The 142241-nt window shown below is 44.1% G+C and overlaps 10 protein-coding genes across 22 annotated transcripts; 4 read left to right on the top strand and 6 right to left on the bottom strand.

Annotated features, from left to right (window-relative positions):
- Nucleotides 1-15110: 15110 nt before the first annotated feature.
- On the top strand, nucleotides 15111-17681 carry CPR16 (cuticular protein RR-1 family member 16). The gene is given in 2 exon segments (NM_001167839.1): nucleotides 15111-15213; nucleotides 15960-17681. Coding segments are annotated over 2 exon segments (396 nt in total). The 5' UTR covers nucleotides 15111-15198; the 3' UTR covers nucleotides 16341-17681.
- On the bottom strand, nucleotides 17572-39518 carry LOC100115303 (sodium- and chloride-dependent GABA transporter ine). 8 transcript variants are annotated; one of them, XM_032602332.1, is made up of 15 exons: nucleotides 38375-39518; nucleotides 32490-32953; nucleotides 31564-32008; nucleotides 30230-30462; nucleotides 26314-26504; nucleotides 23262-23396; nucleotides 22889-23114; nucleotides 22452-22719; nucleotides 21487-21715; nucleotides 20998-21110; nucleotides 20778-20918; nucleotides 20499-20699; nucleotides 19509-19691; nucleotides 18812-18946; nucleotides 17572-18721 (listed from the first exon to the last, which is right to left on the bottom strand). In XM_032602332.1, the coding sequence occupies exons 2-15, from the start codon at nucleotides 32927-32929 to the stop codon at nucleotides 18683-18685; spliced, it is 2979 nt and encodes a 992-aa protein (XP_032458223.1). In that variant the 5' UTR covers nucleotides 32930-32953; nucleotides 38375-39518; the 3' UTR covers nucleotides 17572-18682. The 8 variants fall into 8 exon arrangements, with proteins under 8 accessions (XP_032458223.1, XP_008208842.1, XP_032458222.1 ...); XM_008210620.4 differs by having other exon boundaries at nucleotides 38367-39518; XM_032602331.1 differs by having other exon boundaries at nucleotides 32490-32958; nucleotides 38367-39518.
- A 3459-nt stretch (nucleotides 39519-42977) lies between these two features.
- LOC100115268 (methyl farnesoate epoxidase) lies at nucleotides 42978-47036 on the bottom strand. Its single transcript, XM_001599989.6, has 8 exons — nucleotides 46523-47036; nucleotides 45603-45900; nucleotides 45334-45528; nucleotides 44968-45154; nucleotides 44759-44870; nucleotides 44506-44686; nucleotides 44022-44281; nucleotides 42978-43670 (listed from the first exon to the last, which is right to left on the bottom strand). Exons 1-8 carry the CDS (start codon nucleotides 46611-46613, stop codon nucleotides 43477-43479), a joined length of 1518 nt encoding a protein of 505 aa, XP_001600039.1. The 5' UTR covers nucleotides 46614-47036; the 3' UTR covers nucleotides 42978-43476.
- Nucleotides 47037-52340: 5304 nt separating this feature from the next.
- On the top strand, nucleotides 52341-64241 carry LOC100679692 (eukaryotic translation initiation factor 4 gamma). 2 transcript variants are annotated; one of them, XM_016981326.3, is made up of 7 exons: nucleotides 52342-53038; nucleotides 57005-57570; nucleotides 58073-59894; nucleotides 60234-60557; nucleotides 60890-61069; nucleotides 61290-61754; nucleotides 62429-64241. In XM_016981326.3, the coding sequence occupies exons 1-7, from the start codon at nucleotides 53024-53026 to the stop codon at nucleotides 62483-62485; spliced, it is 3429 nt and encodes a 1142-aa protein (XP_016836815.1). In that variant the 5' UTR covers nucleotides 52342-53023; the 3' UTR covers nucleotides 62486-64241. The 2 variants fall into 2 exon arrangements, with proteins under 2 accessions (XP_016836817.1, XP_016836815.1); XM_016981328.3 differs by lacking the exon at nucleotides 60890-61069 and having other exon boundaries at nucleotides 52341-53038.
- Nucleotides 64242-65423: 1182 nt separating this feature from the next.
- Nucleotides 65424-70353, bottom strand: LOC100115191. 4 transcript variants are annotated; one of them, XM_016981329.3, is made up of 10 exons: nucleotides 70004-70353; nucleotides 69237-69407; nucleotides 68196-68466; nucleotides 67812-67975; nucleotides 67587-67716; nucleotides 67280-67510; nucleotides 66957-67209; nucleotides 66247-66638; nucleotides 65735-65926; nucleotides 65424-65630 (listed from the first exon to the last, which is right to left on the bottom strand). In XM_016981329.3, exons 2-10 carry the CDS (start codon nucleotides 69309-69311, stop codon nucleotides 65443-65445), a joined length of 1896 nt encoding a protein of 631 aa, XP_016836818.1. In that variant the 5' UTR covers nucleotides 69312-69407; nucleotides 70004-70353; the 3' UTR covers nucleotides 65424-65442. The 4 variants fall into 4 exon arrangements, with proteins under 4 accessions (XP_016836818.1, XP_008208838.1, XP_032458225.1 ...); XM_008210616.4 differs by lacking the exon at nucleotides 69237-69407 and having other exon boundaries at nucleotides 70004-70302; XM_032602334.1 differs by having other exon boundaries at nucleotides 69237-70302.
- A 1224-nt stretch (nucleotides 70354-71577) lies between these two features.
- Nucleotides 71578-78783, top strand: LOC100115155 (monocarboxylate transporter 14). The gene is made up of 10 exons (XM_001599913.6): nucleotides 71578-72800; nucleotides 73157-73395; nucleotides 73998-74124; nucleotides 75278-75492; nucleotides 75569-75659; nucleotides 76014-76279; nucleotides 76356-76660; nucleotides 76740-77038; nucleotides 77574-77768; nucleotides 77928-78783. Exons 2-10 carry the CDS (start codon nucleotides 73165-73167, stop codon nucleotides 78050-78052), a joined length of 1854 nt encoding a protein of 617 aa, XP_001599963.1. The 5' UTR covers nucleotides 71578-72800; nucleotides 73157-73164; the 3' UTR covers nucleotides 78053-78783.
- Nucleotides 78577-82780, bottom strand: CYP4G44 (cytochrome P450 4G44). The gene is made up of 10 exons (NM_001172522.1): nucleotides 82690-82780; nucleotides 82202-82394; nucleotides 81832-82042; nucleotides 81431-81727; nucleotides 80655-80956; nucleotides 80450-80559; nucleotides 80303-80371; nucleotides 79468-79636; nucleotides 79215-79389; nucleotides 78577-79133 (listed from the first exon to the last, which is right to left on the bottom strand). Exons 2-10 carry the CDS (start codon nucleotides 82338-82340, stop codon nucleotides 78947-78949), a joined length of 1659 nt encoding a protein of 552 aa, NP_001165993.1. The 5' UTR covers nucleotides 82341-82394; nucleotides 82690-82780; the 3' UTR covers nucleotides 78577-78946.
- On the top strand, nucleotides 79521-80551 carry LOC100115121 (cytochrome c, testis-specific-like). 2 transcript variants are annotated; one of them, XM_031923256.2, is made up of 2 exons: nucleotides 79521-80033; nucleotides 80113-80455. In XM_031923256.2, the coding sequence occupies exons 1-2, from the start codon at nucleotides 79898-79900 to the stop codon at nucleotides 80295-80297; spliced, it is 321 nt and encodes a 106-aa protein (XP_031779116.1). In that variant the 5' UTR covers nucleotides 79521-79897; the 3' UTR covers nucleotides 80298-80455. The 2 variants fall into 2 exon arrangements, with proteins under 2 accessions (XP_031779116.1, XP_001599932.1); XM_001599882.5 differs by having other exon boundaries at nucleotides 79527-80024; nucleotides 80113-80551.
- A 4480-nt stretch (nucleotides 82781-87260) lies between the features above and the next one.
- LOC100115092 (nuclear transcription factor Y subunit alpha-like) lies at nucleotides 87261-97646 on the bottom strand. The gene is made up of 4 exons (XM_016981602.3): nucleotides 95934-97646; nucleotides 94742-95193; nucleotides 93844-94514; nucleotides 87261-88796 (listed from the first exon to the last, which is right to left on the bottom strand). The coding sequence occupies exons 1-3, from the start codon at nucleotides 96309-96311 to the stop codon at nucleotides 93875-93877; spliced, it is 1470 nt and encodes a 489-aa protein (XP_016837091.1). The 5' UTR covers nucleotides 96312-97646; the 3' UTR covers nucleotides 87261-88796; nucleotides 93844-93874.
- A 27320-nt stretch (nucleotides 97647-124966) lies between these two features.
- LOC100115057 (achaete-scute complex protein T5-like) lies at nucleotides 124967-128534 on the bottom strand. The gene is made up of 2 exons (XM_003426950.3): nucleotides 127183-128534; nucleotides 124967-125738 (listed from the first exon to the last, which is right to left on the bottom strand). Exon 1 carries the CDS (start codon nucleotides 128251-128253, stop codon nucleotides 127252-127254), a length of 1002 nt encoding a protein of 333 aa, XP_003426998.1. The 5' UTR covers nucleotides 128254-128534; the 3' UTR covers nucleotides 124967-125738; nucleotides 127183-127251.
- Between the last annotated feature and the right edge of the window lie 13707 nt (nucleotides 128535-142241).

Below are 142241 nucleotides of genomic sequence, written 5' to 3' on the forward strand. Positions count from 1 at the left end.
AAATAATAATAAAATTTTTGTTAACCTGGAAACACCTTCGATTTTGATCACAAATCGAGGGAATGTCCAGATTTAACGGATTCGGAAGTATTATCAAATGTTATTTCATCAAAACCTGCAGGTATTTTTGTGAAACCATGAAACTCGTGTCAAATTTAATTTTACTAGTATCTATCAATCTACGTACCCCTCTCACGATCGAACAGATATGTAAACTACGAAACCAAGGCTCCGCGTTAACCTGGAAACACCTTCGATTTTGATCACAAATCGAGGGAATGTCCAGATTTAACGGATTCGGAAGTATTATCAAATGTTATTTCATCAAAACCTGCAGGTATTTTTGTGAAACCATGAAACTCGTGTCAAATTTAATTTTACTAGTATCTATCAATCTACGTACCCCTCTCACGATCGAACAGATATGTAAACTACGAAACCAAGGCTCCGCGTTAACCTGGAAACACCTTCGATTTTGATCACAAATCGAGGGAATGTCCAGATTTAACGGATTCGGAAGTATTATCAAATGTTATTTCATCAAAACCTGCGGGTATTTTTGTGAAACCATGAAACTCGTGTCAAATTTAATTTTGCTAGTATCTATCAATCTACGTACCCCTCTCACGATCGAACAGGTGGATAAACTACGACACCAAGGCTCCGCGTGAACCTGGAAACACCTTCGATTTTGATCACAAATCGAGGGAATGTCCAGATTTAACGGATTCGGAAGTATTATCAAATGTTATTTCATCAAAACCTGCAAGTATTTTTGTGAAACCATGAAACTCGTGTCAAATTTAATTTTACTAGTATCTATCAATCTACGTACCCCTCATCGGGACAAAAAAAAATATTTTATTTTTTAATAAAAAAGAAAGAAAGAAAGAAAGGAAAAAAAAGAGGGGGGAAAAAAAGGAGGAGTCGTATATTTAATTTTAATGTATTAAATAAAATATAATATTATTAATATATTTAATTAAATTATAAATAAAGATTTAATTAATAGGATAGCCCCCCTTCAACAATGAGAATAATAAATTAAATAAATAAAATTATAAATTAAAAATTTTTATTGATATTATTTAATCAAATTGTGCTAAATTGATAAATTAATAAATCTAGTTTTCTAATTTGTCGTTACTAGTATATATATAAATATATTAATATAAAATATTTAAATAATTAAGTGTAAATATATAATCATATATATACAGGGTGTTTCATTTTAATCCGACCACGACAAAAAACCATGGAAAAACTAATTTTAACGAAAAATGACCTTAATAAAAGTTGAAGGGGATAAAGGGGGCCATCGAATGACACAAACACCTATGACCTTGAACTCGATTTTCAAGGTCATTTGAGGGTAATTGTGAATTTTTAAATAGGAACCTCTATTTTAGACCTTGGAATCGGATAGAGCGGAAAAAATTACGTCGCAAAGGATATTTTAAGTTTGCTTTGGTGACCTTGAGAAGGTCAATTCAAGGTCAAATAACAAAAAATCTGCTAAACAGCTGTTTGTCTGGTTTTATTTTACTGATGTCGAAAGATGACCTTGACAAAAGTTGAAGGGAGCAAAAGGGGCCATCTAATGACACCAACACCTTTGACCTCGAACTCGATTTTCAAGGTCATTTGAAGGTCATTGTATTTTTTTAACGGGAACCCCTATTTTTGACCTCGGAATACGGAGCAGCGGAAAAAATTACGTCGGAAATGACATTTCAAGGTTGCCTTAGTGACCTTGAGAAGGTCAATTCAAGGTCAAATAAGAAGTATCAGCCTAAGATTGTTTTCCTTTCCATTTTTTCGTAGAATTATCATTTTGTTATTGTAATAAACATTAAGAGAATAATTGACTTAAAATGTGATTATGCTTTGCTGACTTTAAAGCCATTTTGTAAGGACAAAAGTGCAAAAATGCAATATCAAATGTTATGTGAAGTCCATATTTATATCCTAACTTTAGCGTTACCCAGGAACAACGACGTGGACGTAATAGGATTGTGTTCCCTTTGGGGTGCTTGATTAGAGTGAGTCCCCTTGCCTCTCACTTTTCGGGGTGCTTGATTAAAGTGAGTCCCCTTGCCTCTCACTTTTCGGGGTGCTTAATTAGAGTGAGTCCCCTTGCCTCTCACTTTTGCTCAAAATTCAACGCAGGTGCTCAAAGACACCACCATTTTGTTGGATACACAATTCAATTTGTTGCTGAAAATGTTCTACTGTTCTGAGTAATACAGCTCTTGGGATGTTTTCACAAGCGGTTTGAATTCTGTGTATCATATCTTCCCTTGTTGTAGTTTCATGTTCATAAACAACATCTTTCAAATACCCCCACAAATAGAAATCGGGTGATGTCATATCTGGAGATCTCGGTGGCTATTGAACACCCAAATCTCCACGTCCAGTGCGTCCAATCCACCTGTCACGGTAATTTTGATTAAAATATTGTCTAACTATTCGAGCATAGTGCGCAGGAGCTCCATCTAATTGAATCCACATTCTTGCTCTTGTGTATAAATCTACTTCTTCAAGAAGTACTGGAAGACGTTCTCTCAGGAACTGTAAAAAATTATGGCCATTTACATTTTCATCGAAAAAGTATGGGCCTACAAGGTATCCGTTAACAATTCCACACCAAACATCAAGACTCCAACGATTTTGGTTATCTATCTGCCTGTACCAATGCGGATTAACATTCGACCAATAATGACAGTTGTGTCGGTTAAGCTCTCCATTGCTTTTGAATTTTGCTTCATCAGAAAACATTACGTATTGAAAAAAGTGACGATCATATCAATCAGTTGTCGTGCCTATTGGCAAAACTGTAGCCTTAACCTCATATCAGCAGGTGTGAGATCCTGAGTCAAAGTAATATGATATGGATGATAACGTTGACTTCTCAGTATTCTCCAAGCAGTAGCCATAGGTATACCACTTTGCCTTTGAATTTCACGGGTACTAACGTGGGGATTCAAATGAACCATTGCTAAAACGACCATTACACGAAGATCATCTTCGTTGTAATTACGACGTTCTCTAACCCGTGCTAGTTGCCCTTGTTGAGCTCTACGGTAAATCTCACGAATGGTTGTATGACTTGGATGTCTTCTATCGGGATATCGAATTCGATACAAGGCTGCAGCTTGTCCATAATTACGTCTAGATTCACCAAGAATCAATAAAATATCAACCCTTTCAGCGGCTGGATAATCAGCCATTGTTAAAAATTTATAACAAGTTCAATAAAAAATTTTGTTTTTACCAAACTGAACAAATTAGATAGCTTTCGATGAGTAATACATTTTAATAGAAAAAATAAAGGTCAATGAATGAAAAAGAGAAAATGTTAAACAAATGATATTTGATTAATTTGGCTAATCAATAACTATTCAATAACTAGTAAACTATTGAATACTAAGTGTAAGTAACAACGAGTAGAGGATAAATTCATATGAAAAGAGATCTCTTATTAGAAAAATTGTCTATTTCAACAATGAAAAATCATATTTACAAGATAAATTATTTATTTCAACAATAAATTCAGGCAAAATTCGATGAGGAAAATTAGTAGCCAATTGTGTCCACGTCGTTCCTGAGTAACGCTAAAGATAGGATAAAAATTCGCTTACGAAAACATCCCAAAAACTGAATAGAATCCAAAAAAATGGTGGTGTCTTTGGGCACCTACATTCAAATCTGTACATAATAAAAGTGAGAGGCAAGGAGACTCACTCTAATCAAGCACCCCAAAGGGAACACAATCCTATTACGTCCACGTCGTTGTTCCTGGGCAACACTAAAGTTAGGATATAAATATGGACTCCACATAACATTTGATATTGCATTTTTGCACTTTTGACCTTACAAAATGGCTTTGAAGTCAGCAAAGCATAATCACATTTTAAGTCAATTATTCTCTTAATGTTTATTACAATAACAAAATGATAATTCTACGAAAAAATGGAAAGGAAAACAATCTTAGGCTGATACTTCTTATTTGACCTTGAATTGACCTTCTCAAGGTCACTAAGGCAACCTTGAAATGTCATTTCCGACGTAATTTTTTCCGCTGCTCCGTATTCCGAGGTCAAAAATAGGGGTTCTCGTTAAAAAAATACAATGACCTTCAAATGACCTTGAAAATCGAGTTCAAGGTCAAAGGTGTTGGTGTTATTAGATGGCCCCTTTTGCTCCCTTCAACTTTGTCAAGGTCAGTTTTCGACATCAGTAAAATACATCAGTAACCAGACAAACAGCTGTTTAGCAGATTTTTTGTTATTTGACCTTGAATTGACCTTCTCAAGGTCACCAAAGCAAACTTAAAATATCCTTTGCGACGTAATTTTTTCCGCTCTATCCGATTCCAAGGTCTAAAATAGAGGTTCCTATTTAAAAATTCACAATTACCCTCAAATGACCTTGAAAATCGAGTTCAAGGTCATAGGTGTTTGTGTCATTCGATGGCCCCCTTTATCCCCTTCAACTTTTATTAAGGTCATTTTTCGTTAAAATTAGTTTTTCCATGGTTTTTTGTCGTGGTCGGATTAAAATGAAACACCCTGTATATATATGATTATATATTTACACTTAATTATTTAAATATTTTATATTAATATATTTATATATATACTAGTAACGACAAATTAGAAAACTAGATTTATTAATTTATCAATTTAGCACAATTTGATTAAATAATATCAATAAAAATTTTTAATTTATAATTTTATTTATTTAATTTATTATTCTCATTGTTGAAGGGGGGCTATCCTATTAATTAAATCTTTATTTATAATTTAATTAAATATATTAATAATATTATATTTTATTTAATACATTAAAATATAAATATATATATATGGGGAATTCTTTGTCAAAAAAGCCACCCCCCCTGCCCATTTCAATTTTGGGGAAACAAATTTTTTGAGCATATGAAAAAATTTGTCAAGAAGTGTAGTTTTTTATGCCATTAGGTGTTTTTTGAAAAAAATTAATTTAACCTCAAAAAAACTGTCTAAAGTGAGGCATCTCGCAAAAAAGTGCCATTTTTTAGTCAAAAATAATCGAAAAAAATATAATTCCTCAATAATTTTGACCAAATTACTCATTAAAAGTATTTTGGGAGTCGCTGAACAAGAATCCGATGTCAAATTTCAAATTCAAAATGGCGGATCCAAGATGGCGGACATTTTTTTTCTTACTGTTGACCCATTTCTACTATATTCTGTATGTTGGGGTTTTTGGGATCGCTGATTAAGATTCCGAATTCGAATTTCAAATTCAAGATATTTGATCCAAGATAGAGGATCTTAATTTCGAATTGCTGAATGCAGATCCAAAATGACGGACAGATAATTTCTTATTATTGGCTGTATTCTACAAAATTTTGTAAACGGAAGTTTTTTAGGTTTCTGATAACGAATTTGAGCTCAGGTTTCAAATTCAAGGTGGCGGATTCAAGATGGCGGACATTCCTTATTTATCATCGAATAATATATTCAAAATTCGATATTAAAAAATATTGATGGTCAAAAAATATTAATGTTCACTTAATACAAAACTGAGGTTAGGTTAACAAAATTCAAAATAATTTTTTACTTCTTTGATTATTGTGGTGACCAGTGATTTGCATTTGTTTCCGTATCATTAGAAAATTTTTTAATCAAAACAATTCCATTGTTTCGTACTATAAAACCGTGGTTTTTCGAAATCTCAGGAACACTCACAATTAAGATATCTTTGATTCAATTTTCGCCTCACCTTGTCATGTAATACTTTATCAAAGTAGAAAATAGATATGTTATCACAATGTTTTTTTGCCCAATTGAATAGGGCTTGGGGAGTTAATATTGCTTCAGATGGTTTTGCCGTAAGGCTTGCCTTGTAGGCTGTCCTTTTGAAAGTAGCGCGCACCTATTCCATCATACATACTTTTTCCATGTGCAGTTGCTGTGTAATGCCATTCTGCTTGAATATTAAAATCTTTTTTATGATTAATCAAGTTGTTTATTTGAAATTTATTTTTAAAATGTTGCCTAGCGCCATCAGTCGAATAATAAATTTTTTGAACTCTTTTAACTTTTTTTTAATTTCTGGTATCAATAGCGTTTGAATAGCATATACAGCGGCAGTGTCATGTTTCAGACTATCAGACAAAAAAACCATACTCTGATGGATAACGTCATTATTTTCTTTGTAATAGAAAATCACAGGTACCACTGTACATTGATTATTGTTGAAATGGAAAGCTTGGGAAGCATCCTGACACACGTAAGCATAATTCTCTGAGAAATCAAACATTACAAGTACTTCATGAGGGCTAAGATTTTCTTTTTTTTTCATTTATAAACTGAGTCTGCTGCTTAGCAATGTAAGAATGAACTTTCAGAGTATTTAGCTTATTGTCTAGATCCAATAAATAATCTTCAACACTCGATGTCTGTTCGGTTAATGTTGCTCTATCAGTGTCAGTCCACGATGAATATTTTATATCAGAAATACAGGAATCTTCTAATTGTTTACTTATTACAGATATAATTTTTTCAGTTCCTGGACATTTATTACACTTGTTGATGTAACAATCGGAAGTTGGATTAGAACAAATCATTTTTTCTATGCAATCTTTATAATTAGAAAGAGGAGTACTTGTATTTTCAGTCAATTGCTTCAGGTTTATTGCATCTAACATTAGTTTCATATTTTGATGGATAGTGCATACTGATACCGAATGCGTTCCAGATGCTCCGGGAAGAATACAGTATTTTGGTCTTAGAAATGCAAATTTACTAAAAGAAATTTCGATTTTCGGATGAGTTTCTTTAAAACAAGAATAGAGTTCTTTCATATTCAATAATAATAAACGTTTACGTTTTTCTTCTCTTGCGCCATCTTTATTTTTTACAGAAACAACGTCTTTCTTTGATGGCATGATTCGACTGTACATATCGTTATTGTAAAATTCTTCAATATTTTTCACAGTTTCCTGGGACAAACTACGACCCACTTTCGCAACAGTTTCACTTAAAACCCCATTCATACTCTTCAGCCTTTTAGACTTTTGAACCAAATATCTTGAAGCATTAAACTCATTAGCAATCTTTCTCGTGCTCCATGAACTTGGAGCAATAGTAGGAGGTATAGCAATACTGGAGCTCTAGATCAATTTCTCTTTGGGATCGAACTTCTGGTTCCGGTGACACTCTAGAATCAAGGTTTTCTTCATCCTTGGACATACGAGATATATATATATATATATATATATATATATATATATATATATAATTTTCTCGTTGAAAAACCTTAGAGTTTTATTTATATTTAAATTATATCGAGATAGCCATCTCCAGTGCAGCTAACTCCACAAACAAACATCAAGATGAATGGCTTTATTATTGAGCATGGCTATCGTCATACGATCAAACAACATCGCTGCTGCACTGGAAACACGGAAACATCGGAGGCGCAATAGTACTATATGACTAATAAGATGAAATTACGTATTAATCACACCATATTTGTTTATTCAAAAAAATATAAAGCTATACCGATAAAAATTTGCATTGAAACAAATCTATCATAATCCATGTCAGCAAAGAATAAACGATGAAAGAAATTATAAGCGTAACATTCCATGGAACTGTAACATAAAAAAAAGAGTCAAACATGGAAGTAATATGTGCGAACACGCAGAACAAGCCTGAGTAGCCATGAAACAAGGCAGTTTTGACTATTCCTCACCACTTGATTTTTCTGACTTTCTTTAGTTCCTGACTAGCAAAGATAGATGGGGCATGAGTACTATTATTTTGCGCTTGCAGTACAAATAAAGCACCCATGCTGTAACGACGAAAATTTTCCCTCGTCCATTATTTCATACGGTGGGATTTACAAAAAACTTAAGATACCTGAATCGCTCATTTCCAAGAAAAATGTCGTTATGTAAATCATCGCTAATTAAGTGTTATACGTATGCGATGAACGTCTGAAGTAGCACTTGAGGACGAGAAGCTTGACGCCTGAGCAAGCGCTACGCAACAACCATCGTTGTCTGACTGGTTGCTACGTGAACAGGGGCGAATCTTGTATGCTGCGCTAAATTAGGAAATTTATGTATTTTGGGTCAATTATTTTACAATCATGTATTTTTTGTCTTTGGTCGTTGAGTTGTAGTAGTCACATATTTTTGCTGCATAACAGACGTAATGATAGTCATTATTAAAATTTGCACACACGCACACATCTAATCGTTTTGCAATTATGTGTTGTTTTCAAAAAACAGGTTTGAAAAAACCTATATGTAACGTTTGACAGTGCCGATGACTCGATATTGATGACGTGCATTGCTATACTACAAAATATCCATAATTGCAGTTATTTTTCCGTCATGTGTATAGTTGTTGACATTTTGAAATTTTACGCCGTGCCTCTGAGTATCAATCAAATATGAGATTGTATTTGTTTAACGTACCATTGCAAAAGTGGGGAAATCATTTCGCGAAATAGCGAAATGAAAATTTTGCACATACTTTAGTTATGTCATAACATACTCATATGATCTAATATAGATGATCCATCATTTTAAATTATTGCTGCTATTTTTGAACAGTAGCAGTAGATTATAAATATTTTTCAGCTTCCAAGTAATTGAATGATTTTAATTCATCCCGACACTGATATGCACGTGAATCATGGCTTAACTGGCGGAAGTCAAAATTCAATTACGCTGCCGTTAAAAAGAGGTCTCATTAAATTGATCAACGTACTTTACGATCCTAAACAATTCGGAACAACGGTTATAGCATGTTGGTCTCAATGCATCTTCGACATCAAAAGCGTCGGCATTTGATACATCCATCGATCATTTCCTGCTGTGACGAAAAAACATTCTAATTCCACTCTCGATGCAGCGCAATTTTCCTAATTCATCCAGCTCATCTACGCTCCACAACTCGAGTCTGATGCGCAATCTTCGAATTCAGGCGTAAATGATGAAAGGGCGCGAAAAGTTATTTACACGACCATAGCTCACTGCGGTCTAACGAACATAATAACCGGCTGCCTACTTTCTACGATAATTCATGTCCGAGATGCACCCGATTATGTATACCGAGAAAGCGCGCGATGATAAAATTTTTTTTTCGGCGGCGTTGTCGTTGTCGTCCTATAGAAGTGATGCAATAGTAACGAAGAGCGCGCGCGAGGTCGATTAATTTTCGCGCGTGCGTGGATTATTATGCATTAATACGAGGAAGCACTTGTATTAGTGTCAGCAGGCGTATAGGTGGAATGGATCGTCGGTGTGAAAGGCGATGCCTACATTGAGGATTTTTGTTGGATAATATCGTTAAAGACATAGTTGTTGCTTACGCTATTTTTTTTCACTGGCCTCGAGATTTTTAATTATTGGCCTTTGTTGCTTTGACGGTTTTTTCTCAGGAAATGCATTTTTATATATGGCCTATATATTAACAACGTCGACATTTTATTTATTCGTAGTTTCAAGAAATGCATGATGAATAGATGTTTCTATTAGTTCGTAGATGGAAAGTTATTACGCTATACGGCGAGCCGAAGAGCGATTATAAATGACAAAATAAATATATGTATGAAAAATCGTAGACCCAAAGTTTCAAAATCGTTTACATTGTAACTTGTACAGCCGCTTATCACGCTGCACGTAACATTTGTAAACAAATTTTATTGTAGAAAGTTGAATCTTTCGAATTCGTACACAAACATGTAACACGTCTCCCGTTGCAATACCAAGTTTATTTTTCAGGCTGCTAAAGGAAAAAAAAATATATTCCCAAATACGTCGACATTCCACTAACATTCACAGCCTTCTGCAACGGTGCCGCGCCGAATAAAATTCCAGATAAGTCTGCATAGGCGTATAATAGAATATCGAAAACGTGCGAAAATTTTGGGATACACCGGAGAGTGCTCGATGTATCTCGACACGAGAATCTCGAACGTGTCAGTCAGCCGAGTTTACGCGTGGAATCCATCCATTCCTCTTGCATCTGGGGGAAAAAGCGGAGGCGAGTTCGTAGCGGCGAAGATCAGAGGCAGCGGAGACTGTTACATGGGCGGTCGGCGACTGACATTTTTCATAGCAGTCTAGTGAATAATAGCCGAGCGTTGCGTTAACGAGGAAAGCTCAAGGGGTTCGGTGTCGTTTCTTCCCTCCTTGTTCTTCAGCGCGCGCAAGTGTATACGCTATAATGTAGACAGGAGGCGTAATGGCACGTGGGCAAGGACTTCTCGCGATTTTATTCTAATGGAGCTAGTAATTGATTTTATCTCTGCAATAAGTGTGCTTTACTTTCAGTAACGAAATTTCGTCAACTTATAGCATCGAAAAGAGTGTTCGGCGAGTTACTTAATCCTCGCTAGCATTGTATTGTAACATTTTGACTCTACACACACGCTAAGATCGCGAAGTTATGTAAGATTTTATTAGTGCCCGGACAATCAAAAGTGAATGTAGCGCCGTAAACATGCGCGCGAGCATCGTCGGAAAGCCCGTAATCCAGGTAAAATCTGCGATAAGTAGTCGCGTACGGCGTCTCATTGATATTAATACTCGTGTCACTTCGGCAGCCTTAATTAATATCTTCTCGTATGTGGCGTAGCGCCATCGGACCGACCACACAGCTACAGTCGTATACACTGATCTGCGAACGATAATCCAACATATTTACAATCTAGCATCTACCATCAATTACCCTCTTAATGTCCCGAGCAGACAGACAAAGAGACGCAAAAAATCATCTCCGCACGCAGCTGACTCGCGAGCGTTCACTCAATTATTTAACCCAGCATATCGATATATGCCCGTCGAATACCGCGCATACGTGTGCGATATGCGGTATGAGTATACATCATGTGTGTACAGGCGACTGCAGGGGGAACGGAGGCACGGCCTGCTCGATTATTCCTATTCACGAGTGCGAGAGATAGTTTCGAATGGGCGCGCGGCATCGGCATCTTGTAAACTGTCACGCGTGCAGAGCCTCTTTTTTACGTTCTCGGGTATACCTATATCGCGGTGCTTCTATAGGCTCAGCTTATATGCGAGCTCTTTCGTTCGGAAAGCTACCTTCACCCGCTCTAGAGAGAGCTGATGGCTTGCGCGCACGGCTTCCCTATATACTCGTGAAAGATACAAAGTGTAGGATTACACTTTGGGTGGGTTGGCTTGCGTATGGCGAATTTATGCTGTGCATCATGAAAATTAAATTTCTTTTGATTGTTAAAACGTTTCCCTTTGTCGTCAATTTTGTAACATCAAATTTTCAACGAAACAGCAATGACAAGCAATGATTTTGAAAAATGTCTGCTCTAACAAACTAGTTAGTTAGTTTGGCGAACAATTAGAGACTCGACGTGCGTCTTCGAATTCTTGTACGAGCAACCCAATCACTAATTTCTTAATTAGTTCAGCCATGACATGAACCAAATTACATTTCGATCGTGAGAAACGCTGTTTCAAAATAACGAAGACAACAATATCGTCATCCTCAACTAGCTAAATTATTTCCCTTCTCCTTAATCTACTACAGCAAATCGAACGTATAACCCGCCAAACCTGCAAACAACGCCCAGCTCCACTTCTCGAATCAGCCAGAATAAAATCGAGGCAGCCACACAACAACAACAACAGCCTCCCACTAATTGTCGCTTCTAGATCTGAAACATGACCGTAGTATATGTACAGAGAACCGCTGGAATTCGCGGGCGCGAGAAGAATTGCCTGCCCCGCTACCGATTGCCGCAACGACTCGATGCCGAACCCCTCGCTCCTACAGTGTACACAATGGGACGTGCAGTGCCTTGTTGCATTAAGGACGTTCTGATGTTCGCTCGGTGTATACGTGTGCATGGTATCATTTTTACTTTTTCGCCCGTTTGTTGTTGTGCTCTCCTCTAAGTCGGTCACGAGGTTGCTGTATAATACACTATTACGTATTTGCTCGGCTCTATATCCTCTTCTTGTGAGAGTACACACATTATGAGTATTTGAAAATCAAGTGGCCTTGGAAATGAAGTTCACGATTTAACACACTGGCGCTAATGGGGAACAGAGGATTAACTCGAAGGGTGCACGTGCGCACTCTTGAAATATATTATGTTTACTCAGTAGCTCGACCATCGCTCTTTCGGATATTTCGAGGATGCGCGCAGCATCGTCGACTCTCTTTTGTGTCAAGGTTGCATCTTCCTCGCGCATCGAGGGTCAGAAATTAACGAGCATTTGTTTTTATTGTAAATTAGCTGACTTGTTATCGTCGCTCGGTCTATCTACGCGAGAATGTGGCATTTAATTGCGAGTGATGATAATCAAAGTTCCACGCAATTTTGGCGAATCATGCGAAGCTAATTTTCTCGTCGCAGCTCGATTTTAATGAAGTTCCTACAGCCAAAGCTATCCGCCGAGGTGTTTCAATTATTTCGAGCTCGAGGATTGAGAAGATGTTTGTTTAGAAGAATCGTGTATAATGGCAAGTGGAAATTCTTGAATCTCCAATTGAGTGAATCAGAGGATGGAGAAGAGCGGAGATAATCTTCGAGAAGGCGCATGTTTTCCAGAGCTTCAAGAGGTCGACTCTGCATGCAAGAGTCTGTTTCAGATAAACTGTGTATTTGAATCAGGTTAATTAGCTAGCTAGCATCGCGCGACAAAGGCACACGCGAATCGGTATAAGAGAAAAGGAAAATTGGGCGTTTTACTTTCTCACGATCGTAAAACGACGGGTCTTTCAAAACTCCGAAATTTCAAATTACACTTCGAAAGCTAATCCCCGCGAGTGACTATTCTCGCCCATATATACAATTACGGTTTTCGTAAAAATTGTTTTCACAATGAAAGCCCCGAGCTCACGTATATTCCTCTCCCGATATAGAGACGTAATTTGAACAAGCATAAATTTTGCTTTTCCCCATAAAAGTCAGCTTTTATTAACAGTCTCGCCTCCACTCTACGGCATTCGGAGTACGTATTCATAACTCAGCACGCAGTCAATGTGTTGTAACGACGATCCTTCTCGCTAATACACGCGTATACTGCGATGTAAGACTCCCGATATGACAAACTTTAATTTTTCGAAAATATAAATAAACGAAGTGTCGTATAGAATTGGGCAACCCGCCGTCGCGTCAAAACTTTCCTTCGCAAGGCACTTAATCCCGACGATGTATATAATGATAGGGTTCCTAAAACGAAAATACACGTAGTCACATCGCTTCTGGGCATATACACAATATATAGAAGCACACGCGCATATTACGCAAACAATGACAAAAAGAAATACCCTAAACGATCTCCGACATCGAGGCGTCGAGAAAACAGAGGAAACCACTTAAATCAGAATCACGGATCCTGGCAAGGCCGCGCGGAAATGTCGAATTATTATATCGGCGAGATTATCGATTGTCATTGCGCGCGAGCGCGCGGCAAAACACATTCATCTGCATGTGATGCACGCGATAATTTCGCATTGCGTAAGCGCGGAAAAAGATGCGCGCACTGCAGCCGATAGCTTCTCCGACGATGCACATTGCGCAATCGTACATACGACGCCGACGACTATCAGGCGAATTCGAGGCGAGGCGCGACTTGAGTAACTAGAGAATCGAGCCGACTCGGCTCCGAGGAGTGTTAATTAATTAGGATTGATGAGGGGGATAAAGTTATGGTTTTGCGAGCTGGTTGAATGAATGGAGAGAGAGGCGCTTTTCGATTTGCTCGATCGCGGATGTTACCTTGCAAGGTAACTGCCCTGGGCTATGTGTCAGTATTTCTTTGTTTTTGCTTTGCGCAAGAGTTCGTTGAGAAGTTAATTTAATAATAAATAAAAAAGACAAACTCACCGCACCGTATTATCTATTGCTGCATCTATTGTCTTTCCCGCGCGATGAACATTATAATTTCCAAGAGCGATCTCCTTATAATCACAATAGCAGTGAATCACAAAGACGCAGCTCCATTTCCCTGATTGCGGTGCAGCGCATCCCTCTGTCGCCTGGTAATCGTCGCAGAGCTGAGAAAAAGGCTAATAACCGATCGGAGACATCCTCTCACGGCAGCGTCATCCGAGCTATAAATTCTTCGCTATAGGCAACAATATAGCCTCTCCCCTCGTGTGCATCGCGCACACAGGGAAAAATTCATCCCAGAACGAGACACGCGAGGAAAATATATATATATATCTCGCTGATCCGTAGCGCGCGTTACTTCGCTTGCGCGCATACAGGCGACGTATACGCTCACGAGCGCGTCCCTATCCCAGTGGAGTATCGCGAGACAACGCCTGCCACGGAGGTATGTGCAGTAGGTGCGCTTCGCTCGCTTTTTACCTTTGCTCTCTGCATAGGTATATACGTGAGCACCGAATGTTATCGAGTGCGCTGAGGTGATTGTCATAATTCACCCGAACTCGACGCGCCTACATGCGGCAGCTCTTATCCTGTGTTAAAGGTTGCTTATATATGTGTAACAGAACGTGGGCTGCACGTAAGCTTTTTGCTCCTCTTTTTTCAGTCCTGAAGGATACATCATCGATGCGAGCGGATTATTTATTCGACTGGCTGTTTTCGCCGCAAATTCCCTCGATTTTCCACCAGAGAATGTACAAACGGGGTTTACACGTAGTCTGGTTCCAAGTCTGCAGAGTTCGAGGTTTGGCTCGAGAGATAATAAACTCCCTTCTGGAATGCGACGATAAGGGTCCGCAGTACATAGCGAGTATACGTAGCTATACATGCGAAACAAAAAGCTATGTTTGACGACGACTTGGTTGGAAATTAAGTAATTTACATAACGAGCGGCCCGTGCGCTGTGCTCCTTTGTACAGCAGCCACGAAGTGCACATATCGGCGCTTCATGCGACGCCGCGGCGATAGGCTCCTGATCTTCTCTCCCCCGCTATAGAAGAAGCGATAGAAAAAGAGATAGAGAGAGAAGGAGCAGGGGAGAGAGAGAGAGAGACGAGAGATGCACCTCAGGGGGGAAGGAGGCAGGACCAGCGGGGCCGCTGCGCCGGCGGGTATATATAAGGCAGCACACGGCTGCTGGGCTTCGATTGTGAGCAAAACATCTATTGACTTTGCGCCGTCGCCGGGCCTTCTTTTACTTTTCGTGTCAGAGTGCAGATAGACAGACAGACCATCTCGCGCAGCAGCAGCAGGATGAACGCAGCACTGGTAAGCGACGCGTCGCTTTCTTCTTGTTTTTATAACATTTTGAGTTTTCCTGTGACGTATCTCAGTGCGCGCTTCTTCATTCGAGAGTGCTTTTTTCGTAAATGGTGTTGAGTATAAGAGCTTGAAAGATCGTAGAGTGAATTTTAGTGGTTTCGAATGTACACTTTGTAGATTTGAGGCTTTTTCGATTGAAAAATTCGATTTTCATTTACTTTTGCCCCTTTTTTTATTAGCTTTTTACAATTTCATTTAAATATCCGAAAATCCGTACCGTCTGCCAGAGTACATTCCACCTGTTGCTAAGCGTGTTTCGCAAGATTAACGGATTCACATCGAATGGGAGATTTATTTCCTTTTAAGCTATGGGAAGGTTGAGAAATACCCTGTCAAAGTTCACGAATAGATAGTGTGGTTATAATGTATCTGTGCATTTGCAAGCAGATTCATTACGTACCTAGTAAAACACTATTTTAACATATTCCGTATGTTTCTATTGACACATGAATACGTATAAAGCGCCTTATGTCGTGAATTTTGATTGATTAAACCTATTCCGCAATTTTCATACCATCGAAGGCAGTCGGATTTTTATTCCAACATTTAAGTTTTTGCGTTCAAGCTTTAGAGCTTTATTCGAGAAAATTAAATCTATCGCTTTTGTCATTTGGATTTCAATGCTATTCGTGAATAATTTTTTTTCGATTACTGTACAGTTACTGATTACATGCTTCATTATTATTTTCCAGTTATCCCTGATCCTCTTCGTAGCCTGCGCCGCAGCAGCGCCAGCGGATCCGCAGGTGATTCCGATCGTGAGCCAAACGCAGGAGGGACCTAATCCCGACGGCTCGTACAAGTGGGCCTACGAATCGGGCAACGGCATCAAGGCTAACGAAGAGGGCCAGGTGAAAAACGCTGGCTCGGAGAACGAGGCTATGCAGGCCCAGGGCGCCTTTAGCTACAAGGGTGACGACGGCGTCGACATCGCCATGACTTACATCGCCGACGAGAACGGCTTCCAGCCCCAGGGCGCTCATCTGCCGACGCCACCACCCATTCCTGAGGCCATCCAAAGGGCGCTCGAATGGAACGCCGCACATCCCGAGCAGGACGGCGAGAAGGCGTAAGCTCGATCCTCGATCTGCTTAATGGATCGTCGTGAATGTCGAGAGACGCGATCTTCGCTGGATTGGATTGGTCGATCGCGCGCGGAAATTCGGTTACACGAGTATCATTGACGTACTCGATAACCCGATCTCACAGTCATCTATATACACTAATTGCTGCTTCTTCTTACTTTTATTTTATTCCTGTTGGACGTTGCGTTCGAAATTTTCCGGAGAGTGATTTTTTTTAAGTGTCGTCGAGACCTGGTCCGGTACAAATTCAGTGAGGTTGGAAAATGGGCCATGTGAAGTTGGATTACTATATGTGCGTCGCGGGAAGACAGTGCAAAGAAGCGCGGATACGAATGTCGGATAGACTCTTGTATACGGTGGTTCATATACCAGTGATTGAGAATCAATTATTCTAAATAAATATATGTGAACATTTGCATGGTCGATTTTCTACAAATTATCCACCTGATAAATCTATTCTACTATTTAGACACAATCAACTCTTAAAGCATTCTTTTTTTACGAAGTGATTTCTATACGCATAGTGTTAGTATCTAACACTATAAAATGAGCATGTGTGGCGGGTACATAATATTCTCAGAAAATTCTTTAAGCAGCCATTATGAAAGCACTTAGCCTGCGTAATCACTCAAAAAAGTAAACAAAAAAAAAAGCTAAAAGCAAAAGTTCTATTAGCTCGTTTATTTATTCATCCTCACTTTCTAATTATAACTTCCCGAAGAATTTTGTAAACTTTGTAGTTACTGCATGAAGATTGACTAACACTTTTCTCACTTTTTTTTTCTTTACGCGCACCAATAATAACACGGGACGGAAAAAATGGAAATCAATTATTGATCAAGCTTTTAACTTCACTGGCCAACGTCAACGGACTTGCGTCAAAACTCACTTTATCTACATACTTATTACTTATACTCCCGCTTGTCTATTCAAAACTTTGTACATACTACTTTATACATTATATTTTATTACCGAAACTATAAAAATGTACTTATAATTAATATATATTGCAGATGTATATTACTCTATTTTTGTATCGTATATTTTACTCTACGCATATATGTATCACTGTGCATTACTCGATAAAAATATCAACGTATAATATAACATATAGTACATATACGCGCACTCTATGAGTATATATGACATAGATGAGCGTGAATATTATTGCGAAGCATTCGCTCAATACGAGCGCGAAAAGCAGAAAAAAATACAGGCGTATAACGAGCGGTAGCTTTATCTACACTTTCTTTTATACAGATATATAACCTATGACACAGCGCATGGTACTGTAATTGTATATTCATATGAAATAAAACAAGTTGCATCCCAAGTTGGTTGACGCCGCTGATTTATCGCCCGATTGGGACCCGATGACGACGACGACTCGTTTTGTATGTCGCCGCCTGTGCAAGTTCTTCTCGTTTTCCTTCGCCGTTCAGCTACTTGAGCTCGCAGCATTAGGTACACGATGAGTTATGCAAATCCTGGGAGATTTGTTTGTTTGACTTTCCATTTACCGCGCTATTCTCGCACCTATTGACGATGAACTTTTGACACTCTTGATTATCTAATTAATTTTCTTGGAGGATGTAATTTGCTCGGTTTAGTAAGAGCCTATAAAATTGGCCATTGGCGCCGTCGTTTGATAATCAAATTCTTTAGTACTTTTTTTATTGAAAAAATAAAGTTTTTTTAATGATTTTTTCTTCAATTATATAATGAACACTTGATTCCAATGATATGTCTGTATCTCGCTAATCTTCATTTACAAGGTACAGAGTATCTCGAGATTTATAATAACAATAATTGCAGCAGTAAATTCATTCAGACAAAAACTGTATTTTGTTCACAAGAAGAAAACACTTGGTATTTCGTTCTTCGATCTCTCGCGTATCCACGCATATCATCACCATCATCGTCAACATAGTCGTTCAACAAACCTAAGTAATTAAATTATCTCATCGATCTATAGCGCGTGAGTCGCTTCGTTTACTCTTAAAATCGCGTACGGGCGACGTTAAAGCTGACAATCGGAATGTCTAAGGAATAAAGAAGTAAAATTTATGTAACTGAAATAATCAGCTCGTCGTCGCCGATCTCCTCGTGAGTAAACGAGGAAATCTACGTTTATTTTCATTAATCTTGCTAGGCTCTCGGAGCTCATCGGGTGCCGCGTGAAGGCAATTCCTCGCAGATCTTTTGTGGAAAGTAGTTGCGAGAATCCAGCGACGGGATGCTTCAGCTCGGCTCCGATCTTCGCAAAGAGAGTGATAGAGAGAGTAAGAGAGAGAGGAAAGGTCCTTCTATAGCCGAGCTTTCGTCTCGACTCAGGGCTGTACTTTCGGCGGTTGGTACGTCTGCACCACCTGTAATCAATTCGATGAATGAATTTTCTGTGCCGATACGTACCAAATAGGTTTATCTACGTTTCTAATTTAATTAGTTGTAGATTTCACCTTAATGACGTTGTTCATCTCGTGGAGCGGCTCCTTGAGAACGTCGTCCTCATTACTATGCGACGGCTCGGTACAGTACTCCTGGCCGCAGATCTCGCACGCCTCGAAGTCCGGCTTTATTGAGTTTCGCAGTTTCTGCGGGAAGAGAAAAACAAATCATTTTAAGACGGCGTTATACAATGCAGAGAATTTTTGAAGTATAAGGTGTGGGCAGAGTGCCGTAATTGAGTGGCCGGTCGAGTCGAGGCGACTGCGATTGTAATGAGGAACGGGACTCGGTCGTTATGCGGCGACACGAGAGGCTTTTGTTGATGAATATTTTGGCGAAGAGGATGGCTAAAGTGCTGTTATGAGGTTAGTTGGTACAGTCAGCAGGCAAATTTTTTCTGGTTTTTTTTTTTTTTTTTTTTTTTTTTGATAAGTTGTACGTTGTAACAATCCACTCGATGAATCAATCCACCATGTGGACTTATCCGTCTCGGAATCATCCACTTGAAGTAGCTTGGCAAAAGATGATAATTAATTAAACGTTCGAGCCATAGTACTGAACGTCGAACAAATTACAAAAGCACTCATTGTTTGTACTGTAATCTATCATTTTGATGAAACTCTTGGATCCTTCACACAGTAAATCAAACGGTTCTTTGCCCAGCGTGTCCTTTGCCCTACGATAATTACACCAAGCACGCATACTCACTTCGGTAAAAGTGGTCCCTTCCGCTTGTACGAAAACGTAGATGGCGAAGGCGGGAATGCAGACTAGTGAAAGCGAGGCGATACCCCAGCCGATGGCCTCCGCCCACCAAGGGTACGTGTATTTGCCGTCCGATCTCGTGTAGTGAGGTGGCTCGTAATCGATGAGGCTGAACACCCACACCGCCTGCGAATAATCAAAGTCGTTAGCCTGGTCCTTTGTCTCTGAGTTTTTGGAATCTATGACGAGATCAGGATTCGAACGAGGTGAAAGACCCGTTGGTATGAAAAGAAAATAAATGTTTACAACATTCTCTGTATAAAACACAGATACGCAGGTCAATCAAACGGCCGTCGCATTCATCAATAACCGATCATTATGCGCATTGCGTGTAGACAGCATACACAGTTTCGCGTGTCCATATGTATACAGGCGGCCAGGAACTAAAATGCGTACATGCATTGTGCGGTAAAAGAGATTGTAATTGCATGTCCTGGATGCCGTTACGTCACGCACGTGCGCGTTTAACACGTCGCTGCGACGACGACACGCTTAATTAGCACCCACCATTGTGGAACACAACGAGCATTCGAGAGTATAGAGCCACGCAATGCTTTATCGTAAATCAGAAATTAATTATAGGGCGGCCGCCGATCGTTATATTGCTCTACTCGTTATCTCAAGTTTTTAGGGCGTAATTTGCCCTGTTGGAATATACGTTTTCACACGTATTTAAACTGCGATGCTTCAAAACTTTCACGTCGCACGTATAATAACTCTTGATTTCAATGGAAACAAAAATATATAGCTTAGCTGAAAACGATAATCACGCTTACGCAGCAACGAGTCGTCAGAGGAAAACTTGCCGAGAAAAGTGATGCATAATAAAACATTCACGACTGATAAGTAGTGTGAGTCTTGTATGGTAAGACGTGGAGCTGGTAAGATTCCGCTGATCGTGCGACATTCTATCGTCGCGGCGGAATTACGTACCATTATCAGGAGAGGAGACGCTACGAGCCAGCAGAAGCGAAAATATATCGACGGCACGCGGCCAGTCATCTCCTTCACGTTGCTGCACAATCGACGCACGCCGTAGAACCACGAGATGGCGATGACTTCGAAGAACGCCAGGAACATTATGGATATCGAGGCGGCGTAGTGGTCTATCAGCTGGAAGAAGTAGATGCCACCCTGAAAATTAACGTGGAATTTGAAATTAGCAAAAAAATTTATTGTTAATAACGTATTAATTTCAGAGCTTCGACTTACCTGTGTTATGTTCGGCAAACCGAACAAGAAGGAAACTATACACACTAGCAGAACTAACATCTCGTGACACAGGAGGTGTTTCTTCACCCATTTAGGAAAGCCGTCCTGTATGGACGTGACCACTACCTCGACTATCGCGAACTGAAACATTAAACAGAGCCGAGGTTACGACATCGCATTGCCAAGGTCTACGTAAAATAAAAGATACTCGAACACAAACCTGGCTGTTAAGTGACAAGCAGACCAGCATAAAGAAGAAGAGCATTGCCCACATCTGTGGCCATGGCATTTTGGCCAAAGCCTGTGGATAAACCACGAATACCAGACCGGGTCCTTAAACGGAAGTTATACGTTATCTTTAAAGCATCGGGAGAAGCAGATCTGTGGATAACATCGATAAAACTCGATGAGTATCGCTGTCGCCAAGACACACGCTCGTTAAATTCGCGGCCGACTTTATCTTTGCATTAATTCTCTCTCGATACCTCGTGTACATACGTGTACGTCTCTTAGTAAACGTCAATGCTCCCGCGACTCACGTGTATGCGAGTATGATTCCGGAACCGCATCATGCAAATACTTTGTCACCAAGATTATCCAATCCGCCGTAATCTACGTGCCGCTGCGCGCGTGATAATACATAAACAACAAAGCCTGCAGCGCGTGTCATGATATTGTATACACTGTACTGCTAGAGGAGCAAACGTACCATCGCTGAGGACTTCCGGTACGGTCATGTTCTGTTCGACGGCGATGTTGCCGATCGTGGCGAAGGCGAATATGCCGACGAGCAGACAGCTGCAGGCGTTGATCAGCGACACAGCCACTGTGTCTATGAGGATGTTGTTGTGGAACTTGTTGTAGCTCGCGAAGCAGATCATCGACCCGAAGGCTATGCCCACGGAATTGAAGATCTGCGCGGCTGCGTTAACCCAGACCTGCAAAAATTGAGGCTCTTTTAGACATGACATAAGTATACGTATTAGATCGGAAGTCGATATACGCACGAGCCGCACTCGTATTTTCGTTGCGCAACGCGAAAACCTCGTGCGTCATATTTCGATAGTTTGGCAAATTTGCGCGTTTGATTTCGACTAAAATGCAAAAAAAAAGTCCAAGGTTATTTCCTTCCTTGAATTTCTTTTGTTATCAAGAGAGTACAATAACCGGTAGCCCGCTGCGCTCGTGCGCAAATTATATAAGGACGAGAACTGCATAGAGGGGAGAAAGAGAGATGGAAAAACACAAGAGTAGAGGCATATCAGACAACGCCAGCAAATTGCACGCTTTCGGCTGCTGGTTGGATCGATTGAATTGGAAAACGACTAATTACGCGCGCAATTCGTATGGTTTCAGCACATAATATACATTTATATAGAGCGCATGTGCGTCGCGAAACGACAGGCTGCATTTCACAGCACGACCTCCATTCGGGCGCAGTTTGAGATCAGGAATATCGTGCAGAGTTTAACGAGATAATGGGCCGTCGCAAATCAGCGACATCGTGCTTTCCGCGTGCGATGAGCTGCTGCTGCTGCGCGATCATGCACACGCTGCACACATTGTATGCGAAACGCGTGCAGTGCAGTGTATGCATTTGTAGGATCTTTTGCATAGAAGAACGGGAGAGAGATAGAGAGAGAGAGAGAGAGATTTATAGACGATGATATTTACCTTGGCGTCTTTGAGCAGTTGCCAGTCCGGCCGAAAGAAGAACTGGAGGCCCTTGTCAGCACCTTCGAGGGTGAGGGACCGGGTGAGAAAGATGAATATTAATAGGAATGGGAGTGTTGCCGTGAGGTACCTGACGCGCGCCGACGACTTTATCGACTTCCATATGGAGAAGTACACGATCACCCAAGCGCTTATCAGGCAGGCCGCAAGCTCCCACCTCAACATCCCGGGCTCCTCGATCCCCGAGCTTATCTGCAGCACTTTGTTGCTAATGGACCACCACGAGACGGTACAAGCAACCACGAGAACAGAACAGACAGAGAGACCTTTTATAAATCTCGCGAATTCAAGTGGTGACCGTTAAGAGAGATGGGGATGACTGCGTGTATGTGTGAAAGAGAGAAAGAGACAAGGTGGAGATTAGCTTTGATCTTTACTCAAAAAACTCAGCCGAGGGTATTTTCGGGTGCTTCGGCCGAGTGTTGTTGTTGTTGGTCATGACGTCGGCCGACCAGCAGTCCGGCGAGTTCCACTTGTTCCGGCACCTCGACCACGGCTGTATGGGCTTGCAGCCCGTGAAGAAGTAGTAGATCGCGTAGGCAATTATGACGTTGTGGTAAGTTGACATCAGGAACGATATGACGACCGACGACAGGCCCGCTCCTAAGCAGGTGAACATGACGATTAATTGACGTCTATAATTGCCTTGCAGCATGGCAATGCTCGCTTTGAACTTCGCTCAGTCCAATTCTTTCAATGACGAGCGACTAATGCATGCGACTACTGAAGCTATACGCAGCTGTGCCGTACCTTTGAACAGAGGACAGATCTGTCCGAGGGCGCCGATGGGTCCGCGGCGCGTGAACTGCCCGATGCTCAGCTCCATGTAGAGCAAGGGCACGCCGCACACGATGAGTATTAAAAAGTAAGGTATTAGGAATACGCCTGCAAGAAGAAAAAGAAAACAAAACAATAAGCCATAGCCGCAACCTCCAGCTCTCGTTATTGTCATGCGCGCGAAAACAAAGGTGACGAAAGCTGACGAGTCGCACAAAGACCCTGTACACGATGCCTCAGATAAGGTCTCAAATATTTGGTCTCACGTCAGAGACGCCTGATCTTTCATGGCGGTATAACCGCCTAGCGATAAGAGCCTGCTCTCCGTGTTTACTCTCGTCATCTGGCGCTATGCTCTCGGCTGTCATCGCTGCATCGAATTTATTGCGATCATCCAGACTTTCCTGCTGCTGCTGCTACGTCACCTTTGTTTATAGCGCGCCGGCCTTAGTTTGCGATAAATTTTCTCTGGGTGTACGTCTTAACGTCAGGTACGCGAGTGATCAGCTGCTGCCGCGATGTATTTGTTTATAATACGTCTTTATAGTTGAGCTATGATGCATGTTCGCGAGGTAAACAAACGCTATAAGCTATTGCTGCAATGCTAAGACTATTAGGCGATTACACACGAGTCCATCGATGAAATTTATCTATCTGTGTCATAGATATTACCAGACCTTGATACAGGCCCATATCGCGTTACAACGACGTCGCGAACTTTCTCAGCCGAGGGCTATGTCACACAGCAGAATCGCGAAATCTGACTTTCAAATTCGAGAAACCGGTACCCCCGACGCGCCCAAATCAATTGTAAAAACTTCGAAAAAGAACAGTAACGACGAGTCCTCCACACACATACCCAGGCAACGATTCCCCCTTCCTTTCATTCAGCAGCGCGAGGAAGGCCAATCGCTGATAAGCAGAAGGACCGCCCCGGTTAATTATCGGCTGCAAGGGCAGCCTCGTCGGAAGTGCTTCTCTCCTACTCCCATTAAAATCTCGTTACGCACACGCGAAATCCAGCAGCTACTCGAGTTACCCCCGCCGCTGATGCACTTGGAACTTGATGCATGACCCTGGCGGCTATATGCACGGCCTTCCGCGGATAAACGGCGCGGCAGCGCAGCTAATCCGGATTCCGGCTCTCGAGGATGAAAAATTGGCGCCGATTAGCCAACGCTTGGATTTCCGTACGGACGCGCGCGTCTGAGAAGTGTTGGGTGTCGGGGAATATAGTCGAGATTTCATATAATACGTAACGCGCGTCAGCTACGGGCAGATTAATTAAACGCGTACGCGAGGATTTTTTCTCTCGCTGTCTTCTAACAAGAGGCAGGATGTCGAGGATTTGAGACACGGACTTTTCGGGGTTGCGCAATCGATTTCGGGATATTGGATTATGTCCTCACAGCGACTTTTTTCATGCTCAATTAGGAGACAAGTGTACGTGATTCGCGGTTGTTTACTCGATTGCGTTTCCACGCGCCGTTTTATTAGAGCCGCGCGAGCGCGCGCGGTAATGCGATCGAGGCTCTGCGGTCGATTCCGAAAAAATGCCTCGCGGTTTGGCGTAACGACAGGAAGACGATTCTGTGTTTTCCAGTTTTTTCACAACGACCATGCGATAATTCGATCTCGTTTCTGATATTTTTCAGTCTACACGACTCTCGTGAAATAAATCCGATTCGCGCAAGCAATCCGTTTAACAGCATCAGCAAACGCGGTTACAATAGGCCTACGATGACAATGGCATCTTCTGAGCGCAGCGTTTCTGCAGAGCCGATTTACGTATACGCGAAAGATCCGAGCCATTAGAGCTTGCGCAATAATGGCGCGCGGGTAACTTGTCTGATCGAATTACTCCGCCGGTCGGCCGCTGCTGCACCAGTGTATATAGCGACTCGAGCGAAGCTCGAGGGAACTGTATCGTTGTATAATCCCGCGCCGGAAATTTGAATTTATCAATTATTCCTCCTGTCCAGACGAGTAATGAAATCTGCCGCGCCGTCGTTAAAGCACATCCATGCTCTCTCGGCTCTAGTCCGAGTAGTCTGCGAGAGCAATTGTTCTCGCGAGCGAGCGCGATAATGCACTCTAACGTCGTTCCGGACGCTCTGTAAACAAAGCCGGCGATTTGCCATTGCCAGCACTTAAGTCGAGCTTTAAACTTTGTTTGACGGCTGTTTGTTGATTTTGATGATTATGCTTCTTTTTACGTAAGAGAGTACAGTATCAATTTTTAATTGGATTATGAAGTACGACTTAAATGTTTGGCCCGTATAAGAGCAGCGATAAAAGCCCCAGGTGCTGTTGAAAAAACCAGATCGCGCTGGAAAAAGCACACTATGCAAGTGCGAAAGCCATTAAGCCGTGCAGTCGTCACCTGTCCCCAGTCGGGGACAAATTGAACGATCCTTCGCGCGAGACACATTAAACTGGCGCCCTTGACTCTCGATGACATCCTCGAATTTGCGTAATGTCGTCGTCGTCCTCCTCTTTCGCGGTGATATAGGGCGAATTCTAGAGAGATCATTTTTGAGATCTACAGCCTGTAATAATCTATTTTTGATGCGCCAGAGTAAATCGAATTTTGATGTTTCATGGACAAAGTGATGAGAAGTTAACGATGAATACCTCGTTTTCATATGATATCGGATGAAAATAGAAGAAAACGACGTGTTCGCTTTGATAATCCATTTGCATAATCAAAGTAAATTACATTTGCAAAGTTAACGTGTAATATTTTTTTGCCCGGACTGACGCAAGCGGAGCCTCCGCCAAAGTCATCGAACAAAATAGTTCGGCTTTGACGTAGGTCTTTATCTTCTTTTTACGATTTCGCATTGCAACGACCCGCGCGAGTGTCCGGGGATACTTTAACACCTAACCATTTGCATCGATTCCCACAACTATATATTAAACGAGCCGCGTAAAACGATCGAAATTCTCCGCGCGCCATACTCGCGCGTCATCTTCGCGCGAATTGAATGACAAGAATAATAAAATAAAAAATGCAGCCTCTCACCTCCTCCGCTCTTGTAACACAGATAAGGAAACCTCCAAACATTGCCGAGTCCAACCGAGTATCCGATGCAGGCGAGGACGAACTGTACCTTGTTCTCCCAGTGTGGTCGCCTTGGCTGTCGATACTCGCCCGGGTCCTCGGCGTCGCCGTCGTCGAAGCTCGTGCACGTCGACATGTCGTCCTCCACCGGACTGCTCTCATACAAACAATGTTTCCCTCATATTAATAGCAGTTTTTTCTCCTCGATCTAAATACTATATGCGGAAGATTTGGGATGCAACAGTTAGCGGATATGGATGAACTTTTTATGAGCCGACTATAATTGCAGGTTATCGCGATACAGGAATTATGTATGATTTGTAGGCCGAGCAGCTTGCATGAATTATCGATTAATCCGATGATTCTAGGCTGCTCCTGCCGCATATGAAATCGACACTGCTCTCAGTGTCGTTGGATGTTCGGGCATACGACAGAGAAGCTGCGCATTTGAAAAGCCGCTTGAATGGGCGAACTCGCAACAAAAGCGGCGACCCAGAAAGCCAGCTCGAAAATTCGCGGCTACAGAGGCGTCTCGGACGCGGCGAGAAACGACTCCATCCGCTGCGTACGAATCGCGTGTCGCGCAATTGCGCAAACCGTGTCGGCTTCTATAAGACACTCGTCGTCGCGCGATACGCCACTGTATTATACTTACGTTGTGACGCTGGAGCGCTGAATCCGCGGGGCGCGAATAAGGAAGCGCGTGCCAAGGACTTTGGACTTCATCTTATGTGTATGAGAAAGAGCCAGATAAATTAGTCCGGGAATTCCACAGTTGACTTTTCGATGGATCTAATCGATTCGCAGAAATCTGCGAATCGAAGGATATCTTTTGTGTTGGTTTAGGAGAACACTTTTTGATTCTTCGACGAGGATGAACGTGTTGTCGAGGGAGACGCCACGATTTCAGAGGATACACTGCTCGGTCATTTTTTTGAACGTTCTTGAGACGAGTTTTGCGGTTGAAATCTTTGTTTTTACTCTGTTGAGAGTTTTTGGAAATGCACGAAATTTTTTATTTTTCTTAACGTGATCGCCGAATGACTTCGAGTCTAAACCATATTATCATGCAGATGGTTGAGAAAACTTATAATAGTATTCAAAATTTTAGAATACAGTATTTTTCTGCTCATGTTTACGCAACGACGCACAAGAAGTGTTGAAGAAAAAAAATCACTTCGCTACACCAGTTCTCCGGAGAACACCGAACGACCGAGTGCAGCTGCTCTTGGGCATCCCGAGCTTTAATATGAGGTTTCTACTATACCCACGATGACAAAGCTTTATAAAGATGAAACTCGAAGAAAACAGCTAGTATACGCCCACCAGCAGCGAAAAATACCCCCATATTAACGAAATAAATTGCCACGGACAGCAGTGCGGGGAAATACGCGAGAACTACGTCACACGGCACACAAAATTCTCGACTAAACCGGTGCCCGTTCGTGTATGATTGCACTTAGCGCGGGATAAAAAAAGACGGGATTTACTCGGCGATGCAGTCCTAAACAATAGCACGCGCGCCTCGCAATTTGCTCGAGAAATTACCGTTAATAATCGCCGGTCGAACGTGTGTAGCGAGATGAGTTTCGAAACTATTGTAAATATTTTTCAACCGAGATATTTTTGCAGTTCTGGTAAATAAATTCGTCGCGTGGATTAAAGTGGCTGTGTGAACGTTACGAGGAAATTCGAAAAGAAACACTCGCCGTCTATTTATAAAACAAGATGATAATATAAATAAATGTGGAATAACATTATGGCGGCTCGCGTGATAAACGTAAATCATTTTTCATTCAGATTAACGAGAGAGTAAAACACGCAAAACAAAATAAACTGGCTTCATGGTACGACCGTACAAATATTGGCTTTGGAAAAATGAAAATAGAAAAGAAACTTTTGTATCAACAGAATCATTGTCGGTCGGCACTGAAACTTTCCACAAATGGAGGAGGTGCACGATTAGCTGGTGCGATACAAAAAAGCAGGTGTTGGAAAAAGAATCCAAAGTCTTGACAGGTGGATCATCGCTTTATGTTAGGTCGTGATTTATAAGACGAATGTCCGTGAAGTTTGTCGTTGCTACGTACACAGAGGAAGATAGATAGAGAGAGAGAGAGAGAGAGAGAGAGAGAGAGAGAGAGAGAGTGAGAGAGAGAGAGAGAGAGAGAGCCGAACAGCTGTTACTCAGAATTTTCGTTTATACAAGAGCTCGTGGCGCCAAAAGACAAAGGATGTCGAAATCTGCTCAGCTGCTTTTCAAAATGAGCGCGTGCGCCAAAACTGAGACGCCTAATTCCGTGTAGCCTTTGTGCAATTCTTTTATTTTTAACGGTGTTTGCTTTGGAGGACACGTTGCGCTCTTCTGTGTATTCGCTTATATATAGCCGGATTTCTTTCATTTTTCAAGCAAAAAGTATAGAGGTCTAATTCGATCCATCAGCGTTTGCGTGGATTTCAATCAAAACATTGGTCGTCAGCCAGACGGATATTTATACGCGGAAGAAGACAATATTTACTCGATAACGGGTATAATTCCCGATAAAGTCGCGTGAAATTATTCAACGTTTTGGGCAACCTTATATGCTGCCGCGATTTTTATAGGCGGTTTCTACGTCCAAGACCAATACAGACGGATCGAGAAATTTTCCATTCCTCTATTTCCGACACTTCGGATTACTTTTTAACGTTACGCCGTAGACTAAATAATACGATAGTCCAACTTTCTAAAATGAGCCACAACGATAACCTTGTCACTCGACGATTGGACGAAAAAATTTGCAGCTACAACCTTCGCCAATCTCTCTATATGCAAATATCACATCTTTGCTTGTCATCAATCAGCGTGCACGTGATGGGCGTCCGATTCGCCCACTCCCACGAGGCAATTTACATCTGTGCGATCGATCCGATATCTGATCGAAACCACGTTTCAATAATAAATGGAAAAAAAGAGATCGTGTCTTCAAGGTCACGCGGAAGCGACAAAGTTCCTTCACCTTTCCTCGCGTTGGAAAAAGAGGATGAGGCGAACAACGTGGCTTTATAAGCATCGCTACCGGACACTGACCCGCGATGTGTACCACTCGCTCGTCACTTCGAGTCCGGTGGAATCACGTAAGATCTAGAGCACACACGCGCGTCTACGATATATATTACACTCTCGTCGAGTGTATGTTGGGCGAAGAGTGAGCGAGAGGCTGTTGGTACCGAGTATAGAAGAGAGGAGAAAAAAGCATTGTGGAAATTGCGAGAGAGAGAGAGAGAGAGAGTGTGTGATGAGTACACGGAGAAGCACGTGGCGCTTGATTCCTGTTTGTTCGAGAGTCGACAGCCTGCACGGTATTTCAAGAAAAACGAATTTTTCACAGATTTTTTCTTTTTAACTGATTAACAAAGTTTACGCAATCCGTCACGTAAGCTGCTATATTTTGGCTGAAAAATCTCCGAGAGGATACAAGCGCGCGCGTCACCGAGCGTTTGTATTTTTAAAACGCCCGTTGCACGTCACGTAAACTATCGTAGTACACAGCGTCGTCGCGATAATCGAATTTTACGCGCGCAATTTGGCGTCTCTCGTTACGAAACCTCGATTTTCTTCTCGATGCAGCCGCTCGAGCACATTTTCGTTTGGCGTTTTCGTCATTAGCGGAGCAAAGCGTAAGAAGAAATCATCAAAGATCGCCGAGCGAGGAGTGAACAAAAATACTTCTTCGAGCACACAGGCGCCTAGGAAAGCTCACGCAACATTTTTACACTGCCATTAGACGCGGAGTCTATAATCAGGTGCGAAAACGAGGAAGAAGCGGAGAAAAAAGTCGCACATCCTCGAGCGGCGCGACTTAGGTAACGCTGTGTTTAGTCAAGATAAACTCACGTAGGTGGATGGACCATGTTGAGGAGCTCGGAGGGCGAGGTTGGTACCCTCCGGATGGTGAGCTTTCTGCCGTCAGACGAGCCCATCCCGATCGATGCCAGAGAGCGTATCGACACGGAATCCGGCGGGTAAACTCGTGCCGCCATGTTCACGCTGCCGTTTTCCGGGAACAGGATCGAGCCCCAGCTGTTGCACGCGTTCACCGGGTACAGCTGCTGAGCCTGCTGCTGGTGCTGCTCCGGAAAGAATCAAGTGAGTTCAATAGTTTCCGAACGATTTACGCAGCTGTGACTATCCTCGCGAACAAGTGAAAAGTGGCTCATTTTGTGAGTCGTGCGCGCACGAGATATGGGTAATAAAGAATATGCTTTACGTTCTCTATACTTATCACAGAATTCGAGCAGTAAGAGTTATTTTCGAAATTCACATCGCGAGCGCTGTATTTCTGAAACTCGAGCTTTGGAAATATAGTTGACGAACTTTTCATTCGATGAAGCGTGTAAAGTGTTTCGATCGCGAAATTATCGCCCTTATCGAATTTATGCGCGAGAAGTGCCAAGTCCCGCCGACGTAGTCAAAACCGTAGTGATGGATGCGCGTGCGTCTTCGCGGCTGTCCGTCAAAAGCAAAAAAAAAAATGATAGACACACCGAGAGGCGCCAAATTCAAATCACCACACGCGAGCGATTTCGCGAAGCTCGTCGAACTATTGCAATCTTCACTCTCGAATCGAAGTATTTCCAGCGACGACTACTTTTATCTTATTAAAAATACACCGATAAGAAGCGGTAGATAGTCTAAGATCCCGTGTACAGCGCACTTTGGACGGCCTGACGATAGAACGCGAAAAGCTCGAGGATATAATTCAAAGAGAAAACAAGCGTTGCGCACTACGAACGACTGCTCTGCTCACCGGTCTACAATTCACGCAGCACACGGGGCTCGGAGAACAGCAGCATGACCGACGTCTATCCTATCGCGCTATCGGGCTGCAACAGCGACCGCGGGCACACACATAGCCCAAGCTAGCTCTAACGCACGAGAGAGAGAGAGAGAGAGAGAGAGAGAGAGAGAGAGAGAGAGAGCCCAAGCTAGCTCTAACGCACGAGAGAGAGAGAGAGAGAGCCCAAGCTAGCTCTAACGCACGAGAGAGAGAGAGAGAGAGAGAGAGAGAGAGAGAGAGAGAGAGAGAGAGAGAGACGAGCGACACTACAGGCAGCTGCGCGTCGCGTACACTAACCAACGAACCAACCAACCAACCGGCCGCAGTCAGTCGTCACTCTATACTCTACTGCTCTGTTCTATCGCAATACGAGAGCGTCGTCATCATTTACCGGGTGGCAGTAGTGCTGCTGCTGCATTAGCTGGATCGAGTGCTGATGCTCGTCGCTGGCCGAGCTGGACTTGAGCGAGCGCATGCTGGGATGTCGGCTGCAGTGCCTCGAGGAGACGGGCTCGGCCGGGGTAGTCCCACGTCGGTGGCTCGTGTACCATTCGAGAGGCCGGAGCTCGCGGTGGTGGCCGTTCGCCGTGGCTGTGGGAGGTCGGCGCAGCGGGGACTTCTCGTGGAAGCTGTCCGCGCTGTCGTGGAGGCTGCTGCAGGCCGAGCGCTTGTTCACCGTCGGACTGTTGCGCCGACTGCTGCCTCGACTTGACAGCTGGTGGGTCGTCCTCGTGGTCGGCGAGGTCGAGGCCGAGTCTGCCGAAAGGAGACGACCGCGCTCCTCGTACGTCGAGTCCGAGTCGTTGTCCGCGTGGCTGCTTGCTACGCTGCGGGCGCTGTTTTGGGTCAACGTCGAAATTCTCAGGTGAATGACTCGTTTCGGATCATGCGAAAATGCCATAGCACTCGAGAGTCATTGAAGTCACTCGAGGAGACAAGATTTTTTACTCTTCCGTGCCCCGATCTAGATCTTAATGGACTAAAGCGTACGATTTCGGCGTCTCCTATTTTTAATTTAAAACGCGCGATTAATTGTCGCGATAAAGACACGATTTTTCACTTTGAGCAATCTATTAGATATCAATTAGCGTAAAAATGCACAGTCAATGCTTCAAAGCTACAATCGAATGCGAGCGACGATATGAAAAGACACTGACACGATTACCTTGACTCGGCACTATAATATCGTCTACTATATTGCTCAAGTAGGAGATTATATAGCTTCTAAAAAGAATATCCAAGACCTGATAAATGCACTATTTATCTCTCACTGAAAGTTTCCAAACACCGCGTAATATACCTGCATCCAGCACATACCTGTTCGGGCAGTCGTTGTCCAGATCGTCGGAGCTGTCCTCCTCCATCATGGTGCTCATCTTCCTCAAGTGACAGTTTGTCTTGATCACGGGCACGGGGACGGGTATCCTCGTGAGGGGCAGCGCGCTCTTCTCGTTATGCACATTCTGGGCGATCACAGCGTTCTGTAAATTCTGAGTAGCAGGGGTAGACTCGGGGCTGGGTTTGGCAAGCACGCCGTTGACGGCCGGACTCTTGGGCTTGACGTGGACCATCGTGAGTGGCGGGGACGGCGACGATGGCGGCGAGGGCGAGGATAAAGAGCTGCTACTGCTGCTGCTGTTGCGGCTGCTCGGAGGCGTTGGCGACGTCGCGACGACGACAGGAGGATCGACGACGACGTCGGGACTCATCGTTACCGGCGGCTCTTCCTTATCGCTCGGCGCGCAAATCGGCTCCATCTTCGCATGACGCGTCGTCGTGACCTAGGCTTGCGTGAAACAGAGAGAGAGAGAGAGAGAAGGTCTTTCGTGAATACCACGCGAATATACACGTTATATTACACGCAGTGCGTTTACATGGACAATATTTATTCTACTATACGTAGCACAGCACGCTCAGATAAAACTTATACACTTATATTCGTGGAAATGCAAGAGCTAAAGGATGATGCGCCGTCTGTAATATATGTGGGTTAAGCAGAATGAGCCGAGCACGGCGTAAGACCAGTGCAAACAGCGGAGACGAGCGTTTCCTTCAACGCCCGTAGAGGAGAAGCAGGGACTCGATTATTACAATACCTCGACAATTGTGTAAAGCTCGAGCGAAGCGAAGTGAAAGATCGGCGGTGCTTTGTCGTCGGCGAATTGCATAATGGATTGATCTGTTTATCCTGATCGACGTCGCGCGCTGCAGTTTGTTTACGAAAAGACAAGTGCCGATATAAACGCGCAAAGCTCTGCAAACACCAGTCGACGATGCTCGATTGAGAATAGGGAAGTGCGAGATGCTGAAGCTTTGGCTGACTCATTGGTCATCGATACTCTCGATCGATTTAATCGAGCAATTACGCGCTATATGGCCGATCGATCGGCGCGAAGAGCGAGCGGGGGTTACGAGCAATTTTTTCGCGACATTACTTATTATTAGTGCGTCTATGAAAACGCTGGTTTCTGATGTGATGACTCGAGGATGCAACTGCTTCCAGAGCAAATGGCTTTTCAATGAATTTCGGATAATTTTAGAACACACGCGATTAATGATTTTGCGTCTGCATGATCGCATACAATCTATTCTTAAACGAAAATAAAAGATGATTAAACAACAGATTTTCGACGCCGTTCTCGCGCCTAATCGAGCGTGCAATTATCGCACAGCTTGCTAAACACTCGCGAATCTGCATAAAAGCCCGCGTTGATATGATTTTGTGTCGCATTACAAGTAATTAACGGCCACCTGTACTTATTGACGTCACACTCGTAAGCGAAACGAAGCGAAACTTAATGACAACTTCTCGCGGTAACGATCTCATAAGCGCGAAAATGCAAAAACACCTCGACAGTAGCAGTATCGAAATCCACGACGATCTCTCTCGGCGCATCGACGATCATCGCTACTCGACAGCTGATTCAAGGACGCGCATATATGCACCACTATTATTGCACTTTCATCGTGACAATCGGCGTCACTGGGTTATCACGCGCGCGAAGGAACGATTATACGAAAAAAAGCCGAGTCGTTCGATAAAGGCCAAAGGCACGAGGCTGCTGCTGTTGCATTCGCTCTAGAGCTTATCAGGGTACTGAATCGTTATCGGTGTGCAAGGCGATTATGCGGGTGTGTGTGCGAGTGTGAGATTCCGTAAAGATTATGTTTTTCTCCGCAATCAGCAAGGTTCTCGACGATGATGGCCTGTTACGACACAGTTTGGGTAACGCTGCGCGGCGGCGCGGTCTTGTTATTGTTAAAATATGAGGGGGAGGGAGAAAGAGACTATCTTTTGTTGCCTTATATCTCGTTCGGAAGTGATATATGGACGGTTTTGAACACGCTCTTTTTTCCATGGAAATGTGCAAGGACGTTTTGTATTTAATCGGCTTGTTTAATAATAGAAAAATGATAACCGTATAATAGCTACAATAAAATATACAAAAATGGCGAAGTTATGCTTGCACAATGATGTACAACCGCGGATTCTCTTATAAAAGCTTAGAAAATCAAAATCACGATCTATGATTACGAGGAATCTGAAGAATAATAATTATCTTATCTATATTTGCCCACTTATTAAATAACAATCAACAGTTTGAATTCGCCTAATCGACTCTGTTATGTAAAGCGCTCAATTTGTTGAATAAATTAAAACTCGTAAAATTCAAATTCCACCAGCTCGACACGTGCACTATTGTGTTTAAGCGCGGTGCAACTTGAAAATTCGAGATATAATATAATTTCTCGGTCGCTGCGCACACTCGATGCGCGTCGCAGGTAGGTCGATTTTTAAGGGCAGTGAACGTGAGCAATATAGTTTCAACTGCTAATCGGCCGCAGTTCTGCCTCATTAAGAAATAAAGACGCGATAATGTGCGCTAATTTTTTCCATTATCGCGCGAATTCGAGTGTGTAAACGAGACTTGTAAGAGCGTGTCGTACATTCACTTCGGACGCAGGTGAAGCTGTACAATACACAAGAGCATATATCATTATGTTTGGTGAAAAAGCCTGAATAGTTGTAGCCTTATCGGCATCAAATATTTTTCTCTCGTCAATCTTATGCTCGAATGCTTTCGCGTTAATCGATTTTTCGCAAACAATACAGGTTTTCGTACAAAGCGATTGAAGCAACATCTCATCCAGACAGCAGGTATGATAATTTTACAGTTACAATCATGCCAATCATTACGATTTATAATCAGCGCACCTTTTTTCTTGAGGAAGCGTAGCTCTCCGACTAACAACAAAAAGAAAGCGGCAGTCGCGTCTGTTTACGTTTTTTTTTTCGTTCACCCGTCGCGCAACGTTTTTCTTCTGGCGATCGCTCGTAAAACAAATCGGAACGTAACGACGAAAGCCGCGCAAAAACAGACTGGTCTGTGTACGTGCGAATACTTGTCGCGCGACGCAAGAGTGGCAATACGCGCGGCGAATGATAATGCTGCACTTGTCCGCGATAGGCCGCTGCACACCGTCCCCTTATAACCACTTTGAATTATGGTGTCGCTGACAATTGTCTGGTATACGTGTGGTATAGCCTCGAGCCGAGAAAGCCTTTTACCAAGCGCGTAGTTTTCCGTACAGGTGAGAAACGGCTTTGTTAGCGAGCGACTGATTGGACGGTGACGTAACTTTTGCAAAAGTATTCTTTTATCTCGACTTTCGAGAAAAAAAATTGTTCATCGTCTCCGTTGTTCTGATTGAATACTATAAAGCCAATTATCGCGGGGCAATAGCTAACGAGAAATTTTCCCAAACGCTGCGACGGAAAAGTGTCAGTTAAGTCGCTGCATTCCTGAAGCGTCCTCTCCCGTGTTTTTAGCTTAATTTCCGTATAATTTAGATCGGACGAAGCTGCCAGTCTTCGGATTAGTGTGAGTATTATAAAACCGAAATTGAAAATGATACGTTTCATTAAAGAGATCCACCGCATCGAGATGAATCATCGCCCGCGACGGTCACTTCGTGCGCCATCAACGCTTCGTTTTGCGGTGACTGCATTAGTCGGCCAATGGACAATTATAACGTGAAAATTAATCGCGCAAGATGAAGAGTTTCGATAAGCCAAGATTTCGTTCTCGAAAACTACGTTATCTCATGGCGACTGAAGATGCTCGTAAATTAAAAAAAAAGAACGTCACATTTAATCCCAACCACTCACACAATACCGCCGCGTGCAAAGCAAAGATATCGATAAAGCTCCAAAATATACGAAGCTCTCTCCTTCTCGCGATAATATGCAATCTTCGGGGCGGCCGTCTAACAAACAATATTTATTTCCCAGCCGGCAGGCGCTATTTCGAGAATCCATCAGAGAGTGCTGTCCGGTTCCCGCCAGAAAAACCTTTCGAAATCCAATTTTTCGCCAGAGCCGAAATCGCGCCGACCTGCATAGTTAGAAGGCTAGACCTCGCTCCCGTCTATACCACGCTCTATACCGCGCTCGTACATAATATTCTTCCGGCCACGTGCGTCTTTCTTCGCCGCAGCCTCACGCCCACGCTTAATTCCATCAGTCCGAGTCGTTGGACTCGATCAGCCACCGCTTTGATGGCGAGCGCGTTATTGTCGCCTGAGCGATTATATAGGCTGCGTTTGCCGGCTGCGATGATGATTCACACGAGAGGAGATCACGGGATCCTCTTTTCTTTCTCTCTGTTTCTCTCTAACAAAGGTGGATGTGCAGTTGGATACTTCGGAGGCGACTGTGCGCGGTTATTCGGATTTTTATTAATGAAAGTGAAGGAGGAGTAGGGGAGGTGGCTGCCACTCGCGATTCGAGTATTAATAGATGAGTATATTTAAGCCGGACCGATGGGCAACAAAGTGAAGTAGATAATGCGGAGGCTTGGCATGAATGTAAGTTTTCTCAAAAGTCGTAACGCTGCCGCGATGCGGGTTTTATTGTTAACGCTTACCCAGCTCAGCGGTTTATTTAAACGTGACGTACGCATCGGAAAAATTATGTCAGTGTGTGCAATACATTGTTTTGCGGCGCGCGACTCCGCGTGTATAAAACCATAATCAATCATCCCTCCTCGTAATAATCAATCTCGTCAAGCTGTTGTAGGCAGAAGGAGAAAAAAACTTGTGTACAAATTTTTCGACGCGATTCTTCAACGCATCTGTTAATCGCGTGAGTCGTCCCTGCTATCGCGGCGAGCTCTAAGCAGAAACGCTAAAAAAGCCATTACGCGGCGAGAGGCGCGATACAAAATCGTCGGCGGCACATTTTTCTTATCACGCGGAACATCCCGTGCGCTGTCGTCCGGCTGTATACAAAAGCACAGTGTCCCCGTGTAGAACTCGATCAGCCGGTGTAAACAACGCGCGAAGGTGTATCTCTCAAAGAGTAGCTCGACTTACGTGACGGTCATGTGTGCATCTCCAGAGCAACATGAATGAAGATTACGCGCTCATTAGAATTACGCTCTTTCGCGTAAAGGTGTGCATGAATCACGCACACGTGCGCAGCGCACTGCAGGTAAATTGACGGACACGAATATCCAAGAGTTCGGTGTTGCGCGAGCCGAGGAAACGCGAAAATGTGGTATAACGTCGTCGTGTCTACGTCAGGTGAATCAGCTCTGTAAAAGCAGCGGATTTTTGATAATTTCCGCGTACATCACGCTGCGCATACGCGTCACTGAGTCGGTTTTATTTCCGCGCGGTCTGCTGGAAGCGACGAGCAGTGCACGCACCTGGTATAGCGAGCATCGAAATACGAGAATGAAAGACATCGAGTCGGGACGAGGAACTGATTTTCTGCCGTTTGATAATCGGAGGAAGTGAATCAGTGCTGCGCGGCGGTATGTATATGTGAATATCGGCTCTTCGCGGAATGCGCCTTTGACTCACTTTTACGCGCGACGTTTGCATAGCGGTAATCCGAAAATTGCAGGCTACGGTTCGCGCAGCGCGTGCACAATAGGTGATGCCCTGCTCAGTGCTCTTCTTTCCTTCGCCTGAATATTTACCAACAAACTCGGCTCGCTATGTGAGGGAGAGCTTTTTGATTCGCACGATACATCACAGTACAGTAGCGTGTCGGACCAGAGGAAAAGCGACGATCAGCTGTTCTGCAGGCGGCGGCGAAAATTTCGACCCAGATTCTATATACAGAAGCACTCGGAGAGCACGGCAGAGCACACGCACACACGCAAATAGAAGCAAAAGCCTACATACCGACGTACTAGAAAATTATACGCGCGTCCGTCATGACACACGTGGATGGCCCGACGCTCTTTTCTCTGTCTCTCCTGCAGCACTTGCGTCCACTATGTTTTATATACGTATTTATATAGCTATACGTACAGCACTCGCACACACGCACTGGTACGAACGCACAGTCGGCACTGGTCACACGTGTCTCCTCGTCATGTCTACTGCTAGCGGGTCGGCTCGTCTCCAGGAAAAATCGCGCTGTCAAGATACTTTGCCACGCGGCGGCGTCGACGACGATGTGTCCTCTTCTTCTGGCGCAGTGTCGCACTGTAGAGCGCGGAAATCGAGATCCGATCCGCGCACGAGAGAGTCGAGGCGAGCCGACGACTAGCGTTCGTTATTCTACATGCACGGCAGCTTGCCTCGCCGGCGGGCTGTGCTGCTGCTCTCTCTCTCTCTCTCTCTCTCTCTCTCTCTCTCTCTCTCTCTCTCTCTCTCTCTCTCTCTCTCTCTCTCTCTCGTTCTCGCTCTTTCTTTCTCTTGCTCGTACGCGAGCGCGGAGGAGGCGAAGAACGCCGCGCGCGACGCGCCTCGGGATCGCCTCGAATCGGAGCTGCCGCCGCCGCCAAACTAGCTCGCTCCTTGTCGCCCGCATCTCTCTCTCTCTCTCTCTCTCTCTCTCTCTCTCTCTCTCTCCTTATACCTCGTATCTCTGTGCGACTATACACACGCGGACGCACGTATACCCGCGGTGGCACACAGGCGCGCGAAAAAAGCGCACGTTCATATTTCGTGCATGTGCGGTTAATCGTCCCTCTCGCTCCCGTATCGCCGTGTCGCTCTATGCGTTTCTCGCTCTAACATTCCCGAGTGTAGTGAGGTACGCCTGCGATTATGCGCTCATGCATCCGTGCGTGCACAAGAAACGTCGATAAAGCCAAGCGGCCTTGTGTGCGCGTGTACTCGTGACTTCTCCTATGTATATATACCAGGCGTACATAACTCGCCGCACGCTCTCCGCTTTGCGTTATAGGTTCTTTTCGCGCTGTATAAGTATAGAGGCATCGCAGAGATTTCGGCCAACGAGGCCACGTACGACTGCTTTCAAAAAGCCCGCGCTCAGCTATGCTCGCATGCACGACGGCTGTATGTCGGTGTGTACCGATAATAGCCGCCGCGGCAGTGTCTTCTCTCTCCGTCCTTATATTTCGAGCGCGCACTCGAGAACTCCGAGTCGGCCGGTTGTGCCTATATGTATAAGCGACGTGTGCGGTCAGCTCTACATGCAAAAGAGCGGCGGATCTCCGCAGGCGTCAGTAGTAACGGCCGAGGACGGTTAGACGACGCGAGCGCCGCACGTCCCAACCCAAGTATGAGCATCACTTATACATACACACGCATGAGTTCGTGCTGCTGCTTCTTTCTCTGCTCTTTCATTTTTTTTCCTTTGCCCGACGCGATGTCGTTTCCTCTTTATCTCACGTACGACGCCGGGGATATACGTATATCGTCGGTCTTCTTCGTCTTCGGTGCGCGGATAACTATATGGGTATCTGGCTAGCTATATACGTACTTTAACTGGGATAATAATAAAGAGCTCTCTTCAGGGAATCCCTTCTATTTTCGAAACACACACGACGGCTTTCTCTCTTTCTCTCGGGCTGTCGTCGAAGTGTCTGCTTTTTTCTGTGCCGAGTGCTTGTGCGCCGCTTTGTGTTGTATGTTATACTTACGTTTTGCGCTTACGTTGGAGGCGTAAGTGTACGAGCGCCTACAGTGAGACTCTTAAATAAACCGAGACGGCTGACGGTACTGCTTTTTAATTGCATTGTCCGCTCGAAATTTAGATGATTCAGCGCGTTAAACGGGGAAGTTTAACAAATTCTATTCTCTGTTTCAACGCTCATCTTTTTTCGCGCGAGTGTGTGCTTCGGACTGGGTAAAGAACTGCAATGCTGCACATAACTCGATTGTTTGCGTGTCGCATTGTGCTTGTGTCGTACTATACGATTTGGTGAATAAGTATAATTAGATCTCCTCTTCAAACTATTCATTTTCCTGCTCTGCTTCTCGGAACTGGATAATTTTACGCACGTTTGCTATCCGATTTCATCCGGAAGAATGCGAAACTCGCAATATGATCGAAAATCGAGCAATAATCTAAATAGTGAGTCTAATGAAGACTACAAAAAGTGCGTTCGATTCATCAATTCTTATGACTGATAACAGGATTGTCATAACATTTATAAGTAAATGTCAATGTTGCAATGAATGTAAATCGCCGGCGAAAGCGATATATTATATTCATTGTAGCGATTTTGCATAAATTACCTTCGCATCATCGTTTTACACTGTTTAGCTATAATTTACCTCAAAAACGAGGGTCAAAAGTTTTCTCACTAATTTTTGTACATCACAGATACGTAACGGGAGTACGACCTAACGTTATATGATAGCGCACAATCTTTTTTTATCGTCACTTCGCCGCATCAATGTAGAAAAACATTATACGAACGTCGAGTGTCGAGCGACTAAATACGGAAGATAATTTTAGTAACAATAAGTAGTATACCGATGGATTGGAGTCTATAAATAGCGCTCGGACGTATTTCTCCTTTTTAAATGATTAAATATCTCAAACGTTAATCACGCGTTGCAAAATGATGGAAAAATCCACTTCTAGAAAGTTGAGTGTATAAACTCGGAGCTGCGAGTCAATAAAGTATATTAGTATATAAATCAGCTTACGGCGAGTGTTTTAATATGAATAAACTATACAGAAAATACAATGTATTCGAATAAATATATTTCACTTTAGCCACGTCGAGACGTGATATCAAGCGGGAATTTGCATATGCTAAAACGCTCGACAATTTGGCTGAATTATCAGTCTTCTCAAGCGAATGTAATACTTTTCCTTTTTCAATCGACAATCTTCTAAAATGGGTTCTTAATACTCTTTTAAACAATGTTTATAGTCCTTCGACACATAAGAACGTAAATAAACGTCCACGCCAAGCCTCACGTTTATTGCATACATTGTAAAAGAAAAAAATGTGTACAGCCACTGAATAGAACACGGTGTACTATAAAGCTTAGAATTAAAACGGTCGACCATTGCCAACACATAGAATTAATTTCAAGAGTATACACCAAACATTTGCATATCGCTCATATAGTCAGTGCGATCACGCGATCAATCGAGTTCCGAGTCCCCGTACCCTTCCTTCCGCCTGCCATGACCTCATGTCTCTCACTCTGTCGCCTTTGCTCTCCATGGGCGCCCGTCCACCTCTCTCTCTCTCTCTCTCTCTCTCTCTCTCTCTCTCTATCTCTCTGTCTCTCTCTCTCTCTCTCTCTCTCTCTCTCTCTTGCTCACTATGCTTTAACCTCTAGATTGATATTAACACTCAGCTTCAACGACCTTTCACTGCTGCACACAGAGAAACACGCGTATAAAGCCGGGAGAGTAGTATAGCGACTGCAAAAAAATCCCGAGGTGCGCGTTACTGCTGCTGTTGCTGCTGCTGACACGTGAACGCATATAGGTGCGTGATTTATCGCTTCACCGAGACGATATTGCGCTGAACACCGTCTCGTCTCTCTCTCACTCTTGGTGGTGATGCCTTTTTTTCATCGTCGTAAAAACGCGCGTAGCGTTAATTAGTTGAACAGTGAAGAAATTGCCATCAAAGCTGGGCCGTGAGTAATGATCTGCGTGGATTGGGAAAACCCCGAGAGTATCTAGAATTATCCGAGCAAAGTTGCACTTGAACAAGTTTTCCATTAGATATCAAGCATAGATTTAGTGAGTCCTCTAAGCTTTTGATAAAATTAACGTTTTTAATCATCACATTATAAATAGTTCGTTGTTTCCACAAAGCTTTGGAAATAGTAATCTCCACTGCTTGACAGTAAACAATATTTTTTTAAGTCGTTCCGACTATCGTCATGTTGTTTTTCACATTGCAAAGCAAATTTTGGATATCAACCTCGTTGTAATCACGTATTTTGCAAGTTCGAAATCTTTCAAGAGCGTCGATTTTTACGAGTTTCTGCGAAAACGTCGTTCAATACGTGAAAGCGTTCCAAGCTCTGATTTCACGGAAGTGCGATCGCGTCGAGAAAGAGTGAGAAAGAGTCTCTCTCAAAAATATACATAAACTGGAACGAAACGGTTCTTTTTTTCATTCAGCTCTGCCGAGGCAGTTTTGTAATAATGCGTCGTTTATTTACAAGGCGACAGCAACACACATTAGTTTTACGAAGAAACGCGAGGAATTACAACTGCGGCATGCGACGTATGCAGTTGCGGTCAAAATTATTTTTAACAGATGCGTATAGTCAACGAAGAGTTAAGAATAGCGTGAAAAGAGTTTCAATATCGTAATAGAGTTTTCTTTTTGCTTTTCTCTTTGTCTTTCCACTGTACCAACAATGCTTCCTCCGAAGAGACGAGCTTCGAGCATGAACTAGAATCTGTTTTATCGACACGCGGTAACGATCTATACTGTCCTAACGAACGAAAGCGTTGATCGATCGAAATTGGCCACCTAGCGGGATTGAGAAGAAACTTATTGGTGTTTCATTTATCGGGTAATGATACACGCAGTTTTCTTTTAACAAGTAGGCTTCTGTAGCGAATGATAAGTACTTTATTCACGCACAAATTTTTTGATTAATTAACGAAAAAAGAAATACATAATAATGTGTATATAATCTAATCAATACTATTCTAACTATAACTATGAGTATTATTCTGTGTCTTCGTTTTTTACCTAAAAATAAATCTTAATATATATAGGAATGAATCATATTGTTTGAAAAATGATGCGCTTATCAATAACTTAATTAGTCATTTTTCGCACCTTTTGACGTCGTTCTGAGTGAAAGAATACTTATAGTTACCTAGTATTCTTTAAAAATGACGATATTATTAGAACCGTGATTTTATGAATTAAAGCTAGAATTCAAAATAAATTACCGTTTTTTTTTAATGAAAGAAGAATTCTCCTTAAAAAATAAGCCAACGACGAAATATTTATACGCTTGCATCTTCGTTGAAATTTGCCATCGCACTTGTTATAAATCAAGCGGCGCAGTACACCTAAAGCCATTAGTCCCGTTTAATTTACTTCTTGTCGTGACAGCGTGACGTTATGACAATGTTGATGTGTGGTGGCGAGACAGTGAACCCGTTTACTCCAAGCAAACAGGGCGCTGTCTCGCCAGGCGCCAGGCCGAATCGGAATTTTTGCAGCAGGCTTGCCAAGAAGAGAAACAGACTGATCCTCGCCAAGTTTTCACCGATGCACTTCCTGCGTCCTGAAAAGTGTAGAAGTGATGTATTGATTTGCATAGGAATCAAACAGATCGAGTCTTGTAGAATTTTCTTTAATTCTGGCTGTTTTTAAGTGTTGCTTTTTTGGGACCACATTAATCATATAATTATAACACCTATTAATTGCCATTCGAGAATCCTTTTTAAAATAATGCTCTACTCTCGTTTTTTAAACTCTAGAAATGATTGAGATCACTGTACCTGTGCCTATTCACATGTGCTATAAATTATTTTCACACCACTCGATAAGACACTATCGACTTGTACGAAAGTTTTGAAAATGTCTTTTGGTTGGAAGAACACATACTTTGATTACGTTTGAAAAATATTTTTACCCGATCCGAAGGGCATGAGCCAGGGATCCTCCACGTATTTCCCACGAGTGTCGATGAAACGTTCAGGCCGAAAAGCCTCGGAGTCAACCCAGTGATCCGGATCCATGTGAACGCTGCGCAGATTGCCAATTACCGACCAATTTTTCTCGACGTCGTAACCCAATAGCGAACAATCGACAACCGCGCGATGAGCTATTGTTGTCGGTGCGACGTTCGCTAACCTCAAAACTTCGGCGATTGTTGCGTTTAAGTGCGGCAGTCTGGAAAAGAGGAAAGAGGCTTTTTCAGAATGCCCAATTGTAAAAATTGAGAAACTGCGGCTTTTCTTAGAACTAGCAGACGATCTTCCTCGGAATTCAATTTTACTTTCAATAAAATTGAAATGAGGCCACTCGAATATCATTTAGACTGGATATGGACGATTGAATTTTTTTACAGAGAAGATTAGAAAGTGATATCGAGTGGATTCCAAGCTAAAACTTACGAATTTTTGTAAACTAATTTTGGAACTCCAATACTCCCAATGATGTGGTCCAATTCGTCCTGAATTTTCGTCTGGGTATCCGGATATTTTGCTAAATACGATATAGCAAAACCAATTGTGTTTGAAGTTGTCTCGATTCCAGCAGAAAACAAGTCTTTCAGAAGAACAACTAATTGGAGCTCTGTCAAATATTAATCAAATAAGTGTGATTTTATTCCAATTGCAGTTCGAAAACAATATCATAGTGAATTACCGTCAAATGAAGACTCATTGTTATTGCGAGATGCGATTTCATCAAGATACTTGTCGATCAAATCATTAGACTCTCCTTGTTTTTTATTCTGTTTGTGCCTAGCAACTTCATCCTATAATCAAATTATCCTTATATTATATGAATGTATTCTGCTTTGTTGCTACATAAATCATTATATGCTATTAATCAACGTTATTCAAAAGGTGTACCAAAAAATAATTAGACATCGCCGATACTCTTTGCTGTTGGTCGGCGAATCCCGAGTACTTCGGCATGATGAAACGTAAGAAGGGAATATGCTGCCACAGCGAACCTGTTGCGCTTCCATTGCGAAATGATTCTTTGAGAATTCGCAAGATCTCTACCATTTCGGATTCTTTCTCTGTCGGGTCGCACCTGTAAGCACGAGTTTACAGGTTGACACTTCAAAATAAATGATTCTTGCAAAATACACCATTAAAACACATTCATCAGCTCAGTTTAAGGATTAAAACAAAGCATTTTTGTGTACTAAATTTTTTTCTTGCGCAATTAGTCGAAAAAATTATTTCAACTGCGATTGGAAGGCAGTTTACCTTCTACCAGCAATTAAATTCCACAAACTGCTGATGACGGCAATAGCGGTCACCTCGCTGAAATCATGAACATCGATGGTGGTGTCGAGCATTTTATCCATCAGTATGTTGCATAACATACTTGCATCTTCCAGCACTAAATCCTCCATGCTTTGCTTGCCAAATCCAAAGTCCTTGAGAACCTTGAGTAAGAATCTGAAAAACAAACAGACAGGTGTCACTTGCTATTGAAACAAGAACACTGGAAGGAGTATAGACGCATTCCTCACCTTTTCTGCTCAGTCCAGTCTGGTCCATCGTTAAGTACGATGCCCCGCTTTTTGCCGAAACTACGATGTCTGATCTCGAAGGTGTCTGGTCTGGCGTCAAAGTCGCGTCTGCCCAGGAAATCGAGAACCGCATCGCGACCGGACACGATGAGCAGCGGGTTAGCCAGGCCCAAACGAACCTGAACTACGGGACCGTAGCGAGCGGCTAGTTCACGCCAGACACCCCAGTGGAAACGCGTCTCTCGGATCAAACGACTTACTTGCAACAGATTGCCGATCAAGGGCAGACCTCGTGGTCCTGAAATATTTTGTTACGTATGAATCATGTAATTATTGACATCACGTTGCATGGACTTCTAAGCCATGTATACAGAGTTGATATAATTTAGCATAGCAGCATTTTCTAGCTTCTCTCGCAACATGACAAAAATCATAATCAAGAAAGTGAGCCGTAAAGTCGGAGTCGAGGCTTAGCCGAGACAGCAAATTGTAGCTGCGTAGAAAGTGCTTAAGATTGCACTGGCGTTTCTTAAAAAAGAAAAATCGTTTTAACGGTTTGCTTTTAATAACGTTCGCTTAAATTTAGTTTGATCCATTTACGGCCTCGCGAAGCTTAGATTCCAGATCACGTAAATGAAATTCGAGAAAAAGTGACTTGTTTATGGTATTCACAACTGGTTTTTCACATCATCTGTTGCGATTTGCTGTAATTACGTAATTAACTTGATTATGATTTAAAGTGACTCATATTGAAGTTTCTTAGCATAAAAAATATTGTACGTATAGGAGAGTATACCCGAGGGTTATTAAGGAATCATGAGCTTGTATGCTATTGCATTTTCAAATTTTTCGTAAATATATTATTTAAAATAGGAATAATAATTTTTAATAAAAAGCATGACAAATCGAAACTCCCTTACCTGGAGGATAATTCTTCAACCTCTTTCTCCTCCAATCGAGTATCAGCTTCACCGCGAAGAGCACCACACACCCCACAAACAGTAGCAGCATTGTGAAACTGCTCCAAAAACAAAACTCTCTCCAAACAATAGCGCAAGAGACACACGGAAACAAGCCAATTCCCAAGCCGAACTACGCGACCAGCATCAGCACAAATCGCCGCTTCGACTAGACAACGTCGGCTACGTGGAAGAGTCCGTCGTTGCGCTTTCCAAATCCCGCGCGCGGCGCGCAACGATAAATCACGCGTGCAGGAGTGGACTCTTCGTCGCGAGCCGACTGAAAAATCGCCAGCTTCGCGAGTCTCCCAAAAGCTGCAAGTGCAGCGGACCTCCCTGGCTTCACTTTCACTAAACATTGGCCAAGAGAAGCCTATGCGCCGCCGCCGAAGGTCACTGCATTTTAGCCGGAAAGAATGGCGAGCAACCGACGCACCGGTTTCCAATTGCCCCCCTCGTAAGTAAGCGTGTATTTGCCTTCACTTTTCGCGGTTGCCGCTGCCGTCGCTGCTGCTGCTGCTGCAGTGCGTGCAGAGCACGAGGTGTAACAGGTTGTTGTCGGGGGGAGCGATTGCGTTAAACGGTAGTTTTCAGGGGGAACGATTGTAAGATTGGACGCTGTTGCTCTCATGGTTGTTTTTATGCACGGTGGTTGGGTAAGAGAAGGTAAAGGCGATTGTCATGGAATCGGTTATGTGAATGGGAGTCTGTAAGCGATTCATTGAAAAATAAGAGATCAATTTCGGTAAAACGTGTGTCATATTGTTATCATAACGAGCGCACAAAAAACCAAATAACTTTACAATAACAAGACCATTACATAACTTATTATATTATATATAATGATAAATAAACTTAGGTGAAAAGGCTTGCCCATGAAATTGATTTTACAAACTACAGTTCGTCGTTAGCGTGTAAATTCTTCCTGTTATTGCAAGATTTGAAAAGTTCATTGACAATTCATTTAATTTTACCGTTGACTAAATGACTAATAAGTAATTAAAACAAATATTTAGAAAGCTGCATATCTAATAAAAATTTTTATCATAATACCAGTGTTCAGCGAACTACTCTTTTGAAGTATGTAGTTCTTCTCAACCAAGCAATTAATACATAGAAAATCTGGTGTACATATGTGCACATAAAAGAATATGATCAGAATTCGTAAATTGAAAATATCTTCTTACGTAAAAAGCTTTGTAAAGTTTGTGATTTTCTTTCATTTAGATAATCGTATATCGTAATACTTGCGCCAATATAGAACGCTAATATAATCTAGGAAACTGTTATTTGGTAATTAATAGCTAATTTATTTGCATAATAAGAAAAGTAGATCGGTATATTACTGTAATGTTTTGAAAACAATTTTTACCCATACTACAACTTTGCTTTACGTCTGAATTTACATACGCAACATGTGAGTTATTTTCGCATGAGATTATTTAATGAGAATCGATGCCATAACCATCGGGATAAAAAGGATTATGGTCTGGATTCGATAACTTTTCTGGTCCCGTAAACTTGTTATACTTACACTTTATAGAATTATGAAACGATTGCACAATTCTTTTTTATAACTGTTATTGGCCAGTTATACTTTGTTTGAAAATTTATTTTTTTTAAATATATGTATAAATATAAAAAATATTACCATGCTACATTTCAGACGATGCAAAATTACAAAATAAACGTCTTATTAAATCTTGTAAAAACTTCCTGTATCGATTCTGGATGTTGATCACTACCTATACAAACTGGTCTTTTGAAGAATCTGACAAGACGCTTTGAATAGGCGTACGATAGTCGTGATAAACTGTTCCTTTCTTTTTTCACTTGATTTATATCACTGCACCAACTAAGATTTACGTACCATTTTTGTAAAATTTGCAATCTTCACTCTTTCACCTAAATCTAAAAAAAATCAAGAAAATCATCATTTATCGTCTCTGCGACAAGTACACCAGGAAAAAAAAACTGGTACATCTTCAATCAACGCGCGCCTATTTCCCCGATTTTGCTGGAATTAAAAAGAAACTAGGGAAAAAATATTTTCTAGAAAATATTTTCGTATCAATCATGCAGAACGAAACCAGTGTAGCATCTTTACCGGCAGCAACAGCACTAAGCAAATTAAAATCCAGGAAAAGAACTCGACATACCATCAACGAGCGTCAATACGCGTGCTCAATAATCAAGCATCGAAACCATTTTCCACATACGCAGCCATAATTCACGGCCGAGGCCATCCTTTTTTTCAAATGCCCACACTATGCAGTTCCAAGAACTCGCACCACGGAGCGAACGTTTAAATTAATAATCACCCATATAACAGCTACATTCCTGCGCCAAAAAAAGAAATCTCGGCGCTGCTCTCCTTCGCGGAGAACAAAAAGCCTCGGAGGGGTAATTTATGCTGGACGCGTAGCTAATAAACATTTTACATTGTGTCTTCGCGGCGAGGAGAAAATCTCGCGATCGACGCGCGCGCGCGAGCACCAGCTGGTCGAGCGATAAAAAGGCCGTTCGCGTTCGTCGTTCCTATTGGAAATCCAGGCGCGAACGCACGGAAATTCGCAATATCACGCGCGCTTTCTATATGCGTCGCGATTGTGAGAGCACATACACGCGCACGCGCATGGCTGACAGCGTATACATCTTTTCGTATTCCGCGTGTAAAGAGAGGCCCGAAATCCTCGATTTACGCGCGAAATTTACGGTGTCGAAAGGAACTGTCACTCGGTCAGCACATGCAGAGGTGATGGATATGCGGTCGAAAGTTTCTATACGGGCAGTTTGCGGTACGGCTGAGAGAGCGCAGGCTATGAAATTTGATACGTATACGAGCATGAGAGGTATCGCTGAGCGTAGTTCGTTAAGCGCGTTCGAGAGCTAATTAATCGGATGATGGGCTTGATTATTTTCGAATAAACTGAGAGCGCTCCAGATTACGGCTCGTTGGAAAGTGCAGCGCGTAAACAAATTTTATTCGAGTTTGCCGAAAGCGAATATTAAATTGTGTATTTGGGGAGAGTGGAGAGGACTTTTCATTTCCTTTTTGGTAGATAGAAATTACGTTCGCACTTCTGGCCATTCCCGGGGCGGGTTATTAGAAAACTGTTATTGGAAAGCTATTATATTCAAATGATGGATTCTGCTGACATGCTAAAATGGCAGTAGAATTTTTGTAAACAATGATTACACACGACTGAATATTTTCAAAAAAGGCATACGTGCTAAAATCTCGGTACATAGAGACGATTTCTCCTTTCTACGTCCGCGAGTAGTAAAAACTTTTCATTTGCATTAATTATGCGCCAAATGAATCAAAAACAATGAAGGCGGTGTACCGCACAAAGAGATTACAGCTATTTCCGAAACCGACTATTTTTTATCTTCACCGCTTGCTCCGTACAACTATTTTCTGTTTTTATCAGCGTTTCGCGCAAGCTTCGCCTGGAAATCGTAAAACAAAACGAGGCTGCAACCGACATCCTCAGCATCTCCACAATATCTTCTTTCGATTCTTTATTTTCAAAGTCCTTTCAGCGTGTCGCTCATTACCATGACGACAATGCGCCCCACCTCGGCGACTGTACTTCTCAACCGAGGAGAAAATATTTGCGCGCGAATTCAAGCAAAGCGCTCGCAAAACTTTCGAGCACCTGTAGACAGTCGTACGTGTCCTGTAGACAGTCGTACGTGTCCGCGCATTTATCTCGCGGCGAGCTCGCGCGCAATGCGTCTCTTTTCTTTTCCTTTTTTTTTAATACTCTTTCTCCTCGCAGGGAAAAGTCAAAGTAACGATCTAGTATTCGACGCGCGCATCGCGCGAGTTTCTCGCGCGCGTTTGAGTATGCGCCGCCGCCGCTACCGAGGTTTGCAAATGTGTAGAATTCGGATTGACTCAGCTGCGCAAGTAAGCAGCCGAGTCGTGATACGATTTCGCGGATTCGTGAGTGTGAAGAAATCAATCCGAGGTAGTATTTGGGTTATTTCGATGCGGGCTTGTATAAGTGTATGACTCTGTTTTTGGAGTGGATTTTTAGGAAACAGTTGGATTGTTGGAAGCAAAACATCTGCTTGAAAAACAGAACCAAGCCGGGCCATGATTGCTTGGATTAAAGCTTGAGAAACCTAAGGTCGAAATGAGCACTTGTAATACAGTATATCAATACAACAAGAGTAGATTTACATAAATTAGAACACGTTAGTTCTGAGTTAGGAGTTTATCTTTTCTTCGAAGGCTCCGTCTGTTTGCCTCCTTGAAGGAGGATGACACTGCTATAAGTAAACGTCGATTCGAAAGTCCGCGATAGGCACTCATTGATGAAGCCAACTTTAAATGGATTATTTATAAGAATAAAGTATAAAGTAATCCGACGTAGTCAATCTCCGATATCTAATTTTCCAAGAAAACCCAAGCTAACGATATTATTGTCATGCAAATCAAGTAGTTTCCCGAGTGAAAAACGAATCTTTCAGGGTCACGAATCGAGGAGCCCGAGCGCGTCAGCACACTGCACTGCGCTATTTAATATATTTTTTTAAAGCCTCATTTCCATAGCACTACACCCGCTCTCGCGCGCCGTCGCGTTAATTAAAAGTCTCGTAATACCATTCAATTAAAAGCCGGGGATCCGGAAGAGTTTCGTCTCTCCTCCTCTGTGTGCGTTCAAGTGCGTATACGAACGCGCGCACACTTTCTCACAAGAACTATGTTAAGCTAATACTCGCTCGCACTTCTTATTGAAACTCGCGCGCGCAAACTTCCGCAGCTTTCTATATAGGGTCATGTATGCGCTCGTGTATAGCCTATTCTGCGCTTTATAGAGATAAAAATCTCAGGAGGCGAACTAGTGCCGCGCACAGAGAAAAACTCGAAAGGTGTGAAAACGGAAAAAAACGCGAATGACTCAATTATACCGCGTTGGGTTTCTAGGCAAACTTCAGATTTGGCACAAAGTGGAGAGATGCGTTTTTGAATGAGCTTAAAGGAGCGGTGAGCAAACGAAAGGAAAATAAAGAAACCGCGCGGAGGTGTGTAATGCACGAATGAATGAAAGGTGGAGAAGGTGAAATGTGTCGCGCGTGACAATGAGAAGGAGGCGAAGGTTGGAACGTAATAATGCGCCTTGAAGCGTAAAGGCGACGAAAAAACGACGGTGTAACGTTCGCATGTACGGAGGAACGAGGAAGCAGCGAGGGAAGTGTGAAAAGGGAAAGACGCGTAATTGTGCATATTAGTTTCTTGTTATCGTCCACTTATAAACATGGTAATTTTGCTATTATCCGAAAAGGAGTACTTGCGTAAAATTGTATAATTACGGGCGAGAATTGGATTGCATTCTCGAATTGATAATGCAGAAGAACTGGGACAATAAAGCAGATGCCAAGAATGTGCAAGTTGCTCTCCTTGAGCTATAACCTTTCGACGTAATCCTTAAAATTAAACGCGGCACTATAAAGTTTCATATCTCTCTCTCTCCCTCTCTCTCTCTCTCTCTCTCTCCACCAACAATTTTCTAAACTTTATTGATACGACTCGCACTCGTTTGACTATAAAGTTGAGCAAACACGCGCGGAAGTACCGTTTAAAAAATTCTTCCCCGGGTCGTCTATCAAAGTGCAATTCCGCACGCGGGATAATCATAAAATCCAAAATAAAATTGCGAACGGCAATTACCAACAGTAAAAACCTCGAGCGAAAATCTTTAGCAGCCATACTTCCCATCAACGCTTGCGCGGCACACACTGCAGAGAGCGAAAGAGAGAGTGTGACGATCCCGCGACGAAGCGCCGAGCCAAAGCGCGTGAAGAAAGAAAAGAGGCACGTGAGAATGCACGCGGGCACACGCAGGTATAATATCGAGCAGACAACCATAACAGCGCGCGCGCGAGCGCGGAGAACGGAGTGGCCGGAGGAGGGAAGAAAGAAAGTGCGCGTCGCCGGGAGAAAAGCGCCGGCTGCTGCTGGCGCTGTTTTCCCTGGAATCGGCGAATCGGCGGCGCTCGCCGAAGAAAGAGAGGAGGTGGAGGAGCCGCACACGTATACACACAGTCTACTCTCTCCTCTTTGACCCGGCGTCGACTCGAGCGCTTCTTCCATCCCTCGGCTTAGTTCGCTCGCGCCTTCCGCTTCCGCGGCACGCGCTTTTTGTCGGCTCTCTCGCCTGCGCTCCGGCTTATGTGCTCTGGATACACACGTCCTTGAGCCAATTTTTTTGCTCTGTCTTCTTCGTCGTAAACGAGCGCTGTAGTTCTCCAGAGTACGAGCAGTGTAGGATATTTTACGCAAGCTTGCCTCGAATGTTCAGTACCAGTGTGGGATAGTTGCTTTATACAGAAAGAGAGAAAATTGTGCGAGGAGATCGATCGTTGCCGAGTGTCCAGTGTGGAGTTCTATATGATATGAGAGGAAGCAGGAAGCTTGAGCGCTAGGAGAATTAATCGACCAGACAGGCGATGGACTTTCGACTCGTAAGTTACCGTTGATCAAGCTCTTATCATTTTTTGCAATTTGGCACTTTTTTAATTCCGCGATCAGATATTGTATTAGAGATAGATCGAAAGATGGATAATATGCTAGCAATATAAATCATGCATAATACGCAATGTCGAGCAGGATTGGTGCAGTTACTTCTGAAAGGCATAAGGACTACTGCTGCGTATTGTCATTAGTGGCTCTATTTTGCTAAACTGAACATTAGCTTCATAATATAGAGTGTTCCGGGCGCGTTTCTGTAGAAAATCAATTACGGCATAATGTAGGACTTTATCCACTGCTTGCACCGGTTCGGATTTTTCGAAATCGAGATGACTTTCATAACCAATTGGACTTTTGAACTGATTCAAGGAAAATGATACCGATCGTCGCGAAAGTGAAGTTTTCAAAATCCTTGATTAACGTCCTTTGTAAATTTCGCCTGCGACATCATTGGCTATAATCACAGACGGCTCCTGATGATTAAAACACGAATCGGCGTTCTACTTTCGCAAAGTAAATCGCTGCTGACGTGGAGAGAGGAATTAAAAAATCAAATTTCGCCGCAAATCACTTTCATACGAGATTCGATCTGAAGCAAAGGATGCACGCAAAGCTATATCGCTCCGGATATACCTAAACACGTACCAGTGGCATAGCGTGGGATTCGAATTAATTCTCTATCTATGTATACCGCATGTGTCTTCCCATATCCTCATGAAATACACGCTACTGCCAACATGGGCTTCTATATAATTCGAGATCGCTATCTATCGAAGGAGAATCCGCGCCGGAGAGTATATGTATCAAATGTGGAGCACTCTATTTTGATCCCGAGTTGCGCTTATGGTACCGGTTAACGCTGTATCTGGATCGTGCGTTTCACTAGATTGGTTCCGCGACGTCTTGTATACAGCCATTCAATAAAAGCATATCGCCTCATTTGAATACACGCGCGTTTCGTTCATTGATACGTGTGTACACATATATTGGAACAACAACTGCTCACATTGTCATTGAAACGAAGCAGGAAACGCTCGCGGAATCTTCATGATCTCGAGAGCGACAAGCCCGACGATTAGCCTCCAATCGGATGCCCATTAATTAGCGATCAGTCGATCCTTAACCCTGTACACGACACGCGAGTACTTGTTCCCCGTAACTCAACTTTCTCTCCACCCGCGTCACACACAAAGAACCGCGCGAAGAGGGAAAAGAAAAGCACACAAGACGAGGCTCCGCGGGAAAAACTCTTCAATTAATTCCACATTGCAGACTCACCCGCCTGGCCAGCGACGAGGAATCACACCCACAGAAGGGAAAGAATAGGAGAGCAGTACAAAGGACAAGTGCAACCGGAGGCTCTACTATTCCGCTGCTCACGCGATCTTTTCCTCCGCCTTCCTTGTGTATATATAAATCCGTATACACAGCGCCAGCAAACAACAACACAAACACATCAGATACGAAATCAGGCGGGCGGGCGGGCGTCTATATAAAGAGCATTATCGCTTTCTAAGCCTATCCCGATTTCGACCTCGAAATTCTCACGGGCGCCCGGTATAATATGTATAATCGCGAACGCGCGCGCGTCGAGAGGGAAAAGGGCGCATATAGTCGCTCTATACGTGTACACAGCATATACATATACAGCTCTGGGTCGGCTAACGGTCTTCGCGTCCGGGAGTGGGTATCTTCTCTTAGCTCGAGCGCGCGAGTCGTTGTTTTCATTGTGAGAGCAAGGACGCCCGTGGGAGTCGCGTTTTTATTTTTCAATCAGGAGTGTCAGGTACTTGCTGCTGAACGATGATGTACGAGATGCTGATGCCCTTTTTCTCCACGAGTGTATGTGTGTCCATTGAGAGTCGGGGACAGTGTTTGCGTTTTGAGAAACTAGCCGAGTAGCGAGTCATAGATCATCTGCGCGCTGTATAGAGTATGTCTTTGCTCACGAGAGATGCATGGTTTCTCGGCTTGTAAGCGAGATGTTTGAGAGACTCGATTGTTCCTCGGGAGAGGAGCTGGTTTCGGGCTCTGAATTTGAATCTGTATTGCTCTTTACGGGGACGTTGTACGTCTTGTGGACTCTGCTGCACTATGCGAGAAACAATGGCATTTTTATTAAAATCGCGTTTTTTTCAAAAGAGGCTGCGCATTCGGAATGAAACTAATACGCTTGTAATGAGTCGCGTTAAGTGGTATCGATTGTTCGAGCAGGAACAATGGGATGCTTTTTGGTAACCCAAACAATTCTGTGAAATTCCAGAGGGCGAATCTCCCGACGGCGGTTATCTTTAATTTTAAACGATGCAAAAACGCAGCTGCGTATAGATCGTTGCATCAGAGACAATGTTCGGATTAAAAGAATGCGGTCCGTTATTGCATTGCTCATGCTATACTTTGCCGCGCCGCTTATTATGATTCTTGAATGGCGTTTCAGTGGTTTCTCCCCGGCTAAAAACGTGAATTCTCATTTCCTGTAATCGGGCATCGGCAAATGATCGGTTAGTTAAAATATCTCCTCGAACTCGGTATTTTCGTATTAACCGGCACTGAAAGCAAAGTGAAAGATTTAGAAGCATAATTCGATGTTTAAACGCACCCCACACAGACACGTATCACTTCGCGCTCTATTAACGACAGTTCTAAAAAGCAAAAGGCGTCGTTAGGCGTTTATACTACGGCTACTCACGGACACTCGATAATTTATAGATACTCGGGTATACAGCTAAACTCGCTCACCTCAAAAGTCCATTTTATCATTCTCAAATTACTCGGCACACGCCATCAAGCAACAACTAAAACAACGTGCAAAGTTTCTCCACGCGATCGCGAATCTATATAAACAAGCACGCATGCGCCAAGGCCGCCACGCATCGACAGGAACGCGTGCCGCCGCGGCCGCCTCGGCCGTAAACTTTCGTTTTTACCGAAAAATTAGCAGTGAGTGCTGCCCACGTGCGTACAACCATTTCATAACGGCGAATTCGCAGCGCTAAATGAGGTGCATCGCAGCCCACTTACCTACATTATGCTTCTCTCGGCAAGAGCGAGAGAGAGAGAGATGCATCTCTCTTTCTTTCTTGTCGTGTGTATGCGTACGTATACCGAGACGCACGTATATAACACACGTGCGAACAGACGCGCGTCGCCTCGTCCGTACGGCTCTACGGCGCGTCGTGTCGTGGAAAAGCTGCGAGAGCGAGAGCGCCTGACAAACAAGACCGTAACACACTTATTGCGTGTGTGTGTCGTGCGGTACTTACGCTCCACACGGAAAGGAGCAAACGGTTTTTTTAGATGCCGCTCGAGAGCTGTTGCAGCTGCGGCTGCTCCTGCGGATGATGGGGACAAGCCGCGACCTGCTGCTCCAGAGTTTTTAATTGAGCGCTAAGATTATTTAGTTGACGCTTTTATGCAGAACTGCTGCAGCTGATGCTACGCTGACGTGCAATTGCGGTGCAGCGGAATGAAATAAGTCAATTTGCTTATTCGCGACTGCTGAGTCGTTTTCATTTTTCCGTTTAATTGAACGGCCTTGATTAAAGAATCCACTGCGGATCCGAGTGGAACCTACTTTGTCTCTAGATTCTTAAATTCTCCGTACCTGACCTGATCTACATTGGGTTATTGATTTTTTTTGCGTTGCAAAATTTATCGGCGGCAGACTTACGCACGAATGTGATACCTCTCGCTTGTCAGAGGAATGGAATATTTTATGAAACGAGGAAACGTACATCATTTGAAGAGAAAATTTGAAAGTTTAGTCTTAATCAGCTTAAAGCGGTTCATAACTAGTTGTAAACTTTAATTTTTTACATGCTTACTGTAAAAGCATTTACTGAAAATCGCGGTAAAAAGACTGTTGTAGGATAACTCTCGACTCTCCATCCTAAACAAGTCTATTCTACTCTATAGTTAAACAACGAATTAATTTATTATTAATTAATCATTTTATACAGTGCATGTTGCTGCAGGGTCTGTCGTTGTTGCTATTGCTGGTCCACACCAGCTGCTCGTGTACTAAGACCAGCAGGGACGGCCCAACCAGCTCTCCCCGGCACCAGCATCATCACCATGTCCTACACCATCAACAGCATCACCGACCTTCGCGCCAACTGCAGAGGCAATCGCGTGGTCTCAGCGAGTTCCTAGTGCCACCTCCAGCGCCGGCCAATTTCAGAGGTCCCCGAGGTCCTTCTTCTCTACCTCCGCCTAAGAACAATAATCACAACCAACCTCCGCCACCTCCCCTGACACCTCCACCTCTATCACCGCCTCCGCCGCCGCAACACACTAGGAACGGAAGGTACGTGAATCAGCAGGGAGGAAACGGCGGTAACAACAACAATGGCTCGGGATACTTTTCCAAGCTGATGGACTGGCTCAACCCTTTCACTGGTGGTGGCAACGGCAATAATAACGACGCCATAGGCAAGGATAGTGTTGGCTTAGGCGGCTCGAATTACCCAAAGCTACAGCCACCGCCACCACAGCCGCCAGTCGTCCAATACGCACCGCAACAACCGTGAGTATATCATATCGCCTAAACAGCTGACTTTCGCTTTTTGCGAAAGTGTACACAACGTACAGGGGTAATACGGTCGGGAAAGCTGCTGATGCTCTGGCAACAGCTGCGAAGACAGCTAAAGGGTTATTAATTAGCTGTGATTGCCGCGAAACTGCGCACGGGAAAGTCGATTAGTTTGTCGGACAGCCAGAGGTGAGTATTAGAAGACGTAAGCAGATGGTGGAAGATGATTTGCGATTATGATTTACGTGCGTTGAGAAGCGCACTCGATCTCGGGATTTATGGCCCGCGACAAGTTAATGCTTCGATTATCCTGATGGATTTGCTTCTACTTTTTAAAGTCATCCAAGGGAAGAGAAATTGTCTTTTCACTCTTTTTTTTTTAATCAGTCATAGAAGCGTTTTCATTAAAGATGTACTTGAAAATATAACAGTGTTATATCAATTAAGAATCGCCGTTGAACAATAAATAAATGAATTTTATTTTCTTGCGATACAGATATACGGGTGGAACGGGACAATATGAGCCTCCACCTCACCCCGACAATCTGCAAAATGGCTATTCGAATCTCGCTCCATGGATGAATGGCAAACCCTGTAACCCATGCAACCAAATACCCTGGATTCCGGTTCTCGGCGCCAGCTCGCAGCACAACAGTGACCCAGGCCAGTACGCGGCCAATGTTGGTGGCGGACGATACTTGCCTCCACCACCACCTCAGGAAGTGAAGACCCCGGACTTTTCGCATTCTGTGCCATCGAGCAATCAGCAAAACTATCCAATACCTAATCCTCATCTGTATCCGGGAGTGATGCCTCCATTGTTTAAGGCTGAGCCCTTCAATGTTGCTCCTGCAGGGTACCAGCCACCTAATTTGGATCAACCTCATTCTCCTAACTTCGAGCAAGTGCCGCCAGGCTTAGATCATCAACCTTTGCAGAATTTTGATCATCCACCTCCACCAAACTTTAATCAACAACCACCATCACACTTCGATCAATCTTCGCCGTCCAATTATGATCACCCACCACCAAACTTTAATCAACAACCATCATCACATTTTGATAAATCTCCGCCAAACTTAGACCACCCACCTCAATCGAAGTACAACCAACCTCCTCCGATCATTAATCATCCCCCACAATCGAATTACAATCAAGCTCCAAATAATTTGAATCACCCCGCTCAACAAAACTTCGATCTACCATCTCCTCCGAATTTCGATCATCCGCCTCCGCCGAACTTCAACCATAACCAATCTCCTCAAAATTTCGATCATCCACCAGATCTCAATTTTGACTATGCATCCTCAAATTCGAATCATCCTCCTTCGAATTTCGATCAACAACCCTCAGAGATCATCGAGGACCACCCGCCACCTAACTTTGATCATCAATCTCAAAATTATGATTACAACGGTGGATCCGACTACGGTAATCAACATTCTTCGAATGACGATGATCAACATCCTCCGTCCAACTTTGAGCAACATCATCAACCCAGTCAGATAGTTGATGTAGTGAAAGAGGCTCCGACAGATCTAGACCACAGCGATATCAGCGATCACCATCACCAGGAGCCGGTTCACGCAGAATCCCGCCCAGTGTATGTGAACAGTGCCAAATCAAGCTCCTCACCCAACGATATCGATCAGCAGCAGCATCATCGTCATCGTCCAACGGCACCTTCTACGCCGAACTATCAAGAGTCGCATAAGGGCCCGATCGTGCACTTCCAACGTTCCCCTTTAATAGACCTCAGTAATATCGGAGAATCTCCCTCTACTACTACTACCGCTATCACTACCACGACACCGAGTAGTAGTAGTAGCAGCAGCAGCGGCAGTAACCGGTTTCTCGATAGCAGGCCTACCGATCATATACCGGTCACGATCGTGCCGTCGAAAGGGAAACACAGCGGCGAATCTGCGACTCTGCCGTCGGCTACTTTGATCGATTACATCGTGTCTGGCGCAGACGCGGAGTCGTTCAGCTCGAGCGAGGAGGAAAAGGAAACTAGGCCACCACCGCGACTGCAGAATGAGAGGAACGCGCTCGTGCTGCCGAGCGCAACGACGACGACCACGACCACAACGACCAGCAGCACCACGACGCAACGCGTAATGACAAGACCCGTGGATCAGCGTAGACAGGAGTCACTGATCGAAACTCTAGTCCAGTCGTACGAGTTCTTCAAGAAGAGGAATAATGAGACGCTGACAAACGAGGCGAGGGCTGGCGGAAGGTTCTACAACGAGACGGAGGATTCGAGCGCGAGCAGGGAAGTCGTTGTGCCCAGCAAGTCGGAGAATGGAAAGAAGGTGAGCGATTTCTGATGACTTTTGCTTTTTACCGGCTGCTTAAGTGGCGTGAATATGAAATTAGGGACAATGGAATTACATGTTGGTGTACTGGAAATGTAAATAGGCAATAAAAAAAATTGCCCGGAAGGTTCAGTCGGAAGAAGAAATTTTAATTTCAAGCTAGAGTGATGAGCAGGGGAAAAAATTAGAGCAAGTTATGAAAAAACATCTTTAGATTTTTGCATTGTCATAGAGTTAATCGAGTTTCGATTGGCGAATTATCATACCTAGCATATCAAATATACATCAAACCCATTTAATCATACACAAATTTTAATTTGATTTTCTATTCTAAAGATTATTCAGATAATAATTCCGTATACATCGCAATACACCCCGAGTCCCTTCCATTCAACAAAATCGGACAAAGATCATCACAACCACATCGATAGTTCCGCTGCAGCCTCGAATCACCCAGGAGATTCCGAAGACTCCGAGTCGCACGACGACAACGTCGAGGATAACGTGGTAATTCAGGAGTCACGACGCGTATCGGTGACGCGAACGGCGCCCAAAGACGATCTAGAAAGGTTGCGCAATGGCAACAAGACAGTATCGGCACCGGGCAACAGCATCGACGTGCACAGACTGCAGAAGAACATTGACAACTGGACGATTCAGGTGAGTCTTTCTGTGTTGACACAATCGATTAGACTGACATTAGAGAAAAAAGTACACACGAAAGAGACGTGCGAGGAATTAGAGGTTTTTGGGCGCGGGGTTTTGCGCAATTCGAAGGAAGCGATTTTCGTACAGTGAAAGCGAACGCGGATGTAGCCACCTTCGAGACGTGCATCGATTTTTTAACTGATGTTGCAAAAAGTAAAAGCTCGCAGTGAAATCGAACTTGCAATCGTTGATACCTATCGCTACTTCGATATACAATGTGGGAAGAAAGTCGGCGGCTCGGTTGACATAAAGATTCGCATAACACGTACGAAAAAATGTTGTAGGAATACTCGAAACCCACAACGTCAGTCACGAATTCGCCTAACTCGACATATCCACGTTGGCTGTCATCCAAACAAATACCGGATGAATATTTACTGTCGACTACGGAATACGACGACAGTAACGAGTCTTACGATTTTAGTAACGATACGGAATTACACCGGAGGACGAACAAATCAGAGGTTTAGTTTCACAATTTTGCTGATCAACTGTCTCTCTTGACCCTCTCTCTATCGCTTTGTATGAAAGAACCGACAAAAAAATGAGCCTGCAGTTTCGATGAACGATTTATCGCTAAATCCGTAGATCCTAAACACTCATTTTACTGCACACACACGCTTTTATTTCCATCACTACAAATCAAACGCGACGAGCACTATACCAGAGGGCTTTTATTTAAAGGTAACTCCAACCACGAGCATGAACGCGCCGGACTCGGTGACCATAATCGAAGCGATCTATCCAAAGAACCCAAAGAAACCGGCGCTGCCGCCGAAGCGCAACAGTCTGAACACCTCCAAGAACTCGACCTCCTCGGAGAAGGTCTACGTGGTAACCCCTGTTCCCAATCCGAACTCGCTGGAGGACCTCGACGAAGCTTCCTCTAAAGACTCGTCCTCAAAGTCCTCGAAATCGAGAAAACCCAAAAACAAGGAACCGGTCGAGAGAGCTTACCAGGTGCTGCCGCAAGCGGTGAACAATCTAGCGATGCTGGCGAACGCTCCCGAGTCGGCGGCACCGGCTCTCTGGGGTATCATGGAACACGAGGCATTCGCTCAGAGTGCCGATCAGCCCAGGTGGAGAAGCGACGCCGACGAGCTTCCCGAGCCTGCCTCTACGCCGATACTCTATTCGGGACATTCTAAGGTATGCTATGTTTCGATTTCACTTTAATGGAATATTTGGCTCGTAGGGTTTGAAATACGGCATTTGAATAATAAGCGTGTACTGCAGATATTAAGTTCGGAATAATTACACAGTTTACTTTGAGCATATCAAACTTGAGCAAACATTTGTTTAAGTATGATGACACAATCATATTTTACGCATGTATGAACGAGGATAATAGCGAGAGTTATATGGACGGATTTCCCCGGCTAAAGAGGGGAAAAATATTGACGTTATTACACAGAGGCATTATTATTCACTTATTTATCATAGAAAGTGAAATCCCCGTATTATAACGGTATAATATCGGCAGCAGAATCAACGTCGCATAATAATCTCGGCTGATTATAGAAACGATCACAAAGTAACGAGGCAAACCTAGTCCCCGTGAATTACGCGCCATCGGGAGCAACGTTTGGGCAAATCGCGCATTCAGGCCGCGTTCCAATGAGCGACGAGGCGGTACTCGCCTCGGTAGATTCAGAGTGAAAACTCATCACTGTCACGCGAGAGCGTCGATTTTACTTTCACGCTGGCGTGTCAGAGCGTCATTATATTCACGCGACGAGACGTCAATGCACTGCGTATATAAATATAAACACGTACGTGGTGAGAGATAGAGGAAAAAATGTTTACTTGTCGCTGTGTTGCAGGTGTCACGCGCTAGATCATGGATGATCGGCCATAAGCACTGCTATGTGCAGCAGTGAACTTGAACTTGGAGAGAAGGAGGAAGTGCAGACCCAGTGACCGAACTTTGGAATGACGAAGAGGCTGGACGGGATTTTAATTGTTCTTTAATTGTGCTACGGGAGAAGATGACACACTGCTGAGAGAAAATCCTGCGGAGCTATACTTTTACGACGGTTTAAAGTTAAGAGATAGCCCGTATAGCTTTCATAGAACGTCCGATTGCCCCTTATTTTCTAAAATTCAAATCATCTTTTCCGTACGCCATAAAACATGGTATATCTGTCGTCTGCTGTGTGAGAAAATCCGCGCGCCTCGTTAAATCGGAAATACTCTCGCGGCGTGTTATGATCGGAACAGTTGTCGATCAAGGCGGCCAGCTTGCGAGCGCGCATTCGCGGGGAGAAAAACGCGACCGGCCTTTAAGTGCCTGTTACAAATCGACGCACGCGTATGTGTAATTGCCGGTACACAGAATCAAAGGTATCGTGTGACAGTGCAACAAAGATAATTGGAGCTGTCGATTTCCGATATTCATTTATGCGCGGACTCTGTATACTTTTCTCTACTAATTCTTAAAAGCTGGTAATGAACTAACGCCAATTCGTAAAGAAACCCCATAAATGAATATCCGATCGAATATTCCTCTCGGCTATAAGCCAAGATCCATCCACGTGAAAAATGTCTAATTGGCGCGCTTTTCTCGTTATCGCCGCGCTGCACCTGCGAGCAAGGGAGAAAACGTGCAGCGGCAAGTGTGAAACTCGCACACCGTAAGGACGTGTGCGAGGAAAAGAGGACGGGAGAATCCCTCGGTACATCATCCAATGGCTACACATACACACACATACATACGCACACACTTGAGAAAGCAGCGTTAGCAAAGGTGAAAGAGACCTGCTGTGCGGCGTATGTACGTGACCGAGTTATAACAAACCGGCCCCCCGTATGTAAGAGAGGAGGAGGAAGAAGAAGACGAGTCACGGCCGCCGCGTAATGAGCCCGTGTTTAACTTCCTACCTTCTTCACTTTTTTCCGAGGGTTTCTTCTCTCCCCGGCGTACGATTCAATTGCGCTTGTAATTGCACGAGACGAGTGACTGTGTGTGGTTTCACCTTGCGAGCGCGCGCGCGGAATTTATGTCCGCGTATGCGTTTGCGTTGATCAGGAAGCGTTTGTGTATATAATTATTATACGTACTGGTTTTCGCCTGTTGGACGCGGAGTAAATTAATGATTACGTATGGGGCCGTACGAGCCCGTAATTAAGGAGGGAATTATGAATCGCGTTAATCTTTCTTATATGCTTGATACTTAAGTATGGTTACGCGGGAAACAAGCAAATCGGTCATGCCGAGATATCGTAATCATTGAATAACCCCCAACAGTTTACTTCGCGTTCGAACCAATTTGAATTAACCCTTATTATGAAAATTACTCGTTATTCCATAAATAACAATGCGAATCCTCGTTGGTATAATGTTTTAGAGCGCCATGATGAGTATATACGACGATTATATACTTGATAGTGCTAGTGTGCAATTGATGCGTGCAATTGCAACGGGCTGTTAACGATTATCTTGAATAATGTGCGAATGAACTAATGCTTCTTTATTTATTTGCCGAGGTTGTCTCTAATCGTCTACAGGTATGTTATACACGGCTAAGATTACATATGTATACCAATGAACGTTTACGATATGGAGAGTTGTATATTGTATTTTTTTATATTCCTATGTAAAGATGATGTTTATTATAAATATATTAATTCGTAATATACGGTGGATCCGATTTATTTTACCTTATAAAAACTTGAAATGGCTCATAGCGTCTAAAGATGTGTATTTTTTTTTAACTTTGCACACTCTTACTTTATTAGAATAATTTAATGCATAATTATTCATAATTTTTATTAATGCATAATTTAAAAATTGAGTAATGCACGGAAGTAACTAATGAAATGTGGCAGTAGATGGACCATGATATGTTTCAATAACTTTCTAAACATTATTTTAATAACGCATTATAAAGTAGTCTGCCCGCTTATAACATATTTGAAAGTTTTGTATTCGCATCGGTCTAGAATACCTATTGAAATTTTGTTAATCAATAAATGTACACGATACGCTACACCATATATTCTAGCATCTTCACGATTAGAAAACCCTGCACCTAACACCAGCGAATCCGCATAGAACATATTTCTGTTCTCGAGCCAGCGAGGCACGTTTTGCAGATGAGTCACCCAGATACATCAAAATTCCGTACTCCGTAAAAATTCCCATTCACGATCTTCTTTAACCTCTGACTAAAGAAAAAAATCCACTTCTCGCGAGCGCTACTTCACGAGACTCCAGTCCCATTTCGTGACGCCCATAAACCAAGTACCTTCTTCTGTACTCTGTCTCTCTCTCTCTCTCTCTCTCTCTCTCTCTCTCTCTCTCTCTCTCTCTCTCTCTCTCTCTCTCTCTCTCTCTCTCTCTCTCTCTCTCTCTCTCTCTCTCTCTCTTCTCTTGATGTACACCCACACCTATATACTCTACCGGAGGTACACGGCGCATTGAGAATTGAGATGTACAAGCACACTGTATACAAGCGTGAGAAGCGGGGATGCGGAAAAGGTTACGTGAGAAAGAAGGTACCATTGTAGCCGAAGTTATAAGTGTGCTCGAGTTATACATTTTTTTTCGCTCGCCGCGTGAAACTTTTAACGAGCGCCGCGCCGCTGCCGCGATAATTAGATCCGCGAGATTCGGGGGGAGGGAACAAGGACGCGATCGCAACCTTAATGAGTGGGTTGAGAGGAAAGGCGAGAGATGATGCGTCAAAGAGAGAGTGAGAGCGTTGGGGAAAAACGCGAAAGAACTGCTATTGATATTACGCCGCTTCTCCGCGTTTATCGGATTGGGCGTACCCAAATTTATCCGGTGAAACGAACGCAGAATCGTGAAGGTAAGAATTTAACGAGCGCTGCGATTTTATTGAGATTCGACTTTTTTAAGGATATCCTGCTCCAAATTTTCGCTGGTTCCTCCTCCCTGCTTTCTTATCCTCAAGATGCGCTTGATTCCGAATTCGCTGAGCCACATTATTATGGTGATCGAGGTCACGCCGTTAATCAGTATGATGCAGTACACGTAGCTACCGGTGAGGTCCCTTATCACACCTGTAAAGGAGGCGCCAGTGAGGTATATTTTAATTAGCCAATTAAATTTCGTATGGATATTATGAATTTCATTCCGATAGCACAAGAAAGTCACGATTTCTCACCCAAACACGGTCCAATGACCATAAGGAAGAATCCATTAACCAGCGACTGGATGCTGCTGGCATTCGCGAGTTTCTCCAGCGGAACGTGACTGGGTATCACGAGTGTCATGTACACCGTCCTGACACCTTTGGCAACACCAAGACCGAAGGCAACAACTACTATGAGGTAGAACTGCTCCACCATCAGCAACCCTGCAAACACACAACCGTCCATACAACCGGAGATGTTCGATCCAGTAGAGCAAATACCGCGCCATTCAATGAACGTCCATAGATTTCCATCGTACGTGTAACACTGATTCCTCATAGCGGCTAGCCGCTGCGTTGAATTATCACGTCTTCACCATCTAACACTCGATTGCAAACTTTCCACCCGCGCGCATAGCGATTAACCGTATGCTCGGCGGCCTTTCGACCTCTCCAGCAAGATCAATTACTCCTCCGCGCCAGTTTCCTATAGAAGCTCTATACCGACAGACGGACACGTGTATATTGTACAGATAGGTAATTACCCGTTCTCGTGATGATGAGCAGGAAGAGACTGACGAGATACATCATCCTAGGAGACTTGCGCAGGAACTCGCCAATGTAGGGCGACACCGCCCTGAGTATAAGATCCGTGGACGCGACGGAGCTCATCACCTTAGCGATGTCACCATCCGTAAGATGCATGTCTTTCAGGATAAACGGAGTCAGGGTTGAAAAGTTGAACTCGGCGAATATGGCCAGAGACATGCCCATCATTATGTTGACGTAAACAGGATCGCGGAGGAGGTCCAGGTCGAAGAATTTGTTTATGGCAATAAATAAACGTTTGATTAGGGATTCTGGTCTCTCTGGAATTTTCACTTCGGGCTCGGAAAACTTGACTATTTCCGTGAATGCCGGCACTGCTGATTTGTTCCTGGAGTTGAAGAATAAAAGTATATGTTTTATTTTTCGTTAAATCAATTCGCTGTTAACGCGTTGGAAATACTTTTACAGCAGAAACGTTAAAGCAATTGAAAGAGAGAAAAAATATAAGTCGACCTTTTGCGGGTTGCGATAGTAAAAGATGATCGTAAAGCGTTGGAGTAGATTGAGATATAAAGCAATTTAGATGATAATTCGCTCGCACTTGCTTCTGGCATTGTTCACATAACGGAAACCTTTCCTTTCACTCGGTTTTTTTAATTGCCTTAGAGAACTGTCTTCTGCATTAATCGTGCAGATATAGACTTACGTTTTATTTTCCAAATAATCGCCGTTAGTTTTTATGAATTCTCTCTCCTCTTCAGGACACTCTGTGAGGACTTTCTTCGTCAGACCGAGATCTCCGTATCGCGAACCAATACTAAATTTGCGTGCTTTCATTTCGCTGAAACTGCTGCTCCGTCTGAACTCGGCCACGTCATTACCCGCAGATAATTGCCTTTGAAATTTAATTTTATCCTCCTTGTTTTTTGTGTTTTCATCTTCTTGTTCTGTGCCCAAATCTAAATCACGCAAAATTAGAAACTTTTTCATTTACTATCATGAATAATACGCGTTTAACTGTAAAATCACCCCTAATATCTAGAAGGGAGCCGTTCTGCATGGAAATGGGCATTTCAAAACCGTAAATACTGGTATTGTCATCGTTAAAATCAGTACTATAAATCGTCATAGTCCGACTTATTTTGCGATTGCGTATTTTGTCATTTTCTACATCGAACAAGCATTTTTCTGTGGAACCACCTAGCAGAGATGCAGATTCTTGAGTTACGTAGTTTTTTCTAAATTCATCGTTATCAGGATCTATAAAAAAAGGTAAGAAAATAATATAGCAATTCGTTTAGTTGCAAAATACTATGACTTTAACCATGCATCTCACCTTTTTCAATTGTTGGTGACAAATCTTCTTTTGTTTCCTTCTCTGGTTTTGCATACCACTTTATCGGATGCAACAACAATGCACCAACTAGAGAATTTAAACTTAAGCCTCCCAATATAAACATAGTTCTCTGTTAAAACTTCACGAGTGTTCTTACATCAGATGGTAAAACATACTTTACGTAAATATTATTTGTACGATTGCAAAAAGTTAAAAGTAGCCTACCTCATTGCCGTATTCATACAATAAAAATGATACTAAGTACGGTATGACGATTGGACCTATCCCCGTAATTGTCATGGCCAAGCCCATAGCTCGACCTCTTTTTTCTCTAAAATATGTATTTATTGCGAGGGAAAAAGAGGACATCCCCATACTCATGCCGAGAGCTGAAAATACATACAAGAAGACGTATACAAATATAAGTACATCTATTGAATTCTACTCGTTCAAACGAGATTACGAACGCGAGCGCAAGACAGATCTCACTCGACTTCGGCGAGATGACCGTCTACTTCGCGTTCTCGTGGCATAATGTTTACTATTTTCAAATTTTTAATCCTGTAATACGAAATATGGATTTATGTCACAAGTACAATATATACGTACAGGTTATCATTCCGTATGTAATGATAAAGTGATTCAAACTCGATCCAAAGGAGGTCAAGATTACACCGCCCGAATAGAGTAGAGAGCCTGCCACAGCCATCTTTCGGTAGCCGTACTTGCGTAACAATGGTCCATTCATCATGCCGAGCACCATACCAAACGCTTGATTGACATTTATTATAAGAGTCGACTGTGTCGCCGATATGCCATATCGTTTGAAAGCACTGCCATAGATCATGCCAAAATTTTGGATAATCGGTATCATTACAATCTATAAATATAAACTATTTTTATTTACTGTGATTGCATAATGTTACATTTTAATTAAAACCAAATTTAGATATAAAGAAATATATTGTTGTGACCGAGCCTGAATGTTGCGCGATTCGAACACCAAGAATCACGCATAGCAACCTTAGCAACGAGATCAACGACGTCGCGGATGTTATTATTTATGTTCAGTCTGGTTCTGTCAGCTGTTGAGAACAGTTGTGTTTATGTTCGAATAAAGAGTCCGAGTTCAAGAGTGATTTTCTATAAATAACGTGTTGTTATTTTTATTACCCGAACCCGATCATAACAATATTTTAAGCACGATTTCTTCTCGATATTTTTATTTACCAGTGTATATAAGCTTGACATTTAAAAAAAACGCGTAATACCAGATATAATGATAATACGCGCGTAATACCAGATATAATGATACTTTTTGCGAGTGCTTACTATTATCGATAGCATTTATTATCGCAGAGCCATTAATCATATGTGTTCAAAAACTTTTCTTTTTTAGGAAATTCTGTAGCATCAAACTTGACATAAGAACCGTGTTATTGTACCTTCACAGTCAACATCGAAATGATATCATTATTTATTATCTCAGACGATTTTTCCATGAAAATACCCGCGCGTGCAAGCAGTCAAACAAATACCTAAAGCTGTATACATTTACGTCACAATTATGAGCCTTATAAGAGGAACTGAATCATCGTTCTTTAATAAATAAACATGATCATGGATTGAAAGTAATAAAAAAAGTCTTACGTTGTTCAAAGCAAAGGCGAGTACTATTACCCATCCCATACCACCATCCGGTACGACATATTTTACTTTCGTCATTATGAATCTTTTCAAAAGCTTTTTGTCTCAACTAATATGAATCTGCGTGATTTTTAATTACTTATCCTTATGAGATTGAATGTACAACACTTATAGCTGAAAAAAATTATCATCACGTAAGCTACTATCAATAAGATCGGCAATTCCCGCTGTGTCATTTCAATGTCATGAAACGTTAAAAATCTAAATACGACTTTAGTGAATACTTTTTCTTGTATAACTTATTACTTCTATAATAAACTTCGGTTTAAAGAGCTAATGAATTGTTTGTTCTTAAAATAGAATTATTGATCGTCGATAAAAATGTCATTACTGTAAATAACAGAAAGACTTTTGTATTTGAAGTGTTGATTCCAATAGCCACTGGAAAATTATATTTACTTTATGCAAAACATTAACGTCCACAGAGTTTCAAGTACATGAGTCCTTATCTTTAATTATGCACTACATCTTTGTATTGCAGATTTTAAACAAAAATGAGTGTATAGCAGGTGCGTAGTCCAAGAATGATTGCACCAATGCTTGACAGGTTTTTGTTATCTGCGTTTCACATCTATGACGTTAATTTTTCCAGCATACTTTGGAATTTTTTTCCCCGAGTCAAATTTCTACTAATGACATTTATTTATTTTAATCACCACATTAAACCGATTAATTCATGTTGTTATAAAAATAGGAAAAAAACTAATCACCAAAAACTATCGTTGCACTATTCGCTTTCACACTAAGTAGGTACACATTACGTTTGACAAAGAAAAGTGAAATGGAACTGACCAGGTAAGGCCATATATCGCTATACTTAACTAGTTGAATCACAAAATCAGACAACCCGATCTAATCACAAAATAAATGAGTTTCACATTATAGAAATCTACAAAAGAGTCATGTATCTAACGCGGTAAAATGATTAGACAACGATAGAAAGATTTTTGTTAGCACACCAATTGTTGATAAATCCAAATAATACGTTCTTCGTCTTGGGTATGGTCAGTCAAAGTCTAGATAGGTACTGATAGTGAAACATCGATAAACACTTGGAAAAATGTGTGAGTCATGAGCGGTTGACGCTAACATTAAAAATACAAGTTCTTCGCTCATAAAAAGTTCAAATCATTATTATTATGCAATTTTGTATAACTTACTTCTTTTTCTGCAATTGACAAAATTAAACTCTTTAAAAGATGGCTAATGCTCAAAGAAATAAAGTGTTTGTAAATTGTATTTACAATGATTAGAACCATATGGAGAATTTTACTAAATACTTGATGTAAAATATTACTGTTAATGTACAAAAGATTTTTTTAACTGGTCTACTTGAACTTTCTACATTTAATTTTCTCTGTAATTAAGTTACTCACAAATATCGAAGGATTAAAAATTTTAAGCATCCCCTTTCATAAACATTGACATAAATATAAGCCTTTTTCGATTATAAGTTTTTTAATAGTTTCTTTTTAGCCTTGGAGTGACTTGAACGTGTTTATCAACTAGTCTGCGTTTTAAGACTGCCATCTTTTGTACTTTTTCTAAATTTGTTTAAGCCAGTCTGAATTTGAAATAAATAAATATTTTAGAGGCTGCATATCGGTAAAATTAAAATAACGAGCAAGGAGAAAAACTCAATAGATCCATAATTATGTTTCAAATTTGTGTTCAAATATTTCTGCAATATCTGGAACAAGTTCTATAAGTAATGAATTCTATCGCATATATAAATAGTATTACAATTAAAAAAGAAAATAAAGTTTCGGAGCATGTTTCGTCGTCAGAACACTGGTACAATCTGCATTAGGTTTCTTGTGTCGAGTGCACCAAGCAAAGAGCGGCTCTTCTCGCCCGAGAACAGTCCTGCAATTGCTCTATTATATTGACAATTTGACTGTAATGGTTTTAAAATCACATGATATACAAACAGCAGTTATAAGCGAACTGTCAATTTAGGCTCATTTTGAATTGAGATGAACAATTATAAATAACCACGCAAAACGATGTAACTGCAGCTGATGACACTTTTCATTGAGTTAAAATATAACTGCTGTGTTTTTTTTCGTTTTTTGAACTCATAATATTTGTTTTCGCACATTACAAGCTTTCGTGTTTATTCGGATGATTATTTAGAAAAACGTAAGCGACCAACGTATCGCAGAATCATGTCTAAGATTGAACTTCTGTATTTACAGAACTTTAATTGATCTGCGCATAATTTGTTATTTATTTTGTCTGGCAATCAGGAGTGCGATAAATGAATCTTTTTTTTTCAGAAATGTACAAGTATGCTACAAGTTATACATCGTAGAAAATTTAGTGCACTTGTGGAAAATTTTGCTGTGCTGTGATAGAGAAATTTACCACACTAATGACAATGTTTAAAAGCATCTAGTTCTCGTCTTAATAATGCCTTAATGACAGAAATGACACGAGCATCATATCTACGTAAATCTCTCCACGCAAAGCTTTATATTGAGCAGCTATAATTAGCCAATCGAGCTCAGACATACACACACACACACACACACACACACATTTCGTGCAGTCTAATACGAAAGACAGACTTTTTCAAGATAGAGAGCCGATAAGAATATAGACTCGATCATCAGTAGCGACGCCAGACGAAGACAGAAGGGAAGGAGAGGGAGGTGAAAAGAGACAGAGTTGCAAGTGTGTGTACAGGTCGTCGGAAAAATCGACAGAGACGCGCGCATAAGAAATTGGTTTGTTTGCCCGGCGCTGTGTGTATTTCCCTACTCTGCTATCATGATTTATACCGCAAAAGTGCGATGTGTGTACCGAGGCTGCACTGGAAGCTGGTGTGTCTGAGTAGTGGAAGGTGCGACGGCAGCGATAATAAGCCCTCGGCGCCAGAAACAGGAAATCGGCGGAGCATTCCCGTCAATAGAAAATCAGCGTCTCTCCCAGGTGCCAGGTGTAGAACCCTGGTATCGTCACAGGCAGTGTCTTACCGAGTTCGCATTGACGCGAGTCGCTGAGAGTCTTGCCGCGCGCGCGCGATTGTGCTCTCCCAATGCGCACCTGTTACAACAGACAACACGCAGAGCTCTAAATTTTTGTCTCGATTGCCAGGCCACTTGGGGCCACAGAGGAAAAAGAATAGCACAGATATTGTAACGAACTCGGCGTGCCTACTTCAGTAGGGGGAGACTCTCTCTCGGCTATTATGCCACTTCTCCGGCTTCTGTTCAGTTAGCTCGGGACGCCAGCTTGCGCGAATATACCGACAAGAAGAAATCATTTCCGCGACTTCGACGCGGAAATTCCTCTCGGCCATCCGTTGGTTTGGCCGACTTCGGTAGACCGGCATAACGAGGAGCGGTTCTCTGCGGTTCGACCGAGCTGTAGGACAGGGTGTCGAGTGGACCGACGAATATGAGGATAGCAACGAGGAGAAGAGATTTGAAGTGACGCTGACTCACGGCTGATTGAACCGAGGAGGGGACACTGGACCTGGTACAATTGGTACCGGAAAGATCGGTAATTCTATTTGCTGTTTGTTAATCGAGAAGGTGTGAAAAGGGGAAATTCGCTATTACAGTGTATGTCATACTTTTTTCACACTGGAAATGGACCAAGTTTCATTAGCATTGTCATTTGCATTAATTCATTAATCATTATTATTATCATTATTGTTATTATTATTATTCTATCTTGAAAAACGAAGTCTATCTACAGACAAGAGTTGTACTTGTCAGAACAATTTTAATGAATTGTACAGTATACAGATTTTACTCGTGATTATCGCAGCATCAGCAATTAATAATTCATACAAAAATGCCACTTATCCGTTACACAATCAAATAATCTAACTGTAGATCGGTATTTTAATGCAGTGACTGAAATGGTACTAAAGAAAAGTTTGAAGAATGGTTTCAAAATCGGTGATAAGGCTTCGTCAACCGGCGAAGACAAGACTAAGCTTGAATCCAGTACAAAAAGAAGCGAAAAAATTAAGAAAAGACCCGAAGAAGAAAGCGAAGACGAAGAGGCTGCCACCGAGGTCAGCAGCGAATATGAGGCGCCCGATGGAGGTTGGGGTTGGATGGTTACCCTTGGACTAATTCTTGTTTTCGTAAGTGTTTATTTGCTGTAACTTCCTTAGCAAAGTATATACTGTTTAGAGCTGATCAAATGCTATTTACGCTTTCCATCAAGATTTTACAGAATTTACAAATATTGAATTATTTAGTTGCGGACTCGAATACAATTTTTACCCGATTAAAACGTAAAATTGCGTAAAGATTCGTTAGCGTTTGTTTAACAGCTGACGATCAATTAAAAACAAAATAAAACAGTTATTATTACGATTGTACATTTGAAAACATTTTCAGGGAAAAGCAAATTTACAATAAGCATAGATTATAGATAATCCACATGTGAGACACGTACAGATGCAATGTCATTACATTGTACATTTTTTAACTTTTTTGTTTATATTCATTGTTTGCATTTGATTACAAGAGGAAAACATCACTTGTTTTTTTCTTCTGTTACAATCGGAAATATCCATTCAAGAATCCACATTCACGTTCTAATTATAGAAGTTGATTTCAAATTGTCACCTGATAGCACCACAATTCAAATCAGAATTTCAATTTTCATACCGACACGTGTATCGCTAAATAACACGTCGTAATATTGCGAGTTGGAAATGAGTATTAGTTTTTTGCATAGGTAACTACAATAGGTCCAAATGCTTCGTTTACTATTGTTTTTGGTGACTTTCTTGAAGCGACTGAGCAGGCTGGCTCTGTTACCACGATGCTGAATTCGTTATTTAACATAAGTTACTCACTCGCGGGTAAGTTTCTTTGTGTATTGCTGTAATATCGTGTAGATTTTTTTTTTCAATTAATAACTGGCTTATTAATAAACCTGTTTTTAAACTTGACTTTGATTGTGCCATTTTGTATCTAAAATGATTATAAAAAATTGTCAATTTACCATACAGATGAATTACTAAGTGCAAAATTGTACTGTTACGTCATTATTCGATTTTCATGCAGCGTTAGAAGCAAATAATAAAATATAGTATACATATACAGATACGATAAATAGTTCTATGATAACATTGATATCAAAGTGCGAGACGACCAGTGTAGTGTACCTTAAATTTTGAGCTTTTTAAAGACAGTCGATTTGTAAATAAGTTACCGCAATCGTTTTTTATTTTATTTAAAGTACATATGCAACGTAAAAACTGTTTTTGACTGATTTGAGGGACATTTATCTTATCCGTATAAAGAAATTGTAATCAGTTTAATAATTATTGGAAACTGCAATATGATTGGTCTTATTACGCTGAGGCTCAGCTTTTATAAATTTATATAATCTAATAAATCGTCACATCAAATTGTATGTAGCATTGTTTGCCATCACATCACTAAAAAAATTGAAAAGACGTCTTCTACAAAAAGTATTTAGAACATATCAATCGTGACTTTTTAAGCTTGTGAGACTTGACCTGCCTTAAAGAACATACTATAATTACCATAACCTTATCCGAAAACTGTTACATTGCATTCAAAAAGGGTCATAAATAAAATTTTAGATAAAGAAATTTATCTTATCTAATTTTTAATTGGACTTAATTACAAACAAGTATTTAACGTTTCCAGCTATAGAAATTCTTATCAATGCGTTATGATTTATTAACTAATCATAATCACAAGATTCGTAAGCGTAACTTCCTCAACGTACGACAATAAGTAACGAGCTACTTATTAAAGATTTATTTTTCCGTGCGTACATCAATTAAAATTGCAATCATTATGTCAATAGTCTCAACCGTTCAGTTAAAACAGGTTAACATAATTAATTATACACATTTTGCAAACATGTCTTGTAATAGCCCAAACCAATCAATAGTTATAGTTGAAATACCAACTTTCGATGTACTATCGCGAATCTTATTGAGAAACTTTATTTTTACCATGATATATTTTCATATTTAGGTTTAGTGACAAATCCCCTATTAAAGCAGTTCTCCATGAGGTCTGTGGGCATAATCGGTGCCATATTATTTGCGGTACCCAACGTTATGATAGCGTTCGTGCGTCATGTTATCGAAATGGCTGTCCTTTTTTTTCTCGAAGGAATCGGTCTGGGACTCATATTCACAATATGTAACACTAACTTTAATGCCTACTTCGATAAGAAGAGATCGATGGTAATACACGATCAAGAAATATCTTTAATATCGTTTATTAGTTTTTTAAAACTAATGTATTTATACTTTTGATCAGGTGATGGGTATATCGCAGGCCATTGTCGGTCTAGGAGGTATCATTTACCCTATCGGTATCGAACTTATGATGGAGGAATACGGATTCAGAGGTAACTTTTTCATCAGAAATCTTATTTTGCGTTTAGTGCAGGTATTCCATATTCTACAATCTTTATCTAATTCAAACATGCAGTAGCAGCTGCCGAAATCCGACTTGATTTGATACGTACATTTATCAAACAGAAAACATCAAGAAGTTTTATCGCAGTACACTTTATACTGCATAGCTTTGAGTGAGATACCACGTGCATTAATAACATACGTCATGAACTTTTATACAGTGATCTTTATCTTGCCTCTTAAAGATATACTAGCAATCTTCTATTCTTTTTCTATTTAAATCTTATCGTGGTAATTAAAACAAAATATTTCCTCTAGTTTTGGTTTAATGTTCCAATTTTTAGGCACTGCAGCAATCACGGGAGCTCTGAGTCTTCACTGCATAACAGCGATGGCTCTTATGCGACCACCTTCAAGTTGGAGCAAAAAATTCCAAAACAGAAAATTAAAAACAAAACACGAAGAGGAACCGATTGACGAAGCTAAGAAGCCACTCGTCCCCGTAAACTCTCTTCCAAATCCTCGCGAATTGGACAATCTCAAAAAGTCCGAAAAATGGAATAGCTGTCGAAGCTTACAAGAAGAAGACCGAACTAACAACGCAACGCTGGTAACTGCGATTCTCTTTATTTTGCGAAGCTACATAGAGTATCCAACTTTTCTCTAAAAAATGATGAATTTTCTAGTCACCCGAAGTAAGAGTTGCTTCAGTGTCGAATGTGGAAACCGGCATATGCCGCGAACGTAGCAAGTCATTGTTGGTGACCGAATGGACCGACTGGGCCAGGACGCGGAAGAAACCGGCCTTACTCGCTGGTTTCACATCTTCAAGTTTGACAAATCTTAGGGTACAACCAGGCACTGAAACACTTAGCAATGTGGTGCTAAGACTACGTACGCCTGCAGTAGCGATTGCGGAAGAAGAAAGAGAAGCTAGCGATATCGTCGTAGACGTCATTAGTCAGAAAACGCCAAAAATGTTTAGAATTAGGTGAGTCTCAAAACGACGTTCGAAAAGTATTCACATCGAAACATATTTACGCAACAGTATAACCATGTTTGTTCTATAGGAGCCGTAGGCTACTAGATAGCCTAATTGATTTCTCTTTGCTCAAAAATCGTCCTTTTGTGAACATGTGCTTGGGTATAAGTTTTGTTTTCACGAGCGATTTTACCTTCGCCGCGTTTCTGCCCATGATGATGACCAGTCGAGGCTATACAAAAGCAGACGCAGCTTTGGCGATAACAGTCTCCGCGAGTGCTGAGCTAGTGTCGCGAATTTGCCTTGCGATTTTTACAATATTCGTCGATGCCAAACCGAAAATGATCTTTTTCGTTGCCATGATAGGCATGACTCTTGCCAAACTAGGTACGTAATTTTTATTTTATAACATTTAGATCGTTAAATGTAATATCAATTGCGATAGAAACCGGAAACGCAAAAGATGAAGCAATAGATACAATACATTCAAAAGTCCAAATAAAATCATTATAATATGCGTAGCAAACTTTCGTTACATCTAATCTATTACTCTGATTTAATCTAAAATCAAATTAATCTTTATCATATGATAAACACCTCTAGCAAGTATTTCATTTTTTTTTATCCAGATAAGTTTTGTATCACGTTTGATAAATTGAACATTAATTAAATGATTAAATTTCATACATACTATGATTGTAAAGAAATAATGCGATGCGAAGATTTGTTTGAATGGGTAAAGCAATGAACGAGCTTCAGTTCAGAATAATATCCACAACTTGTGACGCGTTAAAACAAGCTTAACTCAATCGTATAGCCAGTGCTACATTTGAAAATTGGTCGCTATGATGCGCTCAAATGCAGCTTGACCCATTGCGCACGGATCTCTTATCTCGTGTGTGTGGTTGTTTGACGAGCGCAGGTTATCTGTACTTCGAGGACACGCTGACGGGCACTATAATAATGGTGGCGGTGATCGGTGCGGTACGCTCGTGGCTGCTGGTGCCCCAGCCGCTTGTTGTCGTCGAGAACATCAGTGTCGATCAGTTTGCCGCCGCTTACGGGGTCTTTGCTATCGTCAGCGGAGTTATATCGGTCATCTTTGGTCCTTTTGCGGGTGAGTGTTTTGCTTGTATTCTTAGTAACTTTATGTTCATGTGTTTGTATAAAACAAAATTAAAAAAAAATATGAAAACTTTTCATAAGTAGTAACTGTTACTTGACATCTACAAAAAATGCATGTAGTTTTTTGTTTATCATACCCTTTTTCTTATAGGACTGATAAAAGACTGGACTGACAGTTTTGTCGTGTGCCAAATCGTACTTTTAGCGATGAACGCTTTATTTATTGTGCCATGGACCATGGAAATAATACTTGCTAAGAAGAAAACTGAAAAGTGATTAGTGAAAATGTGTTGTAGAAAGACTGGTGAACGAGAAAACATGTTATAAGTGATATTGTTAATGTAGATTAATGAACTTATTGACTTATCATTCACGAATTTTATTAGCTAAATACTTATTGTATTTCATAGCGTAAGTGTTAATTGTTTATACTGTAGCCGTAGGATATAATTTATTTTTTGATGCAGTAGACGTAAGTTTGACTGGCATAAAATCAAAATTTGTAAAAACTATTCATCGTTTTTAATAAAAAAAAAATGTTAGAATCGCAAAATTAATGATTATTATTCTTTGTCTTTAGACATATTTCTCGCGAAAATATTAATAATAACATCACGCGATCATAAAATAGCTTATATCAATAACAAAAAGTCAAGAATAACGTAAATTACGTTTTAAATAAATAATTTTAAATGTTTCTCATCATTTTATTTTTTTTCTTTACTTCCAATTAGATCGTGCAAGAATGCATGAAACTCGCATTTATATTCTTTTGTATAAAAATGTAAGAAATGAATGTTTCTCAAAGGAAAATTGATCAGTATTTATTAATCTGAAATAAATATCTCGAAACACGTGTTACATAGTATACGAAAGTTTCGAAGCATACTGGTAGATAACTTACAATGACTAAATAAATCAATGTAAAGCCCAAAGGTGGCTTTTTAATTTTTTTGTAGTTTTTCTCTTTAAATAATAAATTACAAAGCAGTCCATTTTTACAAAAACAACAGTCCTTTAACAAGCTGTTATGAAATTCAAAAGAATCCTTTACCTACTAAAATTACTGACTTCAACTTACAGACGAATGCTTATAAAATACAAAATCACTTAAAAGTTTGACTAATGACAAGAATGGCAAAAAATCATGCGAATTAGGAGTCGATGAAGTTACACGATGACTGCCTGATTTCGTGGCTCAATCTGTATCCTAAAACCATCAGACCTTTTAAGAATTATGTCCACTTGTAATTTAAAGTCTTCTTCGGTCAGATCAGAATTAATTTTATAGTTTCGCAGGATTGTTGAGAGCAAAACTTTGAGTTTCAGCATTGCGTACTTACGACCGACACAAGATCTTAAAAACAAAATTTTATTAAATATATTATTATATATTCGATAAGTACGATCATAAGAGTATTTTGGTTATTAAAGATACCTTGGTCCAGCACTGAACGGTATGTAAGCATAATAATGTCTATCTTGAGTCTTGTCCGGCAAAAAATTGTCAGGATCAAATACATCAGGATTTGGATAATATTCCTTCAATCGGTGAATTTTGAATTGTGGAATGACAACAGTGCATCCCGATGGTAATATGTAATCGCCAGACGCTGGAAAGAAATGAACTCATCATAATGACTATGCAAATATATTTATTAAAATACAACGAATTCATATGTTCTGCTTACCTAGCTTTACGTCTTGATTAAGTTGTCTAGCAATGGCTGGAACGGGTGGAAACAGTCTTAGCGTTTCCAAGATAACTCTCTCGAGATACTTCATCTCTAAGGTATCTTGGAAAGTGCAAGGCCTATCGGAGCCTTTAAATATTTCATTAAGCTCTTCTATTACTCGATCCTATAAGCAATAATGTATGTACTTAAAATTAAATAAAAATGAGTAAATTCTAACATCCAAATGAATGGTTTGTTTGTAAAATATAAAATTTCTCTGAAAAAAAGCCATCTAAAAAGCATGGACTGAAAGCGTATCAATTTCTTGTTGTCGCTTACTGTCATTTGTTATTCAAAATGCGTAATTAGCAAACAAAGTCCAGGTAACCGGTTCTGTGTTTTTAATATAAAGTTTTTCAAATGAACAACAGTACAATAGTCGATAATGGGTGATGCTAATAATGGTAAAAGCCTTTTTAAAAAAATGTGCGAACAATGCCATACATCTGAACAAGGTGGAAAATCTAAAATAGGTCCTAACCTTTTCGGCATTTTTGGAAAAACATGTGGATGTAAGTCATGTATGAATTTAGAATTTAATTACTATCCTTAATACTTCTTTAGAAGGGTTTATTAAGTGAAAATAAATCTTATTCATAGCTCGTGAAGGCTTCAAATTTTCCGATCACATGAAAAACAAAAAAGTTAGTTGGGATGAAACAAGTATGGATGAATATTTGCAAAATCCAAAAAAGTTTGTACCCGGAACGAAAATGGCTTTTGCTGGAGTGAAGAAGCCAGAAGACCGAAAAGATATAATTGCCTATTTGAAAACATTGAAATAAAATACCTGTACGTCTTGATGAATTCCAAGTACGCAAAGTACAAAGCTTGAGCCAGCAGCAGTAGTATCATGACCCTTGAATTTTAAAAGAAACCTGATTATGACACATCAATGAAATAATAAAATAATATTTTAAAATATATATGTACTAACCTCAAACATGATCGTGTCAACTTCCTCTTTAATCTCTTCGTCGGTAAGCTGCTCTCCATTTTTTCTCATTTCCAACATTAAGTCTAAAAAGGCAAGTCTCCTCTTCTCACCTTCATTAAATGAATTAATTGATTTTACGTATATTAACTTTAACTTCTCAAATGTAATTCCAATCTTGTTTAATTTAAGATTTATAGACACTTACCAACGTCATTTTCATCAATCTCATCCAGATCATCTCTAACGTAACGCATTTTCTGCTCCTCTGGTTGTTTTTCATCAACAATCTCAGTCGAATCCTTTTTCAATTCTTTCATAATCGAGTTCATCATCGGTGAGTCCATCTTATCCTTGAACTCGACGTTGCGCTTCTTAATAACGCGCTTCGTCAGGCCGTGAATAATGTCAAGGAATTTCGTTTGTTGCTTCGCAAAAGACGTGAATTGGAAAAAGGTGTCTAATCTCAGCATAAAGTTGTACTGCCTCTGATGAATAATGTTGCACATTCTATACAAAGTAATGGAAAGAGACAAATTCATGGGAGCATTAGTAAAACATTAAATCGAAGTTCAAGTGGCTCGGACTGCGTTAATAGATTTTTTTGCTGTTCGACAAGTGGCTTGCACGTCATGTGTGAAAATCGACAAAATCAATGCATTGTTATATCGCACCCATGACGCTTACAAAGTGGTATTCATTATTGGCAGTTCCATTAACACGTCAGTCTAAGACAATACAGGTACGAATATGTAGATTTAGGTATAAAATGACGTCTCATAAGCTTTTAAACGACATTGTCCGTTTTAATCCATTATTAATAGACCGACTAGAAATATTCGCTTATTCCAATATGCATTGTCTAATATTGATTTTTTGTATGGATACAATGATCATACTAAAATTGTATAACAGCAGATTGCAATATAGTTGCGAAAATCGATTCGATAGCATAATTTGAACAAGATGAACGACGATACTCACTTCATAACGGCCATTGCATAATCGTAACTGCTTTTTTCTTTTTGAGTGCCTCTAACACCCATAGCTGTTTCCAGAAGAATGTCCACCGTGATACCAGACATATAATCGTGGCAATCGAATTCTTTGCCGACTTCACTCTTCAGTCTCTTAACTAAATCGATACTGTTCTCGTAGAAAAGCGGCACAAATGATTTAAGAACGTTCAAATGGAAAGTGGGCGCAATGATTTTACGATGGCTACGCCATTTTTCACCAGTGCTAATAAGAAGACCCTCGCCCAGCCAAGGTGCAAAGTATCTAATTTGTCACATAATATGGAAGATTTGTTAAAATTTATATTTCGCATATAAATTATAAATCATAAAAATGATGTAGTAATTTACAGGAAGTTGTAAACGTACCTATACTCAGGTGATTTGTCGATGTGTACATGGCTGCCAAGAATTATCTCTACATCGCGCGGGTCTACGAGAAATACCACTAACTTAGGGCCAAGAAAAGCCCTTGCGACGTTTCCGTAAATGTCATATTTCATAACTTCGGTTAGGACATCTTTTGGTTGCACTCCTAAGGCCATTAGTGCATTTCCAAAAAATGGTACGGTCTTAGGGCCTTAAATTAAGATTAATTAATGTATTAAATCAAGGCTCTAATGTTTCGGAGATCAAAGTTCTTGAACTAAAGCTTGTACATGAATGTGTTCAAGTTAAATTTTTTGCTTTTAATTATTTATGAAATTGTGACTCATAGGTCAACTTAATCCGCACTCACCTGGTAATTTATTGCCAAGTCTTACGATTCGCGAGGTTTCGATGTAATAGTGAACTGCTGCTAAAGCTGCTGCTATGAGCACTAAGGGCCAAAATAGCGTAGCGGGCAAATAAGAAGTACTCATCGGTACCGCGTCCATCTTGATTCTGTTTATGCACTTCCTATTTTACCTTATTACAATATCTTCTTCGTTCTGTATTAAAAATCGGTGTATTAATCAACTTTTTTTTGTTTTTTTTTTATTGATGTTAATCAATTTTAACGGTTGTAGTTTTTGTGACCAAACTAATAAAATTATAATTAAAACCAAGTTTAAAATAACATTTTTTCAATTATCAAAATTGAAAAATTACAAAGATTAATTAGTTTTAAATCTCACTAAAAAATTATATCAAATACATTTTTACGTAAAATCACAATCCTTCTCTATCCTGTAACGATTAATGAGTCACACAAACTACGCCGATAAACACAATAACAAAACGCACTATGATCGTTTTCCGCTCAGAGTCGATGTACGACTGCTTATAGAATTTGTTGCAGCGAGGAACGACTACTTTTTCATTCGGATCGTTGTTCACAACAAGACTGCCGTTGACTCTGTCCTGAGTGGGGAGTTTTATAGGGGGCGAAAATTGGTGAAAAATTCCATATCTCGGGCGCGATTATGCAGTGACCTTACCACCGCCCAAAGGCCTCTTGCGTGAGCACGACTGCCTAGACGTTTTGCATCGCAAATACATCACGAACGCGATGCAAACGTTTTCCACAGCGACCAAAGCTTGCAAACTTGCTATTGCAATTATAGGAGTACGTGCTTTAAGGCGTGATTTTATAACGTAGTATTCGAAAGAGTTTCAAGTCGTCAATGATCAGGTTATAAGGCTCTGCTCTTTACTTTGATTCACTGCATTAAGTTCATTCAAACGATCGATTTGTTTACATTTCCTGATTGATCATATTGACATGATTCATATGAGAAATTTAGCCTTCACTTTTAAACTAAGACAACTATAACCAATATTTAGTATTTATTCAATAGCACTAGTGACTTCAGACGCAGCCTGCGTGTTTTTATAGCTTTTTTTTCTCAATTCATACTTTTTGAGATTAATAGAAATTTAGATATTTTATAGCACAGTGTGGCTAAAATCCGCTGTTAAGTCACGAATAGGCGAGACTTGCGGACTTTAGCAGTCTGTGCTATAAAATTTTATACGATACGTGTGACTTAAATGGTTCTATTTTTCACGGCGCAGTTAGCACCCGTTAGCGTAGCGAGGGCGCTAAGCGCCGTGTAAAAAAGAACCATTTAAGTCACATGTATCGTAATGTACTATTTGTATACAATATTTTAGAATTCAGAAAGTTTTTGAGATGAGAAATGCATACTAATAGAATTTTTACCACATGGCATCATATATTCTGTTACATAGAATACTTCATACGATCATCACTAATATATGTTTAAATCTATATTTCATAGTACACTAACATACATAATATTGGATTTGTGTTCCTTCTTATAGCATTGATCAAATATATTAACCACATTTCACAAATCTAATCTACTTTAAATCATATTATCAAGTGCTAATAACCACGCTTAAACCTCAAAAGTACACTGTCCATTTCATAGAAGTACATTATTTTTTGCTAAATCAATCAAATTGGAATATCAGTCTGTCCTCGAACTACTTTGTTTCGTAAAAATGTTTTGCATACGGCCGCCACAGTTCTGACATGACAATCTGTATTGAATTCAAGGTGGAAATGAGATTTTATTTATCTTCAGGATTGCTTAATTATCTTTGAACAATATTAAAATCTTGTCATAGAATAAGAATATTATTATGTTATTGTAAACAAAATAAGCTTTAAAACTGTTTGATAGTTAAATTGATAAGTATGTAGTTGTTGCTATATTTTGCAATGCACTTGAATATGATTTATAGCAAATATTTTGTAAGGAAAGAACACTTCACAACGCATTTGGACATATGAAAAATTATAGACGGGCCGTATATACATTTTTTAATTTTTGATTATATACTTATAACAATTACATAAACTATTATTTTGTTATAACTTTATTTCCAATTTTAAAACTATGAGTGTTGTGATAATTGATAGCGCGATAATTACTAAACTTTAAATTAAAGTCTAATCGAATATGCATACATGGTTTGGCTCGTGTCAGACAATCATTACGTGGAGAAATTCCTTGACATTGAATTCACTGGATTCTACATTATAAGAAAAGTACTGACATTTGAATTCCAATAAAAAAAGAATTAAGTTTGAATATATTAAGTATAGGAAGGTTTCATACGTGAGAAAAATTGTTGTGGAAAAATACTGGAAAATAAAAGCATTCTAAAACAATATATCCGATTGGCTATCCATAGAATGATCCAAAGAAATTGAAAATTACTTGAATCGTGCAAAGTTACTTATCGATGCTTTTGATATAATAAAACCTTTGTGCAATAAAATTAAAAAAAAAACATCTATATTTCGTGTAAGCAAACCACCTGCTCAAATACATGACATTTTTCTGGTTTGCTTGTATACGAATATGTTACATATATATATATATATATATATATATATATATATATATCTTCCTATATTATATAGTCATTTTGGCAAGACTCCCCCCACCACCCCCCCACTACCCCCCCACCACCCCCCACCACCCCTCCACCACCCCCCCACCTTGGCCCCCCCACCAAAACACGTAAAATTCTTTCATTTCTCTGTTATTTTCGAAAATCTCAAAAACCCCCCCACCACACCCCCCACCACCCCCCCACCCCCATCGCCCCTCCACCACCCCCCCGCCTGGCCCCCCCACCACCCCCCCACCAAATAACATGACTGCTCTCTGCGTTATCGGGCTTGAGACCGTCATACTTTCACAACGCTATTGCGTAGTAAAATAAGGCCGCATTAACAGTCCAATTAAATACAAATTTATAACATATTATGATAGATTTAAATTGGATAATATTAAATAGAATTAAGGTTTAGGTTAAGGTAAGAAGTATCAGTTCCAAGAGAACCAGATATTGAAGATCTCTAATTTTATTTAAGTTATAAGATTAAAGTTAATTATTAATAACGTGTAAATAAGTTAGGGAATAATTGAGTTCAAAGAACTCAAAGAACCATCAGAAAGTATAATCATTATAGATGATTCACTGATTGAATAAACAACAAAATGGTCAAGATAAGCGAGATCAAAGACCTCGATGAATTTTCAGGTAATATGAGTAGTCAGACAGAACTAGAGAGACAGAATAAAGAGACAGTTTTCCAAATAATTTAATTTTCAGGATCACCTCACGTCTCCCAATGGCGCGCAACTCGAAAAGTCTATCATTTTATAGATGCCTTTTGCGGCACAAAGATTTAAACATTAAGAACATTAAAAAAAATTAAAATTAATTTAAAAAAAATATATATATATAAATTCAAATGATGAATTTCAAGCGTCAGAAAACTTCAAAAACTAGCTAAAACTATTTTAAATGCCATTAATAGTAGAAGTTCAATGTTAAACAATACTTTTACTTCCAGTAACAGGTTTTCTTATACAATAAGATCGATCATTTTCAACCATCCAGAACATAATTATCAGTTCATGAAAATAAAATTTTGAAGATAAAATCACACAGAAACTACAATAGGGGGTTGGCGAGCGAAGCGAGCAGGGGGGCGGAGCCCCACTAGTATATATATATATATATATATATATATATATATTCCTAGAAAAGAATCTTCATAACTGGAAAAGGAAAGCTACCAAATTGTACACTGTCTTTAATAGAATAAAAATGATTATACCATTTTAAACAATTATCTTTTTTTATCAACAATAATAAGTAACTCTTTCATTTTGTTTGTATATTCAAGAACTAAAAATACTGCATTAATAAGTATCAAGTAGAAACTGTAACAACACGTGCAATAAAAGAATTTGCTAATGTAACGCTTATTAAAATGCAAGAGACTGTTAACATGAGTCATCTAACTTGTTCGTTTACATAAACTCTGTTGAATTCTAATTTCTGAATTTAATTAAATGCTTCCGTAGGCAAATTTAATAACATTAGTCATATCCTTTTAGTTGCAATAATTTGCATAAGAAATAAGTTTCAGCAACCTTGTGTTATCAGATTTCAAGACAAAACTCAATATTAAGATTTATATTATTCATTATACATGTAGACTTATTAAAAAAACAATAATCTACAATGATTAGACCTGTTTGATTTTCATTTCATACATGCATGCCTTCGTTTGTTAATATTAGTCATAACAACATATGCACTCCATAATTTAAATGCCATTAATTAGAACCCCGACTTGGAATAAAGCGAGAACCACATTCACAATAACCAACCTAAAGCTACCTCGATAAAATCCTCAAAACGACCAGGGCATGCATCGAACTATCCAGACATACCGAGCGATTATCTCAACCCAATTAGTCGGTGAAAAAGATTAAAAAAAGAACTCCAACGTCATAAATTAATGCAGTCGGTGTGGGAGTAGGGGCGCAAACAGCCGATTCAACCCCGTACGTTGGCGTCCGGCGGAAGTGACGTAGCACGCCCGCGTATCGCGCCCCCCTAGGGAGAGAGTCGACGGTTAAGTACTCTCTGGTTCGGGTTAGCCGGAAATCGAGGAACCCCTTGTCCGCGGAGCAAAAAATATCGTATGCGCCCCCAACAAACTCATGGGCGTGATATCGATTTTATTGCCGTGAGTGAGCTCACCTGTGCACATTCGGCGTGGTCACCTTGAATTTCAAATCAACTTTAATATTGGAGCTCCACTGTCGAGTAATTATAGACTTCAAAATTTATAAATACAATATAACACGTTTGGGCAAGAAATATGTATTAAAAAGTAAGCTGCATACAGAGTGTCCCTTTATCAACATATTGTTAGATCAAAAAGTTGGTTAAAGGGAAGTGATCAGGAAGATCAGAATCAGGAAAGAAGGAATTATATTATTTATAGGTTTTACCAACAAAACAAACGGTTTACAGATATTTGTAAATTTATTTTTAATGTATTTTCCGTATAAAATATCAGATATTAGTCAAAATATGTAATTACAAAAATTTATCCGTGATTCGGAAAGGCACTATATTACAAGACTTACAGTGTAATGAGACAATCATTGGAAAGCGCTCCTCATTTATTGTTGAACAATAAATATATGTTACCAATATCATAAATGGCTAAACGTATATAAAAAATACGATTTATGGTAGTATTTAAATATATGGAAATGCTCTTAAATTTGTGCGTTAAAATTCAGTAGTTTCGAGGTATTGCTTAGCTTTGTAAGGCTCGAGACAAAACATTATATAGTATAATACCTAACTAACGTTCTTATATAAAAATACATACAAAATATTTCATTCTTTTTCAATGGAAAATTCTTAAGACTAGTCTATGAACAAGTTAATAAAGGTTTTATGGCTCGTATCCGCAATTACGCTTCAAACTCATAGCGCAAAGTTTGAACATTATTGTTAAATCATTAAAATAAAAAAATACTCTATTTACAAATACTGTGCACTTTTGAAAATGTCTCTACACATATAAAATGTAATTGATTTTATTAGTATAGAGAACTTTATTGGAATTCATTGAAACAAGCTACATTAGAAAACTACGCTCAATAAATAATACCTATAGATGTGTAGAACTATTATTGGCAGATTATAATGTTTTTTGTTAAAACATAAATAAGAAGTTATACAAAAACGTCGTTATTTTTGTATTAACAGATAGTCGCAATGCAAACATTTTAACAATCTATACTACAATATTAAGTATGGCCGGAATAAGTACAACAAAGTTAAAATACATATTTTAAAGTACTGGAATATGCGCATAAATAATAAGTACAATGTTATGCCTCGAGTTATACTATGAAATTTTGTCTTATCAATCATCTGATTCACAAGCGAATTTCAGTAAAAGAGCCTTTATCCATAACGGAACTATAAAATAATAATATAGAATAATATACGTATATTGTAAGATCAATAATCAATGAAAATAGCAATATGAAACAAAACTGCGTATCAATTAATTCTCGATGACTGTTTAAGGCACATACAGAAAAAGTTATGTCTACGATAAAAATTAAATATCATCTCGCACATTCAGTATACATTTCGAGTTCGTGTACACACGCTGTGTACCGTTATAAGGACACGTATCGTCGTATTGTCATGCTTACGCTCTCTCGCTCTCTTATTCTCTTCGTTCACTCGAAGAGGAACACATTTCGTGTATGCGCAAATATACAATATAAATGCAGAAAGACACAACCACTTGTTATTCGCTCGTTCGTTTTTTGGTCCCTCGATTCTTGTACTTTCCCACCGGCGGCGTTTCAACCCTTCATCGTTCGGTCGGTTGCGGCGCCGTCATTTGCTCGGCTCTCTCCAAGCGGAGGAAAAAATTTTTTTTCCACCTTATCTCGGCCGTGCCATCGACGGATAACGGACGATGCCCCATTGCAGAGTTTCTCGTTGGCCTCGTCGCTGGGTTATTGTTAATCGCACTGGAATGACAAGAGAGAAATTTTTTAGCCGCTTTTTTCGGTACGGGGTGTGGCAGCCGTGAAATTGGAAGGATTTAAATTTTCACCGCGTGAGAACACTGAGAAAACTAGATATTAAAATTTACATATGCAGGAAAAATTACTATATTATATAGTAACGGACGGTTATACTTGCTTTGTATTAAATTTTACTATCTCAGATAGTAATTTCTATACTGAAATGAATTTTTTTTTGCTGGCCAATTTTACGCGCTTATTCGAATATTATTATTATTATTGATATTTAATGTTGTTAAGTGAAAGAAATAAATCAAAGAAAGAATTTTTTTGCGGCGACGGGAATTGAACCTGGATCTCTGGCATGGGAGTCGAGCGCACTGACCACTTACCCAAACAGTACTGTTACGTACAAAATTTCAAATCTAATGTATTAACCACATTTACTCATGAGTTAATATTAATAATAAATTGGCCAAAATTAATAAATAATAGCAGCGAATGATATTTTATCACTTAATAATACCAGATAAACAAAAAATTATAGATTTTGGTCTCTGATTACTGCATAAATCAACTTTATAACCTCAAATTCTGGCACACGGAGAAATTCTTAAAATAATTTTTACTATATAATGTAGTCATTTTTAGTAAACACGTAACAAATTTTAATATAAGTCTAACAATTTTTACTATGAATATAGTAAAAATCGTCATGGAGCGAGTATGACCTGTCGTTACTACCTAATATAGTAACTTTTCCTACATATGTAGTAAATTTTAATATATAGTTCTCACAGTGAAGAAGGATTAGTATCATTCGCTCGCAACTGGGATAATCTTCGTTATGCCTATCTCCTAAATATTATCCTAAATATGCATTTTAGTTGTTATAATTTTCTATATATACACGGCTGACCGTGTATATATAGAAAATTATAACAACTAAAATGCAGCAGGTTTTTTTAACAAAACAATAACGGCTTTTTTTACGTTCATAGCTCAATCGATAAAATTACTACCATTCAGTAATATTCTCGTGCCAAAATCCCATGACAAAATTTAAACTCTGACTGGCAAAATTGAAAGTTGTTATTTTCACCGGGAGGAAATGCTAGCATACACCGTAATAAGTACAAAGATAATTCACATAGACAATTAGAGACTTCAACCCTCAATGACATTCGATTCCCACACTTATCCAACGGCACTCAACGGACACAATTCCGAAGTTTCCTAATAACAAACATAGGCCCATCCTGCGCGCACCCTTATGTATATAGCAAAAACTCAAGCTAGCCAGTTCTAACCGTTTGAGCGATCGATCGCCACAGCTCAGCCTATGGAGTCCCCCCTGACTCTCGGAAAAACGTTGCTACCTGCAGTAAAGGCTGTAAGTATATGAAAAATCTCGCGCGCTTTGAAAAGTTTTTCGCAGCGCCGCCGCGTGGGAAAAGACCAGCGAGACGGAAGTAAGAGAGTGTGAAAAGCCGACGGGGAGTCGTGGCCGTGCCGATGAGATATGTATCTCTCTCTCTCTTCTCGTGTGCTCAGCCCTTCGCGGGAAAACCCCTCGAGAGTCGGCGAAGCGGAGAAAAGCGGAGTGACGGACTGTTCTGCGTTTCTAATTTAATAGATATCAACTTTTGGATATGGCCGTCGGCTGCGACCGTTATTCATTTCTCAATTACAGTCGATAATAGAACGATGCGCTGTAAGATACTGCATTAATCTAGGAATTTCGGCGAGGAAATATCCGGCAAATACGCGCAAGAGGAGGCGAAAGGCGTGTCGCGATATACTGCAGCGTCTAGAAAGCGAGCGCTCAACTCGAGCCGCCTAAATTACGACAATTGCTAAGTGAGGTCATCTACGAGATGCGTCGACGCGACGACAGATTAATTCAATCAAATTCGCTCTCGGGCTCGCTCTGCCCCTCCGATGCATATATCGGGCCTTCCTCGGACGCGTATTACATTTATACTTTCGAGTCGGCTTTTGACGCGTCGCTTTGAGCTTTATTTTCCTTTCTTAAACGCTCGCGCGCCTCTTTCTTCCGCGGGCTTTTTATACGCGAGCCGGCCTTTGTTTCGTAACGAGAGTGATAATGAACTGTCGAGAAGAAAGTTCGCTGTATTCTGCATTTCCTCGGAATTCTAAAGAGCGCGCTAAAAAATGCCCCGATTAAATTTACCACTTTGCTCGTTCTTGGCCGTTTCAAGGGTAACCTTCAAACCGTATCAGGCGGAAAACTCATCGTGCACTAGAAATTCCCTCGCGAACGACGCAGAAGGACAGAAACGAGCTAAGACGGAGAAAGGAACAAAGCCTTGTCTCGCTAGTGTCCAAACACAACGATGCGGGCGTCGCATGACGTTATACGTATATGTGTATGTACCGCGCGGACTCTCGCGAGCCACTCAGCGGGTTATCGAGCTTGTAAAACCATTTTCCTGTGTGTCGCGGGCGAGCCTTGAACCGCGCGAGCGTATTTGCGCCGGTCGCGCCTTTGCTCGATTGGTCTTTCGTGCGATTTAAAATTATTTTCGCCCGTCATGGTTTAAACTCGGTTTAATGCAAAATCAATGAGCGAAATAAATTTTCCCTGTCCATTAGAACTGATCGATTGAGAACGGTTTTGAACTTAAAGAAATTCAAATAGAATTTTACATATTCTACAACGTGTAATAAAAACTCGATTCCCTAACCCCGCAATTATTTCCTTAAAATCCCAGATCCAGATAGCCACATGTCACTCGGCGGCAAACAAGCCAGCGCAGGGAATGCCCCATGCAAATTTCTCACGAGCTCGAACATCGCACCCCGATGAACTTGCGAGTGCGACCTTGGGCGGCAAAAAAAGAAAACGCCCACACGGGATCGTCAGGGTATACAAGGTAGAAGAGTAAAAGTCAAGTCGGACCGAACAACATATGGCTTGGCTCGAACGAGAGAGAAAGAGATAGAGAGACACATCGTCTCAGCCGCAGACTTTAAATTTCTTCTGTAGCTCTTCGCGCGCTGTGCCATATGTTGCGCACACTGCTCTCCTGCTGTTGCGGGGAGGCCTAATTCTTGCGCGTATGTGCCATCACCGATTTTTGTTTCGTATAGAGGAGCTTGTTTTTTTTTAATTTCGATGCTTTTTTGCCCGGCGGAGTGGAGAATAAAGTGGTCGGTACCAGAGTGAGGGAGACCCGTTGGTCGGCTGGTGTTCGCGTGACGTACGTAGGGGATCCGCTGCTCCGAAGGTGTGTTGCCCCCGACGCGCGTCGTTTTGGTGTGTTTAGACTGTATATAGCTGTTGGGAAGAGGAATAGAGTGAAATTTAAAGGAACGATAGACTTTCTTTGTTACCCTGCTGCTTGGCTAATCGTCCCAATCATCGAGGAAATCGTTGGCCCGCAATTTTAACTCATCTATATACCTATAATTTTCATACGATCGACAGTTACAGCGAGAGCAGAGTCTCGATTACACCGAAACAATGCACTTCCTCCATCAAACAGCAGGACTCGAATCTAAAACAATGGCCGGGCTAACCTCGCTGTAAACACAGATCCCCGAGGCCGCATATCCTAATCCCCTGAACGAGAGCCTAATGGTCCTTTAAAAGCATCCGCAATGAGTACAAACACACGACGTGCGTCCGAGTTCTCTCATTCAGAGACGCAGGATGAAAGGGAGAGCTCGGTGGGTAGCGCTTCCGGTTAACACATGGCGCGCGGATCGCGCTGGACCGCTTCCGCCAGGTTCTTCGAGGACGGGAGGACTCGTTTGCATACGCATTGTGCCTCGTCGATTGAAAGCGAGTCGGAATATTGAGCGCTGGCTGTAATCCACGAGAATTTGATGCACTATTAATGCTGCTCCTTTATTCACGCGATGCGCGATGAGCGGAAAAGGACGTACGAAGAGAAGTGTACGTGTGTACGGTTTCTAAGCAAACGCGAAGCCTGATGTAGAACTTAGAAAATCAGAACGTTTCTTGAGAAAAAAAAACACGAGACGTATCGGATTCCGCTGCACTAATTCCTCATAACCTGTCATAAGTGGCGCCAGTCTCGCCATCAATTTGTCAAAGAAAACCAGAAGCGAAGAAGCCTCGCTTATTAGATAAACATACTCCGGACCAGGCACGAATATATCGAGCTACCGTGTAACCCAAGAAAATGTAGACGAGATAGCACGACGCACGCATAGACTGACGATATCGTGGAAACGAGAGCGAAAGGACGTGGGCGCCACGTGGCCAGCACACGCTGCGGGCTGCAAAGTGGTCGTTTTTCCCGATCCCTCTCACACGGACACGCAGCTCCATATCCCTATCCTCCAAGGAGTAATGACACTTCTATTTTCGGGACAGACACGTGTGCAACCGGCTTCCTTCTTTTTTTACGGAAGGCTTTCCTCGCGACTGACTGACTATCTCGCGGCGAACATGGCTTTCTACTCGCTGTATACGCTGCGGAGGTGACTTCCTTCTGGCTACCCGTGTTGTTCTACTCGAGTATTTTCTCACACGCGACCATTTGGTTTTATGAAGGAGAGACGTGTGCCTTGCGTGGATGCACGCCACTTTGCTACGCTCAGTGTTTCGATGTCACGGATGTTTTTTTTTCGGGAGGAAGCATCGAGTTTTGGAGGTTGACTGACAGTTTGACAGTTTCAGAAATTTTCGCGCCGCGTGGGGGTGCTTTTTTGTAAATTTAAGAATTTAAGTTTTAGAATTTTTATAAATATTGCAAGGGAGTGTGAGAATAGAATGGAACTTTCTACGGAAGTTGATCGCTCCGGTGAAAATTCGACAGATGGTCTAATTGTCTTTTAACTACCTGTTGCTGTATACCCCGCATTGCACATGCCATCAGAAAAAAATAGGGGCGGCTAGAAAATAACCCCTTCACTTTGCCATCATCGTTACGAAAAATACTAATCCTTCGAATCACCGAGCAACGACGACACGTGCACAGTTTCGCTCGGATTCTTTTCGTCTCTCTCGATCTCGCTGTGCACATGTTATTAATGACGGTAAAAAAAAGTAACTCACCTCGGACTCACGAGTGCAGAGCGACTGTGCGTCAAACGTGCGTCAGTCTCTGCTGAGCCGTCAACTGTTGCTGGTGCGTCGTGGGCTGGTGCTGGTGCACTACCTGGTGATGATGTCCCTGGAGCTGGTGTACCAGTCTGCCCTGTTCCTGCTCCCACCAGCTGACCACGTCCATGAATTCCGTAGAGCCTTCGACCAAGTCGTGCTTGTAGTACGTGGTGGTGGGCAGACCTTCAGCGCTGGCCGCGACGTAGACTAGCTGGGCACTGGCCGCTGCCGCTGCGGCCTCGTGATCCTCTAGTTTCAGGGGCATCAGTCGGCCGGTCTCCGGGTTCTCGATCAGAATCTCGCCGGAATACGGGGACGAGGATGCCAGGATCACGGCGTTGGTGGGGTCCTCCTCGTTGGAGCGTTGAGTCTCGTCTTCGTCGATTAGACGAATTTCGCGTTTTATCGGAGGTAGGCTGGCGTTCGTTGGAGAGGACTGAAGGAGGATAGGGGAGAAACTCGTGAGGAGATTATTGTTGTTGATGTTGTTGTTGTTATTGCGGTTCACGAGGGGCTCGATGTTCTCCTCGTCGCCGAACGTCGACTGCCGAGATACGTAGTAGGTCGTCGGGGAGTTGCGTCGTCGACGTGCGGCTGAGCTTCGATTCTGGTTCTCCGAGAGTCTAAAATCGAACAGGTGAGAATTTAACAATTGAACTTTGATGCGTGACCTCGGATCGTATATTGTAACAGAATCCGAATCTTGTCAACCCTCCTCTTCCTCCCTCTGAGCTACCACTCCCCCAGATGTGCGTTTCCCAAAAAATGAAAAAAAAAAAACGACTAATCCCCTTCATAGACAAAAAATGTATGCCTATAAATGCGAATAAAAGAAAGCCCAGCCTCTTACCTATTCTGCGCTCCTCCGTCGTCCCGAAAGCGTTTGGGGTCCCTCCCCTCCTTCTTCTCGTCGTCTTCGTCTTCCTCCTCCAGCAGGTAACCCTCGCCGTCGACATCGTCGTCCATCACCACTGTTTCTCCACCGGCAATCGACTGTTGCTCGTCCAGCTCCGATCCAGCCAAACACAGGACATCTCCGGAACCGTTGTGAGTACTACTGGAGTAGACGCTACCGGTGGGCGACGGGATCATGATCGAGGAGTCGTTGTTGGCCCGACTGCTGGCATTGACCGCGTCGTAGTCCAGGCCGTCGGCCTCGGCCAGTAGCCTTTGCAGGCCCCGGATATACTCCACCGCCATACGAAGGGTCTCGACCTTCGAGAGTTTCTTACCCCGGTCACCGTATCCCTGGGCCACGTGGCTCGGGATGTGCTGGCGCAGTGTTGCGAAACCGTTGTTCACCTGTGGCCAAGCACGGAATCGTGGTTTTAGTCTATTGTTTCGGGTAACTTTGCGGTTAGCCCATGTTTGCGGAAGAATATTTGTATGGGGTTGATGCGCGCGCTCGTGCACCAACTGTGATGCTCGGACAGTTGTCAGACGGAAATTGTTAATACCGCGAGTTTCGGGTTGAATAGAATTGTTTCGTTAAATTGTTTATTCTTCAGGGGTTAGCGCGATTATCCGTCAGATACAGGTACTTAAGTTGGCGTTCGATTTTATTTTTTAACGGTACCGACTGTCGATATATCGATTTTCAAAGTGATACTTAATTGTTCTTAGAATTTTCGATGTAAGACGACTGTGATTTTAGCGTTCATTCTGAACTTTTCTAAACATCTACAGTGCCTTGTGTTTATACATAAATAACAAAAACATTTACAAATAGATCACAACGACAATTTAACTCAAAAAATTCAAGAGACTGCGCGTTAAACGCTATTAATGTCAGTAATTGGCAGCACACAACATGCAGTGTATCAAGATCAAAATGAATGAGTCAAGAGACGTGCAGTTTCACTTCAATTAACTTACATGAAATTTCATGTGTTAATAAAAAGTGTACCTCAATATTATCGCTCCAAAAATACAAAGACCGGTTAGCTTTGTGCTCGTTACTATGATCGAGGCATCAAAGTAATAATAATTTCAGTAAAGAAATTTCGCCTAAACAAATACCAAATTCGTGATGAAATAATGACCTGTTTCACCCTATTCCTCTCCCTGGCATTCCTCTTGGCAACAGCGATCGGTGGCGGTTGGCCGTTTTTGCCATGCTTCTTCAACCTGGACGGATCGTAGGGCGGCAGCACATTGTTCTGCTGTTGATTCGTCGGCCGCCTCGTGGCCTGCTCGTTCTCGTTCTGCTGATGCTGCTGAATCTGCTGGTTAACACTGGTATTGACGTTGATGACGCTGACGTTGTTCTTCGGCGCCAGAGCTTGAGGAGCGCGATTGTTGTTACCGATGATGTTGCGCTCGTTGTCCTGAAGAGTGCGCAGTAGCATCAGCTGCTCACCCGCGTTGCCGCCGTCCACTCTGTTATTGTTGCCGTAGACAGCTATGCCCATTGTCGACATTATGAGCTCTGGCCAGGTGATGCTTCTCGGCGAATCGAGCACCTCTGATGCGTCTTTGGCTACCTCATCAATGTTTTACAACTTCGGGAGCAGCTCGTCGTATGATTTCGCGATGAAACTTGCGAATCTGATATCTATATAAGTACTCGAAAAATAGCGTCGTCGTTTTCTGCAGAAACTATGACTCAACGAGCATCCGAGAAGCGGCGAAAGGTCAGTCTCGTTCTCTCAGAGGCACTTTTGCGTTAGCCGGCATACCAGCGGGCTCTTCATATATTTTTTCGTCGCGCGCGGGATGACGATGATGCGTCGCTCTCTGCTGAACGCTCTCGTAATTGGCGCGGGCTTATAAATAAACGAGAGCTGCTGGCTTCCACTTTCGCTCGATGATGACGAGGACAGCTCTCCCACTGAAGACTCGTGGCTGAAGTGCACAGAGTATTCACTGTCACTTGTATGCGTATATCACTCAAAAAATGCACTGGGTAAATTCACTTAAAAACTACGAGTCGGCGATGTAGGATTTACAACGTGATCTTGGCGAATTTATACACGAAACATCGGGAGCAGGACTGACTCGCGCTAATCGAGGCAGCGTAATATGGGCGCGCGCGTAAAACACGACAGAGCGCCCTGCGTGCCAGCCGCGTGTAGAATGAAGGCAGCCGGCGCGCACTCGTGTACACAACCCGCTGCTGCTGCTGTTCGCCCGCCCGGGACATTCGATAGATGGTTTGAATTTCAGGCTCGCGCGCGCGCGCGAGCTGCCGGCGAGGAAGGGAGAGAGAGTCGCGTGCGTGCAGTGCCAAGGGGAGGGAGAGACCGAGAGCCATCCCCCTTGCCGGTTTTTTGTGTGCGCGCGCGCGCGCTGGCTTCGGAAGAGGACGAGGGGAGAGATCCGGTTAGCAAAAGGGAAGTGGTGGGGCGAGCGAGCACGCGCCAAACGCGCGGTAGCAACAGCAGCCGAGTATGTGTGGAGGGATTGTCTCCGTCTTTGTCGGACTTCTGCGGGGTTCGCTCGAGCGTATGTGCGGACGTGCCTGAGCTGTATGTACCGCTGCTTTCCACCCTGCGTCTACAATGCAGTGGCTATATGTACAGGGATGTGTGTGTGTGTGCGTGTGTCTGGGCCTTTACGAGGCCCTGCACTGCGCTGTCGGCTGTATAAGGGAGGGAAATAATATAAGGTGTATTTTAAACAATAATTGCGCTGTCTAATTTTGAATGAGCTCGTCGATTGCAACACGGGGAATGGGGGGAGTGTGTAGTTGGCGCGAGGGGGTTTTAATTTCGCTTTTACGATTACGTTGTATTTTACGATGTTGACTTTTTTGGATCGTCAAAGTAGAGCGGGTTTACTGATCGTATTTTTTCAGAAAACTTAAAATTTATACGCACAAAACGAGGATCGATAAATTTTCATGAAATTGAACAAAATAAGGGTAAAAATATATAGGTTAAAAATAAGAATCATAATTTCAAAATCAAAATTGCAAAATACTTACGCCAAAAGCTCCGCGCACAGCGAATATTTCTTCAAAACTCCTCAAAGAGCTTTACACATCCCCTTGCGAAAATGTTCGCTAAAATAAAGTACTCCAACTACCTTCCTTCCTTCCGTCCTTCTCCTACGTACATACATCAGAGTATACACTCGCATCTCCACCTCTCATTTCTCTTGCTCTCTCTCTCTCTCTCTCTCTCTCTCTCTCTCTCTCTCTCTCTCTCTCTCTCTCTCTCTCTCTCTCTATCTCTCTCTCTCGAAAGACGTCGACGACGACGACGGGGTGGTATAGCGGCATTGTACCCACGGCGGCACAGGGGGAGAGTAAAGAGCGAATGAGCCGAGCTGGACGAAAAAGGGGCCCGAAGGGACTGTCGGGGGGCCTCGGTTCATATATACTTACGCACACACGCGAGCCGTACCATATGCCCCTCGCACGTACGTAAGAGTCCTGTGCGCCTGAAATATACTGTTGCTATACGCACTAAGAGAGGAGGAAGACTCGGTGTCGGAGGTATTTTACTCGGGCTTTCGAGCGAGCGAATTTCCAGCCGGTCGGGGAGTTTGCAAAAGTTTTAATTTCGGGGTACATTGAGGTTGGATTATGAAAAATGCACGAGCAAAGTATATAATGTGTATTTTATGACGAATCATGCCGTATAATTTATACGAAATCTCGCACTTACCTGTTGATGCGGCGAGGTTCTCTGAAATTTTTACGTATACATACATTATAAATAATGGCTTTTGGAGCAGTCGTCGCATTTGCTTCAGGATAAGCCGGTGCGCTCGCAAACGAGCTAGTCGATAGTATGCGGGCCCGTATCTGACTATCTCTATTCCGTAACTACGACGTAAAACGTTTTCTAAAAGGAGTTTTGCAACGCGTCGTAAATTATTCAATGAATGTGCAACAATAAAAGGAATAACCGAAAAATAAATTCAAAGATCATGGAAACCCGTCGCAAGCCAAATCCGCGTATAATCGACTTCCTGCTATAAAAACAAGAATAAGAAGGGAGAGCTCTCCCTCTCTCTCTCTCTCTCTCTCTCTCTCTCTCTCTCTCTCTCTCTCTTTCTCTCTCTCGGTCAAATCAAAAAGTGGAATCGCCTAACACTCATACGCTCCATACGTCTGTATCGCCGCTAATACCGGAGCGCGCGCGACGAGATCGTTAATTCAATCGCGTCCAATATAAACCATTGCACACACACGGCAATAAAAAAGTTTCCGCGCGAGCGCCCTATCGTAAAACACATAAGCCGCTCGACCCGACATAGCGGATCCACGACGAACAATGCGCGGCATTATTCCTCAATGGGGCACTCGTGAAAACTCGCGGCGGGCTAAGGTAGATAAGGGAAACCGTACACGATGAGCGACGCGCTCGACCAACGAGCGATACGTAGGGACCACCCTTCTCTCTGCTTACAGCGCTGTGCACATGGATTGGCCGACCGAACGTTTCGATTTTCGAGATAAGCGGAGGCGAGCTATTTTATCGTATCGCGCATTTCGATTAAACATTTGAGTTTACCTGCACTGGATTTGAGGTAACAATTTTTTCAATTTTCGTATTGCGCCTGTCGATGAAATGATCATTACTGTCGCAAAGCCGCGTATATGGCGACGAGCGACATCCCGCGGTAAATCCTCGAGGACGCGATGTACCAACGGGGCGCGTTTATAACCATCCTCGAGAGAAAAAGAGAGAAGAAGAGCCGCGGCATAAAATTTTATACGAGCCTCCGACACAAAAGTAGTGACAGTACCGGGGCGGCTCGACAACGAGAAGAAGAGCACTGGGCGCACCCAAAAACTCTAAAAAAAGAGAGCGAGAGAGAGAGAGAGAGAGAGAGAGAGAGAGAGAGAGAAAGAGAGAGAGAGAGAGAGAGAGAGAGAATAAAAAAGAGCGAAGCTCGTCGCGCGGCGTAAGCCGACCTACTTATAAAGTGGGGCTCCCGAATTCACATTATAACGGCGCGGCGTAGAAAATGATTTGTATAGGTTTTCACGTGCGCGCGCGTATAGGCAATCCCGAAAGTTTAATCTCTTTCGTAGGGTCTCTCTCTCTCTCTCTCTCTCTTTCTCTCACCGGATTGGGCGCGAGTTTTTCGTTCCACGTGAGGCAGCAGCTCTCCTGCAACAGGATACGAGCGAGGCCCGGTTTTTGCTGCGAGGATGCGAGAGCCCTTGTGTGTGCTGCGCGCGCTGAGCTGTTGGAAGCCGAGAAAGAGAGGGAAAGCTTCCGGGGATCGAATTTGAAAAAGTGGAGTAGCAAGAGTCTGGCTCTCTGTGGAGAAAGAGAGAGAGAGAGAGAGAGAGAGAGAGAGAGAGAGAGAGAGAGTAGTGTGAGTGCGATGACGTTGGAAGTTGGAGAAATGCGAGTGTGTACGGAGGGAAAGCTGATGGATCAGGGGTTGGAACTGTAACGCTGGGAGGAGATTTTTCTCTCGCTTGATTTATTTGGTCGCGCGATTTTCCGATTGTTTGCGCCTCGGTTTAGCCCGGCCGAGCAGTCGCTTGCGACGAATGATTTGTGGAACTGTTTACTGCAGCCAGTTGCTGCGAATCGTCAGTTGGCTAATCTGAATAATGATCACGACTTTCCACGTGTTATTTGTGCAAGAAACGTATGAGCGAGTCGTTGTACGTGGCTACTTAATGCTGAAAGGACGTTTACGACAAACGACTTCGGATATTCTGCATTATGATAAAAATAATCCAAGGACACGGAATCCAAAAGTTATGAGGAACGAAGCGAACGACGACGAAAACAAAAATCTCGTAAACGCACAGCTTACAGGAAGACAGGATGAAATAGTGGACCATAATGCTCGGGGATTTAAAAGCAGACGCGCGCCTGACGGGAAGAAAAAGTGAGCATGAAAAACCCGGGGGATAGAAGTCAAATCCAGATTTCACGAGAAGACGCGCCGACGGTAATGGAAAAGCTCCAAAAGCGCCACTGAGGCGTTGGGGGAAAAACGACTTGTAACAGTTTTTACCGGTGGTGGTCTTCTTCTCTCTCTCTCTTTTTTTTAACGACTCACACTCGCGAGCTAAAATTAACAATGACAAATAGTGTATCTGTCCGCGTCGGTTATACTCGAAAAAGAAGTGAAAACGTAATTAAAAGACGGATGGAGTTTTCGTTTATCTAGTTCTTCGGAAAAACATGTGTACGGCATGATGATATTGAATTCCAAGTATTAGACATTCTCGAATTCTCATTTATCAATACTTAATTAGCATCAGTCACTCTTGACTTCCGCTTCGCTCAAGAGCAGAGACGTTTTGATTTCAGTCGATCACGCAGACGTACATACTCGGATGTTTAAGTGAGCTACTTAATAAGCTACCCGCATCAGTGAAATGAAATGTACAACACTGCCTCTTGCTCGAATTGACACTTATTTGTACCGCCGCCGCCAAGAATATCCCGACCGACCTTGCAATCGTCGTAAATCACAATGATTTTCCAACTCGTTGAGGAATATTTCGCGGAATTTCTTTCGAAGAGAACCGCACATATCGACGTTTCGCTTCCCCGAGGTCTATACGATTTCAATTGAAAACGAATTGTACTTCGAAGACAAAGTGCCATCTGTTGCGGGCGCACAAAGGTTTCTAACCTCCAGCCGACAAAGATGCCTCTGTAGCTCAGCTTATCTCTCATTACACACAGACACACGTGGAAAAGAGCCGATAAATCGCATGCGAGGTTCACCCCGCCTGGATTCATACCTTCCGCGATTTCACAACGTCTCGCAAGCATCGAACTCCGCAATAGCCATACAGCCTTTCCGAAACCACGAGGCAGACTTCGAGGTCAAGGTTCGAGACCGTCGGTATAGCTTAAAATAGAGTAAAATCCAGGGGAGAACAAGTCTCCGCATTTAAATTTGTCCGCGCCTCCCCTCGCTGTGTATACGTGTGCACTTCGTCGAAGCGCACGTGCTCGGCCTGCACAGCACATAGCGTCCAGTGCTCCATGGGGATACATGCACGAGTGCACCGGACGCCGGGGGGTGAAATTACCCGCGGGCATGCAATATTATAACGTAGGACGTTTTTTGCCGGCTTCTATGCGTACGCGTATACATTTTTCGGGGGCGCGCGAAATTTCGTCACGTCGAGGCGTTTTTCTGCGTAATGAGGGTCGCTCGCGGGCACACCGGGTATTAATATTAAACACGACGACGTGATGCACGTGCGCAAAGCGTGGTGATTCGGTATGCGTTTCAACGCGACGGCAATGAAAAGGGGAGTGAAATAATGCGGATTTCGCGACGGTTTTTTTTAGTCCTGCTCTTGGGATGCTGCGTGTGGGGCATTCGGCTTAGACTTTTGTTCTTTTGGTTGTCTTTTTTTGGGGGGAAGATATTTTTTTTTCTCGGATGCGGGGAAAATGTTTTATGGGCTGTGACATTGATATGGATATGGGCATTGTAAGTGTTCGCGATTTCAGTGGATTTAGACGTTAATAATATGTGTCGTTCGAATAGGTTTTAGATATGCGTGAGTAGGATCGCGGGCTTTACGGATTCCGTATACTTTTAATTTATTACTTTTACTGGAGCTGTTTTGTAGGCGAGAGACGAGGAAATTATTTTGTCCGACCCTCGGAAACATCGTCGTCACAGGAGATTGAACGTCAAATTATAAGCATCGGGCGGAAATGCAATTGAATAGCATCATGCAATATGTACATCGTGGCTGATGGCTTTCCCCCAGAGCTTTAATTTTCCATCTCTTTAATCTCTGGCTGGCGACGATAGATAGCGCATAGTCAGTTTTTTGTTTCCCTCATTAAATCCTGCGCGAAGAGCGTATTTGTAGCGATATTCCACCTATGCTAAAACTATCTTGGGTTATCTAGATCTTTTAGAATATAATTGTACTTTCAACTGCTTGTCACAAATTATTTTTAAAATTATGAAGAAATTAACTAAACATACAATTAAATAATATTATTGCAAAAATGAACATCAGTGCCCAAAAACAAGCTCAATCCCTATACTCGTCCCGGTGCCGCGCTCTAATTAACCCGAGCGATCAACAAGGCCAAACAAAGAAATCGCTTTCGATCGAATCAATTATTACCGCGGAGTGGCATAAAAGTAACATTATCCAAAAACGAGTCGCCTCATCTATCTCGCGCGAAAACCCAGCACGCTCGCCTCCACCCTCCCCGCACACACAGCTCCTCTCAGTATCTCCGCAGAACAAGCATACTATAGCGTAGATCCATCGCTATAGAGCACAAAGCCTCCAGTCTCTCGCTCTATTTATCTACCCCCCTCCAGGGGCCCCTCTGTACACTTACGCATAGAATATATATATGGTCCCGAGCGTGCGGGCCCTTTGTTAGCAACGCCCGAGGACGCGTGGCCGCGCACGTGTGCAGCCTGCCTCTCCCCCGAAATATCGGAGCGGCCGCGCGCGCACCTATATATACCTTTACGTATATGCCTATATGGCGGCACGAGCTACTATACTCTCTCGCTCTCTCCTCCTCTTTATATGCCTTCGCTCGTATACACATGGCTCTAATGCCTTTTTCAACCTGGTAGCCGTCACTTGCTCGTTTCATCAAGTTCACGAACGCGCGCAGATGTGCGCGAATGCGTATGTGTTATATACAGCGCGCGCGCTTTATGACGATCGCGATAGCCTGACCTTCGTAATTTTTTTAGCTTTGTTTTCGGCGCTGCGGCTATGGGGAGGACCGAGCCACGCGCGATATTCGGATGCTGATGGTGCTGAGTGGATGAGTAGTGCAATGTGCTGCTGCTGGTCTTTTAGCGAGGTTGACTTTGTTCGATACACGAAGTGTGCGAGCGAGATCACTTGCGGGGATTGCTGCATTGTTTTGCGGGCAGTGCGGGTTAGCTTTTTGTGTCGGGCGATCGACGTTGGTGGGATCCTTTATAGCGCGGGGTTAATTGCTGTGTCAGCGATTTTGGAAATTTTCTCGAGTGCCTTTATTTTCAAGTATTTGTTTCGGGAACTATACGCGTTATTCTACCTCGTCCGTTGTTCACGCAGCGAATATCTTTGTCTAATAATCTACTATAAAATTTTCAAATGCGGAGATATACTATATGCTGAAAAGGGCCGTATAATAAACGCGTCGAAAAATCAGCCAACTGTATCCGTTCGAATATTATCCGGCGTGTACTCGTACAACCTCTCGACTTTCCCGCAGTAATTATCGTGAATCTAATCGGGGAAGCGCGTATATTTATAGCCTCAGCGATAGAAAGTTTCATGAAAATTTTTCGACTATACGCACGGATTTTTATTACGTATAGTGCGCGGGAATACGTGCGTCAGCGACGTGTGTGATTATGCAGTTCCAGCGCATATGGCTTGCGTGGCCGCATATACAAACGAGCTTCACGTTGAATGCGCGTGAGAAGCACAATGGAGGCGAAATAATAAGGGACTGTTTATGTACTGACACACAGTAGCAGCCGCCGCTGCTGTTGTTGTTCTTGCGCGATCTGCCGCACGAATTTCGATGGAGAAAACGTAGGTTCCTGATTTTTTTCTTTCTCTAATGCGTATTATATGCTAGGCAGGAGAACGAGTGGCTTTTAAGTGACGGAAGGTTATTTATTTTGGGATTAATTTTTTTCTCACGTCCATTAGGCAGCAGCAGGAAACTGTAAATATCGCGGGCTTAGCGTTGGAGCGATTCCTTTATAACGTACTAAAAGTTTTTTTAGTGGAAATTATTAAACTTTCGAGAATAACATGCGGCTAGATGCGAACATCACTCATTACCGACATCTGCATAATTTCTCGAAAAATTTACACCACAATAGGTCAAATCGCTGTCGGCGACAATGCCGAACCCGATCAAACCCCGGCACTTTCGAGGATGAAAAAAAAATACGCACCTCCTCTCAAATATTGCTCGCATAATAAATTTCGGCTAAGCATGTCCCGAAGCCTCAAAGGAAAAAGGTCCGCTTGCGCGCATGTACAATGTACTCGGCATAATAAACAGACGATGAAAAACGCGAACGGTAATCAATAAAACGTTTCGAATATTCAACTGCGGCGCGCATCCCGCAGCGAATGCAAATGTGCCCCACAAGCCCGCGCCTAAACAATCGAGCGTGCTGCCGAGCGCATGCATAACAAATCGATCAATACAACAAAGCTAAAAAAATAGACTGCTCCCGATATACTTGCATAAATGACGAGTCAAGTGTACCGCATCGACATACTGCGCGGGCAAGAAGCGACGCGTACACGAAAAGGAGCTGTTGGGATTATTAATGCAAAATACACGCACGCAGAGCCGGAATAACAATAACGACGAAACGAGAAGTAATATAATCGAGTCACTCTCGCGACTGAAGTATCGGAGAGAGCTCGGCTCGTCTTTGTTCGGGGTGTGTATGGCTTGACCCCATGCCCACGTGCGCGTTCCACCTAGCCGGGTCACAAAGGCCGACTCGATTCTGAATCTGGATTCGTAGGACCGCCGCGAGGTACCTTATACCGCGCTGAAAAGATTTCCGCGTGGAAGAGCCGCGCGTCTCGGCGAGGTAGGTGCGCGCGCGCGAGTACAAGTGCGTTTTTAGCCACCCCACTGGCAAGCATTCAAGCCGGAGCTTGGAACAATGGCCGCGAAGGTACTTCGTCATCTTTGTGCGCCGGGGATGCTGTAAGGAGACGTGAAAGATTGCGTAAGACTGTGCAGTGTGTGTCGAGTGATTTTTGATTTTAATGCCTGCGATGGAAAAGGAGGGAGGATTTTTCGAGAGACCGGTTCGAATTTAATTCGATGATGCTTCGATTCTCTTACTATAACCAACGGGTCTTTGTCATCCCCTGTTTTTGTATTTTATTATAAAAAAGTCTACGTTAATGAATAACGAGCGACAAAAAAGTTTTCACACTACGTTTCAATAACTCGCACCATTATCAATTATAACCCTAACAGATACATCAGCGGTTCCCACATTACGAAAACAAAAAAATCACACGCGACAACGAAAAAAAAGCAAGTGCAGAGAGAAACCCCGCATCGTTACGCGCGCGCGGGAAAAGGAACCTGCATCGCAATGCGTTTGCGTCTGCGCAAGTGTCTACACCGCTTTCCGCGCCAACTTCCTCATCATCCACCCCTCGTGCGCGTACCTACGCACTTCCTCCCCTACGAACTGACACCCTCTTTTCGAAATTCTCTTCGGAGGGGTGTCGAGGATAATTTCGGGGCTCTCCCCCTTTTTCCCGTCCCGCGCACCCGTGACTAAAACTCCGGCGTGTATTTTTTTCATTATCCACGCGTTTTTCCTCGGAAGGGATGATCGTTATCAACGAGCCGATTGCCAAGTGAGAATTATTAGGAGCGGCATATGTTTGAGTGCGGTGAATGCACGGGGTTTAGATCGAAGGGTGATTTTCAGTTTGTTGTTTTTTTTTGCCTCGATTCCGGCCTTTTTTGTCCGGCGAAATCTGAGGCTTTTTTTCGTCGTTGCGCAACTGGTACATGTCACTTCTCGTTTCGCTATCTGTTGCTACTATCAGGGGTTAATTGCATCGAATATTGTAGTGCAGTTTCTTTTTTTTCTAATATCACGGTAATCAAGCTATGGTCATTGATTTTTCGCGCGTGAATGCGAGACACAGAGTAGTCAGCGACCGTTTGACGACGTGTGCGAGCCGTATAGAAAACGAAAGCACGTAATAATTCTCCGCTGCACATTTCCGAAAATCGAACCAGTAAATTTCTTCCAGGTCGAATCCTCGTGTAACAAATCGCTATAGTATACGAGGCAGCGGGAAAAGCCAAGAAATTTCAAGTCCGAGAGCACCGGCACAAAGGGCACAATCAAAACGCACTAATTTCAGGGACAGCTCAATTCGCCTTCGCACACTGCACAGCCGAGCGATTTTTCGACTGTACGGCTCTCTCCCTCACACATATACTATAATAACGCACAAGAATCCGCACGCGTGTATAGTCGCAGAGCTTCTTTTTTTCTCGGCCGGTCAGTAGTAGTGCCGCCGCTCGTCCATTACTATACGTTTCTTTTGCCGAGAACGGCTGAATGGACGAGCTTTGGGACTATTCACGGAAGTTTGGCTGCTGCATTGTAGAATAGAGAGAGAAAGTTTGTCGCTCGATAAATTTGTCGAGGATCGCCGCACGCTGGACCGGGGCGGAGATGAGAGAGAATAATTGCGATTGTTGCACCGAACACGCATGTAAGGACGTTTTTTTTTTTGAAGCCCGAGTCGTAAGTGGCTTCGTGCTCTATTCTGCGTACAAGAATCGAGTGATGCGAGCGCATTGTTGGACGTACAAATTTTCTGTCATGACACGGGTAAAAGAGAATCTTTGTGCAACGTCGATCTGGACTAAATTTATGTCCTATACGCCGGTGGCAGTTTTCATGCGAGAGCTAGTCACTGCAATCGACGGAATGAAAATTTAGGATAGCATTTGATTTTTTTTCTCAGAAACAACGAAAAATTGGCTTCGACGAAAAATTCCGAGGAATATAATGGACTTCGCGCTATCGGATCGCTGTTTACAATCTTGTTTAGATCGAACGCCGTCGATAAAAAAAAAAATGAAAAGCGAAAAAGATGTCGACAGGATAACTCATCTCGCAGCCGTATAACCCGCGATCTAAGATTCTCGAACTGATTTTTCATTAGCACAAAAGCCGAGTCGCGCGCGCAGCAGACGTCCCCACACCTTCTCATAATACAGCTCAAACGTGGCACGCGTCGTACTCCTCCTCCACCCGTGCGATACGCCGTGTACCATCATCGTCGTCGCAGCAGCGGCAGCAGCAGCATCCATCTTCTGGCTGTCCGCGGCTCTCCATAAAGGACGACTCCGGGACTTCCTCCCCTCCTCTCGTCCTCTTTATTCAGCGTCGCGCGCGCGCAAGAAATCACTTTGCTCTCGCCATTCAACGACGCTCGCTCTCTCTCTCTCTGTCCGTCTCTCTCTCCTCATTCTTCGGGCCGATTCTTCGTCTTCCGTGAAAAGAGAAGAAAAAAGCTATCCACCCCCTCCCGAGATCCCTATACGTTGTGTACCTATATACTATACCGCATCGCTACGTCGCACGGATGCATTTAGGCGCGTGCGGCAAAGAGAGAGAGAGAGAGAGAGAGAGAGAGAGAGAGAGAGAGAGAGAGAGAGATATGGAGATTTATTTACCGATTCGAAAATCGAGGAGGGTGAGGAGTTTCGGGTATTGTTTGAAATTGATCGCGTCATGCGCGCCGGGTTCTTAGCCGAAAAAAGGGATCGTTACGTCTTGCGCAGTTTCGTATGGATCTTCCGTCTACGTCGGACGGGCTGCGCACAGTCCTTTATACGCCGGATGCGATGGATGAAGCGACTCCTCTTCGTTCCGGAGAATTTATATCGACGCCGCAGCGATGGATTTCTGCTGCTGTCGCTACTTCGTGATTTCTCTCCTTTTTTAAGAGCGAGGACTTTAATTTTATCTCCGTAGCGGCGTTTTTCTTCCTTCGCGGGTTTATTCGGGGGATACGCGTTAACGAACTTTTTGGTTATTTTTTTAAATAAAAATTTCCAAATAATAATTTACCGTCTCTGTAGTGTCCAGTGCGAAAAACTCCGAACGAATAAAAAACGACGTAAATTAAAAATTTCAGGGTAGAAATTCCGTCAGACACGCTCCTTCTCCGGTAAAACGATCCCTCCGCCGTTTTCTTTACAATCCCGCGCGCATTCGCAAAAAATCCAAACCATTCGCCAATATCGATCCCCGTATCCAAGCATTCTAAAAAAAATCCAACAATTCTTCCGCGTTTTTTCGATCTCCGTTCCACACCATCCATCCGATTATCCTCCCGAAAAAAATCCACATAGAGCGCGCGTCTCCTCTTTTCATCCCACAGCGTCTTTTCACCGATTCGACTCGATCATCGGGCTGCGTGTACGCGCCTCGGAATCTCGTCGACTGGAAGCTGATGCCGTAGCTATCTGCTACGAGACTAGTCCCTCGCGAGGGGAGAACATTCGTCGCAGCTAGCGCGAGATTCGGAAAGTTGAAAGGACCGAAAGGGGGAGGAGACAGCCGATGAAGTTGTAGAATTCTTCGCGCAAGAACGTGACGACGGAGAAAAATGCGCGCGCGTGTCTCTTCTCCGACGAGTCGTGTAACGCATACGCATGAGCAGACTTTTCTTCTATGGTATGATCTTGCTGTTTTTTTTAGAGAGAGAGAGAGAGAGAGAGAGAGAGAGAGAGAGAGAGAGAGAGAGAGAGAGAGAGAGAAAAGAAGTATGGGTTGATTATACACGTTGACTTAGGGAGATTATTAATGAAGCCTCGCGGGGTTGACTGATGATGGATTTTAAGGAAGGAAATTTTTTAATGTAAATACGGGGGTAGGATGAGTTGCGCGGGCACGATTTAATCGTGAAATTTCGACTGTATCGCGTTGTTAGTGATTCGTAAACGAACTTATTCCCCGTCACTATACGCATATAACGCGAACATTCTTGGACGCAAAAAAATCTTGCGACCGAAATGTTTACACGAAACACAGGGCACGTCACCCACGAAGTCATTGAAAGCGTCGACGAACCGTCCACAGACCGGAAAATCAAAGAAGAACCGACGTGGTATAGACTCATTGATGAACTGAAAAAAATCAGACTCTGCAAAGACGGATCGAGAGCGGGAGTGACGGAGCTGTCGCAGTAAAGAAATGACCGATCGAATTTCATCGATTCGACGCGATTTCGTTGTGTCCTCTGTCCCCCACTGCAGGCGGCGCGTACACAACACGGGAGAAAAATCATTTATCTGCGCATTAGTCACAGGACATCAGTAGGAAATCGTCAAGCTTCGCTGTCTCTCACTCAGTCGAGTGTGTACCTGGGACGCGACCGGCGTTCTGAGAAGCGACGGCAGAGTTGCCAAATTATCCTTCCCAATTTCGAACGGGAAGCTTCGTCTCTCCATGATTACGCATAAAATTCGTTCGGCCGGCGGTGCCCTGTGTGTGACTATTAGTAGTACAAATCGAGTCGCGCGCTGGATATGGTTCGTTTTTGAATTTCGCCGACGACTTTTGACGGTTTGAAGTGTCTACGCGAATCGGCTCTTTGAGTCGTATGTGAAGCATATATTTCTATGGGACGTTTTCCGTTAGATAAGTAATATTTACTTCGTGCAGCTCGATTGAATGTTATATACTAAGAAGCTAATTGCTTCCATCATAAGTAATAATGGCGAGTTTTAGTACCCGAAACCTTGAAATATGAACAGCGTGCAAAAACAAGAGCAGCCTACTTTCACGTACACACACGCACATTGCGGCGGCGCAGCCGTCGGATATTCCGCGCGTAACTTTCATAAACCGATCGCTCATACATCGACAACTAGAGCACACGTGTAACGCAGTCGTGCTCGGCGCCTGGCGTAATTGAAAAATTTCAATTCCCGAGTAGGCAACGACGGGTAATAATAATAACGGCCAACTGGAGCGGCAGGAGGAGAAAAACGAAATCATGCAAGATCGAAGAGAGGAGCCGCTGCTGCTGCAGTAGTAGCCCGGCAACACCTTTCGCGGCGGCGGCCACTACCACCAGGTGTTGTCTTCTATGCATAATGCGCCGCCGCGGCCTGCATCGTCGGCCCCTATACTCCTTTCCTCCGATATTTTATGCTCGTTTTGGGCCCGCTGCAAGACAAAGGCAATAAAGGTTCTCTCTCTTTCCCTCTCTCACGTGTGTGTAGTCAAGTAGTCGGAGGCGCGATTCGACGCGCTACTAGCGAGTGTGCGGACGAGGAAAGTGCCAGAGAGGATAAGAGGCGAAGAGAGAAAGTGATGATGCGGAGCTGGCACTCGCTGATTTGAATCTTGAGAAGCCCGGGTCTATTATACGCTTTTGGCCATTCCACAAGCGAGAGGGCACGCTCCGCAGCGGCCGCCGCGGAGACGTATCAATTATTGCCTACCGGGGATGGCTGATTAGCCTCGCGTATAATACGATCTCCGCCGGGTATCCCGTGCCGTTTATTGCGATTCCGATAAAAACGGCCGTATTGTGTCCTTATCGCGCGAAATTAAGCCATACGAACGGGCTAACTCATTGGCGATCATTTGAATTCCTAGATAGGCAAATCCGTGCGCGCATACGTTTTAATCAAAATTCTAAACAGCGCGAGGAGCCCGAGATAAAGAAGCACTCAGCGATAGCCCGAGAAGCCCGTACAACTGACTGCAGATAAGCCGAAAACGAAGAAGGAGAAGGAGAAGAAGAAGTAGTCCGGGCAAGTGAGGCAAGGGAAGCGATAGCCAGAAGATATCCTTCGACGATAGATACAGCGAGATAGTCGTTCGCGGCGTGCGCGCGCGCGCCCAGGGGCACCAGCCGCACGCGCGCGCGCAGCCGACCGCAGCAGCAGCAGAAAGGGAGAGACGAAGCGCTGTGCGTCTGCAGACAGGTGCATCGCACCGCCAATTATATTTCGGCCAGAGGAGAGGCTCAGAAAAAAGCGGACGCGCGTGCGCGCTGGACACGCGTACGGTGGCCGGGCGTAATAGGGCAGGTGAAGTGATTGGAAGGAGGGCGAAGTAAGAGAGAGAGAAAGAGAGAGAGAGAGAGAGAGAGAGAGAGAGAGAGAAATGAGAATGCGCGCGCGAGGTGAAATTGGCGTTTTAGGAGAAAGAGAGCCAAGCGCGATGATGCGTATATGAGTGTAAGGACCGCAGGGGAGGGAGATTAAAAGAGATGTGCGCCCGTGGTGGGGGAAGCGACGATAGAGTATCAACAAAGGGCTTGTTGTTTTGCGCAGCGAGCCAGGGCTTTCGTTATTTTTCATACGATACATCAGAGCTTTCCCGCTGTTTGTTAAGAAAGTAGCGTTCGTGCGACATCGAAGCGTAGAATAGAACTGAATCGATTGGCTAACATATAAGCGAAAGAGGGACATCCGAATCGTCCTTTGCGTAATCGAAATTATGTAAGCCGGACGCGTAGAGGCGCGATATAAAACGAAGCAACGATCACGCGCATCGATTAATTTCAAAAGCCCAATAACATTTAACATCCTCTCTCTCTCTCTCTCTCCCATTCCGAAATTCTCGACTCGGCGCAAAAGGTCGAGGAACCCCGACGTGTATTATAACGACCTCCCCAAAAACCAGTTAAAGAGGAATCACCCTATAAACCTCGAAAACTCCCCGTTTCGCGCGCGTAATACAAGCTCGCGCGCATCTCTCGCGAGCTATCATCATCACCGGAGCGCGCACGCGCTTATAAACAAAAAAATATATAGGATGTACGCGGCTACAAATCGAGTAGCTCGTCCGAAGGGAAACGGGATGTATATCATGCCTATACGTATACCGAGAAAAGGGATGAATTTATAATGAGCGCGAAAGTGAGACAGCGCCGATGCACAAAGAGAGTAAGTGTATAAGAGTACATATAAGCGAGCGCGTGCCAGGGCGCACTTTCCAAGTCTCACTTTTACATTGAAATAACGCGCGCACGTGAGTGCGGCACCTGCTGCCGATGGTCGCGCGCCGTCTATATTTCTTCGTCTGTTAATTTCTGTCCTCCTTCTCTCTCTCTCTCTCTCTCTCTCTCTCTCTCTCACTCTCACTCCTCGACGACGCAGCCGCTCTCGCTTATATATATATATATATATATATATATATATATATATATATATATATATATATATATATATATATATATATATACATATATACATACGCGTGCGCGTGTGGCGCTCACGCGAACACCTTTAGCTCTTCCAGGTTTCAACCGATCGTTTTCTTCCGCGGGCGCGTACACCTTGCGTTTTTTGAGACGAGAGTAGGGAGAGAGATGCGAGAACTGTTGCGCAAGGATCGATGCATCGATTATATGCAACGATGAGGGAGAGAGAGAGAGAGAGAGAGAGAGAGAGAGAGAGGGAGAGACGTACTCGTGAAGCCTTTTGCGTGACGCGCGAATAACGATGACGGCCTGATGAGTGAGCGATATAAGTGCTTTGTTGTAAGATGGAGTCGTTGAAATCTCGTAATTTTGGTCTTTAGCCGCTGGTTTCCGACCTTCTTCGGGCGCCTTTGTGGTCGAAGTGGGCATTATCTCGTCAATGATTCGGTTTGCATGTGTATATTCTTTCGCGCGGAGATGAGCTGCGATTGAATGCACCGTGAAAATACCCGTATTATACAAAAAACTTTGTTTAAAAAAAAAACCGCATCGACATGTGTTAAAGGAACCAAACCAAATTAGTCTCTCGTAAGGTCATACTGGAGTCGCCCGTAATTGCGTATGTATCGATCACCTCGACCGGGCATCCGTCATATTTGGCGTTGCAGTTTTGGATAAACTACCAATGCGAGCTCACTTCGTCGCGACCTTACAAAGGCTGACTTTCATTTCGAACGAGCGCAGATGTGACACTACACGTAACATAAAATACATGTCGCATATAGAAACAAAGAGCAGCGAACGCAAGAAAAACTCATCAGAGCCTGCCGAAGAAGGAGAGCAATAAGAGTATACATCGGGCACGCGTCGACGTTTAACGTGTATACGCCGCACGGCCCGTAATAATCCTCCTTCTCCCTCCGAGAAACATAAAAAGAAGGGAAGGAGCGGCACGCGTGTTAACGCCGAGAGAGAGAGAGAGAGAGAGAGAGAGAGAGAGAGAGAGAGAGAGAGAGAGAGAGAGAGAGGGAGAGGCAGCTAACTCATTAGGCCGCGCTATCGGATGCAGCGATCGCCACGACTTTTCGTGAGCTGTACGCGCGCGCGCGCGACAAAACCGAGGACGGACAGGTGCGCTGATGTTCCTCCACCTTCTTCTTCTTCCTCTCTCGTCGTCGTCGTCGACGTTGTCGAGTTTGTCGTAATCTCGAGGGTAGTCCAGCCTGCGGTTTAGACGACACTCCCAAGTGTGTACACAGTAAATCAACGAGAGGAGATAGAGCAGATCTCGTGCACTGTATAATTAGGGAGTAGGTGTGTATACCGCAGCGGCGAAAGCTCTTAGTCTGCGGCGCTGTCTCTCTTTCTTCTAGGAAGTTTTCGCTACGGGTACATAAGTAGCAGGCCGCAACGCGGAGAGCTACTTTGTCTAATGCGCGCGGACTTGTGGTTTGGGAGCTGCTGATGCAGAGTAGAAGCCGCTGATTATTATGCACACGCGCGGACGAGGATGGATTTTAGACTTGAATGCCGCTTGCGGTCGTGCTGCGGATATAATTTGATGCCCGAGTAGAGCCGCGCTTGTGTGTACATAGGAATGTAGCTTAAATTGAAGCCGACGTGCTAAAAACGTTAGAGGCCCGCCGGTAATTGCTTGCTCAAATTTTCGGATTAGGCGCGGAGATCTACTGGACCGCTGTGTATACAATCCGCATGGTGAGTCAGGATCGATTTTCATACTCTTATCGGAGATGCTGTAAAATGATGAAAGGACTGTCAACGAGCTTTAATTATTTTTGGAAATTTCGAGGGAAAGAGAGAACGCTCGAAAATAATAGAAATCGACAGCGTGATACGAATAAAGTGCGCGCACTACTAAATATTCGCTTTTACAGAATCGCGTTTCCAATGAAACTCTTTTTTAAACACCTGCCACACACGCGCGGCGCCGCGGCGAAGGTTAAGCTCGCGCAACAAAGAAGCGTTATTCAACGCGCGTATAGTATACTCATCCAGTAACACACTCTCGCCGACTTTGCTCTTTTTATCGCCGTTAACCCAAAACCTACATCCCATCTCCAAAATTAACCGCATTGTACGGAGGCAGGCGGCGCCGGTTTTTGCTTATCGGCGCGCAAAAATTAAGCAAATACCGGAATTTCGGCGGAGAAACTGAAATCGTTTAACTTTTTCGGCGCGCGAGTACGCGCGGCTGGTACTGCTGGCCAAGAAAGTCGCGTTTTTCTGATACAAAAAAAGTGTTCTACATCTGCAATTAAGTCCGTACACGTGTTTACGAGAGAGGGACGCGGAGTGAAAGCTGAAAGCGCGCCGAAAACGGGCAGCTGACGATGCGCCAAGGTGCGAAAGGTGAGGCGAGACGCCTGAACGGAGGCAACCCTGACGCGCAAAGTCGCTCGTGCGGTTGCCCGTGTAGGAGCTTCTCTCCCAGTATTTGCACGTTTGGAGCTATCTTATTTTTGCAAGTTCATCTGAAAAATATAGCATTGTTTTCGTTTACGATATTCGGCCTTTTTAGACGACTGTGTACCACGAATAGCTCAATATTTCTTAACTTTACTATGATTGCATCTTTGTGCATTTTCTTATTAGTTTATCTGCAATAAGAGTTTGTAGAGTTGAAATAACAGAAAAGTTAAATTTTGAATTACAATTGCTACACTGTATGTTCGAATGTTTCTACTTCACAACAGTACATATAATGCGGTAAGTGAACTTTCACTTTTACTCCGAAATGATTCTTACACCGAATTACATTATACGCAATAAACACGTCTAAAATAAATTCCCACAACGCGAGAATCTCGAAAAAGCACAATTATCTCGATCTCATTCAAAGAAATCGACGTCTCAATATCCCGAAACTAAATTCGGAGTACAGCTCGAGCGCGCGCACGCATGCACACGCTGCAGCGAGAGCCTCGCAGCGACCGGCGCGGCGCACCTGATCCGATCTTCCAAACTCGGCGAACAAGAGCAAGAAGACGCCAAGCTGCAGCAGTAGAGAAGGCTTCCAACGCACTCTCGCGCACACATACACACACGCGCGCGCGCGCACTGCACTTGATCGGTCTGCTTATACGGCCTTACACCTTACGCCGTGCCTTTCTCTCTCTCTCTCTCTCTCTCTCTCTCTCTCTCTCTCTCTCTCTCTGTCTCTCTCTCTCTCTCTTTCTTTCTTTCTTTCTCTCCGCTGCGCATGCAGTCCGAGATGATCCTCTTCTTCCTTTTTGCCCGGAGAAATAAAACTCGGCCCGGTCCATCGGAGATTATTCGGCACGCGCCCGGGCTGCAGCGGGCTGTACATTGCTTTCGGTTTTTGCGCTATGCCGTACGTGCCGAGGTACACACGTGCACGTGCGCGTATATAATGCACAAGTGCCCAAACCCACTGGCCTCTTGGCACACGGACCTACTTACATGCGCGCGCTGAGGAGCTTTTTGTTTCGATCTCGAGCGAACGCGAAAGAGGGAGAGAAAGAGAGAGAAATAGAGAGAGAGAGAGAGAGAGAGAGAGAGAGAGAGAGTCGAATGCTGCTCTTGCTTTTGGGGGCTTATTTATTTGCTTCCTCTCGATATACCCAATTGATACTTTATGCCTAGCGGTGTTTTCGGCTGCGCGTATGTGCGCGCGAGCTGGACCTCGGCCCGGGGTATTATTGGATTGGAAATCGTACGCGCGGGAGGAGGTGGAGAGGAGCGAGCCTTCTCTTTTCGTTGCTCGAGTTTGATGATTGATGGTGGCCTGACCAGCTTCGTGATATAAATTTATTTATTGCGCTAGGAACAATTGAGTATCGTGGTGCGATTTGGGAAAGCTGTTCTGATCTGTTCTTGTCACGACTAGTTTTCCTATAGTTTTCAAAGCTCACCAATAAAATTAATGCTAAAAGGACCGTTGGATGCACGTTTTGTCGCAGAGACCCTCTGCTGTTTTATTTACATCCTCGTACGGTCCCATCAACAGATCGCTTTATAGCTCTACAAACACATGCCGTATCATAAACCTCGTACACATTATGGTCTAATTATACTCGTGTCTCTCGTTCGTTCAATCAATAACAACTACGCCGCACAATCGATGCATATCCTACGATTTTCGACAACAGGAAGTAAAATTCGGCGCGTCATTGTCTCTAAAAAAGTTTCCAAACACTTCACGACTTCCTCCTTGACTCGGAAGCGCGTCTCCTACAACTAATCTTCGTAAAAAATCTGTGAAAATCATCACCGCATACCGACGAGGCTCTACGAGCAACAAATCACCGGCAAAAAATCAACAAGCCCTCCTCTCGAAAAGCCGTGAAAACTATATCATCCCGACCGAAATCAACGAGGCCATGTATCCTCTTTCTTTCTCTTTCGCCGATTACAGAGCGAGCCGCGTCGAGGAGAAGAAGTACGATTCCGGATGTGGACGCGTACCGCCTTCCGAAAACGCCCCTTTCGAAAAGGAGCAAACTGGACCGCGCGTTTCCGACTCGTGTTCGCTATGCGCCATAGGAAATCGGACGTGGGTATCGTGTGGCGTGTGTGTGAACCCGAGCCACTACTGCGGATTTTTTTCGTCTGTTTTTTTCCGTGCGTGCAGCCTACTGGCTGCAGCGGGGGACAATTTATTTTTAGCGATCTGCTCTCGCGCGTGCTTTTCTTTTAGGGGAGTGACACACACGCGCGTGTGTTATCGGAGCTTTTTTGCCCTTCGCCTCCGACGCGTGCGTTAAAGAGTTCCATGGGCGTGAGTAAATATTCGAAATTTGAATAAATTAAGAGAACTTATTTTTTTGTCTAAAATCGCACAATAATAAGCCCTTGCGAACAAATATTTCGTTAGCGACAATTAAACGCGTTCCGTCGCGCCTGTTTTCTTAGCCCCATACCCGGAATTCCGTCCACGAAAAGCATGTCAGAGGGTTCAATGTCGGCCAGGGTATACGAAAACAATATCCACACCGGCATCAATACCCGCTGCCCGGCCTTAATACTTAAACCGAAATTCTCTCCGACACACAGTATAAACTCTCAAGTGCGCGCATCATTGGCCGTGCGGACAAGAGACTGGAGAATCGCGCGTCGAAAAATAATACCGGAATTCAGAAGCCGGAATCTCCATTATGTCCTCGTGAAAATCCATTGTGTCCTCGTCGGTTAAAAAAACAGCGCGTGAGAATTTCTCGTTTTTTTTCTACTCCCGTTAGCAGTACAAAGCGGCGCGCGCGTCCTCGAGGCTTTTCCTCGGCGCGCGGAGCCATGGCTGCAGGATCGAAAAAAGGGAGAAAAGAATAAAAACATCGGCAGCGATTGGCTTTCCGCGAGAGAGAGAGAGAGAGAGAGAGAGAGAGAGAGAGAGAGAGAGTGAGTGAGAAAGAGACAGCCGAGTTTGTCTTCCGTCCTAGAATAATATTTTCGGTAGTCGAGCGCTCGCGCCGAGAGGAGAGTCCTTTGGGATGAGCCAGTGTACATAAGTGTAAATGGAAGTAGGAAGCCGAGGCCTCTTGGATATATCCTGCGGGACTCGGGTTTCGGACGACGCGCAGAGGCCGCCGACACAAATTAACGTTGATTTTAAACATGTGATTAAAGTTTTTGGGGAGAAAAACGTAGTTTCATTTCAGCTTAAAGCTTTTTTCGTATAGGAAGAATGAAGTCATTCCTAGGCAAACATAGTATCTCGGTGATCAACAGGCTCGCGCCCTGCCTCGGTTTCGATTAATCAGATTTGTCGCGGCCCGTCACTCGATCAGTCCCGCTGTAAAAATAGCTATCCGCGTAGGTCCGCAACAGTTCGAAGCTCTCTGCGGACGTTTTAATTTACTGCTGTATATACCTATAGATCGACAATCGAAGCGATATAGCCGCGCTCGAAAAGGCACGGCAATATCTCAAGCTCCTAAAAAAGGTACGTTTTACCGTTGCACCTTCATAAAACTCGCGCTCAACCCTCCATTCAATCGAGACCACATCCTATGCACTTATACGCGTATATATAGCTCCGAAACGACTTTTCCGGCTAAGCCGACCCCCCATAACTCAGGAATCTCGCACATCCAGCCCTATAAATCCGAGCTGCGCGTAAAAAGGGGCGCGAAAGTCATCGCGCGACGAGCGTTATACGTGTGTGGTCGACTTTATTCCATCAGGGTAAATACACAGCGTCACACAGCGCGTCGTCGATGTGTCTCGCTCGCTCGATCGACGCCCGCTGACTTATTCTGCGGAAGGCGCGACCCTCATTCAGAGCCTCGCGACGTTCTCTCTCTGAATGGCGCGTAGATGATGGAGTCGCGTGGATTCGGCTCCGCGGGGGTGCACGCCTTCGTTCATTCTTACCGCTGACCGGAGCGAAAAAAAAAATAAAATGGGAGAGTCGGTCCAGGCCCATTGACCCTATTCTCTTCCTTCCGAGACGACGCGGAGCGAGCGAGTTTTCTCGAGAGCGCGCATTGATCGCTGGGCTTTCTTTTCTCGGGTTTTCTGCGGAAAAACGTGTGGCGCGTGTGCATTGTGCGCCCCGTGGGGGCGCGATTGTCGCGAGAGCATTGTCCCCAGTGGTCGGCTTGGAAAATAAGGCGGAGCTCTGGATGGACGTTGACTTTTGTGCACTTCGTGGCGTGATACTCGCTTTTCCATTCTCCGCAGACGTATGGAGTATCCTACTGTGGTTTATTGTCGCGATAGAGCCGGTCGCTGGAAAGTGTGCCATTTTTCAGGGCGCCAAGCTGCGAGTGCTTCGTGCATATACATATATACCTACGTCAAGGGGGGAGGAGTGCAGCGTATGACGACTGTGGTATTCTCGAGGGCGGTGTGGTTATTATATTTTTGTCCTTCTCGTGGCTTTTTTTGGCGCGAATGATCGATGCTTCGCGTTTCGATGTCGCGCGTGGAATGCTTCCGAGCTGCTACCACGTCCCTTTGTATCCAAACGTGTTGCGTAATCCGCCCGCGCAACGGTCGACGCGAAGAAGACAAATGATTGCCTCGAAAAATTCACCGAAAAACGCGTGTTTAAGAAAAAAAAGACGGAAAACGCAAATGGGTCAAAAGTTAATTCGACCGATTGAACGTTGCGTTTCTCGCCCAGCATGACGCGCATGACTTTTCCATCCCTGCCGACCACGATCGACGCACACAGCTCTCCTACGGCCCATTCTTGCTCTTCCTTCCGCACAGGAAAGCTATAGTAGAAACGACCGGTCCATTCACTCTCGCTCTCTCCCTGTCCCGCAGTGACTTTCGATCCTTTATGCACGAAAGCCATACGATTTTTTTTATTTTCGCCCTCGGCCTTCCTGCGGTTTTCCGAGCTCGAACCCGGGCGAATTTCACCATTATTCCTCGGAGGACAATAAAGCCTCCTCTGTCTCGCTTTTTTTACGCTGCATTTAGGAGCAGCGCCGACCTCGAATGAATATCGCTTTAATTGACGCGCTGCCCGCGGGTCGTCTCTATTCTCTATAGGCTTCATTCTGAAGTCGAGGTTTTTTCTCTAGTGTGGATGTATATACGCTGTTCTCTCTCGGGTAATTCGTTGCTCTTTCGAGTCGCATTGAATGCTCGTCGAGGAAATGAACACTTTGGGGGATTTGCGGAATTCCACTTTTACGGTGAATTTCTACCGAGGCCGGCCACGCGAGACTTATACAGAACTAATGCGCACGAGTATAGTAGTAGACCAGAGAGGTATACAGGCTTGCGGGGGCTGGAGACTCGAGAAGGGATCGGTTTCACGATTATCGACGGAGATTTGGAGTAGTAGGTGTGATTTTCTCATTTCTCAAGTGGCCGCGGGTATGTGCGGAGATGTGGGTGGCTTCGAGGAAACCCAAAGTCAATTGAGTCTTATAACACTTTTGTCGTATGTTGAATGGACGGTATTGGTGGTCCGGCCGATCTCGTGCGCGACAGGCGTGAATGTGCGTCGATTTCCGAAAGGTGTAAATGCGGTTTGTGGGGGACAAAAAATTTCGACAGTTTCATCAACCCGCCGTCCTTCATCTCTCTCGGGTTTTAAGATTGACGTATAGCACAATATCATATATACTTTGCTCGTGACGTGCGAGAGAGTGAATCGAAGATTAAAACATGCGATTATAAAATAAAATATAAGCCAAGATTCACTACGGGTATAATCAGTACCACCTACCTGTTCGATGAAAAATGTTCTGCAGCCTGGATTCCTCGTCAATCATGGTATTTTCCACTTTTCACCTGAAACAAGCCAAGCAAAAAAACAAAAATCAATTACCAAATTGAATTTTAGGTAAAACGGCTTCTCATTGTTTTAACGCCAAGTTTGCGCCGTATCACGGTGAGCCGAGCGTTTCCCCGACTCGCGCGCGCGCGTACCTATAGTGCAAACACACTTTAAAAAACCATCCATCAAAGACCCGCGCGCGAGCGAACCTGCGAATTCACATTTTTCATCGTGAGCGCAGCAACAAAACACACTCCTCAAATTACAAGCGCCAAAGTGCGCAACGGAAAATGATCGCTCGCCCAAGAGTATACAGGGCGCGGAGCACATACACGAAAAAGTGCACCGCGGGAGATCGATCCGATGTCGATCTCCACATATACGGTATATGTAGAGGTATGCGAGTGTACGAGTGTCGAGTAGAGGGAGAAAAAAGAGCGAAACTGAGAGATTTTTATCGTATGGCAGTCGCTGCTCTTTTTCGGATCCATCAGAGCGAGGCATGCGACGAGCGACACACGGGAGTAAAAAAGAGCGATCACCCGCCACGAGACGTTTCTCTTTTTTCCTTTTCTTCACCGGGTATTGTGATGCGGGATTTCCACGAATTTTCACGTAAATTTCGAGTCGCGAGGGATGATATCTTGCGCAAGAATGTTATCGCGATGTGTTACTTTCGGCACGAGGACTTGTCCTTCTGTTTTCTCTGTGCGTACACGCAGGACAAGATGGTTCACTCAAATTTTCTGTACAACTATTCTACAAAAACATTCAATTCTACACACAATTAAATATCATATTTTATATAAAAATAAGGCCAATGAAACTTGAATCAATTAGGTGTCCAAAATTAATAGAAAAAAAATTGTAGTATACTGCACAAACTTTTACACGAATAGTCTATTTGCATAAATTGACTTGTCTTAAAAGAGATATCATCATAAGCGACCACAGTGCAATCGAGCTACGAACTAGAGTGAACCCTGTGGCCCTTAAATCAACTGAAACCAAGTACCCAAAAATTAGATGATTTCGTAGATAGATCCCTGGAGATCCGGGCAGATACACGAAAATCAAGAAAACTTCAGCCCACGTTCCAGCAGCAGGACAATTCCTCACTCCGAGGCATAACTTACAAGCAGTAAAACACAAGTCGGCAACGTCGCGCGGAACAATTTTATTAGACACGCCGTTAAAAAATATACCTCCCAGATGCATCCCCTCGATCTCACAACAAATATATACGCCCTCCTCGAATAACCGGGCATCTCGGCTTAATTTACTTGTCAACCGCGAAGCAGATTCGAGATCTCTGCCGAAAATTTACATAAGCTACAGGACCTCACACAAGTTTTCCCTCAGCCATATAACGAACGACTTATGGAGGTCGTATCTGAGGGTCACATCGTCGAGCGGCACCGCAGCCGGGAGCAAAAGGGTATATGACAATGCGCGCACAGTTATGGCGCAGGTACGCGAGAACATCGAAAAAAACATTTCTGGTCGCATACTTGCGCACGAGGCTTATCACGCGTCAATCGAGCGGTTTTCATTTACGGCGGTTTCTCTTTGGGGACTTTTTTACGGCGAAAATTCGTGGAAGCGTGCCGTCGAGTAGAAGAGGATCTGGATTAGATCGTCTTTTGTCTCCATTAGCCACGCAAGCTCCGGTGAGCTCGAATGGAACGTCGATGCGATCGCAAGCGCGAAGTAACTTGTTCGGCGCGTTTTATGCGTTTTTTTCCCTTCGAAATTCTCGCATCATGCAGCTCTCGGGCATACTCGGAATTTGTTTGTTTATCGTTGTAAAATCCTGGCGTTTCGAGAGCCCGGTTAGCTTTTTTACGCGGCTGCTCACGGAGTAAAATTTAAACCCGTGTCTCTCGAGCAAAACGTGCAATTTACCTAAACAGAGAATAATTTTGAAAAATCAGTCAACCAGCCGTAAGCCTTTTTCGCGAGAATTCCGCAAACTTGGACATACGCATTCCGTGAAGGCTTAGCTCTCACTCGCTCGTAGAAAAAATCGAGCAAACAAACTCGCCTCATCAGGAGTGGAAAAAACTTGGCACCAGAAGAACTCGGACCGCAATTATCTAACAAAATCCCTTGAAAACACACACCTCGGCTCGACGCCCGCTGCTTTCTCTCTCTCTCTCTCTCTCTCTCTCTCTCTCTCTCTCTCTCTCTCTCTCTCTCTAGCTCTCGTCCTCAAATTAACGCAAAAGAAAATAACGCTCGGAATCAATCGCAAAAAAGCGGGCCCCGCGCATAAACAAACCCACGCCCCTGCAGCGCTAAGCTTCTATCTCTCGCGCTCGCAGGAGAGAATTTCTCCGGAGCGCCACGGCTACATCGCGTGCAGAGCCATTACCCGTAAGGGCTTTTCGAGTGTGAGAAGGCCGAAAGAGAGCAGAGAGAGAGAGAGAGAGAGAGAGAGAGAGAGAGAGAGAGAGAGAGAGAGAGAATGAAGAAGAAGCTGATGCTGCTGGCTGCTGCTGCTGCAACCGAATACATTACGGAGGCTCGCTTTCTTCGCAGCGCTGCAAAGCCGGTCCCTATTAAAAGTCCATAGGAGGGAGAAAGAGAGGAGAGTTTTGGATGATGGGCATCGGCCGCACGCGCCTGATTCGCGCGAGTCAGCGGCTTGCGGTTTATATGCGTGCGAGAGCGCTAGGACTGCTGCGGTTTATAAGAGGAGAGATGTTGCAGCTTTTTTGGGGAATTAGGCCGGGGTGATTAGCAGATTGTGCTAGGGTTAATTTTTACGATGTTCTCGGCCCGCTTTCTTTGCTCTACACGCTCGTCCTCCGATGCGCGTTTTTTGGAGGGGGAAATGATTGCATATTTTATTTTCGGCGTCGCCGCTTATGTTTTTCGCGTAAAAAATGATCGACGCGCGTCGGAATTATTGTGATTAAGTACGGTCGAAGCGTCGAAAAAACAGGTATATAACTTTTGAAATTGCGAGCGCGTGCGTTATTTCTATTACCATTTTTAATGAAGCATATCGATTCTCAATCGATTTCCGCGATCCCCTAACTGTACACTGCGCCAGAGAATCGAGCAAAAAGCATATGCGTTTTATCATTGCGCGCGTCTGTATTAATAAAGGTTATACATCAGCGGCGTCCGCTGCACAAAGGGCATCGCCGCGAAAAAGCGCGGCAACATAATACCCACAAATAATTTCAATTACCGCGTACTTCAATCGCGCAATCCTCGAAAAAACTTAATCATATTTCCAATACTATGCGCGAAACCAAAGCGCATCGTCGCGGACCCGCGAAAAAAGTGTTTCCATTACACACACCAGCACACTACAGACGGGTCGATCGATCGCTTCTCGCGCGCAGATTCATTTCGGATCGATTACCCCGTTTACCCTGCCACCTGACTACGCCTCGGTTCCGTCGGCTCTCGCAGCGGTGTATAAGTACACGTAGTACCTTATAAACGTATACAGCCCCCCCCCCCCTAAACTGTTACCCACCACCATCCCGACCAAGGCCCGGCAATCCCTCCCTATCGAGTACTGTATACCTGTGTGTACACCCCTAGGTATTGCTGCTCTAAACTCTCAACAGTATAAGTGTATAAGCATTTCGCAGGAACAAACAAGCATTACCTGCTGCGTGAGAAATCTTCTTTCGCATAGTTATATACCTACGCGCTGCAGTAATACCTCAAGTCTTGGCTAAACTTGAAGACCGTCGTATACAGGGGGGCGACAAGTGCAGCGTGTACGCGCGCATATAGATGAGCCGGGTACACGGGAGTAGGGCTTAAACGATTTATTTGCGGCTGATGTTGGTGCACAGCCCAACTGGCTACGCCGAAATTGCACTTGGCCGAGAGTATAGTGCCGGCACGATCCTATACCTGCCGCCCGCTATAATGCCGCTCCGTCTGCCGAGAGCTGCACTTGCAGGATGCGAGTGGTATATATATATATGGGTGTAAGGTTTTACGATACTGTGGGAGCTCTCGAGAGACGTTTATAGCTTCGACGATGGGTGTGTATTATGTACGTGTGATTTGGGCTAAGTGCGAGTCTTCTATACGGCAACTTTGTCAAGTTTCAAGTTCGGACTATGTTTTTTTTATTATGATTTTTAAGTTTTCGAGATTTGGAAGAGACGTTTGAAAATTTTGGTAATTTTAAATACAATTTTTTTTATGCTTTTTGATATTGTAGGTGTAGGTGTATAAGGGTGAGAGGAAATCAATAGACGTGGTTTAATTTATATTATATAACCTCTTATTTAATGTAGTAACGAGTGATCTTTTGATCGATATATAAGAATATATGTACAAGTCCATATTACAGCCAAAAAGTAAGTTCGTCGCAGAGTAGCATCTACGCAGGTATAAGGCACGCCGTTTACAATAATAATTCATCCTATACTCGAAGATCGGGTGCGCACCCAGCGAAAGACTTGCGGCATCGTTCTATATTTCTTTCTCTCCTTCTCCGTTTTGTCCCCGCTCTCTTATATTTTATTACCATACAATGCGATGAAGATGCGCTCTCGAGCGCGCGCGACAAGTATATCGAGCGATACATGAAAATTATGTACATGGTAGTATACGCTTGCAACCGAGAATCGAGTTTCGGCTTCTCATTATCGTCATCTTCTTCTCCTTCTTATTTTCGTCAAGTTGCGACACGGTACTTCTCGGTGTGTGAGGTATGAGTGATAAGATAAGTTAAGTGAATCGAATCGATTCTCGGTGCAAATTACAGCTAGACTCATATAAATAATATATTATCATTTACACGCGCATCTTTAATGCGCAGAAGATATGGCCTTTGAATATTGTATACAGTCAGAGTGAAACACATGAACGTATGATTTCCTCCTGCTTTATACACGCAACTCCGTACGACTCTACCGCGTACACTGACTAGATCGCATCGAAGGTCCGCCGGACGATCGGTGGATTCATTTCCGCCGACACATAGCGTAGTCGCTGCTTCTTTTTTGCTCCGCTTTTGCGTTCTGCCTTCTGTAACAAAAAGTAAGAGACGTTCATGAGTAAAGCTGTCGCACAGAGAAATGCTGTGTATAATAGTGTTTTTTAGTTCACGACGGGTATAAAACGGGGGGAAACTCGAGTAATAAAGCCAAAGGTCGGCGATGCTTATTAAGGATCGTGTGCGCGGCGGAGCAGGTATACGGAGGGCTGGCCGCTCGATGCGGAAAAGCAGCGAGCGGATTTTTCAGGTAGAAAGAGGAGAAGGAAATGTAAATACGCTCCGGCTGGTAAAGGAAGCGCCGCTATCGAATTCCGTTTGTCATTGAGATTCTCGCGTTCGAATCGGCGTAATTAAATTCCGAGTTTGCGCGGGGATAAATATTCAGCGCGAGACAAAAAGAAGAGGAGCAAAGCGCAGGGGATGATTTCAGGTAAAAGAGGGTTTTGCGCCTTTGGAAGGATAGAGCGAGAAAGCTAAAGAGGGAGAGGGGGAGAAGGGACGCACAAGCGTGCGCGGATACCGGTTCGACGACCGACAAAGGGGGGAATTCATCTTTCTCTCGCTTATCCGGCTCTCTTTGCCTGCAGGATGCATTCGTGTTAAATGCAGCGAACGAGAGCGCGGAGAAAGGAAGAATGGGCCGTCTTCGCAGCGCGAAATCAAAGCAGGTTAAGGGATGAAGCTGCGATTCTTTTTGTTCACCGCTCCTAATTACTCGTGAGATTCTTGATGCAAAATCGAGGAGAGAGCGAGAAAAAAGTGTCTCATAAACGCGGAAAAAAGTGAGAGAGAGACTTGATCGATGCCCCAGAACGCGCGGGGACAAAAGCTCGGAAAAAAAATAGAATCTCTCCCGTAAATGAAACGAATCGATGCTCCGGCTCGCGAGCGCGCGTATAAGCATAAACCGGGACCCAGGGGCGGCGTAGTCGCGCGCTGGAAAAACGAGGGGAGGTACGCATCGGCGTAGCGCGCACCGAGGGAGGAAAAAGGAGCCTCACTCGCCCTTTGAGATTGGGAGGAAGGAGGAGAAGGGGCCCCATACACGCGCTGAAAGAAATCTCGCGGACAAAAGCGGGCTCTGAATGGAGTCTGCGCGCGCGAGTGAGAGAGAGAACGAGTGTCTGAATGGGCGAGGAGAAAGAGAGGGGTCGCGCGAGAGCTATTGTGAGAGGGCAAGGTCACAAATCTAGTCGGCGGACGAGGCGCTTTTTCCTTTGAGCTTTCGTGCACATTATGTGTCGCGAGGACGGGGAGAGGGAGAGACTAACGGAGGGAGGAAGTGCCACGGCTCGTTAATGAATTTTACGGGTGTCGGGGGATGCCGCTTCTGCTGGTGGTAATGCCGATGATGAGCCAGCCGCGCCGCTGGTGGGAATACCGTTTTACAAAGGATTATGCGCGTATGCTTTAAGAAAAATCCGCGAAGGGGTGAAGTATCAGTATGAATGAATGAAAGTAAAGTCAACCAACCATGTGCAGAAGTCGGAGCGGCTTGGTTCTCGATCAGAATTTCCAGTCCGGATCTCGAATGCGCGGCCTCTACTGTCCCTGCTGCCACATGGAGATGTAGTCGAGCAGCTCCTCGTCCTCGGGGCTCATGGGCTCATAGCCGTCGTAGCCGTCCTGGTGCGTCGAGTAGGTGATAGCGGTGAAGTTGGTGCCGTAGCCCTGGCTGCCCCCGGTCGAGGAGGCCTCGGACACGAAGCTGGGGGTGGGCGAGCTGGAGGCCTCGGAGCAGGGCGTCGGGATGTTGTAGACCGGCGAGGTGCTCTGCTGCCTCTGGAGCTGCTGGTACTGCTGCTGCTGCTGCTGGGGCATGTACTGGAGGTGCTGGTGCTGGTAGTGGTGCTGCTGCATGTCGGGCAGCTCGTCGTCGCCGCTCTCGGACTTGAGCTCGAACTTGACGAGCTCGGGCTGCTGGTGCTTCATGTGGACGGACTGGGCCGGGCTGCTGGCCTGCATGAGGGGCGATGGCGAGCCGGAGCTGCTGCTGCCGCCCTCGGAGTCATTCTCGTCGAGGAGCTGCTTCAAGTTGCGGATATACTCGACGGCCATGCGCAGGGTCTCGACCTTGGAGAGCTTCTTGCTGCCGGCGCGAGCGCCGCCCTGGGTGCCGGCGGTGTTGTTGCCGAGAGCCTGGGCCAGACTCTGGGGGATGTGCTGTCTGAGGGTCGCGAAACCGTTGTTCACCTGCTTCACGCGGTTCCTCTCGCGAGCGTTCCTCCTGGCGACGGAGGCCGGCTGGTGCGCCGCCTGGCCGTTACCGCTGCCGCTGTAGGGGGTCGCTTGCGCGTACATCTTGCGCTTCTGGGCTGCCGACTGCTGCTGCTGTTGCTGTACCTGCTGCATCTTGCTGTCGTTGTTGTTGTTGTTGTTGTTGGCGCTGACGATAACGTTGCCGCGGTGGGCTACGTGGTAGAGCTGCTGCTGCTGGGCCTGGGGCTGTACGCTCAGCATCATGGAGACGAGGTGCTGCTGCTGCTTGGCTCCGGTGAATCTGTCGATGTCTCTGCTCTCCTGCAGAAGGGCCACCAGTGTCATGACACACTAAGCGAACCCCGGAGAGTCTGTTCTCGTCGTCGCACCGTTATCCTCACTGGCGAAGATCACGCGCACGTTTGCGTATCGCTGTATCTTCTCGTAAACTGTCTCTCCGTCTGGTCGACGCACGTGTTGTGTCGATAACTGGAGACCGGAGAGAGAGAGAGAGAGAGGGAGAGAGAGGAAAGTCGAAAGCGAAGAAAAAATCCGAGAGTGTGAGTGAGAGGCCTGGGAAGGAGCGAACTGAGCACTCGAACGTGTACACTCGGTGGTCGTGGCTCCCGAAATACCTCGGCTGAGGGGGCTCGGGGCCTTATATAGGGCTTGCCGGGCACGCGCCGCTCTGCCCCACCACTCGGCGCTCACTTCGGCGGCACGCCGGGATCGTCGGGGGCCCTAAAGCGCTACGCTCGGCTCGTCTGCCCGGTAGAGCGAGCGAGACGGAGAGAGACCTCTACCGGTCCAACCCCCTCGTCTCCCCCCTCCCCCTTCCCTTGATTCTTCTCATCTCGTATGTGTGTGCCGCTGCTCCGCTCTGCTCCCCCTTCCCCCGTCCCTTCGGTGCTGCTGCTACTCCTCCTCCTGTTGCTGCCGCCGCTGCTTCTGATGCTGTGTGTACGCGCACACTCAACAAGTGAGCCTATGTGCGTGTGCCTGCGCATGCTCGATCAACAAGTAGAGCCGCGCGCCGAGCGTAATCATTCATGGGTGTACGTGATCAACAAGTTCGTGTGCGCCTGTGTAATATCGGAGCCGCGCTCATCGGCTGCTCCCGCTTGCATACGCTCTCCGCGAGTGCGTTTTATGCTCGCTCTCCTCGAATGAACGCTTCGCTATAAAAAATGATCGCGCTCCGAATTTTTCGGAGCGCGATCGAGCGTATCTGCATAAATAGTCGCGCTATGCGTAACCCATACCATGCACCTTCGCTCATGTATATATGGGTAAACATTGAGCGCACTTGCATCTACAAGTGCAATTCTCGACGCATAAGCGAGAGTGTTCACGCACACACGTATACACGAGCGATGCCCATCTCGGCGAATATACGTACGAGTGTACGACACCTCTCTCAGACATCGCGGCACGCGACCGGCATCCCTCCCTCTCCCGCGAGGCGCTGCACAGCGAGAGAAGGGGCCGCAGCATCGGAGAGCGCGCGCGACTTTCGCTCCGCGGAATGCGCGAGAGCAAGATCAAGTGCACGTTATATCTCGCCAAGTGCACCGGCGCACAAGCGCGAGCGAGAAAATTGAGAGTGCTGGGGTCCGATCGATTTTTGCCTCCTCGTTTTGTTCTCCTCTCTCTCTCTCTCTCTCTCTCTCTCTCTCTCTCTCTCTCTCTCTCTCTCTCTCTCTCTCTCTGGCTCTTTGGCTCTCCTGCATTTGAAAGTTAAATTCGGCTCCGTCACGTTGCTTTTTTGGGGTGCAGATAAGCCGAAGGGCCGATTCATTCACGCTCGCGGTGGTATTTTTGCCGCGAGCGAACCTGTTGATTCATTAGTCGCCGCTGATACGGTCTCGTGTACGGACATTTGTCGTTTTTTTCTTTTATCATCGCGGATTGCCGCGCTGGACGAGTCAATTTGAGAGCCGCGCCAAGTATCCTGCAGCGGATTTCGTTATTAATTCGCAGCGTGTGCGGAAAATTAGAAACAAGGTACACCCTTCGGCGTAGATAATCGCCCGTGTCCGACGGGATTTTTTCATGGTGCATCGACAAAAAATTTCATTCGCTTTTTGCGAACTTGAAAATTTCGCGTACACTCTAAGCGTAATAACATCCTGTCCGCTGCTCGCCGTTCAATGCGAGGGGTAGCCTATTACCGAACCGCTTGGCATATTTCAAAATGATAAAACCCTAAGCCCATTAGAGACCCCCCGAAAAAAGCTAATCTCAACGACAACTCGGCAGCGGCAGCGGAAGGAGCCAAGAGAAAAAAACTGCCCAGCGACGACTGCTGCTCTCTACCGCCACCGGCCAGAAGCGAGTCGAATTGAGAAGCACTGCAGCAGCAGCAGCGAGGGTCCTCGCATCACTCAGTGGCGGCATCCCCTTTCTCTCTCCTCGCACACGAAATTCGAACGCACGGCAGTAACCGGCGGCAAAAAGGAGCGAAAGAGAGAGAGATAGAAGGACTGGTCCAGGCGAGCGGCGGGAGGGGAGGCAGAGCGCGCGCCCGGCAGCAGGCCCCGAAAAGTCGGGAGGGGGAGGCAGCGCGAGCGCGCACGCACGACTGCACGCGCGCGTTGGCTCTCCGCACTGAGGGACATCGACGAGATAAAACGAGGTATATGTATAGGATATGTACAAGCGCGCGCTTGCTGCTGGAGAGACAGAGACGCAGGTATATAATGGAGGGTAGAAAAAAAGATAATACGCGAGGCTGGATAGATAAGTTTTTCGAGAGCTCGAGATAAGGCGGCTGGCGGGAGAGGATTTATGAACTTTTTTAACGGTCTTTTTTTCCTTTCGAAGCGTGTATACCTATAGCTGACGGCGCTGCGGGTCTATTATTCGCCGCCGACTGGAATTCGGAAGGATGACGGATAATAATAATGAGGGTGTTGGTAACCTCTTTGAATATCGAAGCACCTGAGAATGTCCAGGATATCGCCAATAAACTCAGGGGATCGAGCGAGACAGTTCGGTCATATTATTATTACGCTGCTAAAGGGTTAACAGGGCCTAAAATCCGAAGCTTATCGAACATTTCTTTGGGGATTATCCGGCAAACGATTGCGACGTCGTTCGAATTCAGCGAGCGCCCGCGCATTTGAAGAAACAGAGCGGAGAGCGAGACAGAGAAGAGAGTTATACGAGCCGGGAGCATCCGAGAAAAAAGAGTAGCTCCACTGTATATAACATACGCACTCGCACGAACGGGAGAAAGAGGACCGAGAGGCATAAAAGCAACAGCAGCATGAACGTACGGAGAGGAAAGAATGAGAAAGAGAGAGAGAGAGAGAGAGAGAGAGAGAGAGAGAGAGAGAGAGAGAGAGAGAGAATACATTATGGAAAAGGGGGAGAGCGGAGAGAAGAGGGGCGAAATGCGCGGGCCCCGAGAGAGAGAGAGAGCAAAAAGAGCCCGCGCGCGCGAGCCGTCGTCTTCTTCCTCATCCCCACTCCTCGGGCCCGCGTGGCGCGCGCCGCGACTCCCCACCACTGGGCCCGACGCGCGTTCTCCCCGCGTGTATGCATGTGTGTATACGTGTGGGGCATGTGTGCCTGCGCGCGCGCGCGAGGACACGGGCCCCGGCGCGCCGAGACGAGATGCTGTATTATAGGAGTCGCGCTCCTGGATGAATATATGTATATGAGATACTCTCCGCCACCGCCGCCGCGGCTACTCTCTTTATTCTCGATCGCTGCTTTTTGGGGGAGCTCCTCTTGAGATATGAACTGCGAGTTGATTTTTTTCAGTTGAATTGTCTGTAGTTCTAATTTTGTTGTTATATTTGCCACATGGAAGAAATTGTCGAATATCTTCATCAGCGGCGGACTTTGTTGTACGCATGTGCGTAATTAGCAAGTCGACGAGAGGTGCTCATTATACCATATAGAGATGTTTAAAAATTCAGTTACACTCGAATAATACAGATGTGCGTGTGCATGCGCTCATGTGTGCTCTCCGGCTAATGATTAATTTACCGCTCTTTGTATCTGTATACCTTATATTTTTGTAATCTATCTGCGAATGCCCTTGAGTCAAGCCGGCCTCGCCCCGGTGTGCTCACTCTCGTATGTATGCCGCAATCCATCAACCTGTTCCGCACTCGTTACTTTAATAATGTTATAATTCCATTGTTGATTTATTTTTAACAATCAGCAACGAAATCACGCCAAATTCGCATCGCGCCACGCATAAATCAGAACCAGCAGTTTCGTCACAGTTGTTTATTTTACGCATAGGTCGAAAAATTCAAAGCTGTATTTTGACACACATTCGAGATGACACAGGCCGCCTATAAAAAAAAGCGAAGAATCAAGCGTGCCGTCGCATGTGCACTAGGCGTTAAAAAGCTACGCTCGCACATGTGCGTCTCTCGCGTTATACCCCGTGGCAGTGGTTTCGTGCGCTCCTCGCTGGCTTTTGTCCGCGCCCGGACAGGTATGCGAGGGCGCAGAGGGATCAACTTCTTCTATACCCGAGCGCCACTGCAGCGAGTCGCTCCGAAAATTCTAGCCGTGTATAAGTCCGCGGGGACTAACTACGCAGTCTGGCGTAGCTTCTTTGTGATACGATCTTTGTGATACCGTGCTTCAATAGCCGACTGCGATGCGCACATATACGACGATGGCTTTTGTAAGAATGTAGGGCAGATCGTAGAATGTTACTGGAACGTAGTGCATAATATAGTAACAAACCACTGGAGGCAGAGAATAAAAAGTAATTACATCGAGAGAGCGATATTGCAGTCATAAATCGAGCGTAACAATCGATTTCACCCAATAAAGAAGAACAAGTCTTAATTCATCATTTATCAAAAAGCTTATTACCTTCTCCGACACTTCTGCCGGGCGCAAAACATATTTATGGCCTCCCAAAATCATTAAACCGTTCCAGCGCCAATCGCCGGGCTCCACTCTCTCTCTTTCTCTCTCTCTCTCTCTCTCTCTCTCTCTCTCTCTCTCTCTCACGCGGCGGCCGTAACAGCAGCCACAGCAGAGCAGCGGTTCGTTTTCGACGCACAATGCACAAACCGAACGCGTTCGACACCATAAACAATATCCCTGCGCGCGTATGCGAAACCAGAGCCGGCGGGGCGCGGACAATGGCACGGAAGGGGGAAAGATCGGCTCTCAACTCCAAAAATTAAGAAATTATCATTTTATACCCGTGCACACGATATACTCGCACGCATACGCGCAGACGCGTAGCTGAATCGCGCGCATCCTCCTTGGCCTGCATCCGCGCGCCGCAGCAACAAAAGCAGGACTCTTTGTTTCGCGTGCGCCGCTGCATAATAAATTCGCCGATATCGCATCTCCCCGCCGTGCAACTCTCTCACTCTCTCTCTCTCTCTCTCTCTCTCTCTCTCTCTCTCTCTCTCTCTCGCGCGCGCGCGCGCGCACTCCGCAGCTCTCCAAAAAGAAGAAGAGCAGCAGCGTAGAAGCGCAGAGAAACGAATATAAAAGCGCTTGCGTTCTCTCTCGCGCCTAAATTATAACGGTATACGAGGCGCATTGCGAGAGGTGGAGGAGGCGTAGGCGTGCGGCCTTTTTCGCCGAAAAGTAAATCACGAGATGCAGGGTTGCTCCAGGCGACGCGATGCGCCTCTCTCACTCTCTCTCTCTCTCTCTCTCTCTCTCTCTCTCTCTCTCTCTCTCTCTCTCGGTGCAGCACAATATGCGCGCTCGGTGTGCTACAGGTGTATAATTACGGTACCTGCGTCAGCATCCAGCCCAGTGCTGTAGGTACTTATGCCTCCGAGAGAAAAAGAGAGAGAAAGAGAGAACTCGAGTGCCGGTCAGTGTACATACAATATTCGCGCGCGGATAGTACACCGATTTGTCGCGCCGGTGCGTTACACGCAGCTCGCAGAGTCGAGTGGTTATACGGCCGGCTGAGAGGCGGGATCCCTGCGCCCGAATTGTTATTGCCAGTCTTCCCTCGTGACTGTACTATACAGTGTCGTAAATTCGTCGGACGCTCTCGAGAGCGGGTAGTGCGCGCTGCAGCGGACCGATCGATTGTTACCGCGCATTTTCGACTGTCAGCGCTGCCATTCAACCCTTTCGTCTCGCCGGTCTAGAGATCGTCGATGAATTGGCGGCGGCTTCACTTTCCACATACAACCAGTCGGTCGCTCCAAAGGGGTAGGCGCGGGTCGCATTGTCGGCGACCCTTGAGAAGTTATGGAACTTGACAAATTTTCGAAGAGAGGGCGGTTTTTCGCCGGAAAATAATAAATTGACGCCGTCGCTGATGACAATTCACGCCTACTATATAATATAGAAAAACGCAGCTCTTTCGGGGTGGTCCTGCCGGCGGGCCGAGAGCTCTCCCGGGGATTTGTTTATAACATGAGCGGAAGCATAACTCAGCGACACACTTTTACGAAGACAAAAGCTGTTAAAGTTTAATAACGTTCGCTCGGAGGCTCGAGCGCGCTCGGATCTGGGCTACTTTCTCGTCTCTTTCTCCCGCGATTTATCAAGCGTTCGTTATTCGGCACAATATCCGAACCTCAAACTCACTGCTGCGTTATTTCCGATTTTCCAAAGCAGAGCCGACGCAAAAAAGGATAAATAATTAAAGCAATCGTGTGCCTATACAAAAAGACGACGTCGCCTCGTTGGCGAATTCCAAATGAGCCCGCCAACTTTGCACAGTCTCTCGATCGTGAAATTCACGTTCGCATAACGCTCGGGCGCGCGTGAATCTCGAGCACGCTAATGATCGGCGGCTCGATCAAGTTCGTAAAAAGCGAGGAGTGTATGCGTGTTCCATTTTACTTTCTCTACTCTCCTCTCTCGGACGAGGTGTATTCGTGAAATGAGTTTCCCCGCGCGCCGATCACGGGCATTAATTGCGTCGGCACGTGGCCGATCAAGAGGGACAGTCGATTATACGACTGCTGCTGACGCGTCGTTTTTAATTCCACGCGCCGCTTTCGGCTTATCTTGCGTGCGCCAGCTTCGGAGGCGGTAAAGCGCTCGGCAAACGAGGCAACTTACTTCGTCTTCAATTATTTCCAGAGATGCGGATTAGAAAAGACGATCATACGCCTCTGAATACAGAGAATATCTGGAGAGATCGGCATCGATCGGCGGTACGACGAGAAAAAAATCGTTATGCACACAACCGATGTTCCAGTCAAATTTGCGCAAAGCCAGAGCGCCGCTGCTGCTGTTGCAGCCCCCGAAAAGAGTCTTACGTTGGCGAAATCCGTTCATCGAACTCGTCGCGCAAAAACCTGCGGTGGGCTCGCATACGGGAGGCGCAAACAAAGCGTCGTATAATGCGCTTTGCGCGTCTCTGATGTCTCGCTTCTGCGGTCAGCCAGTACTTGTATAGCTGTGTACGTAGTAGTTTACTGCAGCTATGCGCGCAGCTCGGATATGCGTCGTTGGCTCTCTCCCTCAGCGGGACGTTGCGACAGGTATGCGCGACAGAGAAAGAGAGACAATGGGGGAGGAATGGTAAAGCTGATTACGCGCAGGGGACAGGCAAAATTCGACGTTTAGCGAGCGACGCGGATGAGCTGAATATTCCAGAGTTATCTGCGTAGATCGAAATTCGCGAGGCCGCGTGGGAGTAGGGCAATCGGCAGTGGAAACTTGGCAGGCTTGCCGGGATAACGATTATTGCGAAGGGGATTTCATTTATCTTTGCTTTTGGGTCGTGACTTTTTTCCAAAGCCGAAAGATTTGACCTCCTTTCGCTGTTTACTTTGAAGCAGAATCGGAGTTCTATATTAGTTGCTAAATGTGCTCAATATTAAACCTACGAACGATCGATCGCACATGCACGGAACGAATTATCGAGGCAAAAGAGCTGCAGCAACGCGTGAAGAAATCCATCCTAAGTCAGGCGTTAAAAAAGTTAACGTATGCCTCGGCCGAAAAAGCGCCTACTGAATTTCAATACACAAAAAAAAACGCCGTCCCTACGCAGCATACCTATAGATGCGTATAGGAATCCGAGGCGCGCGCACACACACGCGAGTATAGGGCCGGGTAGGAGGGAATTCGTTCGGGCTTTTGAAAACGTAGCAGGGACCACACGGACTTAAACTGCACGTCGGCCGAAATATCGATTTTCAACTTGACTGCTCGTGAGTTGTGCCGCTGCCTTGGCTCTGCATCGGCGGCGGCGCATCTGTCGCACGCGCGCATTATACACTTACTTATAGGTGTACGCACGCATCAGGTTGGCGCGCATCGACCGAAAAATTGTGCGCACGCATAGCTCTCTGTCTCTCTCTGTCTCTCTCTGTCTCTCTCTCTCTCTCTCTCTCTCTCTCTCTCTCTCTCTCTCTCTCTCTCTATCTCCGTATTATAAGGTGCAGCGAGCTGGTACAGGCCTGTGTGAGTGCGCTATAAGGAGAGGAGATTGAATTTAAGCGGGCGCACGAGCGAGGTGTGCGGAGCCGTGACAGCTTAGCCGCGTATACGAATTTTTATCTGATTATTCGTGCGGCTGGGATGGTTGTGGCGGGATCAGATCAATTTCCCGGGTTTTCGGGGTGTTTCGCCGGATTTTCGACGGTTTTGCGAGCTTCTTTTCTCACATCCACAGCGGCTCGGCTTTGTGCGTGCGTGCGGTTTCGAAGGCTATTGATTTCAGCCGATAATTCCGGAAGACCGGCGTTCGCTCGTAAAATCGATGATGCAAAAAATTTCGAATAATCGCGCGGCTAGTTTCTCAAATTCACGTCACACACACAGGCCGACGACGACTCATCTACTCTCCCTCCGTCCGAATAAAAGATGCGCTCATAAAGCGACGACTTTCCAAAGAGCAGCACAAGTATACAAGTAGCAGCGAAGCGTCGAGCACAGGACACCTTTCCCTCTTCCTAGAAGCAGCGGAGAGAGGAGGAAAAACACGAGAGTTTGTTATTCAAATAGAGACGCGTGCGTCGCCGTATCTGCTGCGGCGGGCGCCGTAGAAATCGGAAATCCCGAGCACGTATCGGCGATCTACTTGGCGCGCTGTCGTCGTCCTTGCCAACTTTTATCGAGACCGATCCTGATCCGCCCGTGTGCTATCTTAGCTCTCCCTCCTCCTCTACTCCGTGTGTCACATCGACATTTCTCGAGAGAGCTGTATCGCTTATCCATACTACATAGGCGCGAATCTATGTCGCGACATGTAAATATACGCGCTTATAAGTCACGGCCCGGTGCGCGCGCTCGCCCGCTCCTACGTGTGTATATATATATATAAATCTGCGGCCCGTGCCAGCTGCCAAGTACGCAGCTATATGTATACACGCACATAACCTGCCCGCTGTCACCTGCGCGCCGTTCACCGCGATTTTGCGCGCGCCGAATGAAAGACTACCTCTTTTTTTCTTCACATATACCCGCGCGCGTACTTCGGAGGGCCTTCGGGACACTCGCGCACGAAAGCTGCGTTATATGAAAAAGTATGGATTTTTTAATTTTCTACGTGAGTATCCGCACACGTATACCTATATATAGCTGCGAGGCGACACACACGCACAGGAGGCGCAGCGGTCGAAGCGATCTCCCGACGAGAGTTTCGTTAACGACCTTGTCTCCTTTTTTAAGGGCTGCTCCGTGTACATTATAAAATCGTCGCCGCGCGAGATGACGTTCACCTGCGCTGGCGCACGCGCGTATTTGAAGTCACGCGAGTACCGTTATACGCGCTGGGACGTAACCGAGAATTACCGCAGAATCTAAATGGCTCGATTTTGACACCCCGACTCCCGAATTATCTCTCCCCCTGCCACGCGCGAGAAGGAAAACCCGTACATATCGATGCGCTTACGATATACACATCGTAACCGCCATGCCGAGACAAAGAAACGGGTTCCGATTTATCGGCCCGACGATTTTCCGGATTAATTCTTATCTGAAGCGATTATACACGTGCTCGAATTAGATAGCCGGCGAAGGCGGTTCCTGCAGCTCTGATCACAGGAGCCCGCACAGCGCCGAGATGTGCGCTTAGGCAGTAATCGGCTCATCGATAGCCTCTAAATCATCGTCCGCGCGCAAGCATCGATGGGTTCGACGAATTCCCCGATTCCGCTCAAATTCAAGATCACATCGAACGATCGAGAGAGGGAGACACTTATTTTTACTCGGAAACCTATACAGCTTTTCGAACACCTTAATTCCAGTACACATCCATCGACGATTCGGTGGCCGGTTCGCGATAGCGGCAGCTGCAATAGCGCCGAGAGACGTAATTGCAGGTAGCCCCCGAGACCCGCATCTCTCTCTCTCTGCAACGACGGCAGCGGCGGCGGTTTCGAGCTTAGCGCGCGCACCTTTTGCTGCCGTTTCTTTCTTTTTCTCGGCTTATTCCCTCCCCTTTTTTATCTTCTCGGGCGCGCGACTGAAAAATGCGTGTTATTGTTGGCGGCGAACGCGTCTCTCTCTCTCTCTCTCTCTCTCTCTCTCTCTCTCTCTCTCTCTCTCTCTCTCGCTCGGGGAATCGGAGTTGCAGGAACGAATTTATCTCGTCGGGGGAAGCACGGCTATTGTCTACTGGATCTATACTTAAACGATTTATCCATAGAGCTGATTCCGTTATTTGTGATCGAGGCTTCGGGGGGAAGGAAGTATTCATTATACTTGGATTGGATTAGCTGTATATAGCGCCAGCTATTAATTATCTCCGATCGACGATGAAAAGCGCAGGCGATTCAGCGTTCGTAATTGTTCGGGAAAGCTTCTTGGCTCTCAAATGAGGTTTATACAGAGCTATTATACTCCCATTATACGAGCGTCCCGCTTTTATGAAACCCCTTTTCAACGACGACGTAATCCTTTTCTCTCGAAAGGCGATTCCCGAAGTACGGAAAAGCGAAAGAATCGAGAGTTCTAATAATCGGTTTACGCGCTGAATGGTGGGCTATGCGTTCTTTTCGCCTCGCTAATTTGAATATCTCGGCGAAATCTTCGAAAAACATTTTGTCATACGCAACAAAACTTGTTATCCGATAAATAAAACACACGTCAGACGATAAATTTACAACGTTCCATGCGCGCAGTACACCGCAGAGATCCCTCTTACTTTCGCAGAGTCGAGTTGTCCATTTTTTCCCCGTATCTATAACTTACGCATTCAGGCGCCAGCAGCAGCAGCAGCCCATTCCTACACATCCCTGGGCACATTATAGCTCACGAAATATACGAACGACCTTGTCCGACAAGTCTCTATAGAAGCGAAACGACGACGACAGTAGGGGCTGAGCAGGACATCGGGGCTCTTTATCCTTGACCACATCTTTTTCCGCTCGTCTCTCTCTCTCTCTCTCTCTCTCTCTCTCTCTCTCTCTCTCTCTCTCTCTCCTATATCTCCTTTTATTCACATCGCATATATATCCCGGACGCGCCGCAAACTCCTCTCGTTTTCTGCGATAAATACGCCTTTAATTGACTGTCAATTTCGATTCGTCGGCTACCGACTTTTTGCTCGGCGGCGGCGGCATCTCTCTATTTTTGCGCATAATAAATGTGGCGGCACGTGCGGGGATTGAATTTACGATCTGCACGCGCGCTGCGGGCGGCTGAGATTTCGCACACATGGGAGACGAGAGAGCGAGCATTATAGGCCGCATCTCGCACGTGAAAATTGATTAAGCCGTGCGCCCGGCAACGTCGTACGTGATGTAAATTGAGTTCGGGCAGAGCAGCTGAAGGTTTGTTTACCTGCCGGAACAAAGGCGCGATCGGTGATAAATGCTTTCGTCGGGATTAAATTGAAAATTCTTTTTTGGCAATCAAAGCGAGGGTAATTGTTTTCTTTTCGCGATTTTACAGCGTTTTTTCGAAGATCGGATCGATATACTCATAGAATATCGTAAACTCAACCTGCCGAAATGCACTTGTTGATGTTTGCCGCAAACATGTTGTTCCGAGCGCTATGATCCCTTTATTGCATCCCCGTGCATATACAACCTGTTGCAATCCCCCGAGCATTTTCCTTTTCCCGTTCCTCGTCATATCGAGAAAGTAAGTATACAAACAGGCATTTCTCGAGAGAACAAAGCAGCGGCGTGTCTAGCGGTTCGAGAGCAAACACTCGCCTTATCACTTGCTAATTAAGGACCCCGCGGCCGTTAGACACACGAGGCGCGATACACGGCTGTACAGTTAGATCGCGCAAACATCAGCGGCCCGCTATAAAACGCTAATATCCCTTTTAAGCGAAGGGGCCAGCGCACACGCCTTAAAAGCTTCTTTTAATAAATGTGCGCGCGCATGTTTGATTAGGATTTCGGTAAGTTGTAAAACTTTTAAGCGCGCGACCGGTTGCCGCCGCGCGGACCATTTGTTTTTCACGACGCGCCGAAAGCAGAAACGGATTAATTAAGCGGAGAGATCGTGATGAGATTGATCATTATGCGTGTATAATCTAACTTTTAGGAGCGTTTGATACTCGGTTCTCTCTCTCTCTCTCTCTCTCTCTCTCTCTCTCTCTCTCTCTCTCTCTCTCTCTCCATCGGCGATTTTTCCCGGAAAAAAATCGTGCTCGAAATCTAAGATTTACATATCTGCCCACTTGGCAATCGACGTTGGCAAACATCGCGCATCGAATCGAAAAAAAAACAAGGGAACTGTATCGGCGTCCAATTTGAAGCGACCAATAAAGCTGTTCAAACAGAGTTGTCACCGTCGCCCTTCTTCCTTCTCTCCAACGTAGCTCGATCGCTCACCCCGAATGCCGATACACCTCCTTGAAGCAGAAGAAGAAGAAGTACAGCCGACGTCAGTGCGTAGGTATACACAGAAGCCAGCGGCAAAAAAGTCAGTGGACAGAGAAAACAAAGACCTCCCCCCTGGTATAACGAACGAGGAAGTCGCGGTAGCTAATTTGGCGCTGTATACAGGCTGCACGCGCTCGTTTCCATCGTCACTTCGGCACAAGCGAGTGTATACAGCGTCAGGCTGGCGCCCCCCCGAAAAACAGGAGCGCGAGTACACACGCATTGCTCTCTTCTCTCTCTCGTGAAATTCAGCCCCTCGATCAGCTCTCTTCTCGATCCGCCGCAGTAAATTTTCGAGTCTGCTCTCCACCTGCCGTTCCGCGGCCGAGAGACAGAGAGAGAGAGAGAGAGAGAGAGAGAGAGAGAGAGAGAGAGAGAGAGAGAGAGAGAGAGCGAGAGAGATACATAAAGATACACATACACGCACGTGCAAGGGGACGAGGATGGATGAAAAAAATTTCGTTCGTTCCATACTAATTACGCGGAATTTCGGGCGAAATTTCGCGAGGCCCTCGATTTGACACATTCCGCAAGCCCAGTGTGGCGCAAGGTATAGCGACGAAGCGTCCGCAAAATCAGCCGAAATTTGAGGCTGCTTTTTTTCTGGGCTACTACAGCGCGATTGCTGTACACCGCGCGACGGAGATGTATACGCGCGTATAATACAGGTACTGATTATAAAAAGATTTATTTGATGGCTCGACGTAAATCAATGATATAGCCGCACTCGACGAGAGCGCGCTCGCTTGGCTTATCTTTTTTCCCGAGCTGCACGACAAATTCGCTGATACTTTAATTTTCTGCATTAATTACCTTTTCGGTCAAATACTATCATCAACCGTAATTTTAATGAAAAATAATCGAGAGCGTATAAACCGAATCATAAGAGCCGACCTCCGCGACTCACTTCTATAAACCCCTCCACACTCCTTTGTCTCATCTCAGGGGGGCGCGTGGCCCAACGGGGCGCCCCCGCATGTGCACATACCCCTCTATATACCTCTACGCTAACACCCCGCCATATAGATGCGGCGCTCGGATAACTCGGCTGCGGCGTCGGGTCCTATCTGCTGTTTTGAAATTTAATACACGCGTGGCGCCTGCTGCACTTTAGATGCATCCGCGAGATATTCGCCGCCGCGCGTGCGGGTGTTTTTAGGCCCATTTCTCAAACTTTCGGAATTCCCTGCGGTTGTTTTTGGGGGGAAGCTTGAATAAACGATGAGCAGATTTTATTTACATGCTATTACGGCGTATTATGAATGCGCGAGAGACCGGGGATAGATAAGACATGGGGGGCTTCCAGAGATGTTCGCTCGCGATGCCCGAGCAAAGTGCGAGCATTAGCCTATATCGTCTCCCGATATGCCCCGTCGTAGATATACGCGCTGAGCTTATGCAAATTCTTTTCTTCCACTTCTTCTCTCATCTCTGATGTCGACCGATGTGCGTACGAGCTTGATGCAAAAATTACAATGTGTATGCGTATACATCCGTAGAGGCAAATTAAAAATAAAGCCCGGATCAATATGCGCCGCGTGCGCGCAGCAGCTCGAAATTACACGAGCGAGA

Source organism: Nasonia vitripennis, chromosome 1 (genome assembly GCF_009193385.2).
Source record: "Nasonia vitripennis strain AsymCx chromosome 1, Nvit_psr_1.1, whole genome shotgun sequence".
In the NCBI taxonomy this organism is placed as follows: Eukaryota; Metazoa; Arthropoda; class Insecta; order Hymenoptera; family Pteromalidae; genus Nasonia; species Nasonia vitripennis.

What these genes read in the sequence shown, in the direction of transcription:
- LOC100115303 (XM_032602332.1), bottom strand. Translation starts at nt 32,929, where the DNA reads ATGGAGCCGATTTGCGCGCCGAGCGATAAGGAAGAGCCGCCGGTAACG. An exon ending in GTGTTACAAGAGCGGAGGAG is followed by an intron (nt 23,397 to 26,313) that starts GTGAGAGGCTGC and finishes TTCTTCTTGCAG; the next exon opens with GCGTATTCCTAATACCTTAC. An exon ending in GCTTGTCACTTAACAGCCAG is followed by an intron (nt 20,919 to 20,997) that starts GTTTGTGTTCGA and finishes TTAATGTTTCAG; the next exon opens with TTCGCGATAGTCGAGGTAGT.
- LOC100115268 (XM_001599989.6), bottom strand. Translation starts at nt 46,613, where the DNA reads ATGCTGCTACTGTTTGTGGGGTGTGTGGTGCTCTTCGCGGTGAAGCTG. An exon ending in CGATGTCTAATTATTTTTTG is followed by an intron (nt 44,871 to 44,967) that starts GTACACCTTTTG and finishes ATTTGATTATAG; the next exon opens with GATGAAGTTGCTAGGCACAA. An exon ending in CAATGAGTCTTCATTTGACG is followed by an intron (nt 44,687 to 44,758) that starts GTAATTCACTAT and finishes AATATTTGACAG; the next exon opens with AGCTCCAATTAGTTGTTCTT.
- LOC100679692 (XM_016981326.3), top strand. An exon ending in AGTCGGAGAATGGAAAGAAG is followed by an intron (nt 59,895 to 60,233) that starts GTGAGCGATTTC and finishes TCTATTCTAAAG; the next exon opens with ATTATTCAGATAATAATTCC. An exon ending in TCTATTCGGGACATTCTAAG is followed by an intron (nt 61,755 to 62,428) that starts GTATGCTATGTT and finishes GCTGTGTTGCAG; the next exon opens with GTGTCACGCGCTAGATCATG.
- LOC100115191 (XM_016981329.3), bottom strand. Translation starts at nt 69,311, where the DNA reads ATGACGAAAGTAAAATATGTCGTACCGGATGGTGGTATGGGATGGGTA. An exon ending in TCGCCTTTGCTTTGAACAAC is followed by an intron (nt 68,467 to 69,236) that starts GTAAGACTTTTT and finishes TTATATTTATAG; the next exon opens with ATTGTAATGATACCGATTAT. An exon ending in TGTATGAATACGGCAATGAG is followed by an intron (nt 67,717 to 67,811) that starts GTAGGCTACTTT and finishes AAGTTTTAACAG; the next exon opens with AGAACTATGTTTATATTGGG.
- LOC100115155 (XM_001599913.6), top strand. Translation starts at nt 73,165, where the DNA reads ATGGTACTAAAGAAAAGTTTGAAGAATGGTTTCAAAATCGGTGATAAG. An exon ending in GAACTAACAACGCAACGCTG is followed by an intron (nt 76,280 to 76,355) that starts GTAACTGCGATT and finishes TGAATTTTCTAG; the next exon opens with TCACCCGAAGTAAGAGTTGC. An exon ending in CCAAAAATGTTTAGAATTAG is followed by an intron (nt 76,661 to 76,739) that starts GTGAGTCTCAAA and finishes TTTGTTCTATAG; the next exon opens with GAGCCGTAGGCTACTAGATA.
- LOC100115121 (XM_031923256.2), top strand. Translation starts at nt 79,898, where the DNA reads ATGGGTGATGCTAATAATGGTAAAAGCCTTTTTAAAAAAATGTGCGAA. An exon ending in AACATGTGGATGTAAGTCAT is followed by an intron (nt 80,034 to 80,112) that starts GTATGAATTTAG and finishes TCTTATTCATAG; the next exon opens with CTCGTGAAGGCTTCAAATTT.
- CYP4G44 (NM_001172522.1), bottom strand. Translation starts at nt 82,340, where the DNA reads ATGGACGCGGTACCGATGAGTACTTCTTATTTGCCCGCTACGCTATTT. An exon ending in TATGCAATGGCCGTTATGAA is followed by an intron (nt 80,957 to 81,430) that starts GTGAGTATCGTC and finishes TACTTTGTATAG; the next exon opens with AATGTGCAACATTATTCATC. An exon ending in CCGTTCAGTGCTGGACCAAG is followed by an intron (nt 79,134 to 79,214) that starts GTATCTTTAATA and finishes TTTGTTTTTAAG; the next exon opens with ATCTTGTGTCGGTCGTAAGT.
- LOC100115092 (XM_016981602.3), bottom strand. Translation starts at nt 96,311, where the DNA reads ATGTCGACAATGGGCATAGCTGTCTACGGCAACAATAACAGAGTGGAC. An exon ending in AGAGGAATAGGGTGAAACAG is followed by an intron (nt 95,194 to 95,933) that starts GTCATTATTTCA and finishes GCTTGGCCACAG; the next exon opens with GTGAACAACGGTTTCGCAAC. An exon ending in GACGGAGGAGCGCAGAATAG is followed by an intron (nt 94,515 to 94,741) that starts GTAAGAGGCTGG and finishes GTTCGATTTTAG; the next exon opens with ACTCTCGGAGAACCAGAATC.
- LOC100115057 (XM_003426950.3), bottom strand. Translation starts at nt 128,253, where the DNA reads ATGACACTGGTGGCCCTTCTGCAGGAGAGCAGAGACATCGACAGATTC.